General features: G+C 34.8%; 13 protein-coding genes across 14 annotated transcripts; 6 read left to right on the forward strand and 7 right to left on the reverse strand.

The window, feature by feature from the left end:
• Positions 1-12249: 12249 nt before the first annotated feature.
• On the reverse strand, positions 12250-12666 carry LOC125580042. Its single transcript, XM_048743990.1, has one exon. The coding sequence runs from the start codon at positions 12664-12666 to the stop codon at positions 12250-12252; it is 417 nt and encodes a 138-aa protein (XP_048599947.1).
• Positions 12667-14838: 2172 nt separating this feature from the next.
• LOC125580274 (protein LIGHT-DEPENDENT SHORT HYPOCOTYLS 7-like) lies at positions 14839-16038 on the forward strand. The gene has a single exon (XM_048744569.1). The coding sequence runs from the start codon at positions 15143-15145 to the stop codon at positions 15710-15712; it is 570 nt and encodes a 189-aa protein (XP_048600526.1). The 5' UTR covers positions 14839-15142; the 3' UTR covers positions 15713-16038.
• Positions 16039-47862: 31824 nt separating this feature from the next.
• Positions 47863-49142, reverse strand: LOC125580275 (probable serine/threonine protein kinase IREH1). Its single transcript, XM_048744570.1, has 2 exons — positions 48936-49142; positions 47863-48864 (listed from the first exon to the last, which is right to left on the reverse strand). Exons 1-2 carry the CDS (start codon positions 49053-49055, stop codon positions 47878-47880), a joined length of 1107 nt encoding a protein of 368 aa, XP_048600527.1. The 5' UTR covers positions 49056-49142; the 3' UTR covers positions 47863-47877.
• Positions 49143-51065: 1923 nt separating this feature from the next.
• Positions 51066-54628, forward strand: LOC106366964 (potassium channel KOR1). The gene is made up of 10 exons (XM_048743991.1): positions 51066-51388; positions 51990-52196; positions 52281-52362; positions 52533-52845; positions 52932-53224; positions 53474-53554; positions 53656-53754; positions 53852-53965; positions 54433-54508; positions 54603-54628. The coding sequence occupies exons 1-10, from the start codon at positions 51066-51068 to the stop codon at positions 54626-54628; spliced, it is 1614 nt and encodes a 537-aa protein (XP_048599948.1).
• Positions 54629-55727: 1099 nt separating this feature from the next.
• Positions 55728-61721, forward strand: LOC106429226 (probable serine/threonine protein kinase IREH1). The gene is made up of 17 exons (XM_013869972.3): positions 55728-56377; positions 56601-56662; positions 56748-56930; positions 57002-58369; positions 58461-58633; positions 58749-58977; positions 59078-59170; positions 59247-59387; positions 59465-59557; positions 59663-59858; positions 60082-60167; positions 60383-60471; positions 60709-60760; positions 60841-60897; positions 61001-61177; positions 61299-61376; positions 61474-61721. Exons 1-17 carry the CDS (start codon positions 55897-55899, stop codon positions 61558-61560), a joined length of 3645 nt encoding a protein of 1214 aa, XP_013725426.1. The 5' UTR covers positions 55728-55896; the 3' UTR covers positions 61561-61721.
• A 1799-nt stretch (positions 61722-63520) lies between these two features.
• Positions 63521-66222, reverse strand: LOC106429243 (probable inactive receptor kinase RLK902). Its single transcript, XM_013869987.3, has 2 exons — positions 64750-66222; positions 63521-64423 (listed from the first exon to the last, which is right to left on the reverse strand). Exons 1-2 carry the CDS (start codon positions 66038-66040, stop codon positions 63831-63833), a joined length of 1884 nt encoding a protein of 627 aa, XP_013725441.2. The 5' UTR covers positions 66041-66222; the 3' UTR covers positions 63521-63830.
• Positions 66223-68409: 2187 nt separating this feature from the next.
• On the forward strand, positions 68410-72911 carry LOC106429253. The gene is made up of 5 exons (XM_013869998.3): positions 68410-71116; positions 71215-71746; positions 71820-71919; positions 72007-72396; positions 72476-72911. Exons 1-5 carry the CDS (start codon positions 68995-68997, stop codon positions 72545-72547), a joined length of 3216 nt encoding a protein of 1071 aa, XP_013725452.3. The 5' UTR covers positions 68410-68994; the 3' UTR covers positions 72548-72911.
• Positions 72912-78842: 5931 nt separating this feature from the next.
• On the reverse strand, positions 78843-81207 carry LOC106429263 (glutamine synthetase cytosolic isozyme 1-3). The gene is made up of 7 exons (XM_013870008.3): positions 81036-81207; positions 80757-80796; positions 80582-80685; positions 80339-80494; positions 79971-80262; positions 79784-79837; positions 78843-79402 (listed from the first exon to the last, which is right to left on the reverse strand). The coding sequence occupies exons 1-7, from the start codon at positions 81107-81109 to the stop codon at positions 79058-79060; spliced, it is 1065 nt and encodes a 354-aa protein (XP_013725462.1). The 5' UTR covers positions 81110-81207; the 3' UTR covers positions 78843-79057.
• Positions 81208-89762: 8555 nt separating this feature from the next.
• Positions 89763-91838, reverse strand: LOC106429281 (dihydropyrimidine dehydrogenase (NADP(+)), chloroplastic). The gene is made up of 7 exons (XM_013870029.3): positions 91392-91838; positions 91029-91283; positions 90782-90952; positions 90589-90701; positions 90330-90516; positions 90145-90254; positions 89763-90077 (listed from the first exon to the last, which is right to left on the reverse strand). Exons 1-7 carry the CDS (start codon positions 91671-91673, stop codon positions 89921-89923), a joined length of 1275 nt encoding a protein of 424 aa, XP_013725483.1. The 5' UTR covers positions 91674-91838; the 3' UTR covers positions 89763-89920.
• Positions 91839-92938: 1100 nt separating this feature from the next.
• On the reverse strand, positions 92939-94534 carry LOC106429291 (purple acid phosphatase 17-like). The gene is given in 3 exon segments (NM_001315939.1): positions 92939-93779; positions 93869-94025; positions 94186-94534. Coding segments are annotated over 3 exon segments (1002 nt in total). The 5' UTR covers positions 94375-94534; the 3' UTR covers positions 92939-93123.
• A 3226-nt stretch (positions 94535-97760) lies between these two features.
• On the forward strand, positions 97761-103841 carry LOC106441354 (glutathione S-transferase T3-like). Of its 2 annotated transcripts, XM_048744572.1 has the most exons (3): positions 97761-98537; positions 98631-101928; positions 102325-103841. In XM_048744572.1, the coding sequence occupies exon 2, from the start codon at positions 99441-99443 to the stop codon at positions 100341-100343; it is 903 nt and encodes a 300-aa protein (XP_048600529.1). In that variant the 5' UTR covers positions 97761-98537; positions 98631-99440; the 3' UTR covers positions 100344-101928; positions 102325-103841. The 2 variants fall into 2 exon arrangements, with proteins under 2 accessions (XP_048600529.1, XP_048600528.1); XM_048744571.1 differs by having other exon boundaries at positions 97761-101928.
• Positions 103842-105463: 1622 nt separating this feature from the next.
• BNACNNG71290D lies at positions 105464-106906 on the reverse strand. Its single transcript, XM_013870051.3, has 4 exons — positions 106597-106906; positions 106341-106423; positions 105775-105830; positions 105464-105693 (listed from the first exon to the last, which is right to left on the reverse strand). Exons 1-4 carry the CDS (start codon positions 106766-106768, stop codon positions 105615-105617), a joined length of 390 nt encoding a protein of 129 aa, XP_013725505.1. The 5' UTR covers positions 106769-106906; the 3' UTR covers positions 105464-105614.
• A 1693-nt stretch (positions 106907-108599) lies between these two features.
• Positions 108600-112285, forward strand: LOC106443029 (glutamate decarboxylase 5-like). The gene is made up of 7 exons (XM_013884647.3): positions 108600-109231; positions 109315-109414; positions 109513-109717; positions 109817-110017; positions 110101-110569; positions 110697-110749; positions 110822-112285. The coding sequence occupies exons 2-7, from the start codon at positions 109332-109334 to the stop codon at positions 111281-111283; spliced, it is 1473 nt and encodes a 490-aa protein (XP_013740101.1). The 5' UTR covers positions 108600-109231; positions 109315-109331; the 3' UTR covers positions 111284-112285.
• Positions 112286-144179: the final 31894 nt, after the last annotated feature.

Below are 144179 nucleotides of genomic sequence, written 5' to 3' on the forward strand. Positions count from 1 at the left end.
TCGTTTTGATTCTTCCGAATTCATTGAAAACTATATCTTATTGGGTCATGTGTTTTTGAATTTTTCTCCTAACCATAAAAAAAAAAAAAACCGAGCAATCAGTCTTCTGCATAGAAAACGGCCCCACGGCAAAATTTGGCAATCAAATCATCAAGGAAAAGAAAATATGAAATGTACAACAATATCGATTAATCGTAGTATCATCAAGGAAAAGAAAATATGAAATGTACAACAAATTTTTGTCTCGACATTTTTAATGCAAAAGCATTAGAGGCATTTTTCTCAAAAAAAGCATTAGAGGCGTATTGTAAAATATCAGGGTTACGTATCCCACGTCGAAAACCCAATGGAACATTGACTACTATATAAAAGATTAGGATCAATCTACTAATTATTAATTGGTTTTATGTTGAAAGTCCATAATAAACATGAATCTAACATAAAAGGGAAAAACTAATAGACTTCAAACAAGGTGTATACTGAATATTAGTTTTTTTTGAGAAAAAAAATCTTTGAAATTTTCTACATATTAGTATTAGTTTTTTTTAATATAGGCTTAAAAATTTATTCAGTTTTCGGTCTGGGACATAACAACAGAAATAAACCATTTTTACACACCTGAATATTTTGTTTTCTACCAATTAACTGAATTAACTGAATAAACTGATATATAAATAGATTTTGGTTTAATTCAGAATGAATAATAACATCCAAAACTGAATTGAATAACCTAAATAAATTCGGAACTAAACCAGAATTTAGTTCGGTTTACTTCAGTGTCATTTTCTAAAAACCGAAAATCCGATAACCGAATAAACCAACCTGAAAAAATCGTATAAACCGAATGCCCAGCTATTATACCGAGATAAAAAAAAATACTGTTGTTAATTATGTTTTTGTAACACTAATCTGCCACTTATTTGCTTTATACAGAATCTAAAGAAAGTGGAAGGTGTCAATTATGATCCAGACCGGCTCAACATGTGTGTCCCAATACCCGACGGCTTGCCAGGTGTGTGTTGGCCCCATAAGACAGGTCTTATTCGACGGCTGAAATTTTTGTGACTATTTTTGTGATCCATGTGCCAACTTGTATTAAACAAAAGTAACAAAAAATGAAATAAAAGACTATTTATTTGTTCAGCCTGGTTATAAAAGGCCAGGTCCATCGCACACATGGGCCTTACATCTAATGGACTGCATTCGCTGTTTCTTACCCGAGAAGGTCTGTTACTTTTCCAACCTCTATACGCTTTCGATTCTGATTCCAGTGCGAGATTATATGTGATACATACACTGATACACCGATACACGTTTAATGATAACACTGATACAGAATATATGTGATGATCATAACCATCCCCTATATATTAATTTAGGATCTTTTAAAAAGTTATAACCTGAATTTTATAAAAATTATATAAAAAACCCCAACCCATGTGGCACTTGTGTATGCGTTCTAAATCATATTTCAAATAATTCTAGAGCACCTATATAAACTATAGTCTAAAAACTATACTCTCTAGCAAAATAATATTTTGCATGCTATAGTTGGTCGCGTATATCAAATCTTTATTGTTTCAAAGGCTTTCCTTAAATAAAACCTACGGAATTATCTAATGTGATTAAAATATATATATATAGCTATTAATGATTTTAAACAATAAAGATTTGATAACAATTTGTATTTTTTTTATCATTTTTGTTTATTTCTTTATTATTAAAATAAATTACATAATTAGATTAATCATATAATAAAAATCTAGATTTTATATATATGTTGTATTTTGAATTTTTAAAAACGAGTATAAATTACTAAAACTGTTAAAAGTCACACATAAACTTGTATGATCAATGTTTAAATTTTTTTCTATATTAAGATACAATGATAATAAGACCATATGAAGAAATAATTTTATTTTAATAGTTTTTTCTGTTAATATATATACATACATACATATATATATATATATATATATATATATATTTCATATTGTTTAAATTAAACTATACATCGTATGAAAATGTAAACTTATATTTTGATATTTGCATTGAACATATATTGAAAAGTTAATATTTTAATTTTGAAATCTTTATTGTTTTATAAATGATTATAAATTATTGAAATTATCCCACATTAAAAACCAGTTAGCATTTAGTTCTTTATTTTTCAACCGATAGACCTATCAGATTATTTTCTCTTCATTTGATATGTACAATTAGCATTTAAGAATTGGTAACTATTTCAACTTTATTTAAATACTAGGGGTCGGCCGCCCGTGAGTTTACACTAAAACTATTTTATATTAGAATATATTTTAATTTTATAAAATATTTGAAATTTTACTTTATACTGAAAATAATAAACGTAATCTGTTTTTATTCTAAAATTATATAGTAGGTTTAATTAAATTTTGTTGGTTTGAGTTGAAAGATCACTAACAATGTTTTTGTAAGAGAACACAAAATTATTAAATTAAAAAATGAAAGAAAATGTAATGATTTCTATGTTTTTCTATTTGATTTCTATTTCAATTTGATATAGTTGAAAAAATCTAAATTAAAAATAACTAATATTTTTTTTCTAAAAGTATCAGATTGAAATATTATTTTAATAACAAATTTTCACGATAATAAATTAATATACCCACCTCCAATCTAAACCAATTGAATATCAAATGTAATGTGATAAAATTATAAAATGTTATATTTCAAAGTAATATATAAAAAAATTCAATAATGTAATAAATAATAATTAGTATATATTATGTAACAACAAATGATGTTTTATAATATATGTTTTTTCAGTTTGTATTAGATTTTCAATTTGTACAGAACTTTTCTTTTGTTTTTAGTGTTTTACTAATTATGGTTTGTAAATATTTTAGCATTTTTTCTAAAATATAATATTTGAATTTTGTATTAATATTGGTGTGATTTGTAATAATTTATTGTTAAATTTTTTTTTCATAATGATTTTTTAGCTACTTCATTTTCATAGTGATGTGCTCAGATTGTTAATACAAACAAATCATAATCATCTACTACGGTTGACATTTATCAATAGAAGAGTTGAATTAAAATTAATGTATGTTTAGTTTAATTATTATAATAATCAGTTAGTTTGTTTATTTTTTTCATAGTAGAAAATTAGTTTTTTGGAATGCTAAAGAGAATATCAGCAATATCAACTAAATGAGGATTTGGGGCGTTACGAAGCTGGCTTTACAAAATAATGTCATTTAGGTTTAGCGTTATAACTTCAACAATGTTAGATCTTTGGAAGCGAGTAGGAGTAAGGCAATGTGCGGTCAGATCAGACCAATTCATTTACTGGATGTCAAATTAGTAGACCGACAATTAAAAATAAAGTCTAAAATATGAAAACATGAGCCAATATGTGAAATGTAATGTTTCGAGAGTACACAAGATTTTGTGGACTGTAGAACTTACTATTTATGTATAGTATAGTGACATGTTAATTTTCATTCTATTTTTTTTTGTGTGTCTCTTAATTCAAATATACTTGTATTTTATGTGTTTATTTTATGATTAATGGTAAGTTTACTTTCACATTGTGAATTATGTTTCTATAAGATATATCTTTGCAGATTTTGGTTTCCTAGATTCCTAATTGTTTTTCTAGAATTATAGTGTTGTTAGAGGTATTTTACAGCCGTTACTAAAAATTTGTTTGTTGTTGATTTATATTTTTAATATATGTTTTGTTATACTTTTGATGTAAATTATTGTTCTGCATTCTCTTTAATTTTTTAGATTTTTCATCTCGTGGGATTGACGTGAGGGGGTAGGGGTAGCTATATTTCTGGGAGCGAACTCCATGCGAATATGAAGAATCTCTAGCTCCACTATATTTTTCATCAAAAAAAAATAGAGTAAAAAATATTCAACTCTACTATATTTCTCACTTTTAGTAAAATAGAAAATGGGTTTAATTTATATAAAAAATAAAAAATTTATTTTTGTTCATCACTATATTTATCATTCTAAAATAGAGTAATATTGGAGTAGAATCCAAATCTATTAAAAAACATAGATCATCGGAGATGGTTTTACAGTAATAGAAGAACTAATTGTACCAATTGGATGATGATTAATTGTGTAAACCAAGAAGCGTGTGAGTCTTCTCGGTAAAAAAGTTTCAATATAAAAAGTGTGAGAAAGTGTTAAAGAAAAAACTAAAAGTGTTCTAGAAGTATAATGTGAAGTAAAAGAATATTCAAAAATATTTGCATGAAAATATGATTTTTAAAGTAGATAAGAAAAATGAAAATGAATGGATTGAGCTGCTCATGGGATAGACAAAAGAGAATTGTGTGCTTTAACGGTGACATGTTATATTTCGACGTTTAACTGGGTCAATCTTTTTCTAAATTTCCATGACTACGTAGATAGTTTTACAGAACAATAAACAAATTATTTTTACAGTATAGATTGCTTCATGAAACTTGGTTGCTTCTTCTTCTAACGATTGTTCATGTGTGTTGTATGTATTTACATAGATAATAAGTACTAACATAGATACTAACATTTTGTTTGCAGATGGAACCCACAATTTTGATGAAAACAATAACACATTTTTGATGGACACCAACATTAGAATTTTTTTATCTTCATTTTATTTTAATGACTTTCATTGGATATTAAACTTCTGATTAAACCTTGTTGCATCTATCTCTTTGTATTTTCCTTTTACGCATGCCAAATATTTGTTCACATCATTAGTTATATTTAAAACAACAACACCCTGAACTCTTGTTCTTTCCATCTCGTCATCTTAGCGCCACTATCTTTTGTCCATATTTAAATCCAACGGGAACTGCTGCATCGCATCCCGATGATGAGGCGGGTCTTTTCGCTTTCCAATATAGTATAACCCAAGACTCTTTAGTAGTTTTAAGTAACTGAAAGAAAGGTACTGATTATTGCTTGTGGGACGTTTTTGTTGCTATAAGGGTGATCACAGAGTTGTCGAACACACTGTCCACATAGATTCGGTTAATCCCAGATTCATTCTTACCGGCATTATCTCCCTGTCGCTGGCAAAAGTCCAGTATTTAGAAATGCTTACCTTTATCAATCTTAAAAACATGACCGGACCTTTCCAACCATTTATTTCGCCATAGCCAAATCTGCAGTCCTTTATCCTCAGTGGTCTCCGTCTCCATGGTCCTTGTCGCCAACACAGGCATACTTACAACATAAAAACGATTTCGGTTAGAGGAAACCAATATACTGGTCCATTACCAGATTCAGAATCCATCTTGCCCCGTTTAAATTAACTTGAACTCGGCAACAATTTTTAACTGGAACTATACCATTAGAAATCGCTAATCTCAAGCTCATGGCGTATCTAACACCGTAAACCTAATAGAATTGCTTGTAATTAAAATTACCAGGACTCATAATATACTGATTCAGAAGATAAAAAATTTATTTTGTTCCAACTAATAAACAATACAAATCTTAACTAAACAAATAAAGAATACTAAGAAAAGTGTTTTGTAAAAATCCTCAAACCAGTTCCACGAAGAAAATAAGTTGACATGTATGCAATGCAACAATACTCTTTCTGCAGAGTGTGACACAATAATAAGTTAATAACCTTCTTTTCTTGGCTTATGTAAGACTAATCCTCTTTGGGTATCAGTTAACAGCAGAGAGAGGAGATCTTGAGTCCGACACAGCTGCTACATAAACAAAGGAAGCACGTATAAGGTGTTGCTGCTCCTTTGCATCACCATTGGCCTGCTTCAACAGTTTCCCATCTTGAAACGCTCTCAGTAAGTCTCAGATACTGGAATTCTAAGTACCTCAATGGACTCAATGCTTGGTATGTCGTTTGGTCTTTTCCTGGGCGTTGAACACGAAGGTTCATCCACCTGTTTGCACCAAAGTCAACATTCCTATCGTCATGTAAAACCAGCTATAATGTCTGGTACCTTGCATTTTTCTGGGTTTGTTTAATGCAGTTTGAAATCATGAAACTTACTAAGTTTTCATCAAGAAGATATTTCCCTGTGTTGTTTGTGATCTCTACAATCTTGTGACTGTGATCACTCTTGGGCTCTATCAAGTCTTCACAGCAAGGGATGATCATGGAGTTGATCTTAGAACATGCATCATTACTGGGTTTCGGCGAATCTGAGAGAAAAAGGGTAAATTTTCAGCAAACAACGAATAATATTTGATCCAAATCTGCAAATTTAAAGGAATTAGTTATCTCACGATTAACCGAAGTAAGAAGGCTGGCGGATGAGTACTGAGAGCTTCGGTTTTCATTCGCATATATTCCTCCTCTGTTTAAGATATGGAAGTGATAAGTGACTGGCCAGTATTTCTTGAGCTTTCCTCCATTGATGTGCAATCATCAATGCCTTGTCCGAGTTAAAATTATCGTAAGAACTTTTGAGATTGATGTAAAGCCCAGTTCTTGGGACGGTATATGTTATGAATTTTTGAGATTTGATTATACCAGTTCAAGATAACTTCTCTCATCACCTTCTTCCCACTCCCAACCGCTGAAGTGTAATTGTGATAGTTCGACTTTATTTCACCATGTGAAGGTTTCACTCAGCTTTAATGGACGAAGAGTACATGTGGAAGAGCAGGAATGGTACCAGCAGAGGGCCACAGCAGGAGAGTCAAATCATGAAAGATCTCTCTTCTCAAAAAATGATAGTAAATTAAAAACACACGACCACATGTTATATTATTACAGAACATCAAAACCATTTAACTTTTTAATTGTCTAGAGTTTCAACGATATCATCCTACAGATCTGAAAGCTTGTCCTAGATTAACCGTAGATTTACCGAGCAAAACAAACCAAGACCTAGTAAAAAAAAAATTTAGATTGTCAATACAAAAACCAAGACAATCAGAATTCATAAGCAACACTAAGCAAGAGAAGTTTAATTAACTGCATAGAGAGAGATAATGAACGACCTTAGAAAACTCGTGAAGAGCATTCTCCTTGAGTTCGGGGTAAGCACCAACTGCTCCGCCGCATAGAGCCTGCGTCGTCGCTTTCTAGTTCAAATTAGAGTGACCACTTTTTCTACAAAGGAGTCCAAAATAGGTAATGGAATTATCGATTTTAAAAGTGGTGGTCAGATTACCTTGGAATAAAGCAGCAGCATATCAACCCCCATAAACTGGCCTCTTTATTTTATTGACCAAAAACGGAGGAGTCACATCTGTACCACCTACCTGCACCGGACTGCCTTCAAGTGAGACAATGGGATATGGGGCAGTGTAACACATTTCTCTAAAGACCTAACCTCAATTTTTTTCTAGCTCGGTCTCAATAGAAGACCAGGAAAGAGGAGAATAAAGAAGTAGTAGGATACCTCTTTGGTGGAGACACTCAAAGTAATCACTGAATTCAATCCAGAAATCATATCCCTCTTCCCGACTCTATTTATCGAAGGAGATTACAGAGAAAAAAAAATGATACTCAGAATAATAACTGATTTGAAGGGCAAATACATGATCCAAATAATATAAAGGACATGAATCTTCGTTACAACAAAGAGATGAGAATTAGGAACGTCCTGAACATTTAAATTGATGAAATATACGATGGTTTCTAGATCTAGGAGGAGAGGTCGCTTCGGTTTTTGAGAAGTTTAAGCCAATTAAAAATAAAATTACAGGGGTCACAGATTGCCCTATGCAATGTGATGACGTGGATGACTGTGGGCAGAACACTAGCTTACTTTATATATATAAGATTTATTATCATGTTTCCATTCAGCTTAGCAATCATTGTCATATATCGAATATTGCCGCACTATTTATGTGTATCAAAGAAGACAATAATACTGGAAAGCGTGAAACTTAACATTAGCTGTAAGTTTATGTATATTATTAATGAATAAGTGTTCCCTTTATATAGGAGTTACAAGAGAGATAAATGAAAATACAATAATAAAAAAGATTATAAATTATAAACATAAACGAATCAGGAAACATGCAAGTTGTAGCCGCCTCTATCTCTTCTCCAAGTCTCGCGGCCGCCTCTCTCTCTCTAGGGTTGGACCGTCTCTCTCTCTAAGTGTATGGGCCGGTTATGGACCGGATCGGTTATGGACCGGGCCGGTTATAGACCGGACCGGTTATGGACCGGACCGGTTATGGACCGGGCCGGTTATGGACCGGGCCGGTTATGGACCGGGCCGGTTATGGACATCCACCAATTGATTTATAACACTCCACCTTGGATGCGATAACCATACATGGATTGTAATACGCTTAATGTTGCCTCATTAAAACCTTATCAGGAAAACCCAGTGAGACAAAACCATGATGAAGGAAAAAGAGTACAACACGTACTACTCCCCCTGATGTGAACCTTAGTGGAGGTCCTTCAGCCTACGCATCCCAATCTGATGCGTGAGCTTCCTGAACGTGCAGGTAGGAAGTGCCTTGGTGAATAAGTCAGCTGAATTGTCACTGGATCGTACTTGGACGACCTGGACCTCACCGGCTTTCTGAAGCTCGTGAGTAAAGAAGAACTTAGGCAATATGTGCTTCGTCCTATCACCTTTTATGTAACCGTCCTTGAGCTGAGCAATGCACGCAGCATTGTCCTCATACATCACGATTGGGTTTTTGCACTCGGTCATCCCGCAATCAGCTCGGACGTGTTGGGTCATCGACCTCAACCAAACACACTCGCGGCTGTCCTCTTGTATGGCCAAGATTTCCGAGTGATTATATGAAGTGGCCGCGATGGTTTGTTTCATGGAACGCCATGATATGACCGTACCTCCATGTGTGAAGACATATCTTGTCTGTGACCGAGCTTGATGTGGACCTGATAAATAACCAGCATCAGCAAAGCCAACTAAACCATCTTTGTTATGGTTAGTATAATATAGACCCAAATCTTTCATTCCTTGCAGGTAAATAAGAACATGTTTGATCCCATTCCAATGCCTCTAGGTCGAACAGGAGCTAAACCTAGATAGTAGGTTCACGGCAAAGCTTATATCAGGTCGTGTGTGAGTTGCCAAGTACATTAAAGCTCCTATGGCACTTAGATATGACATTTCGGGACCTAGGTCATCTTCATCGTCCATCTTGGGATGGAATGGGTCAGTGTCCAGGCCGAGAGACCTCACGACCATGGGACTGGTCAGAGAATGGCAATCAGCCATATTGAATCTCTTGAGTATCTTTTCAGTGTGTGCCATCTGATGCACAATGATCCCATCATTTATGTACTCAAGTTGTAATCCCAAACAGAATTTTGTTTTCCCGAGATCTTTCATCTCGAATTCTTTCTTAAGGTATTCAACCATTTGGGAAATTGTATCCAGAAGTTCCTAGGATATTCAGATCATATATTTCGATGATTATCAATATTGTTCTCGAGAACTTGCTGTACATTCAGCTCAATACCCTCTAGTACTTTCATTATCCAGTGGACCATATAAATATGCAGTCACTACATCAGTTTGCTGCAAGTCTAATTTTCTCTCTTATATAGCCAGACATGAGAAATCTTAAAAGTAGTTGCATCCACCACATGGGAGTATATCTCCTCTTAATCTATTACCGGTCTTTGTGAGAATCCTTGTGCAACATTGGCTTTATATCTCACGATTTCTATTCCTCATAAGACCAATTTATATCCATTGGTTTTAACATCATATGGCGTCTTAATCATATGGCCAAATACGCCTTTCTTCTTTAAACTATTTAATCCCAAGCTACATTGTTTGGTACCTGTACCTTAGAGCCGGCCGGCCTTATCTCTATGTCTGGTATGGTTTCCTTGACCTTGGATTTTTTTTTATCATTCTATGCACCTTTCTCTTTTGTTTCCGAGGATTCTTATCTTTTGGAACTTATTGGTCTATCTTGTATAGACTCTGTAGCAATTTGATTGTGTCTCTCTTGGACATCAATTTAGTTGGTGCTTTACAAGCTGGTTTATATATGACTTAGTCATTCTTTTTCGGGTCAGCAAATGTGTTTGGCATTTGATTAGCTAGCTTTGTAAATGTATAATCTTTAGACGTCTATTTCACATTCTTTAGTCCGAGGATCTTGCCAAGACAATGATGGTCGATGTCATTCTGTTTCTCTTACCAGCTTATTATTTTCTCCCCCTAATGTTGGATAGTCGGATCCATTAAACTTTGCAATCCGTGTTCTTGGCCACTAAATAGATCACCCATATTTGGCTCAAGGTACTTCATTATTTGTGGGAGATTCATATCCAATATATCATCCCCATCCTCTTCTAAGGATCCATCTTAGACGGCACATATATTTGTGGTGGATCCAAATATCTCAAGATGGTATATGTCTGGCTCATGACCCGTAATAAATTTGAGATGGGATATATGCTACTTAAATGGTCTGATGCTATTAGTTAAGGTGCATGGGGAATTCGTGATGATTACTCGTTGGCCTTATGCGAATCAACGCTGCTGCATGTAATATAGCATGCCCCCATGCAGAGACTGGGAGTTTTGATTTCATAAGCAATGGTCTAGCAATCAACTGAAGACGTTTAATTAACGATTCAGCTAAACCATTTTGTGTGTGAACATGTGCTACAGGAAACACTTATCCCAATAGACATGCAATAATCATTAAAAGCCTGGGACATGAATTCACCAGCATTGTCTAGGCGAATTGCCTTAAGGGGAAAATCTGGAAAATGTGCTCGTAATTTGATCAATTGAGCAAGCAGTCTCGCGAACGCCAGGTTTTGCGAGTTGGTACCAAAGAAACATGTGACCATCTTGTTGATGCGTGAATTAGAACCATAAAATATCTAAAGGTTCCACATGGTGGGTGAATCAGCCCACAAATGTCTCCTTGAATACGTTCCAAGAAGTTTATTGATTCATGAATTATCTTGGCTGGTGAAGGCCTTATAATCAATTTACCTTGAGAACAAGCAGCACATGAATAATCATTAGGAAGAATCTTCTGGTTCTTCAGTGGAGGCCCATATGAATTTGTGATTATCTTTCGCATCATTGTTGAACCGGGATGACCTAACCGATCATGCCAAACAATAATATTTTCGGTAAACTTCTGGTTTACTGTGGCATTTGCCTCAATTGCACTAATCTTAATGTAATACAATCCAGTGGAAAATGTTGGTAGTCTTTCTACTACTTTCTTAGAGCCATGAATAATACTTATAATGTGAAGAAATTCAATATTTCCTTCATTCATAGTCTCAATATGATATCCATTTCTGCGAATATCTTTAAAACTCAGTAAGTTTCTTTGAGACTTAGGGGAATACAATGCATCAACAATTTCAAGTTGTGCTCCCATAGGAAGTATTATGTTTACTCTTCCGGAGCCTTCAATTATCTTTACACTACTGTTATAGTGCTCACACTTGCTTCTCTATTTATTAAATGAGAGAAATATTTCTTATTTTTCAGAATTGTGTGACTAGTAACACTGTCTGCTAAGCATAAATCTCCACCATCCATTTCTCTTCAAATAAATAAATAAAATAAATTATAATCTCATATAAAATAATAAAATAGATTAAATTCATTAATGCAAAAGAAACAACATCATAGTAAATAAAAACCAAAACCAATAACTAAAAGTCAAATTATTAAAAGTCAATAAATAAACTAAAACAAACATCTCTTAAAAGTCAATATAAGAATACGGAAAGGTCAAGGTGAGTGGCATCACCAAAATCAAAGTCATCCTCTCCACCTTCGTACACCATGTTTGTTTCCACATTTTTTCCCTTTTGTTTTACTGACTGTTGATACAAGGCAACAAGATGTGTTGGTGTACGGCACGTACGAGCCCAATGGTCTTTACTTCCACATCGGTAGCATTCATTTTCTTGTTTGTCACCATCTTTCTTTTCTCACTTCTGGTGAGAGTTAGAGTTCTTAAAACAAACTCCTCGGACTCGAATTTGACCATATCCACGTCCACGTGTATCTCTACGACCATGTACACGACCATGTCCACGACCACGACCACGATCGCGACCACGAGTGTAGCCATTTCCGTGGCCAGTGTTGTTCTGTTCAGTCACATTCGCTTCAAGGAATGGAGCAGAACCAGTTGGACGTAGTCCATGATTTTTCATCAAAAACTCATTGTTTTGCTCAGCCACAAAGAGACAAGATATAAGTTGGGAATACTTCTGGAATCACTTTTCACGATATTATGTCTGCAGGACAACATTATTTGCATGAAAAGTAGAGAATGTCTTCTCTAACTTTCAGCTTCCGTGATTTTCTCCCCACATAACTCCAACTTGGAAGTAATTTTGAACAAGGCTGAGTTGTAATCACTTACAGACTTAAAGTCTTGTAATCTCAGATGTGCCCATTCATAACGAGCTTTAGGTAAAATCACAGTTTTCTGGTGATCATACCTTTCCTTTAAGTCGTTCCAAAGGACTTGTGGATCTTTCACCGTCAAATACTCATTTTTGAGATCTCCATGGAGGTGATGACGAAGGAATATCATAGCCTTCGCTTTATCTTGATTTTGGGCTTGATTTCCTTCTCGGATTGTACCTTCAAGTCCCTTTGCACTAAGGGAAAACTCGGCATCTAATGCCCAAGCCAAATATTTGTTTCCAGTGATATCAAGAACTTCGAATTCAAGACTAGTAAAGTTCGACATAGCTCACTGAAATAATAAAATAATAATCAAATTTTATAAATAAAATAAGTCAAAATGAAATCATCCTTTTTAAAAAGTAAATAAGCTATATATGCGTACAAAATGTAGAAGGCAATATCAATATTCTATAATCATTGCATTAACGTTTCTCACAAGTAAAAAATATTGATTCAAGTTTCCATACAAATAATATATTCTCAAGTTATTCCAGTTTAGCTAAAAGAAAGAAATAATAATAATCATGCTCCACAAAACTAAATGTGTTACCAAACTATCAATCTACACGGCAAGGCAATAATGAGTTAACAATCTACATGTATTAATGTGCTAAAATAAACTCGTGTCATGTTGACCAATTCAAGCGAAGCATATCCCCTATATATTGATAAGCATTACAACTTCTTTTTGTAGCCACATGTCATCACTAGAATAATTTTTAGAATCATTAGAGAAATATGTTGGTCCATCTAATTATATAATAAGTTTTTTATTAAACTAACAATAAATTCATCATTAATGTACTTTATTATTTCCTTAAATAAAATTTACGGAATTGTCTAATGTGGCTAAAGTATATATGACAACTAATGATTTTGAATAATAAAGATTTGATAAAAAATAGTGTATCTTCTATCATATTTGTTTAATTTTAAACTATTAAATAAATTAAACAACCACAATAACCATATAATTAAAATTTAGATTTTTATGTATATGTTATATTTTAAATTTTTACAAACGGCTATAAATTACTAAAACTGTTAAAAGTCTCACATTCAAATTTTATGATCCATGATTTAAAATTTTTGTTATGACAAAATACAAATTATTACAAAAATTATATAAGTAAAAAGTCTAATTTAATTAATTATTAAGATTAATATATATATTGTTTTAAATTAAACTATAAACCATATAAAATACAATATTTTAGTTTCAAAATTTACTTTGAACAATTTTTTTGATAAAAGTTTTGAACGACATTGACAACTTATCTTTTTTTTAAATTATAAATTACTAAAACTATTATTCCCACAATGAAAATTTTGTTATCAGTAATTTAAATTTTTTTCTATAAAAGATACAAATGATCAAAAAAACTATATGAGTAGAAATCATCATTTAATAGACATTAATATTAAAAATATACTAAAATATATTATCTATGTTAGTATCATTTAAATTTAATAACATATCCTATCAAATAAAAAAAATATTTTATGGATTAATAAAATTGATTTATATGCTCGCACCAATTTAATTATATATTTAATAGTTACTAACTTTTAATTATTTAATATATGTATTTATTATTTCATAATGTGTAAAAATATTTAATACATAAAATAATTTTTATATATAATGTTGATCCCGCGCAAGACACGTATCTTAACCTAGTCTATATGTTAAAGAACAATATTATGGGATGCAGCTATAAAAACAATATTAATAAAAATATGGTATGCAGCCGTAAAGTTCTAAGATCAATGCAGCTGTTAATAGCTAGCATGAATTAAAATGTGTACAAGCGATGTGATTAACTACTATGATTTAAAGACATTGGTAGTTCACATGTTTAATAATAAACCATGAATCTATAGCCGTATTCAATTTAATGATAGCGATTGGTTATGACTATAGACAGCTATATAAAATAACAATAAAAGAGTATTAAGCCATATAAAAGAAGTAATAGCGTATGATTACTCGTGATTCGGTTTATAACGTCGATATGATCTCAACGAGATTCAATGATTTTCATTCCTTGAAAACAAGGTCGAATCAATATGGTCGACTAAAAACTTATAAACTCAATCAATCAAGTATGTGTCTGAATTATGAATCTATTCTTACAAACCATGAATTGATAGTAAGCATGATTTGAAAGAGGATTGAACAGAAACTAAAAATATAACAGAATAAGAATATATACCTATTAACTCAAGATCGTTAGAGCTTCGTGCTGATAACGTGTTGTAAATCTTGGTGAACAAGATTTTTTATAATTGACATCACAATAAATATAACAGAATAAAAGTTTTACACGTTTGTTTGGTTTAAAATAATATCAGTGGTGACTTTATGTTTAACTAAAACGAGCTTGATGATAAAAATGATTTATTCGAGGTTGATTATTTAGTGAACGTACACTAGATTTTGCTAAAAAGAAGTTTTTTTTTTTATAGAACTCTAGTTTTATAGTCTTTTACAGTTGTTGATTTGATGCTGCTCTATATATTATATTCCCATCAAATAGTTTACGTGAGAATATAATATAATTATTTCTTGTTAGTGTAGTGAATTTTCTAAAGTTTTTCCCCACTACAATTAACATACTTTCTCTATATTCATCTCTTCTTCTCCTTCAAAGACTTAAAATACATACAAAAAATTACAAAAAATCTTATGAAGCATCTGTCCTAGTCATGTAGTGATCATCATCGAATCAAGAATTCAACAAGAGCCGATTAAAGCCATGGCTAGTCCTAGCAACAAAGGCAAAAACATAGCAGAAGGATCCACGTCTGAACAACCGCTGCCGCAGCAACCACAACCACCTCCTAATTCACCAGCGTTAAGCCGGTACGAATCACAGAAACGTCGAGACTGGAACACGTTTGGTCAGTACCTTCGTAACCAGCAGCCACCAGTACACATCTCACAGTGCAGCTCTAACAACATCCTAGACTTCCTCCAATATCTTGACCAGTTTGGAAAGACAAAGGTTCATGCACATGGATGTATTTTCTTCGGACAAGTTGAACCAGCAGGACAGTGTAACTGTCCTTTAAAACAAGCGTGGGGGAGTTTGGATGCTTTGATCGGACGGCTGAGAGCAGCATACGAGGAGAACGGAGGGTTGTCGGAGAGAAACCCATTTGCCGGCGGTGGGATTAGGGTTTTTCTAAGGGAAGTGAGAGATTCACAGGCCAAGGCAAGAGGAGTTCCGTACAATAAAAGGAAGAAGAAGAGGAGGAATCCTATGCAGAGGCATGATGTTGAAGATGGTACTACGGGGACTAGTAGCTCCAACTTGCCATCTTAGCAAGCAAACAAACAAAAAACATATAATAAAACAAAAGTTGGGGTCAATTAATGGTAAGCATTTATTTCTCTATATATTTAATCTCTGTTAGTTTGCAATTATTTATCACGTTTGATCTATTAGCAATTCTACATATGTATTTGAAATAGATCTCCACAGTAAGCTCTTGTTGCATACTTTATCTTCATATATACGTCAAATTATAAGATTAAAGCTATGCTTAAGATCATTCATATTAACATGTGAACCGCTAGAATATGATTTATAATCTTCTAATTATATATTAACATGTGAATGATGTGATTCATAGTCACTTTTGTTAACTATATGTATGTGGGTTATATATATTTTCATGAAAACGAATTGTGATTATTCAACATAGTCACTTTTAATGTATTTGGGGATCTTAGCCAGGTAGCCTTTGCTAGTTTTAACCCCTCTAGATTCAAGTAACTCTTGTATCACAATGCCATTTCTATGAATTGAATTCACAGAGAAAAAAAAAGCCTAGAGGCACACACACTCGCAAGAAAACCCTAGTGTCGGCCTAGATAGGTATACGTTTTGTATTTATGAAATGTATAAACATAGATTATAAATATGTTGCAATAAAATGGCGCTATCAATTGAAATACATCATTTTTACATTATAGATTTTATATGAAAAATATTTTATCATATTGACAGTTTGTAGACTTTTTGTTGTTGTTGATTGATTTGTAATTCTGTAGACTTTTTAATATCATACTCTATTACTTTTAATTTAATCGTGAATCTTAGTCTATTCTTAAACATGCCTGCCTGCTTGCTTCGCACGTACTGTTATGGTGTAGTGATAAAAAAGAGAGTCATGCCATGGATTAAGCCCACCCCAATGGCGTTTCAATTTTGTCTTACTAATTCAATAATTAGAATTAGAATAGATCAAAATTTGATTTGCAAACTAACTTTAAACACAAATGCAAAATTAGTTTGTATGATTATAATAGTCATGGCCTAGATATCACATTTATATAGTCTTCCCGTGCTTCGTGCATGGTGTTAATATTTTTGGTTGTGGATGGTTTGCGCAAGTGTTTCTTGTGTCTACTTGACAAAAAGAAAACTGTTTCTTGTGTGTGTTGCTAGCATCCTGGGTTTGATACAAAATGCTGTGTGATGCATGAGATATGGTTGATTAATAATGAAAACCGCCTGTTCTTTGAATAAGTTTATCCCATTTGAAAGTGGTTAGTGAATAGTGAACCGATGGGTTATGATATGGCTTGACTGTTGGCATTTGTTTCCAATCTGATGTAAAATTTTCTCGCAGACTATTAATTTTTAAAGTGTCTTGATCTTTGGTACGGTATGCTTTTCAGGATTATGAAAATATTTTTATCGGAATAATAAATGTTTTATAGGAAAAATCATGTTTTGAGGTAAGTATATACGAGTTTAACAGATTGTAAATTTATTTATTCACATTATCAAATATCAATATACAAAACTTAAATAGGTATTTGCCTTAATTTGTTTTGCTCTCTTTGAGTTCTTTGTTTTCTCCGAAGTAAATTCACATTTGTACACTTCCAATATTTTCCCACAATCTTTGGTTTCTTTAGTTATAGTGGTCAATATTTATTGCAAGTATACTTTATTTGATTTGATTCTTATGGATTTACCTTACTTTTCGACATAGAATGCTCCTCCGACCATAAGTTAATCAATTAATATTTGTGTCTAGATATATTTAGATGTTACCCTTTATCAAAAAATAAACTACAATACTACACTTTGGGTCTTTGACTTCTTTAGATTAAAAATGAACCATCTCATTAGTTTTATGTTAGTTATTACTATGTGTTTTGTTGTGAACGAAAGTAGATCCGAATGCCATCCAAACACTTTAGAATTTAAAAACCAACTTGAACCTAGTCGTATTCTCAAAGTTAACTGCAAGCCCAACAAAAACGAAATTAAAGGTACAGAAGATATAAAGTTCAATGATATATACGAGCTTGAGGTTGATAAGAGAGGAAAAACGTTTTTTCAAATCATTTAAGGCAAGGTAAGCATTCTCTTACATTATGGAGGGGGCACATTTAGAATAGCCTATACAATTCGATGTGGTCACTAATGCACATATATTGTTGGTCCCAAGAGCATTTTCAAAAGAAACTTCAAAATTTTAAATATGAACAAAAGCAATTTTAAAACTTCAAAATTTGAAGTTCTGAACAATGAAACTTCATATTTGAATTTTTTATTATACAAATCTTCATATTTGATGTTTCTTATTTTTAAGTCCTTACAATTATATGTTTTTTAGTTATCTTACTAACTTTTATAGTTATCATTTTAGTCCTCTTATTTTTTTTCATGCAAAACTCAAAATAACATTAACGAAAAATATTATACGAAACTCACAAATAGTATTATCAGTGATAGAATATAATTTCTTGACAACAATTTATTTTCCTCACACATTTCTTTAAGAGCTAATTTTTTGGCTTGGTTTTGTACATTTAACTGAGCTATCTCATAACTCTTCATCTTGTTGATGCACTTTTGTAAAGAAATAAAAAAGTTGTTCATTTGATGAAACCAAAATGTCAACGGATGAATTATTACCTTTCACAAACTTTCTTTTGAGTTTTGATTTCTTTTATCCAATCGAAGATTTCAACAATTTAGCTTGAATGTACAAATAAAAAAATGAAGAATCTTATATATTACTTTGAAATGCATTGATTTATCATATCTGAGAGCATTATGGAAATAAATTTAAGGGCTTTTTGCAAAAGTGACTCAAAACTTGAAGTCAAACAGAAAACTAACCTTTTCTTTTGACTCCTTTTTTTTTGAGATTTTAACCCCACACCTGCATTTTATCTACGAAAATGCCATTAACATTTTTTTTTTTTTTTTTCGAAAATGGCTTCTTTACTGTCTCAACCTCATCTTCTTCAAGTATTTACAATATTGCCACTGCAATGAATAGTGGCAACAACCTTGTACGAACTGTTTGGAGCTTTTAATGCCCTTTAATGCACGTAAATCTCTTTACACTCTCTCTGTTTCAATTGTTATGAACTAAAAACAACATTTCTTTCACTTTCTCTCTATATTCATCCAAAAAACTCAAGCTTTTGATTCAAAATATGGGCTATGGTTGACAGAGCCATATTTCTTTCGTTTTTACTTACGGTTGCTTTCGTTTGAGGTTCTGGGTGGTTGGAGAAGACCCTGTGTGCAAACGAAGTCATCTCACCTAGTTTAAGGTACGAATTTGAATTTTTTTTCAAGATCTGTTCGCGTAGAAGACTTACTAGTAAGTCATCTGTATGTAGAAGACTTACTGATGAGTCTTCTGGTCAAACGGACGACTTAAATTAAGTCGTCCAGCTTTGTTTGTTAAAAAAAACACTCCAGACGACTTATATATACGTCGTCTACGAGAAACGGGCTAGTTTTGCATTTGACCGAATCGTGTCAGATCTTTGACTATTTCTGGACGACTTATAATTCAGTCGTCTCTGGGAAAGTTAAAATTTCAATATTTTATGAAAACTTGACGACTTACGTGTAAGTCGTCCTAGGTTAGTTTTGTAATTGAAAAATAAAACTTCATAATTTAACTTTAACCAGACGACTTAATATAAAGTCGTCCCTCCAGAAGACTTAATTTAAAGTCGTCCGGGGAAAGCAAAGTCGTCCAGAATTTTTCCCAATTTTCTGGTCAAACCTTGCTTATCCCGGACGACCTTAAATTAAGTCGTTTAGCTGGACGACTTTCATCTAAGTCGTCTGGAGAAAGTTAAATTTCAAGTTTTATTTTTCAATTACAAAACTAACCTAGGACGACTTACACGTAAGTCGTCAAGTTTTCATAAAATATTGAAATTTTAACTTTCCCAGAGACGACTGAATTATAAGTCGTCCAGAAATAGTCAAAGATCTGACACGATTCGGTCAAATGCAAAACTAGCCCGTTTCTCGTAGACGACTTATATATAAGTCGTCTGAAGTTTTTTTTTTAACAAACAAAGCCGGACGACTTAGAATTAAGTCGTCCCTTTTAATTTTCAATTGCAAAAGTGACCTCTTTAGACGACTTACCTTTAAGTCTTCTGGACGACTTAATGCTAAGTCGTCTGCGGCAATGTTTATTGAACTTCTTCATTTTCTCTATGTTTACTAATGTGTTTTATTTTGAATATTTGCAGATGATTTTTCAGTTACATGCAGTGTATGGAGAATGGTTGTTGAGAGATTTCCGTTGGGATTTTGTGGTTGATGATCTCAAAGGAGCAAGATTGTTTTTATTGAATGAAGATTCAACACATGCTGAACTTGTTGCAATGGCTCAAGAAGATTATAACCTGGACATGAGAACAGTGAGTGTGGAGATTAGCTACTCATTACCAGCAGAAATGATGATGGCTCCAGGCAGTCTTCCCATTCATGTTACAAGTGATAGACAAGTTCGAAACTTGCTGGAGATACTCAAAACCCATAGAGTATGTCTTTGTGTATCAAGCCGCAGCAAGGTCGAAACGGTTTCAGAGAAAAGGGATATTGATGAAGCTGGTGAATGGGAAAAAGATGTTGGTGATAATGATGAAGCTGGTGAATGGGAAGAAGATGTTGGTGATGATGATGAAGCTGGTGAATGGGAAGAAGATGTTGGTGATGATGATGAAGCTGATGAATGTTTTGAAGATGTTGGTGATAATGAGTTTGTTGAAGATGAAAATCAAGATGGGGAGGAGGAAAATGGGGAGGAGGATGCTGATAATTCTATTGTTGGTGAAACGGATCAGAATGGTGGGGATTACAGTCTTTATGGAAAGGTTCCAGATGAGGACGAGGAAGATGATGATAATATTTGTTTTGAAGAAATCCAAAAGACATATGCTAAGACAAATGCTATTGAAGGAGGAAAATCGAATGGTACCAGTATCTATGTCAACCAGAGTTTTGTTAGCAAGGGTGCACTGCTTTCAGAGCTGCGGTTGGCAGCAGTGAGGGGTAAGTTTTCTTTCAGATTATACAAATCAACGAAAACTCTCGTTGTGGCAACATGTCCGGTTAGCTATTGTGGATGGAAGGTCAGAGCGAGTGTCAAACATGGGACAAACACGTTTTGGGTAACAAAGTATGTGGAAAAACATTTATGCTCAGCGGGAGACCGAATCGCTCAGCGGAGACACTGTACTCCGAAGTATGTAGGTAGTCTTTTCATTGATCGTGTTGGAATCATTGATGGGATAACTCCGCAGCATATCACTGATGCAATGAGGAACATGTTTGGCATGGCGCTTGATTACACCACTTCATACAGAGCACTGTTATATGCACAAAGATTGGTGAGAGGATCAGCAGAAGAAGGGTATTCGCGTCTGGCATCATATCTCGAGCAAATCTCCATTGCAAATCCTGATTCTATCACGGCGATAGAACTTGATTCTATGAAAAGATTTAAGTATCTATTTCTCTCTTTTGGAGCTTCTATCAAAGGTTTTAAGTATCAGAGAAGGGTCATTGTGGTGGATGGAACTCACCTAAGTGGAAAGTATGGAGGAACTATGTTAGTTGCAGCCGCACAAGATGGCAATTTTCAGATATTCCCATTGGCTTTTGGGATCGTGGATGAGGAAGATATACCTTCTTGGGAATGGTTTTTCACAAAATTGGCTAGTTGTATATCTCATGACAAGCCTCTGGTGATAGTCTCCGACCGGCACAAGGCCATTAAAAGTGCGTGTGATAAGGTGTTTCCTTGGGCAACCCGAGGAATATGTTATTATCACCTTCAAGATAACATTGTCAAAAAGTTTAAAGGGAAACATCTCATGTACTTGGTGAAAGGGGCTGCTTATGCTCACACGGTTTACGATTTTGACCGGTACATGGCTGAGATACGGAGTGCAAACCCGGAACTTGCAACGTATTTGGAGAAAGCCGACGTCAGGCTATGGTCAAGGGTTTATTGTAAGGGGAACAGGTTCAACATAAAAACAAGCAACATTGCTGAATCTATTAATTCCGCACTGAAGCGAGCAAGAGGATTTCCGATTACGTTCCTGCTGGAGTTCATAAGGCAGAAGTTAGGAAAATGGTATTGGAAAAGGAGACAAGATGCTTTGAGTCTCACAACTGAACATAGCGGGGGTGTTGAATACTTGCTTGCTGTTCGAGAAGAGATAGCGGGTACGATGACGGTCGAACCAATTGATGGATGGCATTTCTTTGTCAAAGGTGGCAAAATGGACTGTGTGGTTGATTTGGAACATGCAAAGTGTGATTGTGGTGTCTATGGAGTGGAGAAAATACCTTGCTCTCATGCTATAGCTGCTGGAATACATGCTGGTTTGCATATCTCCACACTTGTATGTCCACTGTACTCAAAGAATTATCTGTATGCAGGATACTCAGAGAATATATATCCTATCGTGTCACAACATATTGAGGAACGAGAATGCTTTCCTCCAGAACTAAAGCGTGGTCGGGGGAGACCGAAGAAATCAAGATGGCAATCTTGGTTGGAGCTATCTAGGATGAGAGGACACAAACCCAGGAAGAAACACAGGGCACGGAGATGCTCAAACTGCAAGGAAACTGGCCATACGAAACCACAATGTACACAACCAGTTGACTAGTTGTCCAGACGACCTAAATTTAGTCGTCCAGTCTTGATTACCCGTCCAGACGACTAAATTTTTAGTCGTCCAGTGTATTTTATTTTTAGACGACCTTCTACTAAGTCGTCCAGTGTATTTTATTTTTAGACGACCTTCTACTAAGTCGTCCAGTGTATTTTATTTTTAGACGACCTTCTACTATCCCTTCAAGTGTATTTTATTTTTAGACTACCTTCTACTATCCCTTCAAGTCGTCCAAACCTTCTAGACGACTTATTTGTAAGTCGTCCAGTTGGAAAACCTTCTAGACGACTTATAATAAGTCGTCCAAACCTTCTAGACGACTTATTTGTAAGTCGTCCAGTTGGAAAACCTTCCAGACGACTTATAATAAGTCGTCCAAACCTATATATTTACAAATCTATACAAAGACAAGCTGAAATACAAATACTTCGCTCGTTAAAAAATCATGTTCAAATACAAAGACAAGTTCAAATACAAACACAAATCTAATCATACATGCCCACGAACTTATCACCATCTACATTTTCTTTCAGATGCTGATCAACGAGCTCCTTCCATATATCCACCGCCATATTATCCCTCATTTTCTTCGCGTTGCACCTAGCAAAGTCTTTAGGGTCAAAGGAGACCCCAAGAGCATGACATTCAATGTACTTTACAGCGTACACGCCACAATCACCATTGTTGGCCGTGGGTACACCTTTCAGCGGTCTCTCATATGTGTATGGCTCCAACCCGTATTTGACCCGTATTTCGTCGGTGGCTGCGCACTCAACAAGCAGATAAGGGACCATCTGGAGAAAAGGCTCCATTATCGCATCCCATGCGTCTGGTACACTAGATGAAGGTATGCTGTCCCAGACGACTATGTGCCTCTTAGGGATCGATATCCAAATAGCAACCCAATGCTTGTCGTCCAAGTTCACTGGCGCATAGATATCATCAATGTCCTCCCCCCACTTCTTGTTTGATTGGCAAAATGAAGGTATTGATCCGTCATAAAAATTCGACGCCCCACCAGGTAGAACTCTTCCTAAACCTTTGTGATCAGGTTCCGATGTTTTGAAGAGCTGATACTGCTCTCTCCAAGACTGGGAAAAGTTGTGATCCAGGAAGCACATTCGCTCGCTCCTGAAAGCTTGTGGGTTCTCCTGATACCTCTGCCTTAGCACATTAATCCAAGCATCTATATGCTGCATATTAAATATAACAAGTTAGAAGTTACCAGACGACTTAAATATAAGTCGTGTGCAGAAGACTTACGCAGTCTTCCAGCCATCCTCTGGCTGTCCGGAGGAAGTGGTACCACCTTGTTGGTGATGTACGTGGTTTGTCCTCGGTCTTAGTTAAATAATGACTGCAAACAAAAAAGCAATCAGTTTTGGACGACTAAATCAAGCTATTATGGGTAAAGCAATCACTTACGGATCAGTTTTCAACCAATCAGCGAGTTCCTTCAACTTATCTTTGTTTACTGGCGGAAATGGATTATAGGCTGCCACTTTATCTTTTTTTTTCTCTGCCGTATAAGGAGATCTCACAGTGGGAGCAGGTTTCTTCGCTCGTTTACTCTTTGCACGCTTGTCCAATACAACCAGGCTCGGTTCTGAAACTGGATCGCTTGGCTCGGTGGAAGCGAGGCTCGGTTGTTGATCGGTGGAAGCGAGGCTCGGTTGGTGATCGGTGGAAGTGACAGCAACAATCTCTTTGGAGGTGACACCATCTGCTTTATCCTCCGGTAAGATCTTATTTACCGAGTTCGCCTCGGTTGCTGTATCCTCCGGCAACCATCTCTGCAATAAAAGTTGCACACAAGTTAACCCTGGACGACTTAAATAAAAGTTGTCTGGACGACTAGTTGACCCTGGACGACTTAAAATTAAGTCTTCCGTGGTCAACTAGTCGTCCAGACAACTTACGTTTAAGTCGTCCAGGGTCAACTAGTCGTCCAGACAACTTTTACAGTCGTCTGGACAACTAGTTAACCCTGGATTTGATACTAACCTCTTTGATTTGAGGAGGCTGTTTCTTTTGAGGAGGAGGCTGTTTCTTTGAGGAGGAGGAGGCTGCTGCTGTTTTTTTTGAGGAGGAGGAGGCTGCTGTTTGGTTTGATGAGGAGGAGGAGGCTGCTGCTGTTTCTTTTGAGGAGGAGGAGGCTGCTGTTTGGTTTGATGAGGAGGAGGCTGGTTACTAACCACGGTTTCATTGGCATGAGGGGTAGCCTGTTTGTTTCTACCCCCGGTTTCTTTGGCAAGAGGGGTAGGCTGTTTATCTTGAGGGGTAGCCTGATTGGTTAGAGGTGGAGGGGTAGCCTGATTGGTGACACCAACCTTCTTCTCCACAGCTTCCAATCTATCGGACAACTTCCTAAACTCCCTCATGCACTTATTAAACCCTTTTTTCATGCAGTCAGCTACGCCCTTGAACATAATTTCCAACTCCTCTCTGGTCACCCCTCTAGCCTCTTCTCTAGCCTCTTCACTAGCCACTTTAGGAGCCTCTTTACGAGCTTTCTTCCGAGGTCTTGGATTGTCTTCCTCCTCCTCCTCCTCCTCCAACACAACCATCTCTTTGGCCTTCTTCGATGGAGTCACAACCTTAGGTTTTGTATTGACCTTAGTACCAGTGACTTCCCAGCAATCCATGGTCCACTTCCACGGTCTCCGCTCATACATGACTTTAATGATGTTCTCCGCGGGCAGGTCCTCAACCTCAGAGTCCCATTTTGGCCACATTTCACTAATGTCCTTCTCAACAAAGTTGATCACGCGGGTCTGCAGTAAATAGAAGAATCGAGTTAGATATTTGAAAAAAAATACTAAATAGACGACTTAATTATAAGTCGTCTACTAAGTCATCCAGCTGGAAGACCTTCCAGACGACTTATAATAAGTCGTCTAATAAGTCGTCCAGCTGGAAGACCTTCCAGACGACTTATAATAAGTCGTCTAATAAGTCGTCCAGATGGAAGACTTTCCAGACGACTTAATTAAGTCGTCCGATAAGTCGTCCAGCTGGGAAGACTTTCCAGACGACTTATTATAAGTCGTCCGATAAGTCGTCCAGCTGGACGACCTTCCAGACGACTTATAATAAGTCGTCTGCGCAGTCTTTTGGATTGAAGTAAATACCTGACTCAAGATAGCAGCTTTCATTGATCTGCGGCCTCTGCTGCCCTCGTAAGCCAGTATCGGTGGAGACGGATTGTCTGCTCTGGGACCACCAATACTAGCACCCAATTCCGGCATAGCTGTGTACGTCCAGACCTGAAGAACTTGTATAAACCCATCCACGGTGTAACAGCCAGCAATTTCTTTGTTCCACAAAGAGTCCATCAGCACCTTAAACGCGACTCTCCCCCATGGATAATTCTCAAACCGTTCTAAATCCATCACTAGCCTTGCCAGAGTAGATCGTGTAGCGGTTGAAAACTTTCTCCCTTCAATGAATCCAGTGAAGATGGAGAGGTACGCGAGCCGCTTGCGATCTTCCCTGGACCAATCCCCGCATCTCTTCAGTGCTGCTATTATCTGATCAGTAGTTGGCCCAGCTTCCAGATGAACTCCCAGCATCCCCCAGAAAGAAACCATCTCTGGGGTAACGTCACATTTTGGTGTCTCAAGGTCCTCGATGTACTCGCAGTTTAGACCAGTGAGGTTTTCAAACTCTAACAGTGAAAACCTCAAAGGTTCTGGACCAACGAGAGACCACATCTCATACTTCTTCTTAATGTCCAGCTTGAAACTGAGCATGTAGTGAACCAGCCTTGAAGCCCAACCAAATCCCTGCTCCTTGAACTTGATGAAAACTCCCAAACTCGACTCCTTGAGCTCTTCAAATTCGTCATCAGTAAGAGCTTTCCTAAGAGCAGTATGCAACTTGCTGTTATCCGTATGATACGAAATGCTATTGTGGGCTTCTGGCTCTTCCCCTGATGTGTATAACCTACGGGGGAGTTCTGGAATATCCATCCTTTTTGTCTGCAAAATAATCAAAGACAACAATATAAGTCCAGACGACTTAGTAGACGACTTAAATTTTAGTCGTCTGGAAAGTCTTCCAAATGGACGACTTATTTTTAAGTCATCTATTAAGTCGTCCAGTTGGAAGACTTTCCAGACGACTTAAATTACTTACAAGTCTTCCAGTCGCAGAAGGAGTTGGAGTACTCGTCATTGCGGTTATAGATCTGAAAAAATAAACGTGAAACGGTGAGAATGAGTAAATTGATAGAGACAACGTTTTATGTTCATCTTTTCCTCGAGATTGATGACTTAGCGGCGTTAGGGTTTACAGAGAAACGGCGCTAAGGTTTACAGAGAAGAAGCGGCGGCGCTAGGGTTTAGAAGAAGCGGCGGCGTTAGTGTAAGTCGTCTGCGGCGGTGAGAACGTTGGTGACCACGGTGGCGAGGGCGACGGTTTGTTCGGAAATAGTGGAAGCGGCGGCGCTAGGGTTTAGAGGAATCGGCGGCGCTAGGGTTAGAAGAAGCTGCGGCGACAACGGTGAGAATGAAGTGAGATAGATAGCCGACGTTGAGAACGATGGTTTGTTCGGAAATCCTGGGAATTCGAAATCGCCTTTGAGAGAGAACTGTTAGGGTTTCTGAATTTCGCGAAAAATGAAAAAAAAAAAAAATCACCTTATATATTGGGTAAATAATCCGGTTAGCTTTAAAAGTACATTGGTAAACTTTAAGGTTTGGTCCGGTTTAGACGACTTATTCTGGCTGATAATGTACAACAGACGACTTAATATTTAGTCGTCTGTTTTCAGACGACAAAATATTAAGTCGTCCTAGACCCTAAAATGAACCCCTAAACTAAAATGACTAGATTAACTAACTAACCACGTTATAAAATCAAATTATACTTAAATAGTGTTTACTATACACAGAAATGAACACGCATAAGTAATTTTAAAAATTTTCAAAAACGGTTTTAATGCTTTCCAAAATCTAACCCTAAGAACACATACAATACTACAACATATGTTGATGAAACATAAACTAAAGAATATCATGACTCACTACTTTTACTCATCTATGCTGAAAACAATTGAAATTTGTTATATCTTAATTTATACCTCCTAAGACATATGTTAATTACATAATTTCCATTTTTCACTTATCAAAATATTTTTTACAAAATTTTTAAATTATGTTTAAGACTAACGTCCAGACGACTTTCAGTTAAGTCGTCTGGACGACTTATTTTCAAGTCGTCTAAACAGACGACTTGCGAGGGGTAGAAACGTAAAAAAAATTCCGTTTTTTTGTTTGGTCACAAGGGGATAGTTGTAATTTCAATAGCCTTTTAGGTTACTTTTGCCTTTGACCCAAGTTGGGGTATTGTTTTGGGTTTGACTCCAAGTTTTGAGTCACACTTGGCAATTCTCCCTAAAAACAAACCATACAAAAACGAAGCTCCAGCTGGAGTCCTCGTCCCTGGGTTTGAGCCTTGGCCACTGCGGAATTTACATGTGGGCTGCAGCACCCGAGATCGAAGACCGTCACACGGTGAGCCACATGGTGACGCCCTGGCAGCGTCCATGCTCACTTCGGTCTCTAGTCTGGACCACCTCAGTGGGGCCAGCATATTCGGTTAGCAAAAAAAAACGAAGCAGAAGTTTAGTTTTCATTTTGATTATTTTTTCCCAAACAGTATCCAAAAATCACTCATTTTACATCGGAGTACACTAGTCGTTTTGATAAGTTTATTATTATATTTGTACAAAACTTATATCCTCGGAACCGGTCAAGAGAAAATAAAAGGATATTATACGGAATCATCATCTAACATGTTAGATATGAACACTATTTAAAACCTAAATTGAAAAATGTGACATTATAAGGTTGGTGCTTGATCAGATCCTTGGATGGCTAGACGTTCTGGGATGGCTCGTCGCCTTTCTCGTATAGAGAAAGAAAAGAAAGAGTTTAAGATGCTTCGATTGTCATATGAGGGTGGATGTTTTCGGGGTTTCTCTGCGATGTTTCTTATATGGAAGTTGTTATTCCGTGATAGAATCCTCCACATCTGTTACTTTTCGGAGGCTCTTCTCTCTAACCCTGGGCCTATTTTTCGGTTATTGCGCCGTAGACATTTATATCCTTGAACGTAAGAGGTCGGGAAGAGATTTACCAAAACGTAAAAGAAAGAAGCCGAGAAGATTCATGGGCCAAAGTGTTTTTGCGCGCCTAGGGTTTGGAAAAAGATGGAGGAGTCAAGGAAAGGTGAAGATGAAGAAGACTGCCCTATCTGCCTTGAACATCTCGACGTGGGCTTTTGTTATATTAGGCTTAATTAGAAGTTAGAAATTGCATGCACAAAGATAAATGGGGTTTTAAGCGTTCACAGTGTCGTTCTCTTGCATGCCGTAACTGCTACTTGTAAGTTTGATTATAGATACATAGCTAATCCCCTATATATTATTTAAGGAGTATTATAGTTAATTAAACTTGAATTCATATGTGATTTAGATGAGTGCCATTTTTTAGGCGTCACTTTCACAAGCTCTCTCGCAACAAAATTTTAAAAATCTTTAATCAACTAGACAATTTACAACAAGTGCCATTGGTCATTTTATATACATAATGTAAGCTTTACCTTTATATATATATCATAGCTTTATAAATAACTCATGGACTCATCGATAACTCTTTATGTGCACCATGATCGCATATTTTATAAAAATGTCTTCATACTAATGCATTTCATATTTCATGTTCGATATTATTGTTGCATTCTATCATATTTGGTCAATTATATATACTTGGAACGCTAATATATATATGAAGTTATATGCATATTTTGTGATTCGGAGATAAACTTTGCATATGTTTGAAATACCTCAATGTTAATCAAAAATAAATAAAAATATTTTATATGTTTAGCTTAATATAATGCATAAGCTCGGACCATATAGTAGTTTATTGCATGAAAATGAAAAGATAAATGTTTACATTAAGTCGCATAGATATGATGCATATAATTGACCGAAAACAGATCTACAATAATTGCTTACGGTTTTGTAAATTACACCCTTTTAAATATGTTTTACATGAAGTCGCTGTCAAATTAGGTATCTTCTTCTTCGATTTTACGTTGCATGGTAATATTAGCATAAAATACAATAATAGCTATAAATGCAATTAAATTTCTTTTAAAATTCGATTTTACTACATTGACTAAATTTACTACATGATTTTCAATCATCACAAATTTTATAATAATTGCTTACGATTTTGAATAATAATTCCAATCATCATAAATTTTATACTAATTGACATACTAGCTATATATGCAATTAAATTTCGCAATAAATCGATTTTTTAACTATATGCAGGCTTTGTTCAGCTGGTTTAAATCCCTTTTTAACCACGGGGTGGTGGGCTAGTGTTCTTGAGGCAGTTTCCCCGCCAATACGGACCCGGCTTCGAAATCCCATGTGGCCACCCGGGCCCTCCCTGCTAATTCCTGGGGTGGAAATTACGTGGCTGCTGCGGGCCTCGTGGGATTAGTCGGTTGACCTCGGTCGCCGGATCCCCACGGTTAACAAAAAAAAAAAAAAAAATAATAATAATAATTCGATTTTACTACATTGGCTGAATTTACTACATGATTTCCAATCATCATAAATTTTTTAATAATTGCTTATGGTTTTGAATCATAGTTCCAATCATCATAATTTTTTTTAATAATTGGCTACAAGATTTATTCACGATTTTAAACTGATTGGAATTATAAGAGCAATTTAGGATTTTAATTCCATCACCATAAATTTGATTTTAAAGTGATTGAAATTTAACATTAATTGTAGATTAATTATGTTTGCATATATAAATAGGAGTTCATCATAGCTACATGTACTCACAATTGTCTCATTATCAAAACTATTATACCACTACATTCAATCTATCAAAAAATCATGGCATTGTTTAACTCGGTTGCCGACTTGAAGCCCTTTAAGACCACGTGGAGAGTGATGGTGGATATTGTCAGAATGAGGTAATGCATTTCTTTTACAATTTACTTAAGTCATGTGATTAATATGCCTTAAGGTTTTAACTTTTTTAATGCTCATAATAGAATTGCAAATGAGGAGTTTTGAAGATATTATTCATAGGAGATCTTTTTCTCAATTTTAATTTACTTTTTTTATTATATTGTGTTCCGGAAGGATTTATTATTCTATTGTTTATGTTTTGTTTTATCTTTAATTCATACTTGATTTTATATTAGTTTTTGCTTTCTTTTATGGCTTTTATTGACTTTTTTTTGCTACCTATAGGACAAATAAACTATAACATAAACAAGTTAAAAAAAATCAGGTTTTATTAGTTAGTCTAAATCGGTATTTTAGTCTAAACTGTTATCTCTATAATATTATTTGAGAAGTCAGTTTTTTATGTGTCGCTCTCACGTTAACTCTCATGATGGTTGATTACACTGATACCCTTAATGAATTAAAAATATTACATTTAAAATACTATTATCTATTTTTTATTTAGTTTTCTTTTTAAAATTTTCCAAAAAACATATACATACAATAAAAAAAGGAAAATATTTATAAAGTAAAAAAACGAAATGAAAAACGAATATATATGTATATATAATATGATTTCATAAGAAAAGGAAAGTTCACAAAATATTAATATTACATTTAAAAAATATTTTTAAATAGCATAAAATATAATTTTGAAGTAATAAAATACTTTATTTATATCTATATTTTCTTAGATGAAAACCATAAATGTGTATATAATGTGATTTTATTAAAAAAAATTTATACCGATAATCTTGATATTAGAAAAAGAAATATTATTTATTTTAAACAATAAGAAAAAATTCAAAGTAATAGAAATATTTTTATATATCTATCTATTTTTTTAGATGATTACATAAAATAATTAAGTAACATAAACTGATATATGTTTAGTTGACTAAAAATTGTTTATAATTAGTATTATTGAATTTTTTTATTTATTTTTCATAAATTTAGTGGACTGTAATATCTTTCAATTACAACAAAAAATATCGATAAATTATATTTTATTTATATAATATTATTTTCAAATACAATCACAATTTTGTTTACTGCTTATTTTTAAGAGATATTAAAAAACTAAAAATAAATTTTAAACTAAACATCGTTGTATTTAAAAAAACTAAAAATAATTTTGAGACTTGATTTATTAACGTGTACAAAGAAGATTATATATACATTACATAGGTCGGCCTAACAAACCGAAAAACATTATCTCTAACTAGTTGTATTTATCACAAAGTATAATGTAATCCTAAATATACGATGATTATCGTAATAAGGATCTGCAGGGGATAACGACCTGCATACGTTAAGAAGCTTTATAAAACCCAAAGTTGGAAAGCAGCCTCCCAATAAGAACACGATGTGGAGGATCTGCTCGGGATAAAACCTGCATATCAGTAACATTCGGAGAGAAACCCCAAAAACATCACGCCTTCATATGACAACTGAAGCATCTCAACATAGGTTTTGGTTATACTAAGCTTAGAAATTGCACGCACAAATTTCACCTATTGCATCGATAAATGGCTTTTTAAGTATGTGTGTTGTCCTATATGCCGTTCTCTAGCCGTAACAACTACCTGAGAGTTTAATTATATATGCATGTTATGATTCATGACTTTGTTTCATTTCTATCTTCTTCTCTTTTTGGTTTTCTAATTTCTACATCTTCATTTGCATTTTAGAAATCATGTATATAATGAGGGAGTTCTCTCTCCATTCAGTCTATCTACGTCGGCACCTTCCTCATTAAAGTAGAACCCACACAACTAAAATAAAACTAACTACGGGGTGGTGGGTTAATGGTCTTGAGGCAGTTTCCTCGCCAATACGGACCCGGTTTCGAAACCCCCTGTGGCCACCCGGGCCCTCCCTGCTAATTCCTGGGGTGGAAATTACGTGGCTGCTGCGGGCCTCGTGGGATTAGTCGGTTGACCTCGGTCGCCGGATTCCCACGGTTTAAAAAAAAAAAAAAAAAAAAAACTCACAATATCATCGGACAATAATCTTTATTAATCGCGTGTTGAGTCATTTCTGTATTTGTTATTGGGCCATTTTTAATAAACTCAATAGTCCATTAAAAAGTTTACTTTATACGTTAGTTAAATCAGCTTCTTAACCAAATCTATCTAGGGCTCGGCAAAAAAACACAGATCCGAAGAACCGAACCGAACCCGATCCAAAAAAGTAGTAATAAATTCGAACCGAAATTGATTACATATCTGAACGGGTTCAAAATTTTGGTATCTAAAAAACCAAAACCGAACCTGATCCGAACCGAAGTATCTCGGATACCCGAATGTAACCGAAATAGATTTATATACTTAAATATATTACTTATTTTTAGATTTAATATATATTAAATACAAACAATATATATAATATACTTTTAAGTTGTCTAAAATACTTGAAAATCATAAATAATCAAAATTAAATGTCTAAAATAGCTAAAATATATTCAAAACACCAAAATGCTTGAAATATCTATTGATTTTCTATCCAGATATTAAAATCAAACCAATTTATACGTTAATTTTAGGTATTTTGACATATATTATACAAATTTATAGGTAATATTATCTTGTTTTATAGATTTTGAGAAATTTTAAGAAGGAATATTAAAATTTTAAAAATAATTTAAATGGGTTATCAGAACCCGAACCGAATCCGCAGAGATCCGAACTGAACCCGAACCGAAATTTAGAAATATCCAAATGAGGCTGAAATCTTTAAACCCGAAAACCTGAAATCCAAAAATCTGAAACCCAATTAGATCCGAACCGAATCCGAATGGATACCCGAATGCCCATCCCTAAATCTATCCATATTATTTATCGAAAGTGGAAGTGTATTTAAAAATCTTTCACAGGGGGCCTGCTAAGCGTAGCCTCTGCGTCTACGTCTATCTCAAACGTTTATCTTACTCTGTCGCTTACTCTCACCTTTAAATATAGAGCCGATTAGGTCAAAGTCAAACTGAGTCTCCTCTCTAATGATTAACCGTTACTCTCTAAACCGATGCAATCAATATCACATTACCGTAAAACTTTTCCTCTCCTCTATATTTTTAGAGTTATTTTCATTCAGGGTCACTTTGTGACTTTTTTATTACATCACAAATCACTTATTGTTCCTAAGCTACTTTTGATTAACTTTTAGTTATGTTTCCCTAACGAAAGGTAACTACAAAAAAAATTCTAGTTTCCTTTTCCTTTTGCGTTTAATTATTTTATTTAAAAATATTTTTAACTTTTTCCTTTTTTTTTTTCCATTCACCGTAAGTTCCAACTCTCTTCTGCGTCTTGTCTCCTCCACGAACCCAGAGTTGACATCCACAACACCAATTGGTGTTGAGATATGGAGGAGGGCTATCTCTGACAACTGTTGTCCGGTTTCCTCCACGCGGCACCGTTTCTAGAGCTCCATAATAATCAATTTCTGCTAGGATCTGTTGTCCGGTGAGATATGGAGGAGGACTATCTCTGACAACTTTTTTGTATCTAAACAATGTCTTATTTCTTCGGTACGGATGGGAGATGGGAAGAAATCGACGATGACAATCAAACCAACAACTCTTTCTACCATTCTTCAGTTGAAAAGCATCTGTCGATCCTCGACAAATTGGACAAGATAATCTTCCATGAGTTGTCCACCCAGACAATATCCCATAAGCAGGAAAGTCACTAATCGTCCAACTCCGTATCTCGTAGATATTGCATCCATCAGCCATTTTTTTTAGTTGTGTTTTTCAGTTTGGTAGGTAAAGGTTTAACAAGTATTTTACAACGCAATGTATTACTACGGATTTACAACTTTTTTACAAGGATTTTACATCCACTTTACAAGGAATTTAGTTAGGTATAAAGCACACTTAATACACGTTTCAACCAAGTATAACGGTAACCCGATTCGTTGTAAAATACTTGTTAAATTACAACGCCATTACAAGGAAATATAAGGAAATAGAATTCCTCGTAAAGTCCTTGTAACATTACAACGTCTTTACGAGGAAAGATAAGGAAACAAGATTCGTCGTAAAGTCCTTGTTACATTACAAAGCGTTTACGTGGAATTTAATTTTCCACGTAAAAGCGTTGTAACTTTACAACGACTTTACGACAAAACAGTTTCGTTGTAATATTACATCCGCTTTACGACGAAACTGCTTTTCGTCGTAACGTCGACGTAATCTACTTGTAAATTTACGAGGAATTATGTTCGTTGTAAAATTTCGTTGTAAAGCCAGTGTTTTCTTGTAGTGTTTTTATTATATCACAAGTCACTTATTGCTTCTAAGGTACTTTTGATTAACTTTTAGTTATGTTTTCCTAACCAAAGGTAACTACAAAAAAATTCTAGTTTCCTTTTTCTTTTGTGTTTAATTATTTTATTTAAAAATATTTTTAACTTTTTCTTTCTTTTTCTTTTCCATTCACCGTAAGTTCCAAGTCTCTTCTGCGTCTTGTCTCCTCCACGAACCACAGCTCCGTCAAGCTCCAGCATTGAGTTGCGTCGAGCTCCCATAGCAAGAACTTCCACCACGGGATGTCCTTGTTTGTGCTGCATTCGTGTCGAAATATTACCTCCGCATCACTTCGCGAAATGACCCTAATCAGAGATAAACTCGGATTTCTCGAATTGTTTTTGTAATTGTTTCGTTCTATGTTAAAAACATGTGTATTTTATTAGGATCTGTAGAAATATGATAGGATTGAGTTATAAAATGATGAAATCGTGTTTAAATGGGTGAAAAATCTTAAAACAAGTGGAGGCGTCGTTGTTACAGAGATTAGGTTAGGAGGATGGTGACTTGCTACAATTACTATTATGTCTCTCGTTAAAATAAAATTAAAAAAAAAAGGAAAAACCCAAAAGCACCTAGAGAGAAGGATTGAACCTGAGTAACTTTAACAAGACTGAATAACCGTCGGAGCTAGAGAAGATCTTTGGACTGCCTGCGAATAGTTAGTATTTCTTATGTATATACACGCTACGCCTCTAATATTTCTAGTAGGCAAGTTGATGTACGTTGTTGTAGTAATATTCATATGTAGTCATATTTATAATATCCATGTGTACACTTGTGTGTATGTACAATTTATAATATTTATATGTACACTTGTGTATATGTCAGTGGCGGAGCCAGAAATTTTTCCTAGCGGGGTCAAAATTTTTTTACACAATTATAATTTAAATTACATTTTATATTTATTCATATTTAGATATTTTGGCATCAATTTGAATTTAATTTAAGGTTATTTAATGAAATAAATAATATATTTAATTTTTTATTATAGAAATTGAGGCAATATCTAAATAATACCGTGATTTAAATTCCTAACTATTTTTAAATTGGATAGAAAACCTCCAACTAAATTTTTACGTTTTAAACTCTCAACTTTTAAACCGTTAATATCATTAATCCTACATTAATAAAGTCTTCTTTTCTTTACGAGACCTGTTAAATTGAAACAACGCGTTTCAATTTAACGGGTATTTGTTTAGAAAAACGATTTTGTTAACGGAGGGTTAACGACATTAACGGTTTAATAGTTGATTGTTTAATAACATAAAATTTTAGTTGAAGATTTTTCATCCGATCTAAAAATAATTGTAGGTTTAAATCACTAAAAACCCAAAATTAAACTATAAATATAAACGATAAATTTACCTGTGAATTTACATTATGTTATGTACGTTAATATATATATGATCTATATGGATTAAGGTGTATTGAGAAACCTTTTTTAGTTTTAGTGAACAGTAAAACATGAAAGCAAGATTACATTGGCAAAAAGGAAAATGAAACGTTAGTCAATCAGTTTATGTGCTGAAACATATTTGTTTCTTTTCATCAGTTGCTTTGTTTAATCTTTTGTCCTGCAAATAATGATGGCTTTGACAGTTCATTCACGGGAGCCAAGAAGTAAAAGAAGAAGAAGCCAGTGAGTGTTTGACATTTTCTGTCTTCCTGAGTTTTTTTTTCTATTCATTATAATAGGGCACTTGCATCACTCCTGATCCGACACGTCAGCGATATGTGGGTCCCACTTTTAAAAAGTGTGAAAAAGTGTCAAGTCTGTGATTCGAACCCGAGTTATTGAGATCTAAACAACAACATTTATACCACTGAGCTAAAGGATTCTTTGTACATTGATGGCTGAAACAAATATATATTTATGAAGGTCTGAAACCTTTGCTTCTTCGGTTTTCTCTGTGGGACCCACACTTATTTATTTTATCTAATGATTTAAGAAATACTTTATAACTCACATTTTGAAATGGGATTCGTTAAAAAAAAAGCCCAATAAACCTCTTTGGTCTGTAAGCGTTCTCTTCAACGGAAGTTTAGGGCTTTGAATTTTTAATCATTGGTTCATGACTCATCTAAGAAACACAGATTGACTCTTTGAGTTTCATGAATCAGTTTTTCTTCTTTAGTCTCTACATCTCCCTATCATTAATAAATTCATCATCGGTTCTCTTATTTTGCCTGATAAATCATGATTGTGTGGTTTTAATTTTCTTTGGCCATCCTTAGCTTGCACCCTTTGATCTAACCAAGAAGAAGAAGACATTTGTCGTTCATGATGCCATCGAGGACTCACCTGAGTCACACGGGAGACATACTATCTGTTGTCTGATTGTTCAAGAAGAGTTTATGTGTTGTGAAACATATTTGTTTCTTTTCATCAGTTGCTTTGTTTAATCTTTTTTCCTGCAAATAATGATGGCTTTGACAGTTCATTCACGGGAGCCAAGAAGTAAAAGAAGAAGAAGCCAGTGAGTGTTTGACATTTTTTGTCTTCCTGATTTTTTTTTCCATTCATTAAACTTGGATTTTGAAGATTATGTGCCTCACATTCTTTTTAATTTGTTGGTTGTTAGGTTGAATGAAGATCATTGAATAAAGAAAATGTTGATGCTCCTGAAGATTTGGAGGGTACTTTATATTTCTTTCTCTGATAATTCTAACGACATAAATTTGAACCTTATAGAGGGTATATTGTAGAGCATCCTAATGATGAGGAAGAGGTGGAGGGAATTGATCTGCACCAGCAACGTTACTCGTGGGAGGGAAGTGACATTGATTACTTATACGACGAGGTAAGCATATAATTAGATGGTTTGCGGTCCATCTTTGAGAGCCGTCGATTGTAAGTGTCTATCGTTTTGAAGTTGTACGATACTAAGATGAAAAGAATTACTAATCACGATTACCTTACTAGCAGAGTTCTTTTGCACAGCTATTGTCAATGGAATTAACACTGGAAATTGATGGTGCTATATTTCATGTTCCAAATGCTAACGCAAGCTCCAATGTTGATTATCAGCTTTAACATGCCAAAATTACAATGCAGTGGGTGTTGTAAGGTAATTCAGTAGGCACAAATGTTCAGTTGAAAAAAATTATAAACTGTATTTATGCATCAAACTTATCATCCATAACATAATAATATGCTTTTTCTGTGCTAGGAACCGTTTGTAAATAAATGTCTCGGATGTATATGATTGCTTAGTTTGTTGCTTTTGACAGTGAAATCACTAAGCTTGCAATGTGTCAGGACAACAAAAGCATCTCAGCTGATGGTTAGCTTTACAATTTCGTTGGTTTCTTTTTCCTATTATGTTGGATGGATTATTTTAGCTAACAAATATTGCAACAGAGCGCTGGCAATAACTCTAATAGATTTATATATACATTTAAAATTGGAAGTTTGGTGAGAACAAGAACAAGTACTTCTGTCACGTTATTGGACAGTTATACGCCATTTCAAGAGAATTGATTTCTTATATTTCCCATAATCAGTAAGATTTTAACTGTTTTGTCTACTTTGCATTCATACCTCATCCTCCATCTAACTTCTCGGTGCTACTATATAATGATCAAGTCATTTTCTGCACAAATAGGCAAGTGGAGATGTTACGTTGGGTGCTTGGTTTATTGGGCTTGGCTATACAAAGTCTGTTGTAACTCTAAAACTTTTACCTCATTTAACATTGATTCTGGTTCTTGGGAGAATTGCAGATTATGAATGAAAGGCACAAGCAGGGAACATATGTGTAGCTGCGTTTGACTCGACATGTAGCGGTATCTGCAGATCCGCTGATCCCACTGTGGAGGTTAACATGCAATGTGTTGACCTGGAAATCATTATTTGGTAGCTACACTTCGAGGCATTTCCTCAACATATAAATAGACCATAGACAGAGTTTGATATTTATAATACTCAGTGATCATGGAGTCTGCAGAAAACAGTTCTTTTGCATATTCTATATGGAACCAAGAGATATGTCTTTTGTTTGATGATTGTATTATGATAGCTACTAACATAGGAGATGACTATAGAAAGAGAAATGAGTATGAAACTCTTATATGGGTAGCTTTTGTAAACACATTTGGGTTTATTAACAGTTGTGACAAGCAATTATGTTTATAGTAAAGGAAACCCGCCGTAGCGTCAATAACAAATGCGCCTGTTTTTTGGTTGTTTGGGATTGAAATAGCTTGTGGGTTTTCTAAATCAATATAATTGATTTAACTAAAGCTATCTTGGATGACAAAAAGAAGGATTGCAAGTTTAGTAACTTCTACTTTAGACTTTAATTTCAACTAAATTATAATCAGTCTTTTATCCATATCATCTTAGTTATAATCGTAAGGATTTATTAGAATAAATAAACAGTTTCAACAATATTTAATATGTGATTTAATAGACAAAAGAACATGTAGGATTTTTAGGATTTAAAGAGATTGGAGACAATAGTTAATGAATATGAAAAGAATACGAAGCAGATGATGAAAAATGATTCGAGCAAATTAGTGGCAATACAGAGCTAAGCGAGATAAAAATATCAATCAATAAAGAATGAAAGAAGAATGAACAGGGTTAAGTTATTACACAAGCCAAAACTAAGACAAATCAAACGACAGAACGTGAAAACAAATGTAAACAAGACAAGAGGAGATGGTGAAGATAAAATGCATTGAAAAACTGAATGCTAGATTAGTAAGCAAGAGACAAAAATAGATTAAAATGCAAAAACTCCGCGCCTTGGCGCGGGTAACGATCCCTAGTGTCAATAACACCAAAGATGAAATATAGTATAAATATTATAATAATATGTTTTGTACACTATACACGCGCTTACATGGTAGTTCATTGGTTTGTGCCTTATCAATCACAAAAGGTAGAGGGTTCGAGCTGTCAAAATGATGTTTATTTGGGTTTTCCTATTTTCATTAATGAATGCGAAATTACAAAAGTATCCTCGTCTTCTTCTTCAATCTCTTTCGACTGAAAACTCTAATATGCACCCCCATTACCTTTTCGCGATTCCTACAATTTTTCAACTTGTTTTATCACGATTCCTGCCCATGTATATCATATTATATGATTTGACTATGGTTTGGACTTTGGAATGTAAAAACTAAAGGACTAAAGCTTGTTGCTCGAATTTTCACTCTGCTACTAGAGCTTGACGGTGACGACGAGGGTAACGGCTAAAGAAGGTGGTGTCACGGCTAGTCACCAAAGACAAAGACGCGCCATGGTTAGGGCTACGAACTCGGATTGAGATCGTGACTCAGTTACATTGATGATGGAGAAAAAGCTCGCCATAGCTAGATAGTCGCGGAATCAGAGAACTCTACAGTGAATCGACGACGGAGAGACCATGACCCACTTCGGAGAATCAAGGACAATTTCTGACTTTTATTCACCTTTGTTCTGTAAAAATGAAGAAAAAAATGAAGAAAAGAAGCGACAAAGAAGATGTTTAGGAGATGAGAGAGAAGAGATGAGAAAGAGAAGCTTAAAAAAAGAAACAATTACACTCAAAGACAGTTTTAAGTTTATTATTACATAAGACAGTTTATGCTACGAGGACACTTTCTTCTAACAACTTCTCTTTTTCTAAACTAATTAGTTATCTTGCAACTAAAAAGCTGACTAACTAAAAAGACTGTTTTAGCGGAATTAACCCACACCACTCATCCATTTTTACAATCGATGGTCCAGATTTGTTCTGATATATGTGACAAGACTTATATTTGTTTCCTTTCTCAGCCTTTAGATTTGTATTTTGCTTTACATTTTAATGGCCCAGATTCATTTAAGCACAATAAGATATCTTCATCTCCCACACTTATTTTCTTCTTTTGATTTTACGTAAAAACAGAACCTTAATCATTTTCTGCCTCCATCTCCATCGGATTATGTCTCCATCTCCATCGGATTACTGCGGCTAATAACCTGATTTTGTGATGACTCCGGCGCGGCAAGGATATCCGACTTTATCTACCTCCGGTAAGAGTGATGACTCTGGTGGTGATGCTTTGTAGCCGCCGTGGTGAATAACAAACAAGATCAGACGGGACTACTCGTCTCCTTATGTTGACTGCTAAGTTAGAAAGAAGAAGAAGATGATTATGATCTCCACCAAATCATCTTTCTTTTATTTGCACTTTAGGTCATTTATGTTTAGCTAAGTTTTTAATTTGACCCCCAAATTATGGAATGCACATATTTTTTAATTGACTCCAAACTTTCAAATATGCACTTTACCCATTGTTACATGCAACAAGAATGATTAGTGTGTTTTCATATTAGCTTCATTTTAAGTTAGTGTAGACTAATCTTTGGTTATTGTACACATGTACACTACCATTTGTTGATATCATTGATGAAGACTTTAATATACCCCTTCCCGTCACTTTGAAGACATAACATATGATATGTTTTTCATTTCTCATCTACAGCCACTATTATTTTTCATTCACATATGTATACACATGTACGACTCAGATAGTGTACACCACCACGTCGTACATACCAGGGGAACACCGGCCCACTTCTAGCAAATGTCTTTATTGATATACACATGTACGCCACCATATTTAACATACTTCCTCTCCTCATTCTGAAGACATAACATGGGTTGTTCATTTTTAGTGAAACTAAAAAAGGTTTCTCAATACACCTTAATCCATATAGATCATATATATATATATATATATATATATATATATATATATATATATATATATATATATTAACGTACATAACATAATGTAAATTCACAGGTAAATTTATCGTTTATATTTATAGTTTAATTTTGGGTTTTTAGTGATTTAAACCTTCAATTATTTTTAGATCGGATGGAAAATCTTCAACTAAAATTTTATGTTATTAAACACTCAACTATTAAACCGTTAATGTCGTTAACCCTCCGTTGACAAAATCGTTTTTCTAGATACCTGTTAAACTGAAACCCGGTGTTTCAATTTAACAGGTCTCGTAAAGAAAAGAAGACTTTATTAATGTAGGATTAATGATATTAACGGTTTAAAAGTTGAGAGTTTAAAACGTAAAAATTTAGTTGGAGGTTTTCTATCCAATTTAAAAATAGTTAGGAAATTAAATCACTGTATTATTTAGATATTGCCTCAATTTCTATAATAAAAAATTAACTATATTATTTATTTCATTAAATAACCGTAAATTAAATTCAAATTGATGCCAAAATATCTAAATATGAATAAATATAAAATGTAATTTAAATTATAATTGTGTAAAAAAAATTTGACCCCGCTAGGAAAAATTTCTGGCTCCGCCACTGACGTATACACAAGTGTACATATAGATATTATAAATTGTACTTACACACAAGTGTACACATAGATATTATAAATATGACTACATATGAATATTATTACAACAACGTACATCAACATGCATATTAGAAATATTAGAGGTGGAGCCAAAAAAAAAAAGAAATATTAGAGGCGTAACGTGTATATACATAAGAAATACTAACTATTCGCAGGCAGTCCAAAGATCTTCTCTAGCTCCGACGGTTATTGCCTCACCAGTCTTGTTAAAGTTACTCAGGTTCAATCCTTCTTTCCACGTGCTTTTGGGTTTTTCCTTCTTTTTTTTTAATTTTATTTTAACGAGGGGCATAATAGTAATTGTAGCAAGTCATCTTCCTCCTAACCTAATCTCTGTAACAACGACGCCTCCACTTGTTTTAAGATTTTTCACCCATTTAAACATTATTTCATCATTTTATAACTCAATCCTATCATATTTCTACAGATCCTAATAAAATACACATGTTTTTAACATAGAACGAAACAATTACAAAAAGAATTCGAGAAATCCGAGTTTATCTCTGATTAGGGTCATTTCGCGGAGTGATGCGGAGGTAATATTTCGACACGAATGCAGCAGAAACAAGGACATCCCGTGGTGGAAGTTCTCACTGTGGGAGCTCGACGCAACTCAATGCTGGAGCTTGACGGAGCTGTGGTTCGTGGAGGAGACAAGACGCAGAAGAGACTTGGAACTTACGGTGAATGGAAAAGAAAAAGAAAGAAAAAGTTAAAAATATTTTTAAATAAAATAATTAAACACAAAAGAAAAAGGAAACTAGAATTTTTTTGTAGTTACCTTTGGTTAGGAAAACATAACTAAAAGTTAATCAAAAGTACCTTAGAAGCAATAAGTGACTTGTGATATAATAAAAACACTACAAGAAAACACTGGCTTTACAACGAAATTTTACAACGAACATAATTCCTCGTAAATTTACAAGTAGATTACGTCGACGTTACGACGAAAAGCAGTTTCGTCGTAAAGCGGATGTAATATTACAACGAAACTGTTTCGTCGTAAAGTCGTTGTAAAGTTACAACGCTTTTACGTGGAAAATTAAATTCCACGTAAACGCTTTGTAATGTAACAAGGACTTTACGACGAATCTTGTTTCCTTATCTTTCCTCGTAAAGACGTTGTAATGTTACAAGGACTTTACGAGGAATTCTATTTCCTTATATTTCCTTGTAATGGCGTTGTAATTTAACAAGTATTTTACAACGAATCGGGTTACCGTTATACTTGGTTGAAACGTGTATTAAGTGTGCTTTATACCTAACTAAATTCCTTGTAAAGTGGATGTAAAATCCTTGTAAAAAAGTTGTAAATCCGTAGTAATACATTGCATTGTAAAATACTTGTTAAACCTTTACCTACCAAACTGAAAAACACAACTAAAAAAAATGGCTGATGGATGCAATATCTACGAGATACGGAGTTGGACGATTAGTGACTTGCCTGCTTATGGGATATTGTCTGGGTGGACAACTCATGGAAGATTATCTTGTCCAATTTGTCGAGGATCGACAGATGCTTTTCAACTGAAGAATGGTAGAAAGAGTTGTTGGTTTGATTGTCATCGTCGATTTCTTCCCATCTCCCATCCGTACCGAAGAAATAAGACATTGTTTAGATACAAAAAAGTTGTCAAAGATAGTCCTCCTCCATATCTCACCGGACAACAGATCCTAGCAGAAATTGATTATTATGGAGCTCTGGAAACGGTGCCGCGTGGAGGAAACCGGACAACAGTTGTCAGAGATAGCCCTCCTCCATATCTCAACACCAATTGGTGTTGTGGATGTCAACTCTGGGAGAAGATACAACAAATTCGAGCCTTTCATCCTAGCTTCCCAGGCTGAACAAGTTAGCTTTCTTCCATACCCTCGCCTTCGAAGTTCTGGGATTAATTGGTTGGCTACTATCAAAATTACACCTCGTAGACGAATTGTTGCTGGAGAAGAACCACCATTGCAAGAAGAAGATGCTATTAATGAAGTTGAGGTTCCTGATCAACAACTTGATGAAAATCTTCTGATCGACCCAAATAACCATCAATATGAAGATCTTCCCGAAGATGCGACAGATGAAGCGCGTGAAGACGAGTTCGATTGTAGTGACGACGATGACTGTTCAGATGTTGATGAGAACTCAAACGATTCAGAATGATTTAATATATGTAACAAATGTTGTTTTTATCTTTGCAAAATATTGTACCCAATGTTGTTTTTTATTGCTTAAGTGAGATACTTAATGTATGTGTACTATAAGTTGTCTTGTATAATATCTATTTCTTAAGGTAAAAAATTTTATTTTGTTGAAGTTAAGGGTTTTAGTTGGATAAAGAGGATGAAAGTATTAATGAGTGATAATGGTAAAGATGATAACTTTGGGGTTTAGGGATTTGATTTTCGGGGTTTCATACTTTCCTCGTAAATTCGTTGTAAATAAAAACACGGGTCTGGTAACTTCGTCGTAACATAAAATATTATTTCCATGTAAAATCGTCGTAACATAAAATACTATTTCCTAGTAACTTCGTCGTAAATGAAAAAACACGGGCCTGGTAACTTTGTCGTAAATGAAAAAACACGGGCCTGGTAACTTCGTCGTAAACCAAAACACGGGCCTGGTAACTTCGTCGTAAACGAAAACACGGGTCTGGTAACTTCCTCGTAACATCGACGAAGTTACGAGGAAACCGTTTTTATATATATGGGAGAAGTCTTTCAGACGAGCACTGCTTGTATCTTCCCCCTAACTCCTCTCCCCCTCTAAGGTAACTTTCTCTCTCTACCTGTCGCCCCGGATCAGCGGATTTGTTTGGCGATGGATCTTCCTCTAGCGGTCCATCGTCTTCTTCCGGGACAGTTCCGGACTCTCACACATCTCGGAGAGTTTCTTCGACCCCTCCTCCTCTTCCATCTCAGATGGCTCCACCTGTCGCCCCGGATCAGCCTGCCCCACCGGCTGCAGTTCATCCCGATTTGCGGGTGCCAGCTCATGCACCATTCGCAAGATACACCGTCGAGGATTTGCTTGCCCAGCCCGGACGAGAGGGTTTACACGTTCTGGACCCCGATAGACCCCCGGGTACTTATTGGTAAATACATAAAATTATTAATTTAAAAATTTAAAATCTTTGATCAATTTTTTTAACAAATTTGTTATATTTGCAGGTTTGGGGCTAACAACCGTGTTAGCCGGAGCGTTTCAGAGACGATGAAGGGATATTATGACGGCCCTTATCCCAACTGGACCATGACTCCCGATCACGTCAAGACGACGTGGTTTAAATGTTTTGCGGTAATTATATTTACATATTATTAATATTTATATTGTTAATTAAATAATTATTATTTTTTTCTAATGTTTTAAAATGTTTGTTTTTTTCAGCAAAGGTGGAACTGGTCCGTAGGAATCACTGAGAGGGTGAAGAGCGAATTTATTGCAAAGGCAAAAACTCGTCTTTGCAATACCGTCTCCGATTGGAAGGACAAGTGAGAGATTTACGGCTATGAGGGGAAGCCGAGCGGGGTCACAAAGGAAGCATGGGATGGCCTCATCACCTATTGGAACGAACCCAGCTCCATCCGCAAAGCCAACTCCTGCTCCGCTTCCCGAAGAACGAGGGATAAAGATGGCTATTTGCCCATGGTTCATAGAACCGGCCAAAAACCCCATGCCGGAATTCGTCTCGAAGCTGTAAGTTTTATTTAAATTTATAATTTTCATTATTTTAAACTTGTATTTATTAATTATATTTAATTTATTTATTATTGTTGTTTATTAGTTGGAGAAGACGGGAGTTTTGCCATCTCTCTCGGACTTATTCAAGATGACTCACACCTCACCAGATGGGGTTTTTGTGGATCTTGCATCCGAGAAACTCTTCAACGCTGTGGCGTCTCGGGTTGAAGAGCAAGAGACGCAACTTACCCAACAGTCTGCAGATGGATTACCCGTCAAGTTGTCAACCGAAGAGGTCGACCGGATCTTCGAGGAGGTAAAATTTAATAATTTTAATTTTTTTTCTTTATTTTATTATTAACTCTAAATACGTTTTTATATATATACATATAGGTGGCTCCTAGAAAGAAGGGAAGGACGGTCGGAATAGGTTCCGTTAACGAAGTTGCAAGGGCGACTTCGTCATACTATTCGAGACGGGACCAGGACAACGACCGGATGCAGGCTCGCATGTATACCCAGCAGCAGCGTTTGGACTCTCTCGAGGGTTTGCTGGATGTGATGGCGGTGGGAAATCCAACTTTGCAAAGAGCTTTGGCGGAGAGACAAGCAGCTCTCGGGATGAGCCAGCCGGATCCCGAAGCAAGAACATATACAGACCCGAACCCCTCAGCCAACTACTTCGATGACGATGATGTTGGCCTTTAGTTTCCTTTTTTAATTTCTTTTGTTTTGTATAAATAATTTAAATTCTATTTAATTAATGAATTTATAGTTTTTTTAAAAAAATTATTTGGTTTCATATTTAATTTTATTTCAAATATTTTAAATTTTAAAATTATTGTTTTATAAAATTTATATAATTATTATAATTAATTAATATTTTAAATATGGAGATGTAAATTCGTTGTAAAATTCCACGTTAAGTCCTCGTAACATTTACGAGGAATTTACATGGAGTCGTTGTAAAGTCCTCGTAAAGTTTACATCGACTTTACGTGGAAGCCTTACGTGGCTTTTATAACGAACTATTACGAGGTATTTACATCGCCATTTACGAGGGTATTACGACGAATAGTTTCCTTCCGCTTTACGAGGAATTGACTTCCTCGTAAACGTAACTAGGACTTTACGACGAAACCTCCGTTACGACGAGCGTTTAACAACGAAACGCGTATCGATGTTAATTCGTCGTAAAGCCCCTATTACGACGAATTTACAACGAATACCGCCCTCGTAAAAAATATGTTTTCTTGTAGTGAAAGTCAAAAAGTGACCCTAAATGAAAATAACTCGTATATATATATATATATATATTAAATTTGTTGTTATATATATTATAAACGGAATATTTATTTTTTACAATAATATATATATATATATATATATGTTTTAATAGAATATATTAAATGGTAAAACACTTTTTCAAAATAATTTAATGATATATAAGGCTTTGATTGAAAAATATTGACAATTAAATGTGTCATTAGAACATGTAATCAGATCAGTTGTGCCCTATTGACAACTTTCATTCGATTAAGCCCAACACTATAGTAACAAAAAAAACATTCCCGAGATTATAGCTTTCACAAAATAGAATATTTAAGGGCCTTCGTTTTAGGCAATAAAATCTCTAAATATCTAACTTTAAAATTTTAACAAAAAAAAAAAGAAACTTGATCAATGGCATTCTTTCGTAATTATTGAATAAAATTCAGGGTTAATTACTATTTGTACTTTTTTTTTAATAGTTTAGATAGATTATATGAGAAGTAAACCATGCTAGTCTAACTCACTTAAAAACTAGTATATCCCCAGTTGAATATCTTTTGTCATTCATTCTCTATGTAAACTCTTAGATACAATTAAATTAATTTTCCTGGCAGGTTATAATTTAGGAATTACACGTTCAATAAAAACCAAGTATTTGATGATTAATAAAAACTCAATGTAACTATAGCCTACAGGTCTCAGATTACGTTTCGGTCTGGCATCAAAGTAAGCCCAAATGGGCTCCGGTTGTTACAAACAAAGCCTGCCTGTTCAAATAGCGGACAGAGCCAACAGTGCATAATCAGAACGTTATGCATGAAAGGGACACTCGTACTGCTCGTCCTACAGATACGACAAAATGATTTGATAATAACAGCTGTCCATCAATCCTTTCTGGTCATATTTATCAGCTAATGTACAAATTCTGGAGTGATCTTCAACATGGGTAGTGGGAACTTCCTCCTCACAGATACGGCACATTATTGAACTTTCCTCCGAGATAAGTGGCTGTTCCCCCCAGTAACCCCAAGAAATATTGTGCCGATGCTTGGGCGACTGTTCATGAGAATCTTTTGCTGGCGGGCAGTTTAGAACAGAAACAGCAGTATCATCACTAGGTTGTCCATTTCTAACCATATTTGGAGGTTCAAGTTTGATATCATTCTGCTCTTCTGATGCTGGCGCTTCTTTCACAGTTTTCAGTGCTGGGGATGGAAGTTTCTTCCAGGAAGACATTCTATCGATGTTTGCAGGAGATTCAGATTCATTAGGAACATAATTTTCGGGAGGAGAGATAGGAGGAACCGAGCGTACAACAACGTCCCCCTTCCACTCCAAACCACGCTGTTCCTGACTAAAAGCTTTCTTGGTAGATGATGGTATCTTTAAGATTTTTGCAGCACTTGAACTCCTTCCCGCTCCAGTAGGAGGTAATTTTTCTATAGAATGCAAAACTCTTGACTGACGTAGTTGTACAGCTTGTTCCTCTTCTCCCCAACTTTCCTTATGAAACTGAAGCAATCTTGTACATCTGGTAAGTATAAAAAGCATCCGAGTATGAAGCTGCTTGAGAACGCCCGGAGGGAGCTCTTGACGTCTATCATCTAAGTCCTGAACTATACCTTCACACTGAAGCCAGAAATCTCCAGGAGAAGTCATAGCACAACTGCGAGCCAATATTAACAAGTCTTCAAATGTTTCCTCCCACTCAGGATGACTTTCTGCATTTTTCTCAAGAACTCCCACCAGGTCCGCAGCAAATACGGCAAGGTCAGAGTTTACTTCTTCCTTTGCTTTATCAAATTTTGCCCGAATCAGAACCAATATCTCCTGGAAAGGACAGACTATTAGAGCAAAACTCACAAGGGATTAATAGAGATAACAGAGTCTAGAATACCTACCTCCACATTGTTCGACCTACGAGGCTTCCACAATGGAAAGGGACGTACACCTTTTGAGTTCAGTTCATGAGAGAAGCTTTTAATGTCACCAGGAAACCTCTTCCGCGGAGCACTGGTCATACGGAGTAAGGCTTGATAACGCGGTGATTCTGACTCTTTTGGATTTTCCAATTCATACGAATTCTAAGAATCAGGCATACTCTAAGCAAAGGTAAGACCTTTCCTTATCACTCGTATTGTTTTATCATTTTCCCTAGCATTTTTGCAACCATGGACATAAGAAAGTTTGAATGATATATCTCGACTAAAAAAATTCAACGTTACGTACAATTTTTTTAAAAAATTGTTTATCCTTTTCCCTTGCATTTACCTTTTCCCCTTGTTAGAATGGGTATTATTTAATGAACTTTGTTTACAAGATGATTGATAATATAATTGGATAAGTCTGTTGATGGTGAGGTTTCAACCGAATCTTCCGGTTTTACAAAAAGTCATCGTTTAAGAGAGGTGAAATGTTTTTCGTAGTCATGGACGTGTGTCTGTCTTTTCTTAGCTAGTAATTTCAAAGTAAAAGCCTTTGTTGTTCCTTTTTTTTCTGCCAATATGTAGATAAATATGTTGATTTGTTTGGTTTAAAAATTCGCAACTCGGGAATGCTTTTTTTTATATCGGGTTTCCTTATAAAACTAGCAGGAAAAGTTTATATTTTCGGTTATTGTATGATTCCTTGAACTGTGGATATGTGTTATGAGATTAAGTAATTGTTTGCTCGCTCAATAAACTACTTAGTCTTGTCTGAAAGAGTTTTCTTCTTCTCTTTAGAAAATGTAACCTTGATATCTGAAATCAAAAGTATTTGGTGATAACCAGTTATATAATCATAGGTGTAATCGGATTTCCTATAAAAATACTAGCAGAATCATTTATATTTTCGGTTATTGTGTGATTCCTTGAATTGTGGATGTGTTATGAGATTAAGTAATTGTTTGCTAGCTCAATAACCTACTTAAAGTCTTGTCTTAAAGAGTTTACTGCTTCTCTTTAGAAAAGGTATCCTTGATATCTGAAAGCAAAGGCATTTCGTTATAAACAGTTATATAATCATAGATGTTTCTTTTTTTCTTCCAATATCTAGATAAATATGTGGATTGTTTGGTTTAAAATTAGCAACTTGGGAATGGTTCTTTTTGACGGATTTCCTTTAAAAAACTAGCAGAAAAAGTTTATATGTTCTGTTATTCTGTGATTCCTTGAACTGTGGATATATGTGTTATGAGATAATTAAGTATTTGTTTGATCACCCGATAAACTAACTAACTACTTATTCTTGTCTGAAAGAGTTTCCTGCTTTTCCCTAGAAAATGTATCCTTGATATCTGAAAGGAAATGTATTTGGTTATAACCAGTTACATATATAATCATTGATTTTTATAAATCTGAGACCAAATCCAACAGCTTGTGATTCAGTTTGATTTAACACAGTCGGTTTGGTTTTCAGTTTCTCATTAGTTTCGGTTTAGCATCTGTAGTTACTTGCATCCGTTTAAACATGCATGGGATTCCCAGACACTTTCTTACACACACTGAGTCTATATGTAGTCATAGAATGGAACGTTGAACATGAAAAACGTACGTACTCTCTTCCATATATGTAGACGTTTGGGTGGCATGTGACACGTACATATATAGGGGGGGGGGGGCGGATATCGAAGTCTTACATTAAAGAAAACGATTAATTGGTTTATCCTTTGGACATAAGACCAAGAAGAGGAGAGTTGTAATCTTTGGACAGAAGAGAGTTGACTAAATATAAATTTAAATAAGAAAATCCAAATTTACTGAAAAGTAAATATTTTATTTTATTTTCTCTCTCAAAAAAGTTAATATTTATTTCTCACTTCCATTAATTAATTTTTTTGCTACTTATGATTCCATGAATTGCGGTATAAACAAAAGTTGATCTTAATTAAATAACAAAATGTTTTATACTTTTTTTGGTAATCACAAAATGTTTTATACTTGGCCGTTAAGATTTAAGGATTAGTATATTAGGATTTTATGATTAATTACTTTTACATTTGTTGGGTTTTGACGGACACATTACTTTTACATCTCCAGGGTTTGCATGTAATGGCCCGTTTACGTCAACGTAAGAACTCGGATCCCGAAAATTTCACCCAAGGAGGTGGTCGTGCGGCGGGAGGAGCAACTCGTGGTGGTCGTGCAGCAAGAGGAGCAATTGGTGGTGGTCGTGGTGGCAACAACAACATACCTCGTGCTGGTGGCACTTACACACCTGGCGATGCAAATCTGGACATCATGAGAATCATCCAAGAAGAAGCCCAAAAGAGGGACGAAGACATCACAAAAGGCGGAGAAGATACGGGTAACGGGAGAAAGAAAAAGAAGAAGAAAAAGAATAGAGTCAACGATAACACCAATGTCAACAACAGGTAACAATGAGAGTATTACATATCTACGCTAATTCTAAATGATGTTATGTATTATGATTAAAATATTTAATATTTTAATTTTTGTTATATATTATGATGGTCAAATCTCCAAAATAGCACCTTTCTAAGTTTATATCACAAAAATAGCACTCAAAAACTAAAATGACCAAAATAGCACCTTTCTAAGTTTATCCTTTGAAAATTTTAATTTTTTTTTTTTTCAAAATTTGAAATCTTATCCCCAAAACCTCATTTCTCAACTCTAAACCCTAAACCCTAAACCCTAAACCATAAACCCTAAACCCTAAACTCTAAACTCTAAACCCTAAACTCTAAACCATAAACCATAAATCCTAAATCCTAAACCCTAAAATCTAAACCCTAAACCCTAAACTCTAAACCCTAAACCCTAAACCCTAAATCCTAAACCCCACCCTTTAACTCTAAACCCTAAGTTTGTGACTTTTGATAAAACATTAAGTGTTATTTTTGTGACTTTTGACCTTAAGTGCTAGTTTGGGAACAAAAACTTGATTTAGTGCTATTTTTGTCTTTTTCTCTATTATGATTATAGTATTAATATTTTTATGCTTTTTGCTAGGAACTTAATCTGGTTCTATTTGCTTGGGATATTTGCAACATACTCTTCCGTTATGGCTCCTCTCACATGTGCCTTCAACGCCGAAGAGTATTTGCCATATCAAATCATCATAGTAATGGAATTTGCTTTCATAGTTGACATTTTACGTGGATGGATATGCGCCTATCATGATAATCAGCCCATCGCTAATGATAGGTTTCTCCATTGGTATGTCTCCTTAGCTGAAGCATTTTTACATTTTGATCAATATTTTTTATATAGTTAATAATAAATATCTATGTTTCTTTGTAGGTGTTACAGGATCTGGTTACTTAATCCTAGGAAGTTGGAACTTGTAGCTGTGGCTGCTGTCCCATTGGCTAATATTCTCCAGGTACATTCTGAAAATTAAACCTTTTTCAATTCTTGTATGTGCAAGAGTCAGATATGAATAAATACTTTAATCTATTCCATAATCTATTCCTTAAAACCAACTTATTTTTCAGATCAATATATTGTATTAATTTAGCTCACTAATGTCTGTTTTACATTATATTTATGTAGTGTGAGTATTTAAGGTGGATTAATATTGTTCGGGCTATGAGAGGAAAGGAGCTATTAGAGAAACTTGAAAAAGTTGAAAGCTTCAACTATGCTTTCATCATGTTCATAAAGATCATGGCTATCCAGTTATACTGCATACACACAACTGGATGCATGTTACATCAACTTGCCACAGATTTTGAAGGTCTTCCTCAAATATATCAAACTTGGATGTCAGATATCCAAATTGGCAACCAAAATCTCTCAGGACTCGGGAATGTGCAGAAATACATTGCATCGACCTATTTTGCCACTGTCACACTGTCCACCGTTGGTAAATATTCAATTTTGATGTTTTAAAATTTTACAGTCGAAATTCTTTTGTGGATTATTAAATTAGCAGTATTATTATTTTGACAGGCTATGGAGACATTCACGCAACTAATCTGACTGAGATGGTAGCTTTGGCATGTCTAATCATCGTTAGCTTAACTGTGTGGACCTACTTAGGTGTCCAACTAGCAAACCTCTTTGGGAGAAGATCGAAGAAGCAAATAGTTGGAGAGAAGATGGATAATCTGGAGAAGTATCTGAAAGAAGCCAAAATTGCTGAGAATTTAGCTGAAGACATCAGAGGTCATATGCAGATGAAATACAGTGATGATTTCGATAGGAAAATTCTTGAAGATGTTCCAGCTTGTCTCATAGCCAAGGTACTATTTATGAGACTTGAGTTTCTAGTTTTCTTTTTGTTTTTGATAACTTAAATTTAGCCGCATAATTCATCATTTACTAGCCCATTCTTGCACGTTACACAGTAATCATTACACATCACGTTTCACGGTAATCATTACACAGCCGTTATGCATCGGTTCTTGTGCTTCTGCGAATTGATCATCAAGAGTTATTTAGTTTCTGAAACTATTGCTTCTTAATGGTATCTCAATTTTTATTATTTGCAGATAAATAAAAATTTCAATGAAAGCATTATCAGGAGTGTCTCTCTATTCAACGGATGTTCACCTGAAAATTTTAAGCATCTGGTAAACTTATAAAAGAGACTTCTTATTTCTTTTTACAACTTCAGTCTATTTATATGGTTAAATACAATTTCACATCAATTGGTTTATGTCTGTCCTATTAGGCTAGTGGGGCTCAACAAGATTTCCATCCCCCAGGATGCACAGTCTTAAAAGAAGGAAATATTGTGAGCCAACTACACATCTTATACAAAGGAGGCTTGGTAATGATTTTTCTGCTACATATGACTTTTTTGCCAAGCTAGACATGATGTAAACATATATTATCAGTTTGTTTTACACTCTTTATGTTTACTGCAGGAACTATTGCAAGGAGGAACTGTACATCCACCTCTTACAAGGCCTACTACAGTCTTCGGATTAGAATCATTCGTCTTGAATGAACCTCTTCCACATACTATCCGAACCTACAAGGCAAGCAAGTTTCTCATCATAAGCAAAAAATATTTCATGGAGTGTCTTCACAACTATCTCGAAGATGGAGCGAGTGTGATGAAAAATTTATCAAATGTAAGAGTCTCTCATGAGTGATTTCAGTAACTTAGCTTTGTAATATATATATCTATTTAGGAAAATTTTCTCTAGTGTATTTCAGGAGAGAGATCCTGCTTTTGTTGAGAGGCTATTGCAGTCGGTATTTGGTATTCAAATGCAAAAGGATGTGATCAGGAATGCATCTTTGCTCAACCATGCAATATTTTTTGAAGATCTTGAGAAGGTTAAGAAGTTGATCCACTGGGGAGAGTGAGCATGGATTCTGTCGATTATAACAACATAAAACCATTGGTAAGTTTATTTTTATAAATTTACGTTGTCTAAGCATACACTAACTACGTAAGAAAAACTGGAACATTATTGTTCTTAAATTTTTTTTTTTTCAGGATTTTGCAATCAATAGAGGAAATACAGAGATCATCAGTTTCCTCATGAGTGTAGTAGCAGAAACGAACACTACAGGTACTTCAATAGTTTATATTTTGTTTTCGTCATTTTGCATGCAAGAGGCTATCAATGGAAATCATTAATTAGAATATGATTCTTATGCTTTCAGGGATAGATCAAGAACATGCTGATTAAGCTATGTGAAGAACATACGACATGTTATCAGGTATATGGCTACATTAAAAATTCAAATGTTTCTAGAAATTCTACATGGTAAATTGCTTAATCTGACAAACAATGTTTCAACAGGATTTCCACATCGAGCTACTACTTTTGGAGTTTCAGCATCTTCCCTTCTATCACAAACTTTTTTTTATTTCTTGATCGTTGTCTTTAATGAGAATTGCACAACTATTATCACTTTCTCAGGTTTTGGTTTTAGTAGATTTTTCGGAGGAGTTTTATGTTGTAATCTTTTTCATTGCCAACAAACCGAAGTTTAAACATTAAAGTGGTTAAGTCTATGACCATATGGTTTACTGTATTTTTTCTTCTATAACAGAGTTGGACGTTGTTCTAATGGTACTCTATTATAGAATGAAAAATAGAGTGATGAATAAAAAATTAAAAAAATTATTCTATATATAGAATAAAAAGTAGATTTACACTATTATAGAATAGAAAATAGAGTACTATTAAAGTATTTTTACTTTAAACTCTATTTTAGAGAAGAAAATAGAATAAGGTCGAAAATACTCTAAAAATATATTTTTTTATCACAAGTTTTGTTTACGTTGTTAGGCCACGAAAACGATCGATCCATGGAGAACATATTATCAAAACCGTTTTGTCAAAATACCAGTTTTATATTATTGTATACAATTTCTATGGAAACCATAAACTAACGAATACACATAATAAGTTTGGATTGTTTATTTTTTCCCTAAAATAATATTTGAAATTCGACACAAGAAAATGATAAACGTAACTCAAGAAATTAATTGTCGATGAACAAGGTTTTGTAATTCATAAAATCAATGATGAACAAAAATAATGCAAGTTAGATAACAGCCGAAATGATAGATTTGCTTGCCAGTAAAATAGATAATTTCGCATTCAGTTGTCAAAGATGTATAATTAGTGAAAGACTCGTTGATCAAAATAATAATAAAAAATTAGCGAAAGACTGAAAGTATGAAATTGAGGTCTGTTGGAAAACAATTTGATAGATAACGAAAGCTTTTATGTATGTGTTAAAAATCTTAGTCAAAAGTCAAAATCTAGTCTTAAGTCTTAAACAGGCTTTTTTGTTGGGACTAAAAATCGACGGTGTCTACTACACACACTCGCGCTTTCTTTTCTTCCTCGTCTTTCAGCAGAGAGATTGAAAAGTTGGGAGTGTGTAAATGACAACGAGGTTTTTAGTCGTAATGGTGATTAGGTTGAGTTGAACAAAATCGAAAATGGTGTTCAAGAACAAGCTCTTCTTCTCATCGAAGAAATCCGGATCGTCGAGCCCCGATAGCTCCAACAGCCCCAGATCCGACGGCTCCAAGGGCGATAATCCGAGCTCCGGAGTCGGGTGTAAGCAGGCGGAGATTAAAGATGGATCGAAGAAGGGCAAGGGAAAGCAAGTTCCATCTCCTCACTCGATCGGCAAATCGAACTTGTCTCCTAGCTCCGACGCGAAGGAAGGAGGAGGAGGACCTGCTTTCGTTTCTCCGATCATGGCTTCCTCTCTGGGCTTGAACCGGATCAAGACGAGATCCGGACCTTTGCCGCGGGAAAGTGTTTTCAATTTTAGGAAGGAAGCTGGGAGTATTAAGCTAGGGGTGGATCGTGATGGCTTGTCTCCTGATGCTGGCCCAATGAGGAGCCTCAGCCCTAAGTTGCCGCCGGCATCAGGATCTCGATTGCAGAATGTAGCATCCTCATCGGGAGCTGGTATGTGCACAGATGACTAACAACATCTTAAAATGCTAGGGATTCGGTTGATTTAAGAACGCATTGAACTTGTATGGCACCTGTTATGTTATGAGCATATTCGCTTGTAAGATTTTTATAATTATGCTAGTTTTAAGAATCACCCGCCGCACTTCTGTTTTTCTGAACTGTTTCTTGAATACTGTGTCTCTCCTGTTGATTCTTATGGTGCTACTTCGTGTAGGTCGCTCTGTGGCATCTGGACGCTCTGGTCCTCTAAGAAATTCAGACTTCTGCACCCCGGAGGTACTTTACTCTTTATTACATATATTTTTGAGGTAGTTTAGTTATGCTATAAGTTTTAAGTGATCTTTTATGACTTCTTTCTTAGAATTCGTATGAATTGGAAAATCCAAAAGAGTCAGAATCACCGCGTTATCAAGCCTTACTCCGTATGACCAGTGCTCCGCGGAAGAGGTTTCCTGGTGACATTAAAAGCTTCTCTCATGAACTGAACTCAAAAGGTGTACGTCCCTTTCCATTGTGGAAGCCTCGTAGGTCGAACAATGTGGAGGTAGGTATTCTAGACTCTGTTATCTCTATTAATCCCTTGTGAGTTTTGCTCTAATAGTCTGTCCTTTCCAGGAGATATTGGTTCTGATTCGGGCAAAATTTGATAAAGCAAAGGAAGAAGTAAACTCTGACCTTGCCGTATTTGCTGCGGACCTGGTGGGAGTTCTTGAGAAAAATGCAGAAAGTCATCCTGAGTGGGAGGAAACATTTGAAGACTTGTTAATATTGGCTCGCAGTTGTGCTATGACTTCTCCTGGAGATTTCTGGCTTCAGTGTGAAGGTATAGTTCAGGACTTAGATGATAGACGTCAAGAGCTCCCTCCGGGCGTTCTCAAGCAGCTTCATACTCGGATGCTTTTTATACTTACCAGATGTACAAGATTGCTTCAGTTTCATAAGGAAAGTTGGGGAGAAGAGGAACAAGCTGTACAACTACGTCAGTCAAGAGTTTTGCATTCTATAGAAAAATTACCTCCTACTGGAGCGGGAAGGAGTTCAAGTGCTGCAAAAATCTTAAAGATACCATCATCTACCAAGAAAGCTTTTAGTCAGGAACAGCGTGGTTTGGAGTGGAAGGGGGACGTTGTTGTACGCTCGGTTCCTCCTATCTCTCCTCCCGAAAATTATGTTCCTAATGAATCTGAATCTCCTGCAAACATCGATAGAATGTCTTCCTGGAAGAAACTTCCATCCCCAGCACTGAAAACTGTGAAAGAAGCGCCAGCATCAGAAGAGCAGAATGATATCAAACTTGAACCTCCAAATATGGTTAGAAATGGACAACCTAGTGATGATACTGCTGTTTCTGTTCTAAACTGCCCGCCAGCAAAAGATTCTCATGAACAGTCGCCCAAGCATCGGCACAATATTTCTTGGGGTTACTGGGGGGAACAGCCACTTATCTCGGAGGAAAGTTCAATAATGTGCCGTATCTGTGAGGAGGAAGTTCCCACTACCCATGTTGAAGATCACTCCAGAATTTGTACATTAGCTGATAAATATGACCAGAAAGGACTGAGTGTTGATGAGCGGCTGATGGCAATTGCTGGAACTCTTGACAAGATAGCAGAGACCTTCAGGTATAAGGATAGCCTAGCAGCTGCTGAAAGCCCAGATGCCATGAAAGTATCCAATTCAAATTTGACTGAAGAATGCAATGTTCTCTCGCCAAGGTTGAGTGATTGGTCGCGGAGAGGGTCAGAAGACATGCTTGACTGTCTCCCAGAGACTGATAATTCAGTTTTTATGGATGATATGAGAGGTCTACCCTTAATGTCTTGTAAAACCCGTTTTGGTTCCAAGTCTGATCTAGGAGGCATGGCAACTTCATCTGCCAGCAGCATGACTCCTAGATCCCCGATTCCAACCCCCAGACCTGACCCAATTGAAATGATTCTAGGAGGCAAGGGTACATTCCATGATCACGATGACATTCCACAGGTTTGTGATGGTTGTGCTCCATCTTCATAAGTTTTCCTGTCTTTGTGATTAATTATTCCCCTGATAAAAAACTCTTGACAACCCAACGCAGATGAGTGAACTCGCTGACATTGCAAAATGTGCAGCAGATGCTATTCCTGGTGATGAGCAACCAATTCCCTTTTTACTTTCTTGTCTTGAAGATCTGAGGGTGGTCATAGACCGCAGTAAGTTTGAAGCACTTACAGTAGAAACGTTTGGAACTCGCATAGAAAAGTTGATCCGGTAAGTTCCTTGGTGTTATTATTGTATGAGAGATTCTCTCGAGTCCCTCCCTCACTCTTCATTATGATTTCCAGAAGTATTATCTGTTAAAAGTATACTTTTCTTGATTATATAGGGAGAAATACTTGCAGATCTGTGAGCTTATGGATGATGAAAAAGTTGACTTATCAAGCACTGTAATTGATGAAGATGCTCCTTTAGAAGATGATGTTGCTCGAAACGTGCATCCACGGGATCGCACATCCATAGATGATTTTGAGATCATAAAACCAATAAGTCGGGGAGCTTTTGGGAGAGTGTTTTTGGCTAAAAAGAGAACGACAGGAGATCTATTTGCAATCAAGGTAAAATATATTTTGCTTTTGTTCTCTTTTTAGTTCTTTTTGTTTTATGTAGTTGGGATTTTCTCTAATCTTGTGTTGTAATGTTTGTCATTCTCCTCAGGTTTTGAAAAAGGCAGATATGATCCGCAAGAATGCTGTTGAAAGTATACTTGCCGAACGTGACATTTTGATTAATGTCCGCAATCCCTTTGTGGTGAGCACGTCTCTGATCCTTTAAGCATATTCTCTGGATATATTTGCTTCTTTTAACATAACTTTGTTTTGAGCAGGTTCGTTTCTTTTATTCTTTCACAGATCGTGACAACCTGTATCTGGTGATGGAGTATTTGAATGGAGGGGATCTGTATTCGTTGTTGAGAAATTTAGGTTGCTTAGAGGAAGATATTGTCCGTGTATATATTGCCGAAGTTGTAAGTTCTGCATGTTTATTTTTAAGCCATGCCATAAAAGGTTATGAAAGTGATTCCGTGATTCGATTACCTTTCAGGTCCTTGCTTTGGAATATTTGCATTCTGAGGGTGTTGTTCACCGTGATGTGAAGCCTGATAATTTGTTGATTGCGCATGATGGTCATATTAAGGTATTCTTTTTTTTTTTTCATTGTTACAACTGTTTGGCCTTCTTTTGTTGTCTTGCTATTTGAGGATCACTGCAACTTTATGGTTTGTTTCGTTTTATTGAGCAGTTGACAGATTTTGGACTGTCAAAAGTTGGTCTAATCAACAGCACTGATGATCTATCTGGTCCTGGGACATCTCTGCTTGATGAGGAGGAATCACGATTACCGACGTCCGAGCATCAGCTTGAAAGGCGCAAGAAACGGTCTGCTGTGGGTACTCCTGACTACTTGGCGCCAGAAATCCTTTTAGGGACAGGACATGGTTCGTTCTAATCTTGATGTCTGCTTATCTTTTGTTCAGTATGTTCTTTTAGTAGAGTGTGATCGGTATTCGGCTGGGATTGGTTATTGAGTCAGGCTTTACAAATCTATTTTTCCATATTCATTTATGCTTAGTACGCTTAACTACTGAGTTTCAGATAGTTCTGTTCCGTTTATCACATGCCAAGCTGCGAGAAATTATATATAGGTGCAATGTTTTTCAGGTGCAACTGCGGATTGGTGGTCTGTTGGCATTATTCTGTTTGAACTCATTGTGGGAATTCCACCCTTTAATGCAGAACATCCTCAGGTAAGAGACTAATCACTGCGTTGTTTTCTGTTCATGCTTTGATAAGGAGCTTATGTTTCTCAAGGTTTTAAAAACTAAAATTCACACTTGGGCTGATCTTCATGTGCCGTTTTCTGTTGGCTTTGATTTGAAATAGTTACTTAAAACTTCTATAACTTGCACTTTGCATCTAGTTTCGATTTTCAACATTTGATTTTTTTTTTTTTTTTGTCTAGCAAATATTCGACAATATTCTCAATCGTAACATACCATGGCCTCATGTCCCTGAAGAAATGAGTGCTGAAGCACATGATATTATAGACCGGTAAGAGATCTTCCCTCTCTATAATCATATGCTCCACACTAGTGTTGTTTCCAAAATTATCAGTTGTGCGATAAAAAAACATTGATGAACAACTCTTTTCTGCTCATGTTCTTGAGTAAAATTATCTGTTTCGCTATGAACATGCCAAGGATGTTGGATTTCAAGTTCTGTTTTATTGTCCATAAAGGAAAAGACAGAGCATTGTCTGTAACATATCCTGTCATCTTCTTTTTATAGATTTTTAACAGAAGATCCTCATCTCAGACTTGGAGCTAGAGGGGCTGCTGAGGTAAAAAATGGATTTCTTTTTTTCTTTGATGTTGTTCCAGTTTGTTGTAAAGTATCAATGAAACAAATTCTATGACGCAGGTCAAGCAGCACAGCTTCTTTAAAGACATCAACTGGGATACACTAGCGAGGCAAAAGGTGCAGTTTGTTCTGTTCATTTGTTTTATTTTTTTCAAAGATATAAGCTTTGCAGAAGCCGACCCTCATGGCATATATAAAGCTTAACGCTACTTTTCTTTAGGCTGCATTTGTTCCAGCTTCAGAGAGTGCAATTGACACTAGTTACTTCAGAAGTCGCTACTCATGGAACACATCGGATGAGCAATTTTTCCCATCCGGCGAGGTTGAAGACTATAGTGATGCTGATAGCTTGAGTGGCAGCAGTGGTTGCTCCAGCAATCGCCATGAGGAAGGAGAGGTAATATTCACTGATCCACTCTTCGAATTCAAACTCTTAAAATATAGTTGAAAAATTCTTTAATTATTGTTCTTAAAAGGTAAATAATTTCACTTAAATGGATCAAAATGGTGGTACACAGGTTGAAGAAAGCGACGGACAAGCAGAGTTTGAGTCTGGCGTACCTGTTGATTACTCTTTCAGTAATTTCTCGTTTAAGGTACTGATCACATGAGTTCCCTGTTAAGAGCCGGCTCTGTGCAAGTATACGGTTGCTTACTTAGCGCTCTAACTTTGTTTATTTTCACGGTTTGCAGAACCTATCGCAGTTGGCATCAATCAACTACGATCTTCTATCTAAAGGCTGGAAAGATGAGCCACAACCAAACTCTCGTCAAAAGTGATAATACTTTATTACAAGTTTTTCTTTAGCCAAGCCAATGCTCATGGAAAATGAAAATGAGAATGCAAAAGTACATATATATTATTAAATCACAGAAACATTTGAAAATCAGTATTATTTTGATGAAAAATGAAGAGATGCAACCATTCTTTTTCTGTTCCAGTGAACTTGAATCTGTGCTTAATTTATTACGTCTACAATGACGAGAAGAAAAAAGAGGGGACAAGGGATATTAAAACATCATGGGAAAGATATATTGGTATCTTTTTCCCCCATGTTTTCATAAATCACAAGGACATGAGAGTTGTGAGGTAGCGTTTGCGTTAAACCATTAGTAACATGTAAAATATAAAAGGAGAAAGAGCTCACAAGTCACAACCTACTTGCACCTTTTATTGATTTCAAAACGCCATTTAGATCGCAACCCTACATAACCTCAATAATTTGCACCTTTTATTAACTTGTCTGCCACAATGTTAGTTACACATTCACTGCACCCAACTATTTTTCTTTCTTTTGCATGATTTTTGAAAGTAAAATTTATACATGCAAGACTAAGTCGTATCTATGAAGTGTAAACATAAAGACATTATTGTGTTAAAACGTTTGATAATATAAAGTTACCAGCATACTGTACTTATCCTTCTTCTTTTTAATCTGTATACTATCTATATTACGACTAATCTATAAGTTCGGTTCTAATGTATAAAAACCCAAAAATATCTAAATAACAAATGTATCTGAAATAGATTCGGATATTTATACAAAAAGCCCCATATTACCGATTTGATCCTGATCTTTTAAATACAATTAATTATATTACGACTCATCTCTAATATACTAGGTGTTTTCCTGCACCATGTGCAGTAAAAAAAATTTTAAATCTAAATTATATTTAAAATAAATTTTATTAAATATTTAGATTTTACTATTTTTTACTAATATTAAATATAGATTTGATATATATTAAATCAATTTGTATAAAACTAATAAAAATGATATATAATTACATAATTATCAAAAATTTAGCCTAAACAATATTTATAAGATTTGTAGATATATAATAAACTAATTTTCTTACAATTAGATATTTAAATTTTAAAAAAAATTGTAGAAATTTTTAAAAGTTTTAGTAATACAAAGTGTATAATTATACAAAATAATAATATTTCGAAATTTTAAATGTTATATATGAATACAGTGAAACCTCTATAAATTAATAATGTTGGGACTACACCAAAACTATAATTTTTTTTATTAATTTATAGAGATATTAATTTATCGATATACTAATTGAACCAAAAACTCAATTTGAGACTATAAAATTATATTATTTTATAGAGATTTTTAGTGTATATTAATTTATAGAGTATTAATTTAAAGAGGTTATACTGTATATATATTTTATAGATGATGTATGAGCTATTGCCATATTAAAAAAAATTACCAAAAATAAATATCAATAATAAATGTAATATATGAATTATTACCATATTCTAATAAATTTACCAAAAATATAAATCAACATTAAATGAAATTATCCATGTCATATTTTTTTGGAAGCCATGTCATCAATTTCAGTAGTCAATGTCATATTTTTTTTGTGAAATTGATTGTAAAATGTACATTTGTTTTGTGAAATTGAATATAGTCTAGGAAATAACATTAATTATGAAAAACAAATGGTAACTATGAAAAACAAATACTTCCTCCGTTTCTAAATGTAAGTAGTTTTAGCAAAAAGAGTTTGTTTCACAATATAAGTAGTTTACATATTTCAATGCATCTTTTTCATTTATTGAATATTGTGTGACCAATGAAATAATGTTAGGTTTTTAATAATTGGTTAAATTAATTGATTAAATGATATATTTTTTTTAATAACAATTTACTAAATATTCGTGTTTTTAAGCAAAACTACTTACAATTAGAAACGGAGGGAGTAATAACGTAGAAAAATGTAAAAGCAAATATATCTCTAGTTGGTATTAAAGAGACAAAAGGCTGAAACAATTCTGAAATAAAGTTAAAAGCAATAATAATTACAACCACACGGAATTCCTCATCATAGTGCCCACACATGAGATTAAAATTAAGAAAAAAAAATCACGAATATCTAATTAACGACCTCAACTCTAATTCCCCGCCATACTCTTAAACTAAATTTAAACAACAAAGATTCCACAAAGACATCCATCATCAAACGCCAAAACGTTGGCGTTTCATATCATCGTTCCAACTAGTGAACCTCTCAATCCTCTATCCATTGGTCTAGTCCACCAGCTCCGAACCCGGCTGGCGCAACTCCTGGATCCTCCTCACCACCTCCACCATCACTGGCCTCTTGTCAGGGTGCTGCTCCGTACATTCAATCCCCAGCTGCAGCATTTCCTCCATCTCTCCTTCCACCGAGTCCACCCTCTCCAAACTCATCAGCTCCGAGTCAAAAACCTCCCTCCTCCACTCTTCCCTCTCCACCGAATGCACCCACCTCGCCAAGTCCATCCCTTCCTCATTCATCACCGAGTTAGACGGCGCCTTCCCCGTGAGCAGTTCCAACAGCACCACACCAAAACTATACACATCCGCCTTCTGCGAGACACGACTAGGGTCAGTAACTTCCGGCGCACGGTACCCGGTAACCCGGTTTGGAGTCGTGGATGATGAGCCGACGAGCTGAGCCAGGCCGAAATCAGAGACCCGTGCGTCGTGTGAGTTTGTTAAGAGGATGTTGGAAGACTTGACGTTTCCGTGAGAGCTCAATGGGTCTTGCGAGTGTAGATAGTCTAGTCCACGAGCTGCTCCAAGAGCGATACGTGCTCGGACTTCCCAGTCCAGTGGACTCCGTCCTGCGCCTTTGTTTCCTGTAACATAGCAATTACATTAATCATAACACACACACACACACACACAAAAGCTTAACTAAAAAAAAAAAGAAAAAAAAGCTTAACTACTGTCCTAATTAATTAACAGAAACATTAACAAAACACTTACTGTATAGGTGTATAATATATAGTATTTTGGTATAAGTAAATCAGACATGAAATAACTATTATTCTACAAAACTTATGCAATATAGTGTTCTACAGCCTCTGATTACTAAATGTGTCGCCAGAGAAACTATTAAGTATTAACAATATTAATCACAGTTATTTAGCAGAGAGAGAGATCATTTAGACAAGTCTCTCACCGTGTAAGAGAGCAGATAAGCTTCCCATAGGCATGAAGTCATACACAAGCAGCTTCTCGTCTCCACTGCAATAATAAGCTCTCAACGGCACCAAGTTCTCATGATCCATCGCCCCAACAACCTCAATCTTCTCCTTGAACTCTCTATCCGCCATCGTCACATCCTTCAGCCTCTTCACAGCCACCAACGTCGCCGCGTCAAGCACCGCCTTGTACGCCGTCCCGAACGTTCCTTTCCCTAGAACCTCCGCAGAAGCTCTCAGCAGATCCTCAAGCTCGAAAACCTTCGTCGCGTTCCCAAAGAACACTAGTTTCCTCGCCCCGGAGCTGTTCACCGCCGCCGTGGATGGCTCGTTTGCTTCCACCGCCGTTTTCTCCTCGGGAACTTCGATCTCAAGCTGCTTGATGGTTTCAACGTCGATGGCTCTTGTTCTCTCGTCTCCCTTTCTCCGGAAGAGAACCATCAAAACAAGAACGATCAGAAGGAAGCCAACCACGCATCCAATCACTATCCCGGCTATAGCTCCGCCGGAGAGCTTGCTCTTTCTCTTCCCGGGAATGTTTCCGACGGAAATAGGCTGACTCGGCACAGTTCCTTCATCACTACAAGCACCAAGCGGCTTACCGCAGAGCGAAGTCCCGAGAAAAGAATCAGAATCAAACTTCTGAAGACTCTTCGGTATAGATCCGTTCAAGGAGTTGTTAGAGACGTTGAACTGATCCAAGCCCAAGCCCAAGCCCAAATCTAGAAGAGAGCCGGAGAGCTTGTTGTTCTCCAAGTAGAGAGTCTTAAGCCTCGTGAGGTTCTTGAACCCCGAAGAGATCTCTCCCGTGAACTCGTTCTCCCCAAGATCCAGCCTCACGAGGTTGCTGAGACCGAACAAGAATGGTGGAATCTCGCCGGAGAATCTGTTTCCTTGGAGGTAGAGTCGCCGGAGGTCGGAGCAGGCGCCGAGATCTAAGGGGAGTGTGCCGGTTAGTGCGTTGAGGCGGAGGCTGAGTGTGCGGAGATTTGTTAAGTTTCCGAAAATACCCTCGGGTATGTTCCCGGAGAGGGCAAAGCCGGGGAGGCGGAGGGCGGTTACGCGGTCGGCGTCGCAAGCGACGCCGGTCCAGTTGCACGGTGTGGTTTGTTCGGTGTTCCAGAGGAATGTACGGCCTCCGACGGCGGAGCGGAGGGAGAGGAGGGCGGATTTGTCGGCGGCGAGGTCTTGTGTTGAGGGGAGAGGGAGAGAGAGGAGGAGGAGAATCGAGAGGAATGTGGAGAGACTACTCGCCATTGACGGAGTCATGAAGAAGAACGAAACCCTAGAGAGAGGTCTGAATAAGAAAGGTGTGGTGGTTATTACAGAGAAAGGAGTGAGGTGAAGCTAGTAGTCAAACACTTAAGAGTCAATCTCTCTCCTCTTTTTTTTTAGGGTTTTGAATATTTAATTTAAAATAAAAAAACTTTTCAATGCGACAAAAACGATATTTCTATTACAAGGGTGACGTCATCTATCTTGTCTATCCTTCGGACAAATTAATGTGATTGGTTATGTTTTAGTTATGCATCATGGTTTGGTATCGCTGTGTGATTGTGAATGTGAGGGACCTTTAAGGCTTTAGCTCTGTTATTGTCTTATCTAATCTACCTGCCTTGTCTCTTTAACTGCTAAAGATTCTCTATCAATATAATCTTAATTATCGATTAGACTAAGATCTTGCCACTGGTATCAAAATGCTGTAGATGAAGTAAAAAATGAAGAATTTAGCAAGTGGATGAGTTTAGTTGGGGACTAAAATTAATTTAATATCGGATTAATGGAATCCAGAGGGTTAATTAAAAAAAAAAACTGTGCTAAGAATTAAGATCATGTTATTCTCTGCATTTGAGTAAAGTGGAGCCCTCTTCTCTAGATTATACACTTACTTCTATGTTCTTTATTCGTAAATACACTTGATTATTTTTATTTTTTCTCATGTAACCTTGATTTTTCTTGTAGAGTAATCAATGATGCATGGTTGTAAAGGCAAAAATGAAGAACATGGGTGGTGGGTTAAAGGACTGGTAGGAGGACCATAACATGTAAAAAAGCCAACAACAATAATTTACAGCATTAAAGCTTTACATAACAAAAGAACACATTCTCTTTTATTTTGTAACTGTCTCCTCTCTGTATCGATGTGTTTTTTTTCGATATGAACCAATCTGTAATATCAATCACAAGGGGCCCATATTAAATTTGTCACGATGGTCACAGTGTTATGTAACTAGCGTTACAATTTAAAAAAAAAAAAAAAAACTAGCGTTACAATTCGTGAAGCAACGGCTACAATAAACTTAAACTGTGATCCTTTACTTACACCAAATTCAAAGTCTCTCGCCATTAAGTGAAGCTCTAATTATTTTATAGTTATACAACTTATACTCTTGTAGATGCATTAGTCGGGAATATATCATTTATAAAGATCAGATATTATAGGCTGACAAGAATAAAAGATCAAATATAAATACATTATGTTATCTTCCATACAAAGGTTAAAATATTCTTCTGTAGTTAAGTTATTCGTTTCATACATTCATGATTCCCATGAATAAAAAATTCTTAGAAACAATCTAAAAGAAATATACCATTTCAGTAGTACAATGTTCATATACAGATGTGTTTTTTTGGATATGATCCAGTCTGTAATATTAATCACAAGGGGTCCCATATGAAATTTGTCACCATGGTCACAGTGTTATGTAATTGAGCGTTACACTTCGGGAAGCAACGGCTACAAGCCTACAACAAACATGTTATGTGCCAGAAAAGATAACAAATATATTTCTCTATAGTTAACTTGAAGTTTTTTTTGTTCAAATAGTTAACTTGAAGTTATTCATTTCATATAATCATATGATTCACATGAATTAAAAACTTAGAAAACAGCTAAAGAGGTATCATTTCAGTAGTATAATTTTCATATACATATGTATTTTTCTAGAGATTTAATGATTCTTTTCTCGTTCAAAGACCGCACATACATAAACAGTGTAGTAGTCGAAATGTAGTTCACTCATATGCCGGTTTAGCATGTCTAACCAGCCATCAGTCAAGTACCAGCATTTGTTTTATATAACTTTTGGGAAAATGATCATCTAAATCCCAAACTTTCAAATTTGAGCCATTTAAAACATAAATTTTGGCTTAAACTACTTAAATCATCAACTTTATATTGACTTTTGTTTAAATCATGAACTTTCGTTGACCGAGCCAATTAAGGCACGTCGTTAAATAATTTCACAAAAAAAGGTGATTATAAATTTGAACTCTTTTAATAGAAATTAGTAAGGTCTAGGTGAAATCAAATAAACACCAATAATAGAAGCCATCAGAAACACATCCCGATTCACATAATATAAGGTCTAGGCTTCTGTTATTGGTGAAATCAAAACACATTCCGATTCAACCATTGCCAAGCCAGAACCACCTCCAAAGAATGCACTTTACAAGTCAAATGGATCCACATTAACAATGAGAAAAAAATAATCACTTAACAGTAAAATATCTAAGATATATAGGAACTTTATTCATAAATGACTTACTCCTTGTGAGGTTTCCTGTGATCCATTAAAGTTCTGTAGGCGGTCTTGATCTCCTTCAAGGTGGCGTTGCGGCTGACATTCAAAGTTGAGTAGTGATCCTTTCACTACAAGAAAACACGGACAATACTGACGGAAAAACCGACCGAAAAAAATCTGTCAGGATTTTCCAACGGAATTCCGACGAAAACTTGTCGGAAATATATTTCGGTAAATTCGTCGGAACTGCGTCGGAAAATCCTGACAGAATACATTCGTCGGTATTTCGTCATACGATCCCGACAGAAAACCGACAAAAAACTGACAAATATATGACCGTTGCAAAAAATTGACACATACCGACGAAATACCGACGGCATACCGACCATGAAAGAATTCGGTCATAATTCCGTCGGTTTTTCCGACGGAATACCGACGGATTGAACAGCCGTTATACTTCCCGACTGAAAACCGACGAATTTGCAGCCGTTGCACTTCCCGACGAAATACCGACGGATTATGTAGCCGTTAGTATCCGTTTAAATTACCGACGGAACGCCGACGGGTTTAGGACGTTAATTTAGCCGTTATGATTCCCGACGGAATACCGACGAATATTTTCCGTCGGAAAGATTTCCAATTCATTATAAATACGACCTCTCCTTCATTCATTGAAATCACAACAAAACAATATAAATTATGGGTACTCCTTATAATTTCCGTTCTTGGTTAGATCAACCTCATATGGATCCAAATACAAATTTACTTACGGAGGAATACGCACGTGGTATTCAAGAATTCATGGGGGTGGTTCAAAGTCAACCGGAAGCAAGAACAAGTAAGTATTTATTATGTCCATGTTCTACTTGTAAGAATAATATCCGTGTCAAAAAAATGGAAGTATGGAGTCATTTATATTTGAAAGGATTTACACGTGGTTATAAGATTTGGTATCTTCATGGAGAAAGATTTGAGTATGGTAGTAGTAGCGAACCTCAAACTGCCGATAGGTTAGATGAACCTACCACGGATGTAGATTTTGGGATAGGGACTGTTCAGATGGTATATGATGCATATGGAGAAAATTTACCGTCGGGTGAAGAGGAAGGAGATAGACAAGAACAACCCAATGTAGAAAATTTCCCATGTGAAGAGGAAGGCGAACGAGAACAACCCAATCTAGAAGCCAGAAGATTTTTTGAAATGTTAGATGCAGCTAAGCAGCCATTGTATCAAGGATGTAAAGATGGGCATTCACCTTTATCATCCGCAAGTCGATTGATGGCGCTAAAGACTGACTATAATTTGGCTGAAGAATGTGTGGATGCGATTGCAGATTTTGTTAAAGATGTTCTTCCTGAAGATAATCTTGCACCTGGCTCATATTATGAGGTACAAAAATTGGTCGCTGGTCTTGGCTTACCATATCAGGTGATAGATGTATGCATCGATAACTGCATGATTTACTGGAGAGCAGATGAGAACAGGGAGAGATGTAAATTCTGTCGGAAACCTCGTTATCAGGATACGACTGGAAGAGTTCCGGTGCCATACAAACGAATGTGGTATTTGCCGTTGACTGAAAGATTAAAGAGGTTATATCAGTCTGAACGAACAGCAGAACCAATGAGATGGCATGCTGAGCACTTAACAAATGGTGAGATAACACATCCTTCCGATGCAGAGGCGTGGAAGCATTTTCAATCAACATATCCAGAATTTGCATCTGAGGTAAGAAATGTGTATCTTGCATTATGCACAGATGGTTTCAGTCCATTTGGAAAGCATGGAAGACAATATTCATTGTGGCCGGTAATCTTGACACCTTACAACTTACCACCACATTTGTGTATGCGACGGGAGTTTTTGTTCCTCTCAATTCTCGTTCCCGGGCCAGATCATCCTAAGAGATCACTGGATGTGTTTCTTCAGCCATTGATATATGAGCTGCAATTATTATGGGAGCACGGTGTTCATACATACGATGTTTCGCGGAAAGAGAATTTTCAGATGCGAGCAGTACTTATGTGGACAATAAGTGATTTTCCAGCATATGGTATGTTATCTGGATGGACCACGCATGGGAGGCTATCATGTCCTTATTGCCAAGACAACACAGATGCTTTCCAACTAAAAAATGGTCGGAAATCGTGTTGGTTTGACTGTCACAGGAGATTTCTACCACACGATCATCCATATCGTAAGAGTAAGACATTGTTTACAAAGAACAAGAGGGTGTTTGACAGTCCACCTGAAGAAGTAAGTGGCAAAAAGTTGAAGGAACAATTAAGAGATTTTGGTGCAGATAGAACGGCAGACGTGGGTGGAAACGGACATGAACCGATTTATGGTGTAGGGGAAAATCATAATTGGCATAAGAAGAGTATCTTCTGGGATTTGCCCTATTGGGAGACTCATTTGTTGCGGCACTGTTTAGATGTCATGCATATTGAGAAGAACTTTTTCGACAATTTGATGAACACCATCCTTGATGTCCAAGGCAAGACGAAGGATAACTTGAAGTCAAGACTGGATTTGGTTGATATTTGTGCTCGTCCCGAACTTCATGTTGATGAGCACGGTAAAGGTCCTATTCCCATATATCGACTGGATGCAACTGCAAAAGAAGAGTTTTTTGATTGGATAACACACAGTGTTAAATTTCCAGACGGTTATGCATCAAGTTTGCGTAATTGTGTTGACAAAAGTGAAGGGAAGTTTACTGGCTTGAAGAGCCATGATTGTCATGTAATGATGCAGCGCCTCCTTCCTTTTGCGTTTTCCGCACTATTGCCACGAAATGTCCACGAAGCAATCGCAGGTACTTTAAAATTTAACATAGTTAAATTAATTGTCATATTATTTTTTAATGTTTATATATATATATGCTTATGGAATTTGTTTTCTTCGTGTATGTAGGGATAAGTGCTTTCTTCCGTGATTTATGCTCGAGATCACTCACATCAGATGGTATCCGCAATTTGGAAGTTAAAATACCGGTGATCCTATGCAACCTCGAGAAGATATTTCCTCCATCATTTTTTGATGTTATGGAGCATCTTGCTATTCATCTTGCGAGAGAAGCGGCACTCGGTGGTCCCGTGCAGTACAGGTGGATGTATTTGTACGAACGGTTTATGTTTCATCTGAAGAAGAAGGTCAAGAATTTAAGCAAGGTGGAGGGATCAATAGTGGCTCAGTGCATCAATGAGGAAACCTCAAACTTTGCTGAATACTACTTTCCATCAGAAGTTCGAACAAAAAGTCGAAGACCTGCACGGCATGATGATAGAGGTGAAAGGGCAACTTATTATGTTTATGTGCCAAACATGTTTACACAAATTGGACGACATAGTGGAAAGTCAACGGACCGGATACTTACCGTAGCTGAGCATGCTCATTTGCACACATATTTGCTTACAAACTGCGAAGACATTCTTGAATATGAGAGGTACATAGATTTAAAAATATGAATTATTTGCAATATTTTTGAAACATATCTAACATTTTTGTGTTTTTTACAGTATTTACTTGGCAGAGATGCGCTTAAAGTACCCGGATGCGACAGAAGAACAACTCGAACAACTCAAGCAAAACAACTTTGCAACATGGCTTTCTGATTATGTAAGTGTCTAATCAGTAATTAGTGGTAACTAACCGTTTTACTTATTATCTTTTAATGAACGAAAACATTTTTTTTTGTTTTTATAGGTAAGCCATTGTTTAGCTATTGGGCACCCACCTAAAGATTGGTTACGTGAGATAGTTTGTGGTCCAAAGTTTGTTGCAAAGTCATATCCGAGATATTGCACACGAGGATATGCATTCAGAGTTCTTAAGGAAAATACTGTAAGGAGAACAATTGATTGTGGGGTTTCTTCGTCATCCGGAGACGATGTCTACTACGGTAACGTACGCGAGATTTTGGAAATTCAGTACCCGGGAATGATTGGCATGAGATGTATTGTCTTCAACTGTGAGTGGTACGACAACGTTGTTGGTCGCGGAGTAAGCACTGACGCATTCGGTGTTACATCTGTACATTCGCGACGACGACTGGATTTTTACGATCCATTCATTCTTGCTTCACAAGCTGACCAGGTATGTATGTTGAAATATATTTTCCATCGGAAGTAATCATATATAATTACTTCGACTTATATAATTTATAATTTTTCAGGTTTGCTATATTCGTTATCCGCGGATTAGGCAAAGGAACGATCCTTGGATCGTTGTCATCATACACTTTTAAGTTGGCTTGTGCCAGTTCTCAGAAGTTGTAGCACTCAAACAAATCTAGAACATTTTTTTAGAATGTTTTATGATTATATAACATAATATATTGGTTTTAGAAAGTTTTATAACAAATATAAATAATTTCGACACCCTGTGTAAACTCTAAAACTTAATCCGTCGGTATCTCGTCGGAATATTCCGACAAATTACCGACGGAATTAACTATACCGACGAAGAACAGACGGATAAGGTCGTCGATATTTAAAAAATTACACGGGTCAAGCTGTACCGCGCAAAATTTTGGTAAACCGCCAATATTAAAAAACCGACGGATTTCCGACGGGTAGATAAAATACCGACGGAAAAAACCCGTCGGTTATCCGTCGGTTCATTAAATGAATACATAAGAGAAAATCTTTCTTTTTCCTCATTTCTTCCCCGTTTTCTCTCTCTCTCCGCCCAGCCCCTCCTCCTCCCTCGCGATTTCCGGCGATTCCCTCCTCCTCCCTCGCGATTTCCGACGTAATCCCCCAAATTCGACCTCCTCTTTCACCCAGTCATGTAAGATTTTCAATTCTTTTATCTTTCTCATGGGATTTCAATGGTTACAATGTTAGTTTTAGGGTTTATGTGATTTTGAGATTGATTAGGGATTTGGAAGTTAGTTTAGGGCCGGGATTGAAGTTTTTATTTACGATTTGTGTGATTGGAGTTATAGATTTTGGATTTCTTTAATTTGAATAAAGTTTTTTAAAATTTTTTTTTTTAATTATATAAAAATCGTTTTTAATTATAAAACGTTTCATATTTTTATATTTTTTTCATTATATAATTTCGTTAAATTAATTTAAAAACACTTTTTAATTATTATAAAAAAAATTTAATTATAAAAAGTTTCTTTTTTTTTGAAACACAATTATAATACGTTTCTAAATAATAAAAAAAGCTTACTAATGTTTTTAAATAATAAAAAAGCTTACTACGTTTATAATAAAACGTTTTTTTTTTTTTGAAACACAATTATAATACGTTTCTAAATAATAAAAAAGCTTACTAATGTTTTTTTTTCGTAGGGATGAACCACCTCCTCTTATAGTTAGACGTCGTTTTCGCCGGGGTACTTCTTCAGTCACTCAGAGTACGTCACCCGCTAGTAGCCCAGTTGCAGCTACCACTCCTCCAGCAGCCCCCACCCCTCCAGCAGCCCGCACCCCCCCTTCTGTAGCTTCCGGCCCTTCTCAAAGTTCAAGAGGAGGAGGATTGCCTACTACGATGACTGTTGCGGAGTTAGTTAGGCAACCTGGCCGAGAATCGCTTCAGCGCCTTGATCCAAATTATCTTATTGTCCCAAACACCACTTGGTAAGTATTTGTTTTAAAAGGTTCTTTCATTTTATATTCATCTTTTACATTTAATTGTGTTTGGTTTTATTTCGTAGGTTTGATTTGTCTGGCAATGGTATCACCAACAGCCTTAGGATGGAGTACACGATGCTAAAGCGTGGTTATCCAACTTTCTATGACATGCCTGCAGAAGATCAAGAACTTTGGTTTCGGCAATTTGCGGTATATGTTCTCAATTTTTAATATTATAAATTTTTTTCCACCAATTGTAACTTTCTAAAAAAAAATTTATATTTATTTTGCAGCAAGAGTTCACTTGGGAATCAGGGATTACCGAACAAGTGAAAATTGTTTTCCGCCGCAAAGCAGCTTCGCACTACACCAAGCGGATCAATGAGTGGAAGCAAAAATTCGATGTTGGTGAGGTCCCGAAGCACATCAACCCAGACGTTTGGCGGGATTTGTGTGGTCATTGGACGAAAGATGAGACAAAGTCTTTGTCGACAATCAACTCGCAAAATCGGTGTAGCAGCCGTGGCGGGAAAGGGATGTTTGTCCACAACTTAGGGGCAACAAGTTTACAGACCCGAGCACTTCAGCTAGTAAGTTTCTAATCTGATTTTCTTATTCATTTTTAAATATGTGATACTAAATATATTGTTTTTAGATGAAGGAAAACGGTGGAGTTCCCGTAGATGATTTTACCCTGATGAAGAATGCCTATACCAACAAGAAGACTGGCGTGATTCAGGATGGACTTATTCAGGACGTAATCCAGGTCGTGGAAAATCGAAAAGAGGATCTCCTCGCGACTCAAGCTTCTATGTGTGAAGAAGGCGATTCTGCATCTTCCAACTCCTTAACCGTAGAGCAACTCAACAACCTTGTTCTCGAGGTACATTCTAATTTCTTTTTGCTATGTATGTGTGATATGTGTGTGTGCGTGAGTATGTGTGTGATATGTATTTGTTATTTCTCATTCAGGCTGTTCCAAGGAAAAAGGGCCGTTATGTTGGATTGGCTCGTTCGACCGGAGGGGCTTCTTCTTCTTCTTCAGCTCACTATCCACTGGTTCATGAGCTTATGGAGCAGATTAAGACCAAAGATACGGAGATTGAGTTCCTCAAGAATGACAATGCTGAAATCCGGGTTGAGCTGCAGCAAAACCGAACGACTATGGAGCAAAACAATGTTCCCACCCAGACCTTGTTGCAGAAGTTTAGGAGCCGATTCGGTGAAGACTTTTAGTTGTTTTTTTAATTTTCAAAAACTTTTTATTACTTTTCATAACTTTAATGTATAATAATGTTGAATTTATATATCTATAATGTTTTTAAATTCTAAATTATCAATTTTTTCCTGAAATTAAATAAAGAATTATAAAAATTGTTTTTTTTTAATTAAAAAAGGAAAACCGACGGATGAAGTTTTCCGTCGGAATTTCTACATATTTCCGACGAATATGTTCCGTCGGTTTTTTTCTAAAAATTCCGACGACACATATCCGTCGGTTTTTTCAGAAAATTCCGACGAATTCTCTTCGTCGGTATTCTCTATAAATACCGACGAACATATTCCGTCGGAATTTTCTGAAAAAACCGACGGATGTGTTTCGTCGGAAATTTTAGAAAAAACCGACGGAATATGTTCGTCGGTATTTACCGACGATATGTGTTCGTCGGTATTTTGCCGACGAATTGCCGACGAATATCAGTATACCGACGAGATGATACCGACGGACATATTTCGTCGGTATTCCATCGGTATGCTACTTTCCCGACGAGATTATGACGGATTTGTCCATCGGTATCAAGCAGTTTTCTTGTAGTGTTTCCGGCGGCCATGGTGACCCCACGGCGGTGATTTCCACATCTCTGACCACGCAAAAAAGTGGGAGGTGAAGAGAATGAATCATTGGATTGCGGGAAGGTGCGAGCTGGGTTTATTGATATGATCAATGTTGCCATCAGTCATTTCATCTCCCTCGAGCTTCTCCCGGAGGGTTTTAACGTGAGTTTTGCTCAGTGGTCATCTACATGGCAACAGTGGGCTGCTAGATAGGATCTTCAGTCTCATATTCAAAACAACTGTCATTTTACTCTTTCAGCCGAACAGATTAAAACTAAATACCCAATAAGACGGCCTTCGTAGTATATAACAAGTCTTAGATACTATTAACGATTTTGGTATTTTGGTTTATTAGATTCCCTTTAGTTAGATACTAATATAATTTATGTTCATGCTTTCAAAAACCCAATTTAAAATGATAGTTTAAGTATATTTTATGTGTAAAAATATATATACCAAGAAAATGTAATTCCGCAGTTACAGGCATATAACAATAGGAACATATAGGAACTAAATGAGTAGAAATAAAATTTTAAGAATGATGATGAATGATAGTTCTTTATCAAAATTAATGAGAAATTGATTTGTTCTATAATTCTCTACAAACAAAGGAATGAAGAGAAATGAAAAGAAAAACCTATTCCTAATGAAAAGTTTAAGGAATATTAAGGAACATAGCGTTCCTCCTTATTCCCTTGGTCACCAGTCACACCCTAAGGGTTTGAATGTTAACCAAGGGAATTGAGAGGAAAACTACATTCCTTAACATTCTTTAAAAAGATTACCATTCATCAGAAATATTTTTTCTTCTTCATTCCTTCTCATTCCTTTTTTTGTAGAGAATTATAATGTAAAATTGTTCCTTGTTAATTTTGATAATGAACCATCATTTCTCATCATTTCCAAAATTTTATTCATATTCATGTTTTTCCTATTCATTCTGGTTACCAGTTACATCCTAGTTGATTGTAGGTTTTCTTAATCTATCAGTTGCAGGGGCAAAGGTAAGTAAACGGTTTAGTTGACTCCACTTAATTTTAATTTTAATTTTTTTGACAACGAATGACTATTTTATTACTCAAATTTGAAGTGGTCTAAGTAACCAGACCGAAATAGAACAACCAATAAAAAATCTATCTATGGAAATACCTCGCAGTCATAGCTAAAGAGTCAAAAATCTAATTTTACGCTCGTGGAACATGAGTGATCTTGAAGTCTGGGAAAGCATATCTGACGAGTCTCTATCCTCTCCAATTATATTGCAAAGCTTGGCCAAGCATGAGACTCCTTAATCATGGCAATCAGCTCCTTACAATCCGTCCAAAAGCTCTGGTATGTCGAATGTTGAAGCATATTCTCCATCGCCCATCGTAATGTTTCTATTTTTGAATGCAAGGCCGATTCACGTCGAATGTAATTTATTGTCCCCAAAAGTTGAACCTTCTCAAAGCTATCCTTCCAAACCCATCCACACCCATTGAACTCTGTTGTGGATGCCCATGAACCATCTATCATGCAAATATTACCCAAGCTTAAGACTTGAGGTTCTTTAGTACTGTGATCTTGTTGCGTTGGGCGTACCATCTCGTTTGCATTAAACCAGACTTGACATTCACTCTCTGCATAATGAACTAACTCCAATGGATCCTTGTTTATCTCCCTAATGAGTTTGTCATTTCGAGTGTTCCAAATATACCAGATTATTTAGGGAATCCCTACTTAATTTTAATTAACCATAGTGTTTTGTGAAAGTTTATAGCATTGATCTCAGTACAAATTTGTTATTGGCTCATTTATAGTTTGACACATATGTTATTCCAATTGAAAATAGTATTCTCTCTATATCAAAATAAGAAGATTTTAAGGTTTTTGCACGCCGATTTAGAAATTAGAAAATTTTATTTATTTTTTTTTGTTTTTATAAAAATAACAATCAAAATAACAATAAGTACATATAATTCAACCAATAAAAAATCATACCGTAGAATACAAAAAAAATCAAAACATAAAATTGCATTAATGTTTTACATGGAAACCTGAAAATATCATTTAAAATAAAACAATTTTTCTTTTTTTCAAAAAGTAACACGGAGGAAATATATATTTTAAAATTAAACAAAATCTATGTAAGAGATTTTAACTTTGACACCGGTTGAAAAAATAACTCCCCTATTTATCGGTTGGAATAACATCATAATTTTAATATTATTTCTATATTTTTATTTATTTTTTGATAACGTATCGGCGGAAACTTCTACTTCTATATTCTTTTCTTTTCTTATTTGTTCGAAACTTTATCTCACTTTCTATTCATCAATTTCAAGGCGGAAAATCAAGTGGGTTGGACGTCATACAATCATTAAGTTACTAACTTTATAAGAAACGTGTTAAAGTGTGATACTAAAATGCATTGAGGTACTAACAATGTGTACTTGCGTCTTATCATATGACTTGCCAAATCTTAATAAAACGTTATTACAAGTTTTCGTCATCTTCTTTTCTTCTAGTTAGCACGGTCATTAATATGTACGTCAAAGAAGACAAAACATTTTCATAGTGGATATCCCACTCAATAAATAGATATCATAGTATAACTTAAATTTTAAAATAGCAAAGTTGATTTGACTTTTTCACCTAAAGCAACTCGCGAACTTTAATGCATGGAATCAGAGCATAGTTATCCCAGAAACCCATATTTTTTAAATTTTTTTTTTTTTCATTTTTTCGAATTTAGAAAAAAAAAATTAAAAATGAATCAATCGCGGGTCGCCACGTATCAGTGAGGCCCGCGAACAGTATAAAAAACCTTTAAAGACCGATTACTATTTGGTAGTTTTGATTCTTAAAAAAAAAAAAGTTCTACACGGAACCCACACACTAAAAATCTCTCTAGTATCCTTGGATAAAGATGCTCTTACGACTCAGGAGCACAGAGCACGTGACGCTAATTACGGTGTTTCCCACTTAATATTCAATTTCCACCACGCCTGCGTTTTCGGAATTAATATTTGGATTATTATTTAAATTCTTCTTAAATTCTTATGTTGATCATATTGTTGTAAAGAGAATATTCAACATTACCATAATCACAAAATCTTATCCCTGACAAGTTCAACCATATCAACAAAAAATCGCTAATAATACATTTTTTGTTTAAATTTCATCCATAAGAATTCCTTATTTAATTATTCGAAATGAAAAAAAAACATAAAACACGTGAATCCTACTAGGGCATGATAATAATTATTAGTAGTGCAACCACAAGCACAAAAATCCGCAAATTAAGAAATAAACGAAACCGGATAAACCAAACATTATAAAATGCGTGCGATTACTTAACCGAGGATTGTGGTTTCAGCGATCATGGAAGTAACGACATAAGGATCCATGTTAGAAGCTGGCCTACGATCCTCGAAGTAACCTTTGCCTTCTTTCTCAGTGTCACGTCCCACTCTCACCGATGCTCCACGGTTCGCCACTCCCCACGAGAACGTGTTGATATCTGCCGTCTCGTGCTTCCCCGTGAGACGACGCTCGTTGCCTTCACCGTAAGCAGCAATGTGCTGCTTGTGCTTCACCTGAAGCTTCTCTATCGCTTTCTTTATCACCGCTAGTCCTCCAGTGTTCCTCATCGTCTTCGTGCTGTAGTTACAGTGAGCTCCAGCTCCGTTCCAATCACCCTGAAACCCATGCAACAATACGTTACAAAAAAAAACGTTACAAGTTACAACAATTTTAATAGAATACACCCTCCGTTTCATATTAAGTGTCGTTTTAGAGAAATTTTTTCCTTACAAAATAAGTGTCGTTTTCGATTTTAAATGCAAAATTTATTAATTTTATGCAAAATTTATTTTCCTATTAGTTGAAATATGGTTAGGTGGATAGGTAATAGTGTTTTTTTTATAGGAAAAATACAAAATTAATTGTTTCCTTATCCGTGGGTCAAAAACTAAAACGACACTTATAACGGAAAAAGAAGGAGTATAATTTAGCAAAAAAAAGAAAAAGTTACAACAACACTATTTATTGCACATAAAGAGCATTAGAGAGACACTAACCGGGACTGGTTTTGGGTCGAAGCTGACGTTTACACCAGAGATCTCAGTGATCCTCTGTCAAAAGAAAAGATGACCCTGACCCATTAGCAAAATTTTGATGCTTAAAAATTAAATAAAATTAAAAATAAAATAAAATTTTGAAGCTTGTAATGTGAACAGAACTGGTTAAGCAGACGTAGATTACTACCTCGAGAAGGAATCTAGCGATCCAGACTTGATCACCAGCACTAATACCTTCAACAGGACCGACTTGGAACTCCCACTGGCCAGGCATGACTTCTCCATTGACACCAGAGATGCTAATACCTGCGTAAAGACAGGCTTTGTAGTGTGCATCCACGATGTCACGACCAATGGCTTTGTCAGCTCCCACACCACAGTAGTATGGTCCCTGTGGGCCAGGGAAGCCACCAACAGGCCAACCAATAGGCCAGTTCACACCCTTTTGCATCAATGTGTATTCTTGCTCAATCCCATACCTTTTCAAGAGTTTTAGTATATAATTAAATGATTAAGCAGAGAATAGACCAATAAGAAGAAGAGGAGAGTTAATACCAAGGCTCCTCAGAGGCAACTTTAGAGTTGCTGAAGATCTTAGCAGCGTTATGCCTCTTGTTGGTCGGAATTGGATTACCGGCCGGCGTGTAAGCATCACACATCACCAGAATGTTGTTGCCTCTCCTGAACGGATCACGGAATATAGCCTGAGGACTATAAACGAAACAAAATCAAGATTAAGATAAGATATGTTTTTATTTCATATTACTTGCTGTATATAGACATGATGGAAGAACATACTATAGAATGACTTCACTGTCATCTCCAGCGGCCTGACCGGTGCTTGATCCGTCGTAGTTCCACTTGGGAAGCTTTGATGGATCGGTCACTGGTCCTGGGAGTGTCTGTATAAACCAAAACAAAAACAGATCAACCATACAAGAAACAGAGTAAAAAAAACAGAGTATCGACTTACCCTGGCTTTGCTTCTAATGTCCATTCCAGATCCACCGATCCTGTTCATTCACAATACACACGAAAAACATCACAAACCCAGAAGACGACAAAGAAAAAAGAGACGAGCTTTATGTTTGTACACGTTAATTTCATCGCCGCATGGCATGACATGACAGCGTTAACCGAGTGAAACGAATCATATTCAAACCAAAACAACATAAAAAGCAAATTTTTCTGACCGTAGCAATATTAAGAACAGAGATAATGAGAGTTGTCGTGAGAGGAAAGGAGATCAAACCATATGTATTCGGCGATGATTTGCTTGGTGGTGTCGGAGAGGTTGAGGTTGACGAGATCTGAGAGCAGAGACATGGCTGCGTCTGAGAGGAGAATACGAGAGAAAAAAATACACTAATCAATCAGTGCTGTTTAGGGAAGACGATCATTAAAACTTCTCTGAGTGTTTATAGAGCTATTTTTGTTTATTTATTTATTATTGTTTTCAGATATTTACGGTGGTCAATACATGATTCTAGTAAATTGGTAATTTCTTTATTGTTGTGTGATACTAATATTTATCTTTTAGAATTTTAAATAATTAATTTGTATTATTATATTGTTTCAGTTAAGATCTCCTGTGATTTAAATACAGATTATGACAACAATATTTACATATATGTAATCAATGATTTAATCAGTTAAATAGAATTGTTTATGAACACGTAAATAGTCAAGTAACTAAACGAAACGAGTTTTGTATTACTTGCCTATATAGGTATCATCACTGTGAGCCTGTGATGATGAATCGAGTCTTGGCATTTTTGTCTTTTGCGTACATAATGACTCTATCATGTTAAGTTGGATTCAATCATCTCGTATTTGTTGATTTTGAAACCAAGTTTTTATTTTTCAAGCCAACGCCAATATTCATGAAAATGCAATATACATGTATATAAGATAGATATATCTGATGTATACGGATAAAACTTTTTTTTAGTAGTGTGACAAAATCTTGTCATTTATACACACCAATACTTAAAAACAAACTCAAAGTGATGCAATTCAAACAGGTGAAATCAAATACTGTTTCATTCATTCATCGTGTCAAAAAATTATGCCTCGGAGCTGCCCACTTTATCGATTGTCCTTGTCCCCATCTACATGTTAAACTAGGTTAGAAGTTAACATACTAGCAAAACTAGTGGCTTCAATGTCACTTGTTTATAAACATTCATAAAATAGTGTTAAGCAATTGAGAAATAAAAGAAACTAGATCTCGATCCGCGCAACCGCGCAGATTTTTGTTTTCATTTATTTTCATTTATTTTTATATAAATATTTTGTTTTCAATTCTAAATTGGTATATATTATAATATATATGTGTCTATCAATTTTTAAAACAAAATAAGTTTACGGTATATTTTTTTCCTTTGAATAGATTGTTTCAAACTTTCACATGTATTTGTATTTTCTTATATATATATATTTTCGGATTATTATTTCATTATTAAAATCGTAACTATATATATAAAGATTAGTAAAATATTGTTTTATTCTCATATTCAAAGATATTGTAACATTTCACAAATTTAGAAAGTTTTTAAGAAATTAAACTTTTCCCTTCATAGATTTATATTATCGAGTAAATAATTAAACATTTAGTTTTTGTTTAATTTTTAAAATAAACTATATAGTTTAAAATTTGTTTTCATTGGTTTAAGGTAGTAAAGATTAATCATTGTTAGATAATATGATTTTTGTTATTTAAAAAAAAATCTTTATAATTTTATAAGTCAACATCGACAAATATTTAAATAATTAACATATAGAAGTATAGTATTACAACATTAAATTATATCTATTTAATTTATATTATCTATAAATCCAATGGATCATCTATTGTTTAAATCCAATTATTGATAGCCCAATAAAAATTTATGGTAGACCCAAAATTTAAATGATAAGATTAGAAATTAAATGTAACATGACTTTCTAGAAATAGGTCCATTAGGTCTATTTTTTAAAAAATCACACATGAATCAAGGTTGTGACTTCTGTTTTAATATATAAGATAAGTTCACGGTATATTTTTCATTGAATAGATTGTTTCAAATTTTCACATGTATTTGTATCTTCTTCTATATATATATTTTCAGATTATTATTTCATTATTAAAATCGTAACTATATATATAAAGATTAGTAAAATATTGTTTTATTGTCATATTCAAAGATATTGTAACATTTCACAAATTTAGAAAGTTTTTTAAAAATTAAACTTTTTGCTTCATAGATTTATATTATCGAGTAAATAATTAAACATTTAGTTTTTGTTTAATTTTTAAATAAACTATATAGTTTAAAATTTGTTTTCATTGGTTTAAGTAGTAAAGATTAATCATTGTTATATAATATGATTTTTGTTATTTTTAAAAAAATCTTTATAATTTAAAAAGTTAACATCGACAATTATTTAAATATTTAACATATGGAAGTATAATATTACAACATTAAATTATACTATTTAATTTATACTATCTATAAATCCAATGAATCATCTATTGTTTAAATCCAATTATTGATAGCCCAATAAAAAATTTTGGTAGGCCCAAAATTTATATGATAAGATTAGAAGTTAAATGTAACATGACTTTATAGAAATAAATCCATTAGGTCTATTTTTAAAAAAATCACACATGAATCAAGGTTGTGACTTCTGTTTTAATATATGTGACAAAAATCTAACTTCAACAATGTCATACCCTTTTCCCATTTAATTTCTTCAATAGATTAATTAACATCTATTTCTACTAGCCTAGACATTGGACCGATCTAAAAATTGGTAAAATAAAGAAATGCACATCCATGATGGAAAAGCAAAAAAAGATATCACCATGAAAGAGGCGTAAAACCTAAAACAAGAACGGGAGTGGATCATTTACATTATTCACATATAGTCATTGTTCAAAATTGTTCTACGCGCGCTATTCATGCAGTGATCTCAAACCTACATAATTACTTGAAAATCAAGATAAACTCAAAGAATATGCGAATAATGGTTTTTAGTAAGTTATTAGTTTTAAATATACCTTTAGTTACGAATTAGAACATATATCATACTTGTTTTTTTTATTAACATCTAATACAAAAGACAAAAATAGTCCATTCACAAGAATCACCAAAAATATATAGTTTTGTTCATGAGAAAAAATAGTAAGGATTGCATCTTTTAATCATATTCTTATTCAATCACTACAAGAAAACATCGGTATTCTGACGGACATTCCGACGGAAAATGAAATCCTCGGAATTTCCCGAGGAATTTCCGAGGAAATTCCGAGGAAACCCAAATTTTGGGGTTCCTCGGAATTTCCTCGGAATATACCGACGGAATTCCGAGGAAACATCAATCCGTCGGAATATTCCGAGGAAATTCTGACGAACTAGTGATCGATCGATGCGTTTTTAGACATATACCCATCGATCGATCACATTGTTACGCTTTGGTCCATCATAGTGATCGATCGATGCGTTTTTGGACATAAATACATCGATCGATCCGTTTATAAAAAAACATTCGAGATTTTGAAACCCCAAACACTAGTTCCTCAGAATTTCCTCGGAATATTCCGAGGAAATTCCGAGGAACACTTGATATCCTTGATCGATCGATGGGATAATCTCATCGATCGATCACATTGTTACGCTTTGGTCCATCATAGTGATCGATCGATGCGTTTTTGGACATAAATACATCGATCGATCCGTTTATAAAAAAACATTCAAGATTTTGAAACACCAAACACTAGTTCCTCAGAATTTCCTCGGAATATTCCGAGGAAATTCCGAGGAACACTTGATATCCTTGATCGATCGATGGGATAATCTCATCGATCGATCACATTGTTACGCTTTGGTCCATCTTAGTGATCGATCGATGCGTTTTTGGACATAAATACATCGATCGATCCATTTATAAAAAAACATTCAAGATTTTGAAACCCCAAACACTAGTTCCTCAGAATTTCCTCGGAATATTCCGAGGAAATTCCGAGGAACACTTGATATCCTTGATCGATCGATGGGATAATCTCATCGATCGATCACATTGTTACGCTTTGGTCCATCTTAGTGATCGATCGATGCGTTTTTGGACATAAATACATCGATCGATCCGTTTATAAAAAAACATTCGAGATTTTGAAACCCCAAACACTAGTTCCTCAGAATTTCCTCGGAATATTCCGAGGAAATTCTGAGGAAGAAAAGGGTTTCCTCGGAATTCCCTCGGAATATTCCGAGGAAATTCCGAGGAAATAGGGTTTTTAAACCGAAAACAACGTTTTGCGGTTTAAATAACACCTATATAACCCTTATTAAGTGTCTTACGTTCATTATGAAGTCAAAAATTTGTTCATTACCCTATAATAAACACTTTTCCGATTGTATGAACGAAATCCCCACAACATAAGAGAAACACTTATACACTTTAATGAACAGTAAAGGGAATACTTACAATTCGTTTTGAAATTTGTTATTTCATGGTTTATGCTCATCTATACAAAGAATCTTCAATGGTATGCATTACAATTGTATAAGAAATGAAATATGGCAAAAAAAATTGATGTTTTGAAACCCCAAACACTAGTTCCTCGGTATTTCCTCGGAATATTCCGAGGAAATTCCGAGGAACAATATAAATTAATAGAAATACATGCACAGGATATTCTTTTTCCTCGAATTAATGAAAATATTCCGAGGAAATTCCGACGGATATTTAAGTGGCCGTCGGAATTTCCTCGGAATATTTTCATTTAACCGGGCAAACAAGCCGCCAAATATTTCGCGAAAATTGAAATTGAAAATACTGAGGGAATTCCGACGGAAAATATCCGTCAGACCCAAGGTTTTATAAACTCCAACCGCATCTTCTTCCCCATTTCTCTCTTCTTCCCCATTTCTCTCTTCTTCCTCTCCGGCGATCTCTCTCTCCTTCCGGCGTTCTCCACCTTCTCTCGCGACGATCTCTCCGGCGAATCCTTTCCATTCCTTTACAAATCATGTAAGGACCTTATCCCACTCTCTTAGGTCCTATTTGTTAGGTTTTTAAGTAGATTTCATGATTTTAGAAGTTTTTTGATAGATTTTTGTTAGGGTGATTGGGTAGGATTGTGATTTGTTGTGTAATAGGTTTAGAATTGTGATTTGGTTGTGTTGAATTCATTTAGAATTTTTTTTATAAATTGTTTATTATTTTTGTATTTACAAAACATTTATATAAATTCGATTTTACAAAACGTTTTTGTATATAAATTCGATTTTTGGATTTATAAAAGATGATTTCATATTTATAAAAATATTTATATTTATCAAAACTAATTTTGTATTTATAAAACATTTTTTTGATTTATAAACACTATTTTTTTATTTTTGTATTTATAAAAACTATTTTTAAATATACAAAACGTTCTTTGTATATAAATTCGTTTTTTGGATTTATAAAAGATGATTTCATATTTTAAAATTAATTTTGTATTTATAAAACATTTTTTGATTTATAAACACTATTTTATTATTTTTTGTATTTATAAATACTATTTTGTATTTATAAAAAGATGATTTCATATCTATAAAAATATTTATATTTATTAAAACTAATTTTGTATTTATAAAACATTTTTTATTTATAAACACTATTTTATTATTTTTTGTATTTATAAAAACTATTTTGTATTTATAAAAAGATGATTTCATATTTATAAAAATATTTATATTTATTAAAACTAATTTTGTATTTATAAAACATTTTTTTATTTATAAAAACTATTTTATTATTTTTTGTATTTTAAATATGTTTTCTATTTCAATTTTAATTTTATATTTTTGAATTTCAATTTAAAAAAATAAATTTATAATTTTTTTTTTGAATTTTGGAAATATTCCGAGGAAGTGTATCCCTCGGAATATTCCGACGACATATTCCTCGGAATATTCCGAGGAATTTCCGACGAAAAAAGTCCTCGGAATATTCCGAGGAAATTCATTTCCTCGGAATTCCGTCGGAAATTTCTGAGGGATTTCCGAGGAAAGATGAATTTCCGAGGAGTTATTTCCGAGGACTTTTTTCGTCGGTATGTCGTCGGAATAGCGTTATTCCGACGACATACCGACGATTTTTTCCCTCAGTATGCCGCTGTTTTCTTGTAGTGAATGATCTGCAAAATATATAATCATGATTGTGGAGTGATTTTGTAGATTTGGTAGAAGTTACATTTAATACTTATAAATCTAAAAAGAAAGAGACAAAGAAAATTAAATCAAACAAATAACTTAGACAATGAAATATCCTATATGAAACTTTAATCAACACTCAGACAATGAAATAAAACCTAGCATAACCCAACAGTTCGACACAATCATGTAACCTCTATTCTTTTTATATTGAATTTATCTTTAAACTTATCTAATCCAACAATCAACAATCTCAAGTTCCATTCACTTAAACCTTAAGCTTCATTTATCCAACAATCAACAATTTCAAATTTTATTCACCTAAATTAAGTTTTACTATCCAACTACAAAAATTTAACAACACTTAGTGTAATTCTTATAAGATTTAATTTCTATATATTTATCTAATTTTCAAGTGTTTCTTCATTTTATCCAATTTGTATATAAATATTTTGACTCATTCTGCCATCAACATCATGAATATGGAGTCGTGCAAAGCAAAATTCTTAACATGTATACTGTTGAAAATGTTAGCATGCCACCAGCTCCTGATCTGCTGATGAGAACCATGTTGATGGGTCGCCAACACCAGCGTACTATTCTACTAGTCATTACCAGTGATTACCGTCTTCTACCTTGCTTGGAATACCTACGGGATGTGGGTCACTACAAGGTTATTTTGGCAAAAAAATAATCTACTCACAAGAATCATCAAAATATATATAGTTTTGTTCATGAGAAAAAAAAATAGTAAAGGATTGTATCTTTTAATCCTATTTTTATTCATTGATCTACAAAATCTATAATCTTGATCATAGATTGATATTGTAGATATGTTAGAAGTTAAGATTTGGTACTTATAAATCTGGAAAAAAAGAGACAAAGACAATTAAATCAAACAAACAACTTAAAGTCTAGAAGATAAACAAAGAGAATATTCATTTTATCCTAATCTGAAACATTAATCAACACTTTGACAATGACATAAACTCAGCATAACCCAATAGTTTGACAGAATAATTTAATTTTAAGCTCCATTCACTTTCCATTGAATTTATCTTTATGCTTCTCTAATCCAATAATCAACAATCTCAAGTTCTATTTATTTAAACTCTAAGCTTCATTTGTCGAATAATCAACAATTTCAAGTTTCATTCACCTAAATTAATTTTCACTACCCAACTACATAAGAGTTTAAATACACTTAGACTAATCCTTATAAGATTTTCTATATATATTCATATTTGTTTTTCAAAAATTCGGTCTTTATTTGACTTGAGTTGAAAATTTAAATTTGATTCATGAATCGTCCTTCAAAAAGCTTCAGCACTTAAATAATTACAAATCTCACTACCTGATGAGACATGGATTGTGAGATTATTACAAATCTATATATGTTTGTAAGGAAAAAAAAACCTTTAACAAGTTTGGAAAACGCTTATTGCTGACTAAATGTTCTACAAATCAATTTAGCATCCATTTTCTCATACCAATTTTGTTAAAAATCTAAAATATTAGCAAATAAGAAAAAAATAGATACTTGAGATTTTTTTGTTTAGAAACTTATAAACTTTTAACATTTAAATAATAGAGTACTTTATAGAAGCTTAGACATATTCAATGGATTTGTTGTCATAGTCATCATTATACTTTATTACTATATAATCTCTTATTCATTTAGCTAACTCTTCACTGAATTTTATATCTCTCAAGATTTTATTTTATTTTATTCAATTTGTATTAACTATTTTGAGCCATTGATCTTCTCGCAAATAGATTTAAGCCAATGATATTTTATGAATCTATTATTTTTTCTCTTTTGGTGTGAAAGTGAGATAACAAAAAGCTCAAACATAAATAGAATACTATATTGAATCAATTCAAAAAAATTGGTAATGAGAATAGAAAAAATAATATTTAGCCATATGCGAATGAAGATGTTTTCTATCAAAATTGAGGTTTACCAATTTATTAGATGGATTATGTTCTGTGTTGAACATAGCTATTTTCAGCCAATAACCATACTAAATTTTGCAATGACTTTTCTAATATATTTGCGATTTTAAGTCTTTCCTACCTTTTCTCTATTCTTCTACAATATTTGTGTCACAATAGACATACAACATAATAATTCTTATTGTTTCTCTGACCTTGTAATAGAACTAAATTCAGTGTTCATTGACCCACAAACCAAGAGGGGACAAGCCTAAGAAGATACATGAATATTACAACAGAGAGAAACTAGAAGATCAATATTGTCTATAAAGAAACACTAGTCCATCTTAAATTGTGGTCCAAGTAGAAATTTCTTTTCCGGAGATTAGCATAATCCTTCAAACAATCTTAAATACACCAATATCAACAATTTGTTGATTTGAGTTTATTTGTTGATATTGGTGTATTTAATATTGTCTAAAAGATTATGCTACTGTTCCAAAAATAAATTTCTACTTGGACCACAATTTAAGATGGATTAGTGTTTGTTATCAAAACAATATTGATCTTCTAGTTTCTCTTTATTGTAATATATCAACAAATAAACTCAAAACTGATTTGAGTCCAAACAAGAAGTACACGCAAATCTTTTGTCTCATTCATTTAACAAGGTCGAAAGCTCATGTTTAGCAGAATCTAAAAGCTTAAAACTCATCTAGACACCAAAAGGTTAATGTTCTTAAGTTTTATTGATGGACTAGATAATTAAAAGCTTTAAAACTTGTCCAGACATGTTACCAACCAGGTCCACTTTTTCAAACGATTCCGTTATTATTGGTTTAAATTTAAGCCCGTGTAAGAACAAAGAAATGCGGCAGTGGATACATTATACAAATGATACACAATGTTGAGACAATAAGATACAATTTTTTTTCTTTGCAAGTGTTTAAGAAGTTGTGAATGAAGTTGCAAACTTTTATTGAATATTTGAGTCCATCACTTCATCAAGCTACTGAACTTAGTTAGAAACCATACTCTCAGTCTCCTTAACGAATCCATCTCCAGTCCAATCTTTATCAGATTTCAAGCCTCTCCTCTCAGCTTTTCTCTGCTCAATAGCTTCTTTCTGTCTCCTTACTAAGTCTGTGTGTGTTGTAAAGTACTGAAGCGAATGCCTATGCCAACAACAAACATAAGCAAGGATAAAGATAAAAAAAGCTATGACAAAAGCTTTGCTCATACCCTCTGAAGTCTTCTATAGTCGAGAAGTTGTGCTGCCTCATGAAATCTTGAAGCTCGGCGCATAGAGTTTTCACATGACCATAGCCATGAACCATCACACCTGTGCACACCTACCAACCAATTGCAACCACTGAGTCTCTTAGGGTCTAAAAGATAAAAGTGAGGGCACTGTTGAGTTTAGTCACCTGTACAGTATTAGATCCGAGGAGAATGAACTCAGCTGCGTCATAGCCAGTTTCAACACCTCCAATACCAGAAAGCGAACAATCTTTCTCACCGAACTCAGACTTCATCATTTGGGCAATGTTCATAACTTTCGCAAGCGCAATAGGACGAACAGCCTTATAAGAGTAGCCTCCTGGAGTTGAGTAACTGCACAACATTTAACAAACATCAGGAACTCGTGTCATGCCATTACAAGAGTAAAGACTTGCTAGAGATAACCCTTCAACGCAAGGCTCAGGATGCAAAGTCTTCAGATCAATTCCCATTACACTCATGATTGTGTTGATGGCTGAGATCCCTTCACATCCTGATTTTAGAGATACCCTGGCCGGCTAAAAAAAAAAGACGGACATGGTTTAAAAACACAAGTTAACAAGTGTAGTGACAGAACATAATAAGACAGAAGTCAAACCTCTGTTATGTCAGTAATATTAGGAGTCATTTTGGCCCACACAGGAACTGTAGCTTTAGCGTTAATCCATCCGCAAACCTCTTCAAGAAGGGCGCAGTCTTGTCCAACAGCAGCTCCCATTCTACGCTCTGGCATACCATGAGGACACGAGAAGTTGATCTCTAAAGCATCCTATACAAAACCAATCACTCTCTCATTAAGAATCTGTGAGTTTAAAAGAATCTGTGTGAGTTTGTTGGATACTTACAACACCGGTTTGCTCGACGCGGTCGATGAGCTCTTCCCAGCCGGTTTTGCTGTATTCCTCCATGATGGAAGCGATGAGGATCCGGTCAGGGTACTCTTGTTTCAGCTGCTTGAACTCTTTGAGCATGGTTTCGAGAGGTCGGTCGCTGATGAGTTCTATGTTCTGCCACCCGATTACATCTGTTTTGGCTGACCCGGTTCGTAGCCTGGCGTACCTAGGCGTCACGTTGATGACTTTGGATGCGTCTAGTGAAACCTAAACCAATCAAATCACAGATTCGAGAAAAAAAGTCAACGCAGAAACAGATTCGAGGAAAAAAAAAAAAAGAAGTCAAAAATCAGTTTTTTTTTATTGGAGCTTTACGGTTTTAGCGATGACGCCACCCCAGCCTTCGTCGAACGCTCTCTTCATGACGGTGTAGTTGGTACCGGGTGGACCCGACCCGATCACGAAAGGATTCGGCATTTTGAGGCCATTCACGGTGACGCTGAGATCAGGCTCCGAGTCCGTGGAGGAAGAGATCTTGAGAGAAACTCTGTTTGGGGGTAGAAAGTTCCGGCGAGAGGAGTGATCGAAGTCGGGTGATAAGGTGGTTTTAGAAGAGAGTCCAGAGAAGCGAGTCAAGGCGAAGCTCATGGATGCCATTGATTGATAGATTCAATCTGGAAACTGCAAAGATTGATCAAAGGAGAGTGTTTGATAGAGGTCGAAGTTTGAGAAAGCGTAGGATTTCGAAATTGATCAAAGGTAAGAGACAAGTTAAGAAGACAAGTTAGACAAGAGTGTGTTGTAATAATTGGTCGGTTTCCAACCTCTCTCGTTGCCATGTGGAGAAATAATTGAATTTTACAACCGGAGAGTTCCTGATTAGTTAATTAATTAATGACCCCAAGAATAATAGAAGAGAAAAAGCCAAAAATAGCACCAAATGAAGTTTTTATTCCCAAACTAGCACTCAAGGTCAAAAGTCACAAAAATAGCATTAACCACAAACTTAGGGTTTAGAGTTAAAAGGTGGGGTTTAGGGTTTAGGGTTTAGGGTTTAGGGTTTAGAGTTTAGAGTTTAGGGTTTAGATTTTAGGGTTTAGGGTTCAGGGTTTAGGTTTTAGGGTTTAGGGTTTAGGTTTTGGGATAAGATTTCAAATTTTGAAAAATAAAAAAATTAAAATTTTTAAAGAATAAACTTAGAAAGGTGCTATTTTGGTCATTTTAGTTTTTGAATGCTATTTTTGTGATATAAACTTAGAAATGTGCTATTTTGGAGATTTGCCCATAATGGAATCCCACCTTCAATAATATAGGGAATCCATACTTATCTTAGTTTTAATCATTTTGTATTTGACAGTTCATTAATGAAATCTTATCTCCCCCATTTTTTCTTCTCTCAAGATTCGTGTAACACGTAACGGAATCCCACCGTTAGGCTAAGGTTGTGTCTAGAGATATGAGTTTATGGGCCCATATTGAATACCTAATGGACTATTAGCCCCAATAGCTCATACTTCCCACAGTTTCCTGTAGCACTATTAGTGTCTCTCTCAGATTTTGGTGAGCCATCCTCATCTTGTCCCTGCGGCTGTTGAACAACAGCTTGATCAGCTCCAAACTATATTACTTGATCTTGACATTGCTTGGATTAGTAAGATGTGAAGGAGTCTTGATGTGAGCATTTACTTGTGTATTATTATGGTAAACATTTTGATTGATCATGTTAGTGTTTGTTTCAACAAATTCAGTGACTAGCAGTTTGGTTGGTCCACCAGTTAGTGTTTGAAGCTTCCATATACACAGAAGAGTTAGTTCTGTGATACATACACATTGGAGTTTGATTCTGAATGAGAATTGCTTATGTTCTTGTAGGAGAATTGCTGATGTTGAGAGGCATGTAGATGCAAGGTACATGACTATAACATTAATGACTATAACATTAAGAAGATAATCATTACATTACATTTCATTTAAATAATATTTTTATTGGGATAAGCTATAGCTAAATTGATGCTAAACTAAGCAGGAAGCCTACCTAGCCTGCAATAGGACTTGAAAGATATGTTACAAAAATTACAAGGAAACAAAAATTTATTTAGACTTCTGATCAAACAGAGGAATGAAGAAGCTCCTTAGAAGTAACCCATTTGTGCAAAACCTCACCAAAGACATTGTAGAAGACAATCTCTGCATCTGAGTGAGTGAATCTAGCAGACATGAACCCTTGACCATCGTAATAAAATCTCACAGACTTAGGATTGTTGGTGGTCGGGTCAACATCTCCTCTCCAAGCCTTGGAACCAGCACCGCTCGTCAAAAACTGAATAGGACTGTCTTCATCGCTGATATGTTCAAGACAGTGGTCATGTCCATTCATGTAAAGATCAACACCGTTCTCCTTCATAATCGGCAAAAGCTCTTCAACTAGCTCAACAGTGTTTCCATGGTGACCAATGCTTCTCATTGCGTGGTGTCCAACCACAATCTTCCACGTGGCTTTAGATCTCTTCAAAGAAGCTTCGACATCACGGAGGAGATACTTAACATAAGAGTTCCGGGACGGGACCGCACGCCAGTCGTACGTGTGACCATCTTCTTCTGTATAGTATTCTTTAACGAAAGGAGTCGTGTCAACGAAGAAGATCTCGACCAACTCTGCATCGACGATGAAGGATCGGAGACAGGTCCAACGGCTGTCGATTTCTCTGAGAACAGTGCTTAGCTGAGCTTCTGCGTCGCCTCTGTAATCATGGTTCCCCAAGACTGCATCATTTAAATGTCAGAGAGAGAGAGAGAGAGAGATACAAAACATAAACTCCATCAAAAACAGAGCAGGAGTTTTGAATTATTACCACTGTACCACTGTTTCTGAAGACTTGGAGCAGTGTAGATGTTGGAGAAAGACTCTCTGAAGTTAGGATCGTGTTCACTAAACAATCCATTGTCGTAGAAGTTATCTCCCGTGGACACCACGAAATCTAAACCAATCTTTTCTCCAACCCTTCCCATCTGTATGAATTAATTATTTTAAAATATAAATTAAAAAGACATATTTTATATTTAAGACAATGTTATTAGGTACGAGGATAGAAAGTAACAAAGACTAATCAATCTTTTTTGGTAATCCAAAGACTATTCAATTATGGTATATTATAAGAATATTCCAAACCTGGTAGGCCACAACAGACTGATTGTAGTCGCCACGGCGACCCCAATCACCGATGGTTATGAAGCTAACGGAACCGTCGCTCTTCGCAGGCTCAATAAATCTCTGAAGCTCACCGTTCGTCATGCAGATACATAATATAAAACACAGGCTTGCCGCCGTAGCGGATATTAACGTTGTACGAGAATCCATACGTAAGGCTCACACAAATATATATATTATAGAATATGATATTTAAGGCTTTGGGTGGTTTGGAGGAAGAGAATCTGTATATCTCTTTCTCTATGAATGTATATACTGAGAAATAGAGAGGATGAATATGTTGGATGGTTAAGGTGCGAAGGATGATGATGAGGAAGGAGGGAGAAGAAGAAGATGCTTTTTAAACAAGAAAAAATATTAAAGGTAGAGAAAAAGAAGGTGTGGTAAGAGATGCTGAAGGATATTCCAACCAGTAGCCGCATCTTTTTTATTATTCTTTTCATCCTCTGCTCTTAAATTTTCACATCCACCTCTCATTTTCTGTTCTGAATCTCAGAGATTTGGTTTTGTTTGTGGAAGTTTTCAAAATCTAAAATATTATATATACAAAACCCTATGTTTAGGTTTTGAGTTTTTAGTAAAAATGAATAATGAAGTTGTGGTTTAAAGTTTTCGGTAAATCTAATAAAAAGAATTACATGGTGATATATAGGAAAATTTTATTTTCGGCTCGGTCCAATATATATAATTTTGATTAATCATCTATAATAAGGTAACTAGTGGAAACGTTGTAAAGTTCAAAAAAAAAAAAACTAGTGGAAACGTTGCGTGCGCAGTCATATGATGGGTTGTTTTTTTTAATGTATTGGAAAAGATAGTCACGATATGGCATTGCTATTGGACCACATACTCACATTCGGAAAAGTTCTAGACAAGTTCTAAGACCATGATTATCTCTGATCTTTAACGAACTTCTTAAGATTAATTAGAATTTAATCCGCACATTCGTGTTGATATTTTTTATTTCATAAACTTTGACATTATCATACAATTTTTGAATATATGATTTATATTTTAGTGTTATGTATTATACAACTACTAGGTGATTTTTCCGTGCTCATACACGAGTATAAATATTTATGAAATAAATATACTATGATAATTAATTGTCTTTTACTTTTAATTTTAAATTAATTTATAATTTGTATGCATCATTTATATTTATAATATTATATTACTTTAATAATACATATGATTTTATATATGTTATATTCAATCGGTTTTGTTTTCTTTACAGTCAATTTAGTTATCATTTGGGTAATTTAGATTGCATCTCTAAATTCAACTATAATATTTTTTTATTTTAAATATATTAAAATTTTGATTAATTTCTTATTTACATTTAAGTGGTTGTTTTCTTAAATATGTAAATATATTTTATGAAGATTATGTATAACTTCATATATATTGTGCTTAGAATAAAATAATAAAAATAAAATAAAGTGTCTAATTCCAAATTATATAAATTAATATAACGATAATATTATGAAGTCTCATGCATATATATAAATTTTAGAAAAAAACTAAAATGTAACAGTTGGTTAATATGTTTTGAGTTGTCCTATGATTTATATTTATAAAATAAATTACTATTCTTATAAAATTATATATTCTTATCGTAGTTAAATCTATGATTTTAGATATAAATTAGATTAGTCGAATCACTCATGTTGTGAGTATATTGAGTTACATATATTCTTTCAAATCCAAATGAAATATAATTATTTTTTATTATAAATAAGTCAAATCAAATAAATTTTATTTATCGTTTAAATGTGCATGTATTTTCATAACATTTATTAAATTATATGTTGATGTTTTAAAAAATATATTATAAAATAAAGTGATGCTCAATAGGAATTTACATACATAAGTAGATGATACATTTTGGGAAGCTCATGAACACATATTAATATTTACAATAATTAAAATATTTATAAATTCTAAATAACTTTATGCCTTTGATTTATTGAATGGAAACAAAAATTTATTTCAAATAATATTAAAAATAAAATTCAGATTTGTTTTGGTATTTTGATTATGGTTATATTAAGTTCCACAAACATAAAAACATAAAATTTAAAAGAAAATTTAATATTAAGAAAACAAATAACTTTAATAATGATAAAATATAATATATCTATTTTGCAACAATTTGATCAAACGATTTTTTTTTTTAATTTTGTTTTTGTTTTTAATATCTCTTAAAAATAAGCAGTAAACAAAATTGTGAATTTATTTGAAAATAATATTATATAAGTAAAATATAATTTATCGATTTTTTTGATGTAATTGGAAGACATTATAGTCAACAAAATATATGAAAAATAAATAAAACACTTTAATAATACTAATTATAAACTATTTTTAGTCAATTAAACATATATCCGTTTATGTTACTTAATTATTTTATGTAGTCATCTAAAAAAATAAATAGATATATAAAAATATTTCTATTAGTTTTAATTTTTTTTTTGTATTGTTTAAAATTATGTTTTAAACGAAATGTTATTTCTTTTTCTAATATCAAGATTATCTGTGTAAATTATTTTTAATGAAATCACATTATATATAAATTTATATTTTTCATCTAAGAAAATATAGATATAAAGAAATTATTTTATTAATTCAAAACTATATTTTATGTTATTTAAAAATAAATGTAATATTACTATTTTGTCAACTTTCCTTTTTTTTTTGAAATCATATTATATATACATATATTTTCGTTTTCAATTTGTTTTTTTTTAACTTTATAAAAAAATTCCTTTTCTTATTATAGTATATGTTTTTGGAAATTTTTAAAAGGAAACTAAATAAAAAAATAAATAATAGTGTTTAATATTTTTAATTCATTAAGGGTATCAGTGTAATCAACCATCGTGAGAGTTAATGTGAGAGTAACACATAGAAAACTGACTTCTCAAATAATACTATAGAGATTAAATCTTATTGTTTAGGTTTTTTTTATTATTTTATTAATATATAGTGATTTATTTATATCTTTTACTCCTTTATTAATTGTTATTACATTTTCTAGTTTGGTACAATTAATATATAATTTGAAATAATCAAATTAAGAATCTTCTTCAACATATGATTTTTTGAAAAATATATAGCTGTAGAAATATAATTTCAACATATGTTAATAACTTTATTTTGGTATAAAATATTATGTAGTTAACTTATTTTAACACGTTTAATGGTAAATGATAATTTATTTATATGAAAGCTTTTCTAAAAAATCAAATAAGTTAGTTTACCAGTTTAATATTTTTTTTCATATTTTTATATAATACTTATATTTTAATATAATATAGATTATAATTATAAATTTGTAAAAAATAGCATATAACTTTTTTGTTTTATAATAAAATTTAATTAATATTAATTTAAATTATATCATTAATTACGAAATTAATTAAATATTATTTAATTAAAAAATATTTTAAAAGCTTAGTAAGATTTTGTTAGATTTTTTCTCAACAGATTTTGCTATAACTAAAAATAAAATTAAAATTTATAGTTAAAATTGAATTATTATTATATTCTTATTGATTATTATGTTATATTATGTTATTAATGAACTAGACCTATTGTGACTTTTTTTTATGGTGGATAAAAATAGTACTTCAGAAGATATGTGATTTAATTAAATGAAAAGAAAAGAAAAGAGGTATTATTGATCCTTAAATGGGGAATTTGGTAACCGATTATTAGGGGGTTTCGGAACCCACGTGTCAACACAAGAGGGAAAGTACATTTTTTTATTTTATTTTCTCTACTTTGTCTCTCGTTTTCTCTGTCACAGACGAAAGATCGAAACCGAGGATCTCCACCACCGATCCTCCGTCTTTGTTCTCGTCTTCTCCGTGACAGAGGGAGGATCGAAACCCACATCTGATCGAAACCCACCACCAAGGACGACGACTCTCTTGCTCCTCACGGTGTCTCGTCCGTCGTCTCTCGTCTTCTCCGACAGTAGAAAGATCGAAACCCACCACCGATAGTCCGTCTTCTCCTCCGTCTTATCTCGTCTTCTCCGTCAGACGAGTCTCAACAACGTCATCTCTCTCCGCCACCGCTCTCGGATCCCTCGATTCCTCTGTCCCTCAATTCCTCGATTCTTCTGTCCTTCGATTCCTCTGTTGGTCGATTCTTCAAATCTTCTCAGTTCCACGTCGAGTCCCTCGATTCCTCTGTCTTCTTCAAATCGTTTGATGTCTCTCACTCTATTTCTCTGTTATTTTTGTTGGATGTGGTCGGGATTGTAGTGAAACTATCAAAACTCTCTGAAACTCTGAAACAACAAGGTATGTCTCAATCATCATCCCCTTTATTAGTTCTTGTTTTCACCTGTGATATTAGTTGTTTATCAGTTTTTTTTTTTTTGGAGGGTTTTGTAGATATGTTGTAGTTACTGGAGCAATTGAAGCTGTTGAGACACTGAGAAGAGAATAGAGGACCACGTTCTTGTTGAGACACTGAGACTGGACAAATCGAAGCCTTGTGTTTCATCAGCTTGATGTCAGTGATCCTGAGAACAAGCACGTCTTCTACTCTTGAAGGTATACTTTCCATTGTTAATTAAAAAAAGATCTATACTATTTGATATATGCTACTTCAAAAAATTATCTGAACCAATGTCCTCGAAGTAAATACTTTCAACAAGTTAACTTTACAATGCAGGGAGCAATGAGGCGGACCAGAATTGGTAACTTGGAAGTGTCTCAAGCTGGTCCTGATTGCAAGTCCAGGTAACGTTCCATTTCTCAAAGTTTTTTCTTGCTTTTATTTTTATTGATTGTGTCTGGTCTTTATTGATTGTGTCTGATTAATGCTAGGTAGTTAATACATTAGGACTGAATGCTTGTTAGTTACATGTCAACTCATCTCAATGCTTGGTCTATGTGTCTTCAGTTCTGCTTGTTAAACAAGTGCTTGTGATAGTAGTGAGGTTAATGAATGGTTGTGATTAATGCTTGTTTTAGTGTTACTTTAGGAGATGGTTAGGTAATAAATATGTTAGATAAATGTCTACTCAGTTGAACTCTACTCAAGAAAGAGTAAAGACTATTAAAGGAGCTGTATTTAACAACATCTTCTTCTCTTTTCATCTTTAAAACCATGTGCTTTTTGTCTTTCTTTTCATCTTCGAACATCTTCTTCTTTTCATCTTCCAACATCTTCTTATCTCTTCTTTATCATATTAGGATATGGATTATACGAATCCATATAGCCAGGTCCCCAATTTGGTTGATCAGCTTAACAGTCAACAAGATAGTTTCCTTCCTGAATCCTGTCCTTATCCGAGTGCTTCATCACAACTCCATGTCTTTAGTACTCAATGTACTGAGACATCAAGCTTCTGTGAAGACTCACCTACACAACGCAAAGAAAGAAAGAAATGGTCTCCCTCTGATGATCTAGTGCTCATTATCGCATGGTTAAATACCAGCAAGGATCCAGTAGTAGGCAATGAGCAGAAAGCATGTGCTTTCTGGAAGCACATTGCAGCTTACTATGCAGCTAGTCCCAAGGTGGAAAGAGGTGAACAGAGAGAACATATTCAGTGTAAGCAGAGGTGGCAGAAGATGAACGATCTTGTTTGCAAGTTCTGTGGATCCTATGCGGCTGCAACAAGACAGAAAACAAGTGGCCAGAGTGAGAGTGATGTTGTTAAACTTGCTCATGAAATCTTTTTCAACGATCACAAGATTAAGTTTAACCTTCACCATGCTTGGGAGGAGCTCCGCTATGACCAGAAATGGTGTGAGCAGGCTAGTAGTAAACTTGGTGGAAGCGCCAAGAAGAGAAAGTGTGAGGATGGAGAAGAAACAGCAAGCTCTCAAGCAACTATCAATCTAGATGATCAACCAACCAAATGTCCTCCTGGTGTTAAGGCAGCGAAAGGAGCTTCTGGAAAGAAACCTATAGTAGATAAGGAGGCTGCCTCTGAGTTTCAGACGATGTGGTCTATTAAAGAGAAAGACTTGGTAGTGAAAGAGAGACTTTCGAAAATGGGTCTGCTTGACAGTCTCATTTCCAAAAAAGAGCCACTTTCTGAATATGAAGAAGCACTAAAGACGAAGCTAACTACAGATATGCTGGATAATTAGTGTGAACTTGTCTGAAGCTATTTATCGAGTGTCTTTGGTGTATGTGTCATGTTCAGTTCGTCTTCTTGGGTCTATGTTTCATGTTCTGTCTTTCCTCTTTGGTCTATATTTCATGCTTATCATATTGTATGTTTCAATGTTTCTTTGATCCGTTCTGTTTTATAATAAAATGTTTCGAGTTTATGTGATATGTGATAAGTGAAATGTGATATGTTTATGTGATATGTGATAAGTGAAACTTAAACCTTCTGTGATATGTTTATGTGATATGTGATATGTGATTTGCTTCCCATGTCCAGAGAGAAAGAAGTGAGGAGACAAAGAAGACAAAGAAGTCACGAGATTTTAACTGAAGTCACAAGAGATGTTTAACGAAGTCACAAGATGCAAGCTGTATGTGTCACGAGTGTTTGTATACAAGTTGTATGTGTCACGAGTTTTGTATGTTTGTCTGTATGTGTCACGAGTGTTTGTATGCATGTTGTATTCAATTCACGAGTGTTGTTTGTGTCACTCTTCTCTCTTGCTCTATTTAAAGCATTGCATTGTACAGTTTTTATTCAAGTCAAGTCACAAGCATCACATAGCACTCTCCTTCTATTCGTATCAACATCACGTAACACTCTCCTTCCATTCTTATCATCATCACGTAACGACACTTATCTTCGCAAAACACAAGTTACAAAGTCTTCTTTTCCACCACAGAGTCTTCTTCTCTTCTCCTTGATCACAAAGCCATTCTCTCCTTCCAGTCTTCTTATCATCACAAAGTCTTTTTCAAAACAAGTCTCCTTGATCAAAACACATTTTACAAATTCTTTGAAAAACAGTCTCTTTGATCAAAAATATCAATTCTATGGCTTCTTCGTCTCATAACACTTTTGAGGGAGTAGATGATGAAAGTTTTGATCAATATTTTGATCAATATTTTGATCAAACCTTCGAGAATTTTCCCATAAATTATGGTGATCAAGAAGATACGAGGAAAAGAAGGAAAAAACGAGTTCACATAAAAAGAAATCATGAAGAAGGCGATGTACGTTTATGGAATGATTATTTCAGTGAAACTTCAACATATCCTGAAAATCTATTCCGACGACGATTTAGAATGAACAAGCCATTGTTCATGTATATTGTTGACCGAATCTCCAATGAAGTTGAATTCTTTCGACAAAGTAAAGATGCTCTCGGAAGGCATAGTCTCTCTCCACTTCAGAAGTGTACAACAGTCATTCGTGTCTTAGCACATGGTACTGCGGCTAATGTTGTTGACGAATACCTCAGACTCAGTGAAACTACTACTCGGTCATGTGTGCAACATTTTGTGGAAGGAATAATAAATTTATTCGGCGATGAGTACCTAAGAAGACCAACACCGGCTGATCTACAACGTCTAGTTGATTTGGTGAGCATCATGGATTTCCCGGGATGATAGGAAGCATCGATTGTATGCATTGGGAGTGGAAGAATTGTCCCACCGCTTGGAAATGGCAATATTCCTGTGGTTCGGGAAAACCCACAATCGTTTTAGAGGCGGTCGCTTCGTATGATCTATGGATATGACATGCGTTTTTTGGACCTCCAGGTACCTTAAATGATATCAATGTTCTTGATCGTTCACCTGTTTTTGATGACATAATAAAAGGTCAAGCTCCGCAAGTCACTTTATCTGTCAATGGAAGAGAGTATCATTTGGCTTACTATATCACCGACGGTATTTATCCGAAATGGACAACTTTTATCCAATCTATTCCAATACCACAAGGGCCGAAAGCGAGATTATTTGCTCAACATCAAGAAGCTGTCCGAAAAGATGTTGAGCGTGGTTTTGGAGTCTTGCAAACTCGCTTTGCCATTGTTAAAAACCCTGCACTTTTTTGGGATAAAGACAAAATTGGAAAGATTATGAGAGCATGTATCATACTCCATAATATGATAGTAGAAGACGAACGAGATGGATATACTCAATATGATGTTTCAGAGTTCCAACAAGGAGAAGACACCGGAAGTTCACATGTCGATCTCGATTTTTCTACAGATATGCCTACAAATATCGCCAATATGATGGGTGTTCGAACTAGAATTCGTGATAGACAAATGCATCAACAACTCAAAGCTGATTTGGTTGAACATTTATGGAGTAAATTTGGACGTGATGAAGACAACAACTGAGTTCAGAATGAAACTTTCAAATTATTCTCGTTTATTTTATTAATCCTTGTTTAAAAAAAAAAATTAAAATCTATGTTTAAAATTTTCTTTTCTACTATGTTAAAAATTTTATGTTTAAAAAAAAAATTAATTTTTTTAAGACCCCTAATTAAGAAACTACCATTGGAGCACACATTCTAATAGTTTCTTAACTAGTATCCTTAAGTACAATTAAAGTACAATTAATTAATTAAAAAACATTAAGAAACCCATATGGGGTCATAGGGATAAAAATGCTCTAACAACGGACAATGCTGCTACAACCTACCATATGCGTACCCTATTGTCACTGTACACTTTCCACTTCCTGTTCTTTAATTATTTTGTTAAAGCTAAAGTTTAAGTATCCCTTATATATTAAAGAAGAAGCATTTGCAATAAATGTATTCACACACACATTGACACGTGTCATCCTTACAATCATTCCAACTTTAGAATGCTTACGTGTCATCTTCACAGTCATTTAGCAATTAATGTGTTCACATATTATTTGTTTTTTTATCTCTACAACCGACAATTTAATGTGTTCACAAAGTAGTTTCTTTTAATCAGTTTATTTTTAGTTTTTGGATTTTTAATCTTTGTATTAGTGAATTGAAGTTCTCTCCGGGCAACAACTAAATAATATCATTTGAAAGAAAAAAATTACAAAATCATTAAGATTCACGTCAACTGAAATGATGGAATGAGAATGTTTTTAGAAACTGAAAGTTTCGTATCTTGCCGAACATGACATTGGTTGAGGTTTATTGCAACAAATAATTGTGATTGGTTATGAATTAAGGAAATTACGGTGAAAAATATCACACACAAAGTTGGATCTTTAGTTTAGCCAAATATTGTTTTTATTTACAGAGTTTTCATATCAAACCAAAAATTAGAATCATAATCAGATTGTTAGAATAAATCAGAAATCAGAAAAGTTTTAAGAGAAAATAAAATTCGCGAAATCGATTGAAAAACATAATTCATGTAACAAGTGAAGAGATCACATTATTTTCGACGCAACTCTTAACCCATTTCACTCGATTGTATCGTGTTTTTATTATATTTACCAATAATTTTTTATAAGAAAGTACACGTTATTGGTTATAGACTACGTTAATTTTGTAACATATCCAAAAATATTGACACGATGTCCAACCACTTTTATTGGTATTCTTAAAGTATGGTCCAATAATTATATGTAAAATAAGCCCAACATATTAGTTTTACATTTTTTTATATATATTAGTAGAAGAAAGCAAGTATGAATAAAATATTTGAATATGAAAAACCGAATCAAACTTGATTTAAAAGTAATACTAAACACAAATTAAAACTGATTAAGTACTCAAATGGATCAAAAATGTTAAATATCTGATCCAAACTGAAATATTTTGGATACCGAAAATATCTAAAACATAATTATATATATTAGTTATTTAAAATTTTATATCTATCAGATATTCATTAATATTAAAATATCTAAAATAACAAAATATGTTCAAAATACTGAAAATATATATTTTTCTTCATCTAAATATTTATGTAAATTTAATTATTTAGTCTTATATTATTCAAATTTTGATGTTTTATATTTTTAATTATTTAATCTTATTTTTAATTATTCGGATTTTGAGGATTAAGTATATTTGGATTTTTGTTAAAACATCTATACTATTAAAGCAGGATCCTATTGTCATAATTACCTTAGGGGCATGTTTCCTTCACTAACATTGCATGTTTCATTAAGGGCAATTAAGTAATATTAATAACAAATCTATATTGGGTCATTATTTTTGGATCCAGCCCAAATCAAATCTCTCTTGGGCCATTTGGGCCTATTAAAAAATCAGATTCAATTCTCACTTTTTTTTTTCCTTTGGACCATTGAGTCCAAGTTCAAATAATTTTTTTTCAACTATTCTTAATTATTATTTTTTTCTTTTCTTAATATAATTTAAGCATTCATAAAAATAATTGAATTTTTTTATTGAAAAGTATAAATCTTTATTAAAAGTATATAATTTTTTAATTAAAATATTAACCCCATAATAAAATTAATTTATCAGAGTTATACCAACTTAATTCATTAAAAAAATAAAGTTTAATTTTTTTAACATAAATAGTCATTTAAAATGAAATACGATAAATAAAGATAAAATTTTTAAGTCTTTTATAAAATAAAACACAAATATATGAAAATGTGACATTTACTAAATATTTGTCAATTGAAAAAAAAAACAAAAATAAACCCGCGCTTTCAAAGCGCGGGTCAAAATCTAGTTACATAATTAAAGTAGGTACCCGAACTTGAAACCGACCGAACCTGCAATGTTCGAACCAAATCCAAATCAAATTCAAACTAAAATTTGTAAGAATTCGAACCATATTTAAATTTCTAACTCTAAAATTTTGAAAATCTGAATAGATCAACTGAATCCAAATGGATATCTGAATATCCATCCCTTGAAAATGCTATATGATAAATCTCTTATTATAATGTAAAATAAATAATATAATCAATTATTTCACGTAGGTTACTACCTAGTATTGTTTATTCGAGATTTTAATGTGTCATAAAATTGGAAATCCCAATGATCCGTTACGGTTGTTTCGGTCAAGTCCTTGGTCCAGCTCTTTAGACCGGTCTAGACATAGTGTACCAGAACGGCTTGGTTTGATTCAAAGAAAACCAGTCTGTAGGTAGGCTTCCAAATACTATAATCAAATTGATTTAACAGTTAGATCCGGGCAAATTGGTCAATCAAACCGGACCGGACCACCAACCCCTACCCCTAGAAACCTAACTAACTCGGCTTGGCGCTCGCAGGGATGTCCAAAAGCCAACGCACATATAATTGCAAGGAGTGATCTAGATTTCTTTAAACAACTAATCTGTAAACGTCACTTTTCTGGACATGAAATAGAATAGAACATGTTTCTCGAAAAGTAAATCAAAGTTGCAAGTTCAAACACAAATAAGGTCTGTGCAAAGATTTATCGAGATTAATCATCGTCTACTAACAACAAGCCGAGGTGATATTATAACATCAGAACCAGACTCTGAGGAGACTACTACTCTGCCTTGTATCTCTTCTCTAGCTCCTCCAAATGGTCAAGGTCTTTGTTGTACTTGCAGATGCGATAAATACACCTGTCAGTGAATACGAGAGAAAATAAGTCAATTCAATTACGTAAGTGTGAGGTGTGTGATAGTTGATGATGATGTATGTACCAGTAGAGAAGGATCCCAGCCGCACACAGAACCACATTCCTCTGAGCCTTGTAGATCTGCCACACAAGTAAAACTTGCAAGTTTACTGAACCGAGACATTTTAGGGAAGAAGACAACAGAAGCCGCAAATAACAGACTGAGAATATCCCTAAGGTTCGATTTATTACAACTAACAAAAGGCTCAGATCGAGATGTTTCAAGAACAGAGGCAGTTAAGAGTGGTTAACTCGCATCAACAATTAACCCCAGCATAATTCACAAGAACAAGGCGTAAAAAGAATAAGTTTCATTCTGAAAAACTATCAAAGAAAGTACATCCTGATGGTTCCACTAAAGTAAGATTCCTTAGCTTAGTAACCACAGCAGCTAGGTTATGCAATAAAATCGAGACGACACTGGAACTACTAAAAACCCTGCGAGTCATATGCAATTGGTTGAAACTACTGAGAACTCAATTATTGATAAATGATAACTAACTTGAGCAAATTCTCAAATCATCGAATGATTTATGATCTTCAAACAATGAAAGATAGAATTAAACATAATGTTGTAAAGATAATGCTTACGGATTTCTCATAGCGATCTCGTTCTGTAGCAGTGCAAACCTCCGATGAGCACTCTAGTCTATGCTCATTCTTCCAGTAAATATCTGGAAGAACCAAAAAACGCATGAGCCAAACAATTCACATCAGTAATTAACAAATCAAAATACCAAAATCAATTCCGGCTCGAAACCCTAACTATAAAGACCATATCGATCAGGAACAGGAAAGAGTGAGAAATTAAACGATCAACCACAAATATAGAGAGAGAGGCCGTTACCGAGGAGTTGAAACCCGGCGAAGGCGACGATGGAGGCGGCAGGCTGGAGTACGAGCGAGACGAGTGACACGATGCGTTTTTTCAGAAGCATAGGGTAAGGGAGAGTCAAGATGACGGCGATCGCGACCTCCGCGGCAACCACGTACGACAGAATCAGCCATTGCAATGCCATCTTCTTCTTCTTCTTCTTCTTCTAGATCTCTCTTTCGCTTTCTTTATCTCGGTCCTTTTCTTTTATGATCTGGATTCGGCGCGCGACCGACACGTATCTACGCCGTAAGCGAGTGCCCGCTTATCCTTAACTTTTCTTTCCTTGATCTTTTAATTAATGGGCCGTTTGACGGCCCGATAACCCCACCATTTTATTTTATGGAGATTAACCCGCATTCTTAATCTATAGTTCTTAACTCATAATTTCACATTTATTTTAAACATTTTTCGGCTAAGAACTGACTTTTATACCTCTTATTTAAAAGACAGTTTTTAACTAGTTAAAAATTAAGAAACGATTTTTAAGCAGAAGCCAAGAACCCCATCCTAAGAGCCCGGGTTAATCATGGTCTTAATGCTATTAACTTCAGGTTCAGATACATAATATCTTATATATTAAAATAGAAGTCATGACTTCTTTCATGTGTGTTTTTTTTTAATTTGGACCATCACTTATAAGTTTTATTAAATGTATTTTATTAAGACTAATAATACTTATAATCTTTAAAATACTTTAATCATAATATCTTTTGATATCTTTTCATTTTAAATATAAATATATTTATTTTAAAATTCTAAAAAATCTGTTTTAAAAGATTTTTACAAGATCTTCATTTTCAAAATTATATTTAAATATTTTCATTAATTTTGAAATTAGTTTTAAATATCATTATACATTAATAAATTCAGTAATCATTTATAAAATGAAAAATAAAAAATTCTGTAATATTTTATATATTATATAATCATAATCAATCATATTAAAAGAAAATTATTATATTGAGCTAAATATAATAAAATTTTATTAATTTTATAAATTTTATTTTCGTAAGTATAAAATATTTATGTTCAAAAATAAAATCTAATAAGTTGGTAAGATGGATTAACATTAGCAAACTATATAATACATGTATAAAAATTAACATGTATTTCTTTAAAGCTTATAATATAAAATCTTTGTAACTACTTTATTCATAATATATTTTCATTTTAAATATAATATATATTTATATATTCTATTTTAAAAATTCTAATAAATATTTGTAAAAATATTTTAACAATAATTTAATGTATTTTAAGTTATCGTATAAAATAAAATAAATAAATTATATCATATTTTATCTACTTTATAGTCATGATCATGTTAAAATACAATTATTATACTTAAATAAATATGATAAAACTATATTCAATTGATAAATTTTGTTTTCATAAATATAAATTATTTATTTTAAAAATATAATGTGATGATAGAACGGCTTAAAATTAACAAACCATATAATAGATGTCTAAAAATTAACATATCTTAGACTTTTGTATATACAATAATATATCATCAATAATATATTATCTAATATGAATAAGCATAAAAAATATTAGTAAAAAAAATACAACTTTGAAACACAGATCAGAATTTAGCATAAATTAAATACAAAATAATTTTCAAATATGTTTTTTCATGAATATATTAATTTGCTTAATAACTAAATGCAAATACAATAAGATAAATATATAATAAAAATTGAAAATACATACGGCTTTAAACAATTGATTAATTATAACATGTAAATTATAAAATTATTGTATTTGAAATAGTTATATAAATATTTAAGTATATGATTAACGTTAAAAATATATACCACTAATGTTTAAAAACAATAATTTATGTATAGAAAAGCGAAAACAAGACCGCGCGGATCAAAATCTAGTTAATGTTAAAAAAGAAAATTGATAGTATTCAAAAAGAAATCTTCGTTTAAAAGTATAGAAAATTGATTTTCATAGAATTCATCAAGAATGAATCGACATGGAAAGTTAGTTTTGGATAAGCCTAGATTATCATAAAGTAAATGGAAAGATATATTACACAAGAAAGCAATTTATTTTGTTTCTCGGGATATATGAATTATTGAATTAGGATTCTGGTGAGAGAAGAGGTTCTTTGTAGCAACTATTGGCTTCGTGTATGTATGTCTAAAGATATTTTCAGACTCTGTGAGGGCTCTCGGTTTATGCAAATCCTTTTTTGGTGGTGGTGCGTAATACTATGAGAGTTCATAAGCTTCCGAATAGTGGTTCTTTGAAAAAGAAAATGCCTCTTCATATTATATTTGAGGAACCTTTTATTATATGTTTATTTTTTGTATAGCTTCTTAGACTCATCATGTTTATCTCTTGCGCAACATATTTGATGTGTATACTTTGAAAGGAGGTGGCAAACTAGCAAGTCTCGCTGCTATTAATTCATAATCCGGCTTACAAGGATCTGTAAATTTTCATAAGATCAATTATAGTACACCAGTTCTTGTTTACTACTGTGATGTACTTCTCTCTGACAATAATAGTATACTATACACAATTCAAGGGGTAGAGAGAGAGAGAGAGTCAAGGGGCTAGTGAAAAGAGGGAGTTCGTTCCTAAATTTGTAAGGATAGTTTTGCTTTCTTTATTTATCTGTCAAATAAAAATTTCTGACATCTATTCTCCTCTTCTGTTCAAACATTTGAGAACAAGTTAAAAAAACAATGGCACTCGCCAGAAACTCTGATTCTGAGGAGCATTTGCATTCCACTTTCGCTTCCAGATATGTCCGTGCTGTTATTCCCAGGTTTCTCTCTCTCTCTCTCTCTGTCCTTATGCTCGACTCTTTCCTCATCTCTAGTGTTTTTTATGATTGCATTATTGTGTTTGCATGTCTTGAAACAGGTTCAAGATGCCTGACAATTCCATGCCCAAAGACGCTGCTTATCAAGTAATCAGTGATGAGTTGATGCTTGATGGCAATCCCAGGCTTAATCTCGCTTCCTTTGTCACCACTTGGATGGAACCTGAGTGTGACAAACTCATCATGGAATCTGTTAACAAGAACTATGTTGACATGGATGAATATCCTGTCACTACCGAGCTCCAGGTTACCCTTTTGTCTCTCACCATCTGTGTTTTTTTTTTATTACAAATATGTTCAAGCCTGTTTTCCATATCATAATACATCTTGATCTCTCCTCTTCAGAATCGGTGTGTAAATATGATAGCCAACTTGTTCCACGCTCCCGTTGGAGAAGACGAGGCTGCTATTGGATGCGGAACCGTTGGTTCATCTGAGGCTATAATGCTTGCCGGTTTAGCTTTCAAAAGGAAATGGCAACAGAGGAGAAGAGCTCAAGGTTTACCTACTGATAATCCGAACATTGTAACTGGTGCCAATGTTCAGGTCTATTTATATAAACTTACTTCTTGCTCATCCTCCGACCATCACATTTGATTTGGAAACTGATTTTGGAATCATCCGGGCAGGTGTGCTGGGAGAAATTTGCAAGGTACTTTGAGGTAGAGCTCAAAGAGGTGAAGCTAAGTGAAGGCTATTACGTGATGGACCCAGCAAAAGCTGTAGAGATGGTTGATGAGAATACAATCTGCATTGCAGCGATTCTAGGATCCACACTTACAGGAGAGTTTGAGGATGTGAAGACACTAAACGATCTCTTAGCTGAGAAAAACGCAGAGACTGGTTGGGATGTTTCTATTCACGTTGATTCAGCCAGTGGAGGATTCATTGCTCCTTTCCTCTACCCTGATCTCGAATGGGACTTTAGGCTTCCGTGGGTGAAGAGCATCAATGTCAGTGGTCATAAGTATGGACTTGTTTATGCAGGAGTTGGTTGGATTGTCTGGAGAACCAAAGATGATTTGCCTGAGGACCTTGTCTTTCACATTAACTACTTAGGAGCTGATCAACCCACTTTCACTCTTAATTTCTCTAAAGGTTTTGTATAACCACTACTTTTTTTTTCAAAATTGGTTAATTATGCTATTACAAACTATGAGAAAGTTTAAACTTCAATCATTTTGTTATCGCATTGACCCTAATAAAAACTCAATTTCTTTTGCAGGGTCGAGCCAAATCATTGCTCAGTACTATCAGTTTATCCGCCTAGGCTTTGAGGTACTTGTCACTCTTATATTGTTTCTTCTTTACAGTTTCATCTTATTCTAAGAAACTATATAATCATAATAGGGATACAATAACATAATGGAAAACTGCATGGACAATGCAAGGAGGCTAAGAGAAGGAATAGAGATGACAGGGAAGTTCAACATTGTGTCTAAATATATTGGTGTGCCGCTAGTGGCATTCTCTCTCAAAGACAGTAGCAAACACACCGTGTTTGAGATAGCAGAGTCTCTGAGGAAGTTCGGATGGATAATACCGGCTTACACTATGCCTGCAGATGCACAACACATTGCTGTGCTCAGAGTTGTGATCAGGGAAGACTTTAACCGAGGCCTTGCAGACAGACTCATCACACATATCTTACAGGTACTGAAGGAGATCGAAGGGCTTCCTAGCCGGATTGCGCATATAGCAGCTGCTGCAAAGGTTAGTGGTGGTGAAGAGAAGACTGCTAAGATGTCGTTGGAGGATATCGCTAAGTATTGGAAACGTCTTGTTGAAAACAAAAGAAATATTGTCTGTTAGGACCTAAGGGGATAAGTCTTCATGCTTCTTCTTTGAACCAATAACGTGTTTGGTAATAAGGTTTTCAGTTTATAACTTGAACTTCCTTTTTGTTTTTTCCTTCCTGGCATTTTCTTTATTTGATGGTAATCTTTATACAATAAAGTATTTTTTTTCCATAGGGAAAAAAGACATGTGGCACTCTAACTTTGAGTTTTGTTGATTTCATCTTGGGACTGATCTGAATGGGCTATACCGAATGTTTTATTGTTTGCATTTATGTTCTCTTATGTTCACGGGCCTTAATGAGTCGTATCAACTCTATTTGGACTCAACAAAGAAACAAAAGCTTGAATTTTAGCTGCATTCACCTTCGAGTATATTGAAAGTGAAGAACGTAGAGAGCTTGACCCCATTGCAACTCTGTTTACTCTTCTTCGTGAGGGAGAGAGAGATTAATGAGAAACGGGGAAGAACAAATGCATCATTCAATAAAACAAAGGTAAACGGGGAAGAACAAATGCATCATTCAATTTTTTGATGTTGTCTTCACAGGATGTTGGAAAATCTGCACTGGAGAGCTATCAAGAGTACTTTAATTTCTGGCTTTTAACATATTTGCTTGGATTGATCATCTTCCCTACTTACACAAAAACATGAAAGGTAGTGAATAAGTTTTTATATGATTTCGACTTAACTTCTATGTTTCTTCTTGGCCTTAATTATCATCACCACCTGTATTTAGATCAATGTTAATGTTACATTTTGGTATGCCATTGGAGTTTCTGTGGTTGAGCCCAGCAACAGCAGATCCAAGGGAGGGTTGAATAAGTGTGAGTGCAGTTGGCGGCAAGATGAGATGAAGAGACATGTACGTCTAACAACATCATGTGAGGTAGAGAAAATTAAAACTCTGATGAGAGGCAAGAACTGAGAGTAATCTTGGGACAGCTAATTTTTTTTAGAAGTTTCAAAATAGAGGTAAAAGCGATGAAAGAAAAAAAAACTGTTAGAGGCTAACATGGAAACAAAGAAAACGATGAAAGAAGATCTTCATACAAAGCTGAACATACGAAGTCGTCTTGAGAATAATAATTGAGTTAATCATAATTGAGGCACCAATCACAGTGCCTTGATTGTATGTGAACAAGTGAAAGCGAACGCTGAGAAGATGGAGATGGTTCCAAGGAAGAAGAATTTAAGGTTCTTGAAGAAAATGTTTTTTATGATGACAAAAGTGAGCAGCAAGAAATATGTAGCCTTCGCTATGTAGTGAATAAAAACAAATATATAATATATTCATAAGACTTACATTTTTTTTTTTGATAACTGTAAATTGTATTTCCAAAATAAAATTGGTTACATGAGCTTCAAAAACAGAGTACTTCTATGGCAAAAAAAAAAAAAAAAAAAAAAAACCAGTGAGAAGCTAAGAGTTTGGTGCAGCAAATTTTAGCTAAGCTTAGCTATACTTGAACTACAAGAACTACAAGGAGAGTAAGGTTGTACACCCCTTGTTGCGCCGTCTGCTAGGAGAATATCTTTCGTGACCCTATCAATCTTGTTGAAGATAGCTAGGGGCCTTGTTGGAGATCTTCCATGTTTCCTATCATTTCTTTCTCTCCATATGCGATAAACTGTAGCTTGACAGACAATTAAACTGAGAAGCCTTCTCCTTGGTCATCTCTGCTGGAGAAGCCACCCAATCATCGCTTGCCAAGAGTTAAAACTGTTTCACCGGATCCCAGATCTCCACTGCAAACCTGCAATGCAAGAGCAAATGATCCCTTGTTTCCTCATCAGTGGAGCAAAAAGTACAGGTTCCAATATCCATCAATCGCATTGCGCGAGTCGCTCATTCACTGGCAGCCTATCAAGGTTAACCAAAGTGTGTATAGGACTTTTGTGGATATATGTGTCTCTGATATGTGATGAGTGTAGACTCTTTTCTGATCTGATATAATAAAACATAATATCTTAGCCCGTACTAATTTTTGTTTTTTCTTTTCAATGCGACTGTTTGTTCTAATGTATCAAACTATCAATATATTGGATATGTTGTGAGTACGACAATGATTTGTAACAATGACCTGTTTATGAATCCATCATATAGTGTGTAATTAAGATTTTTTTTTTAAATGCGATAAACCCTTTCAGCCAGAAAAAATAAAGCCTGCTAGAACCTAGAAACACCATAAATCAGATAAATAAACAAGAGCTCTATGTCATATAAAAATGAAATATTATAATGACAATCCACTACCTCAATAGGCTGATATAGTTGTTAATATAATAACTAACTAGATTTTAACCCGCACGTTCGTGCTGATATTTTTCATTTATAAATGTATTTGATATTATTATAAATGTTTTAAATATATAATTTTTATTTTTGTATTATATATTGTGTAAATCTATAATATTATTATTTATATTTCTTATTCGACGTTATTATATATTGTGTAACTCTATAATATTATTATACATTTTACTTTATTATTAATTTTATTACTTACTAATATATTTTCAAGTTAGGTACAATAAAATAACAATATGAAATAATCAAATAGATAATCTCCTCCAAAATATTTTTTCAATTTATACATTCTGCTATAATATATTTTTAAAATTTAATTATTTGTATTATAAAAAATAAATATGTTTAAGATAATTAATATTTACATGTTGTGTGTTAAAAAATATACTTTAACATATATTATTTTAGTGTTTTATGGGATTTACAAGTAAAAACATGGTTTTGTTTAAATAATATAAACCTATGATTTTACATAGTAGCATCTATCATATTATTTTAGTAAATTTTATTGATATAGGATATTTTTAATTGTTATGATATTAAGTTTTTTTAATTAAGATTTTAAAATATTAGATTCCTTTAGTTTTTACAACATATATATTTTGTTTTTTCCTAGTCATTTCAAAAATTTATTCTTTATTATCTATGATTTTTTCTTTTATAAAATTTGAAAAATTATCATTTTGAGTTTGAATAATTATTTTCAAAATGTTATATTTTATCAAGAAAACTTTGAAAAATTACACTATTGTATTTGAGTTTGGAAGATTACATAAATTTTGAATATTTTTTGTTACTACATCAATACTTTATTTTATAAAAAATATTTGAATTTTTGGTAATATTTGTAAATTTTCTCAAAAGATTTGTTATAATTAAAATAAAATATATATTTATAATTAAAATTTGATTTGTCATTAATATTTTAAATGAATTATTAAACTTTCATAGTTTTCTAATAATATATATTTTAAATAGTATATGAGCTAAATGTTATTATTATATACTATTATATTTTGTATATAAACATTTTAAACAATATATTGTTGAGAGTTTCTAATAAATTTATTTTTGTATAAATATTATATAGTTCACGAAATTTAACTCATTTTTATGATTAGTGATAATTTATTTAAATGAAAAAATTTTAAAAATAAAATTTGTTAATTTACCTATATTTTTTCATATTTTTTTCATATAACACTTCTGTTTTTATATAATACATAATATAATTATAGAATAATAAAATTTTAGTTAACAATGATTTATAACAATATTATATTTCTAATTATAAAATTAATTGAAATATTATTTTATAAAATATTTAAATTTCGAAGTAAGATTTTGTTGGATTCTTTCTCAACAGATTTTGTTATAATTAGAAAAAACAAAAATAAATTTATAGTTGTTTATTATTAATTTAAATAATCAAATATGTCATATTAAATTTTTTTTAAATAGTCCTACTATGATTTGTTAATAGTAGATAAAAATATGACTCTAAATTAATAGATTAGATGTTTAGTTTGTAATTTATTAGTTTGATATGGAGAGTAAATTCAATTTTATTTTCTTTAAAATAAAATATTAGATTTTATTTAAAGTATTTTATTAAACTATATTAACAAATTAATATGACGTCTTTCTAACTATTTTTGTTATCAAAAAGATCTAATATATTTGGCATAAACATTTTTGGATTTACTTTTAAGATAATAAGTCTCGTTAAGATATTCTGATTTACGTATTTGAAAGGATTGATAGATCTGATTCCCATATTTTGTAGAAGTTGTTATAAGAAGTTAAGATATACAATATTTCGAATGTAGATTGTAGGTTAATAAATAGAGAGCTCAGAATATAATAAACAAAGTCTTGAAAATTATATATTAACTTATCAAATATAACAAAATAACAAAATAAAGAAATCAAATTAAGTTGTTAGTGGCTATTTTGTTTGCAAGACACGTAAGTAAAGTTTCGATCAAATCTGTTCTTGATAACATGTTTCTAATATTCTTTTAGATAATGATTGTATTTACCAAATTATTAGATATTAATCTTATTTGAATTACAAAATATCTAATCCGACATAAAAGACACATGTATGAATTGTATTTAGAGCTATGATAAAAAAATATTATTTATTTAACATAAAAGATGAACATGATATAATCTCTATATGATTGAATCTTATCTACTGACATTCTCTAAGTTTAACAGAGAAAAGTGATCTCAATCTAAATGTGCGTGTCATCGTAAGAAAGAACCAAGCAATAATGCATTAAAAGTCTATCAACTGACCATAATTACAGTGTTATTATAATGAAAGATGGAGAAAAATATTAATTAATCTAATGTTTCTTTTGTTGCAGTTTATGATCTCAAGAGAAGCAAATACGATCGTATATACCAGCATGAGGTATAGTTAGAGTTATTGTATTGTTAATATAATAGTATATAACACCTCTCCGTTTAGTTTTATTTTAATTGTAGATTAAGAGATTGGTTAAATTTTAATAGATTTAATGTTGGTTTAGTTTTAGTTGTCCGGTTGTATAATCTTAGTAGAATCTAATAAAATATTATTGTTACAAACTTAAAATGGTTCATAAATTAAGTAGTTTAGTAATAAATTTGAAAGGGTCCAAAAATTAAGTGACAACTTCCAATGGTAGATAAATTTATGACTCTATTTTAATAGAGTAGATTGGATATTCAGCCTGTTTATATTTTATTCCATTATTTAAATTTTGAAGATAAAGTATATGTAAAAGGTCATTTCAGTATTTGTTATATTTCTTTGTATATATTTAGATTTTTACTGATAAATTTTTGAACAGAAGTTCAAATTTTACTTAGAATATCAAATATAATTACAATAATCCAGTACACACTATTAATGTTCATTTATGTTTTCAACACCACAAATCAGATAAATAAGCAAGAGCTCTATGTCATATAAAAATGAAATATTATAGTGACAATCCACTACCTCAATAGGTTGATATAGTTGTTAATATAATAACCAATTAGATATTCAGCCTGTTTATATTTTATTCCATTATTTAAATTTTGAAGATAAAGTGTATGTAAAAAAGTCATTTCAGTATTTGTTATATTTCTTTGTAGATATTTAGATTTTTACTTATAATTTTTTGAACAAAAGTTCAAATTTTACTTAGGATATCAAATATAATTACAACTAGATTTTGATCCGCGCTTTGAAAGCGCGGGATTATCTTTTTGTTAACAAATTTATTAAACCATTTTTATGTTCTTAATATGATTAGACCAGACGTAATTTTCGATTCCGCTCCATAATGTTTTTTGGTTTTCACCAGTATTTTGAAACCCGGCCGGATCCGCGGTTGAACCGGTCGATGACCGGCATATAATTCGATTTGGATTTTTGGAAAAAGCCATTATTTAAAGACTGTTAAAAATTGTTAAAATCTGGAATCCGGCTACCATTTGAACCACTACGTAATTTTTACTTATTTTTCTCTTATACTATTTCAATTACATTATTAGAATATGTTTTGTATTCTAATTAAAAAGTTAGATTTTTTAGTTTTAAAAAATAAAAAGATCGTATGACCATGACGATTATGAATCTATTAAAAAAATTAGTTGATGAAATTTGATATTAGTTTATTTACCTTGTCGATAAGCTTTTATAATTTTATGTTTCAATTTCAGCTTATTTGGATTTAAGGTTTAATTTAATTATTCACATTAGACATTTTAATACGATATTAAGTCTTGATATATTTTTTATTATATGTCATGATTCTTAAATTGATACAAAAATTGTTAAATAGTCTACATTATTTTTTGATATTTTGTATCTGAAATAAAAATAAAAAAAATAAAGAAAACGAAGGTTAAGTATTTTTCTAAATGTTTTTAGAAACATAAAATGTTTTATATATTTTTCAACAGCTAATATATTATTATATAAAAAAATTAATTAATTTGTTAATCTGGTTGACCCAATAACTCGGTGACCCGATAAGTTGTCTGGTTTAATGTCTGGATTGAGTTTCAAAACACTGGTTTTTCAGTTTACTTAGAGTTTGGTTGTGGTTTTTGTTGTTTTTTTTTGTTTAATATAGGAACCATTTTTATTTATGAATTTGGGTTTGGTTTCAGTTTGGTTATTTTGTTTTTCAATTTGGTTCAGATAACATAGCTAAGAAGCTGATAAAATTTTGAGTTGAATTGGGTTTCGGTTTGGTTGCTGGTATTTAAATAATTTTGAATAATTCGGGTGAAAATCATATGTTGGATAAAATATCAGATAACTTGGCTAAATTTAAATATTTTAGATAAAAATATTTAGTTGATTCAATTCTATTGGGAAGTTAGGACAACTTTTAAATATTTTGATTCTATATATTGATCTGCACGTCGAGACTGATATTTTTCTAATAAGCATGCTTTTTGTTGACAACATAAACAATGTATATATAATTACGCAAATATAATCACTATATTTTGACAGAGAAATATAGTCACTATATAATATTTATATGTACTTAGAAAAAAAACTAATGATCTTCCATTCTCGAGCGGGGACCATCCTTGCCTAATGTTCTAATGTAAGAAAAAACATTACCACCCTTGAATATATGCAAACACAGTAGATTTTAGTTGGAAAACTTTATATATCTGAATGTAAACATTATCTGAGAGATTATAAGAAAATACACATGTACATTTTCATCTCATAAAATAATCTCTAATGTTTTACTGAAAACTATAGTATATTCTTTTGAATGGTTTTATATTTTGTAAGCTTGTGATTTTCATAGTAGAAATCTTGTTTGATTTTCACAGAACATATTTCACCATGTGAAGGTTTAACTATTGATATTAAATTTATAAAAAGGGTAGAATATGGTTTTTATGTCAAAAAATACATTTTAAATATATTCTGTGTTTGAAATTGTGAAAGAAATTCCAATACAAACTACATTCTGGTCTGTATTATAATTAGTAATTCAAAACAATATCATTTTTTATTTAATAAAATACTTATTGTATTTTTTGGGGACTATGTTTCTTTTCTATTAATTTATAAATAATGGTAAAAATTGTTAAATCCATTGTTTAAACATCAGTTTATAATGGAGATATTTAATATGCTATAAAGTTGTTAAGAAGTATGATATAATAATTTCAAAAATAAGTATAAGAGTAAGGGATATTAAAGACTTTACAATAGTACAAATATAAAACATGGTTATTATAAGGTTGTATGATATACAATTATGTTTGAACAATGTTATAGGTGTTGTTGCAAGTAGTTTCAATAATAAATTAAAAAAAAAGGCTTAAAATAGTTCACTTTAGACCACATAAAAATGTATGTTGCTAATATTTCGGAATGAAATCTACTAATATATACAATACACTATTTTTGGTATATTAAGCGTGAACACCGTAGTTAATTTTTAAAATTGTACACTATTTGATTTGCTTATATATGATTTATGGTGTAGCGTATAGTTTTCTGATTATAAATTTAAATAATCAAAGTTATAATTATTTTAATCATTGATACTGAAGTAAATATATCATTGTTCTAAATTTTTTGGTTACGTTTATAATCAAATACTTTACCTTCATTAATGTTCTATAAAAATAGTATGTCATGTCATAAAATATTGTCTAAAGTCTAGAGGTCTCATATGCACACATTAACGTTTCATCCAAGCCAAGAACTACATGTAAACACATCTTCAGGTCTAAGACCTACGTTTTAACCTACCAATAGCCACTAAAGCACAATTCTTGATTGCTCACACCCAGACTCAGCCAAAGGTTATACCAAGCTACAAACTTTAAAGGTGTCCTTAATACCTTTCAGAAAAAGCTTTCACCTTGACGTATAAATGGACAAAATCAAACTAAACGTAGATGGCTTTGATTAATCGATGAGAGGAAGAAGAGTGAAAGCATGTACCTTTAGTCTTAGGAAGCGGCTGTGTTCTACTTCGCTGGTGGAGTCAATTTCTACGGTGTCAGGAAACACCAGCGACCTATCAAGCAATTCAATGGCAGGTGAGTACCATACCTTCATCAACACAAACGAAATAGCATGGTTGTTTTCCCAGGACTCGTAAAGCATATTTTCCGACCACCTATAAAGATCAAACATTTGAAGCAACACAAACAAAACTAAGTGAGCTTCATAAACCGGACTTCAAGAACAACACATTCAGCAGTCCATACCACTCATCTATAAGAACATTCCCGATCTGTAAAAGACAAATCATACTTCATAAGCCACTGTATAACCTTTCGCAGCCCTTAGGATCAATTCATTGCCATATTATCTCCAGATCTCATAATCTGAAAACCGCCATCTGTACATTCTTTCCACCTTCGTAGTCTCGTAGAATCCGCGAATCAAACCTCACATGATACCAATGAATTTTTACAAAAAAAAACATACCTAAGACACCAATAAAGTATTGTCTTGTGAATCCTTGTCCTCCATAAGAACCCTAGAATCGCCCATCCGGAAAAGAAATTGCATCCTTTGTTAGACTCTAAGTAGCTATAATACGTTCATATCGTTAAACACTTATTAAGGGGCGACAATAGGGAATATTTGTTTGGTTGATTCAAATATTGAAGTAAGGAAAATCGTGTTTGTTATACTAAATATTTCCATTGCCGATTTTTATGTAAAATAAGCAACATTAATTATGTTTTAATTAAATAAGATGTGAGTGTTTAAGTAACAGGAAATTCAAAAATACATAATTTAATTAAAATCATAGCTAATGATTCAGTGGCAAAATCTTGTGAATATTGTTAAAACATGAGGGCACCTCAAAAAAGATCTTCTGTTTTAATAGTATTGATAATCTAGTACACACTATTAATGTTCATTTATGATATCGCCTATGTTCATTTTCTCAACAATTAGTTGTTTACAATTTTCATTTTCTATTTAATAGTGCTTTGATTTTTTTTTTGGAATTTAAACTGTGTTAGACAACCAAAAATATCAAATTACAATAATATTGAAAAATTATTCATGTTTCTTTCTAATTTTGTTGATTTGAAGGAAATACAAATCTTTTGCTAACTTACCATTTCTAAAAGTGTACGGATAACAACACAGAGTAAATCTCTAAAACAAATTTGGTCCATGAAAATATTGAGGTATATGTAGATGTTTATCCTAACTTCCTTCCTTTCTCAAAACTGTGGTATCTGATGACGAATATTGGTGCATAGAAGACAGTGTGCATTTGTTCTGGCATACTACACCCTGTGCCAGTACGAAGAGTTTTAGGAGCCTAAGATAAATTTTTATTGTAATGAAAACAATTTTCTAATATGATATATCACTTTCACCAAATACACAAATCTAACATCGTAAAAAAAATAAGTTTATTACGTAAATATGCTATATTATGTCATATAGAAAAAAAATACATGAATTCATAAGGTGAATTAGTCGAGTTTCGTGGAAATGTTTTTTTTTAAATAAGTCTAAACCACTAGACTAGAAATTATTTTACTTTTTGGAACTCTAAAGAAAGTCATATTAATCGGACGATTAAGGCGAGTGTATTTTTCAATACATTGTAGGCACGCCTTCTCACTGCACCAGCTCTTTAAAGAGTGCAGGATGTCTCTGCAGGTATCAATTGCAATTTTATTTTTACTAGGGGCATTGTCTCCGCGCAAGCGCAGAGTTGTGGACAGAGTTCTTGTTTCATCTTAATATTTGCTAGGGTTATTGTAGTTGTGAATTTTGCGTTTTGAGTTGTTTTTCAAGTTTTTTATTGTTATAGGGTTAGAGTTGTGATGATGAATTGTGTATGCATTGTTCTCCACTTATGAAGGACTAAACTGTGCTAGTAGTGTGACTGATATAGTTCATGTTGTTGTTTGCTGTGTCACTGAGACTTATTGTTTGTTTGTCTTTTTAATTTGTTTCATGTACTATTGAGAGTACATAAATTATATTAAAGTTGTTGAGAATACCTTTTGTTTCTGGATATTTTTTCTCCAGTTTAGTTGTGTAAGTTGTGTGTATTATGTAATAATTTTTATTATCCTTATTATGTTTGTTATATGTTTTTATTTTATTTTTAAACTTGTTGCTCTTACCGGACCTTTAAAAAAAATACATGAAGACTTGTAGAAATAACTATAAAATGAGTGACAATTCTGAGTATTTGGGCTTTAATGAGTTTTAAACGAATTTATCTATTTCTCATAAGAAGACAATAACATTGACATGTTAACATTGGGCATGTAAGCTATTTTTATAAGACAAGAGGAGTGAGCAGGTGGAGCTGTTCTTGCCGCCTTTGTGTCTATCGGGATTGTCTATTGTATCTCCTGTTGTGGCTGTGTTTGTTTATCTTTTATTTGATGGGTAATATGTAAACAAAAATCATTGTTAGTTGTATTTATCAGAGTTCATAACTTACTCTGCTTTTTTTGTTAAGGTAATTTCACTGATCTTGGTTGTCGTCTTCGTCTTCTTCGTTGCGAAAGTAAGTTTATAAATTGTTAAATAGCTGGCCGTGTAGTTTGTATTTGTTTAGCAGACTCGATGTATGTGTCGTTGCGAAAATAAGTTTGTAAAGTGTTAAATAGTTTGACCGTGTAGTTTGTATTTGTTTAGCTAACTCGATGTATGTGTCTTTGAGTTTTAGTTGAGGTGATTGGTTTTGTATATTTGTTTTGAAGTTTATTTCTAAGATTAGACAAAAAAAAGAGGTGATCATTAATGATTCGTCTTTTTTGAAATTCTAGTTTTTTGGTGTTTTGATTGTTTGGGTTGTTGTGGTTTCTTTTAAGCTGTAAAATAATGGTTTGTGTAAAATTAGTTTGATAAGTAAGGGAGATAAATAGACGACCACAAAATTTGGGTAGAAAATATTTTTGATTATTGATGTTAGCATAATATAGATAATAATATAAAGAGAATTGTGTGTTTGTTGTTTCTTACGGATCAATGAGGAGACAAATAATGATTCGAGTTGTTTCTTTGCTAAGGTCTGAGCCTTGGACATAACGGATTTGCGCAACCACATCTGCGAGTTTAAATATCAGTTATGATAACAAAACATATTATAAACCCATATGCAATATGATAATATACCTGGGAGTTCTAGGTTTGTGTTCGCAATCACTTGAAAATTGTCAAACAGTCTAATTATGATTGGAGATTGATCTCAGGAGCACCCGTGATGACTTCATCAATAATAGTTGGTGAGATGAAACGAATGAGGAATGGATGATCAATTATCTTGTACATGCTTGAGCACCTAGCAACCTCAAAACGATCTACTTTCACAATGGAACCGGCTTTCAAAAATGGCATGTAACGATTAGCACGTCCGGCGGAAATAAACCCACGAATCACGGAATCTGCAAATAATATTATTTAACAAAGAATCAGGAAATCAATTAAAAACAATTATATTAAATAAGTGTGATAAATCGAAGATTAACTTACCTTTTCATCAAGAAAGAGAACCGTGATTCCCATAAACTCACTGTCTTTCTTGAAGTTCAGAGAATCCCATAAGCGAGGAGGTTAGAAGCTATGCTCTGACTACTACGACCAACACGAAGACATTTTCTAGAAGATCGTTAAAGCTAAGAGGAATCAATGAGTTTTGTGGAGATGCAGATTGGGTTCATCAAAGATGAGAATCATATATATATGGTTACAGAGGAGCTACAAATCAGGAAATTTTATAATCAAGCGATTTAAGATAGAGACATGAAGAGTTCACCGGTGAAAAAATAGATTACGAACAGACACACAGCAACTCTGTAACTCAGTCTTGTTTGAGACAATGATGAAAATAACCAAAACTCATATTAAATGACAACAGTTTACAATATGGGAAAACTATAATTGGTTCAAACTTGAGTTTTTTTCATATAACGTGATGAATCCCATTTAAAAATGAAACCCATAATACACTTGTAGGCTTGACCCTCAAAAGAAGACAAAGAAGCAAGGGCTTCCGACCTTCATAAATATATATTAGGTTCAGCCATCAATGTACAAAACATCATTTAGCTTAGTGGTATAAATGTTGGTGTTTATATCTCAATAATCCGGGTTCGAGCCATGGATTTGACACTTTTTCACATTTTTTTAAAGTGGGATCCACAAAACGCTGACGGAGCGAGCAAAAACTCAACTATTATAATATAGACTAGGATAAGACCCGCGCATTGCGCGGAGTTAGGCAATGAAGTTGAGATTTTTTAAACTGGACATGATTCAATATTTTGAACATCCAAAGAATCCGTACATGGGAAATGTTTTTTAAAAAAAAACATCCAAACCTTAACATCGCACAGAACCATATCAATGGTCTCACCACCACCACCAGTTGTTTGTTTCCACAATCGAATAACCTTCACCTTGATCGTCCAACTGGTTTTGAACGGTTTCAAATCGACAATAGAAGTAACAGATGACATATTTTGTGAATCGATTGTTTGTTCTTATTGGCAGTGTTGCAATATGATGTGCTCAACCAATGGTGAAAACCGATCTTTTTTTATAGTAATATATTTTAGGTTAAATGAGTCGATGATTAAGAAAAAATCTAATATTGCACTTAGGGTTTGACTGGTTCAAACGCAGCGGTTGCGGTTGCGGTTGCAGGAGTTTGTGGATGCGGGCGGTTGCGGTTTCTAGCGGTTTTAAGAGATTTGTACGACTGGTACTGCGGTTAAAAATTGGTGTGTTTGCGGGTGACTTATGACTGGTTAACTACCAAATGCGGTAATAGTCAAATAATAAATTAACAATATTTAAATTTGATATAATTATAAAAATATCAAAAATCATAAAATTATAATAAATATAAAATTTCTATTTAGAAAGTTATAATTTTAATTTTTGAAAATTTATTGAAATTGTTTTTATTATAAAATTTTATAATATTAATTAAAATATATTTTAATATTTTCATATTTTCATAATTTCAATTTAATTTTTTATTAAATATTTTTACTTTTGTATATATATTGTTTTAAAAAAAAAAAAAAAAATTTTACCCTCCCGCAACCGCCCGCAACCGCAAACGCTAGCTGGAGCCAGTTTTTGAATTTATGAGATTCAGAACGGTTTGAGGCGGTTTAAAGCGATTTGAGTGATTGTGTCAAACCGCCGACAACTGCTACCAACCGCAAAAGCTGCGTTTGCGGGTGGTAGCGGGAAAACCAGTCGCCCCCTTAATAAACATTTACTAAATTCCCTTAAAAAAATTGGAATGTTTTACCTTGGTGAGAAAGTTTTCCATTTTACTTAGGGACTTGCCGTCATAGATTTTTTTAGAACCCTCTGGCAAGTAAAAATATCTTTTCTAGTAAAAAGCATACCATTATTATTATTATTTTTTTTGTAAAAAAAGCCATAAAAATCATACCATTATTATTACATATTTAGTTTTCCGTAAGTGCTCCAATCTATATTTAATCAAGCCTTGGGGATTAAGTTTTACCATATTCAATTTATTTTTCCATATCCTTATAATTCAGAAGTGTGCATGCCAAATTTATTCAACTTTCGACGATAAACCATGTCAAAATCCCGGTTTGCGAGAATTCAAATGATACTCATACCGACTGTTTTATTTCACATATGGTTCGGTTCTAATTAAAATTATAAACCGGCCACCAGCTATACCTTGATCAAAACTCTGTTATTTACAAAACACTATTGACATAACTTCTATGGTTTCTTTCCAACGTGTTCATTTGATTGTGTATTTTTAATTAGAACCAGATACATGAGCACTTAATCCCAACGTCTGACTTAGACACGATACATGACGCCATGGCAACCAACTATCGACAGTTCCATGGTCTACGCTAATTATTGTTCATGACGTCTTCTTAGCAAACTATTCTGAGTAATAAAAGCTTTAGAACCATACGGATTTCTTTCGATAGACGTGGCCACGAGACAGTATCAACTTTACTGTATGAATTTTTTTTTATTAGGGATGAAACGCTTCGTTTATACAGTGTTTGATCGTTTTTAAATTATGTGTTTCTTTCGTTATATTACATGAGCCCTTTTTTTTAAATATCGATAGATATGGTCACATTCTCTAGCATTTAATCATGGACTCACCAATTTCTCAATTGATTATGCAGCTGACACGTCATTTTAATTAACATCCTAATTGATTGACACCTAAGATGGACTATTTTTTTAATTAATACAAAATTGAGGTTACAATTTTTCAAATGTTCCTCAATTAATATATAAGAGATTTTAACAGTGTATCTACAAGTTTCCTTTAACTCCGACTCTGTTTAAACCCGTGCATATGATAAGTTGATGTTCGGTTATAAATTCTAATCCTAAATATTTAATCCTCGTAATCCAAGAGCCTTTTTTTACTGAAAAGTTTGATCTTTTTAAAAATCATATTATAAGACAAAAAAATAGTTAGAAGATAGTGACATATATTCCAAATTATAGTTGATCTAATATATTATTATTATTTTGTAGTAAGCTAAAATAAATAACTTCTGATATGTTTTATATGTTATTTGATTGTGAATTTTTTTTCTGGTTAATCATTTTTGAGGCAAACTGAATTAAAGGTTTCAATATATATTTGTTAGTTTGCATCAATGTAGTTATATTGCATAAACGATAGCGAGATATATATAACTAGGTTGTAATGCATATTTATGTGTTGTTGTCATAGCATCCGTAATCGATCTCCGCTGATGAACTTGACTGCTTGTGTGAGTTGGTGGGGCACCACATCCAAGTCTCCCATTCAGTGGGGGTGCCAATATCATTTTTCACATGGGCCATTTAGAAAAATCATTATGTAATATTACTGCAATTGGGTAAAAAAGAAGATTTGAACTTGAGACATGGGGCTAAAATCTATACTATTAAAAGAAAATCATTCTCAAAAATCTATTTAAAAAGATTGTTAGACCCTTTCATCTAATCAATTAAAACATAGTCTTCTTTGAAATTTACGTAGCATGTTTTAAATTTGGGTCCATTGAAATATGTTGTGACTAAACACACTTAAATTAAACCAAAGATTTCATTAATGTTGTTATTATTATTTTTAAATATGATTTTACATAATCAATAGCTTAAACCTATTCAATATTTATTTCCTCCAGAAAGCTCATTGTAGCCGTCGTCGTCTGAACCTCGAGTCAAAAAGCTTAGGTAATCTTATGTACGTTTTCTCGATCTTAGATTCTGAAAATTTAATGAATAATAATAACTGAATTGAAATTTACTATGATGGTTGAATCATATGAATGGAATCATACGAATGGGTGGAGAGAGTAATGAAGGTGAGATGGGGTTAAACTATGATGATGATGAAAGTGGGATCTCAAAAGTTGGAACTACATCAGTGCTTTCGTATGAAAAGGTAGCTCCTTTATTCCCTTCTACATATTAGGCTGCAATATCTGTTTTTTTAATGCTTTTCATATCCACTTTGTATTACATGGTTAGGATGAGGAAGGTTTAATATAGGTTGCATGAGATATCTGAATTTCTAATGTGTAATTTCTTTTGTCTGGTCTCAATGATTCAGATCTTGGTATTGTCTCCATCAAGGGAACTTGCTACACAAACAGAGAAGACGATACAATCTATTGGAGTACATACCAATATTCGGGCACAAGCCTGCATTGGTGGTAAAAGTATTGCAGAGGATATCAAGAAGCTGGAGCGAGGTGTACATGATGTGTCTGGAACACCTGGTCGAATCTATGAAATGATAAAAAGAGCAAGTTTACAAACCAAGTCTGTTAAAATTTTGATTCTTGATAGAGTAATGAAGGTGAGATGCTGAGCAAAGGTTTCAAAGACCACATTTACAAGGCTTACAGATACGATGTTCATGTTTGCTTTATTTCTTGCTACTTTTCCTCAAGAGATCCTGAAGATGATAAACAAGTTTATGATGGGATCCTGAGAGAATACTTGTGAAGCGTGATGAGTTGACTCTTGCAGTGAGTGTTTCTTATGATTAACTCTTAACTTCAACCATGAGACTACAAAATTTTAATTTTTCCAGGGAATCAAAAAATATTATGTTGATGTTGGGAAGAAGAGTGGAAGTTTGATACACTTTGTGATCTTTATGGGATGCCTATTATCAATCAAGCTATTATCTTTTGCAACACAAGACAAAAGGTACACGTGTTCTTAAGCTATATAGTCTCTATATATCTTATATGTCAAATAGTTGAGTTGCATTTTTAAAATGTATATAAGGTGGATTAGCTTAATGAGAAGATGGGGAGTAGTAACTTTATAGTGGCATCAATGAATGGAGACAAACATCAAAAGGGGAGAGATGAAATCATGAATCAGATGATGGTGTTCTTGGTGCTTCCAGAATTAGGAAAGAAGGCAAGTCATAGCCGAATCGAAACAGACAACGTAGATTTTGGTTTGGTAGCAACAGGTTTGATTCTCCACTACAAGAAAACGTGGTCATAACGACCACGAATTACGACTACAATAGTGTCGTCATACTGTAACGTCATATTTACGTCGATGTTACGACGAAATATGATTTCATCGTAAACTAGGCGTAAATTTACTACAAATTGATTTCGTCGTAAATAAATCGTAAAGTAACGTCTTTTTAACGACTATCTAGTCGTAGTATTGCTGCGAAATGACCTCGTCGTAAATTAGTCATAATTGTACGACTATAGTACGACAACCTTTTGATTCTTCGTAAAGAAGTCGGTAAAGTACATCTACTTTACATCGAATATTTTCTATTTAATTAACCACCTTATGGAGTTGTAAATTTGTAGTAAATTTTATGGTGACATAAATTGGTCGTAACATTCCCACCTACCAAAATCGAAATTTTCTTATAAATATGCTCTCCTCTCTCATTCTCAAGATGTTTTAAAAAAAAAGTTAAAAATGTCTCGAGATATCTATGAGCTTTGGAGTTGGATGTATGCACACAAAGATTCTGCGGGAAGAGTGACAAGCGAGTTTCTCAACGGAGTAGAGACATTCATGTACCAGGACGAAAATACGTCTCTCACGCAAGAAACAGGTAAAATGTTATGTCCATGTCGTAAATGCAAGAATACCAAGTTTTCTCAGAGTGAAACAGTTTGGAAACATATAGTAAATAGAGGATTTACTCCACATTACTACATCTGGTTTCACCATGGGGAGAGAGTGATAGTAGGAATGAAGCTAGTAGTAGTAATCAGTTTGAAAACGTTCGTAATAGAGATGAACCGAGTCATTTGCATTCTGAAATCCCTATGGAGGATCAGATGGTAGATCATGATAGGATGCATGATATGGTTACAGATGCATTTCGTGAAACAACATCAATAATAAAGGAAGTAGAAAATGTAGAAGGACCTAACATGGAGGCAAAAAGATTTTATGAAATGCTAGCTGCAGCTAATCAGCCAATTTACGAAGGTTGTAGAGAATGTCTTTCTAAATTATCATTGGCAGCTAGTGTAGAACCTAAAATTAACACTAAGTATTTGATAATAATCGAGGTTTGATCTATGGAAGACAAATGATGTAGGCAACGATATCTTTAGAACACAATGGTGTTAAACAATTTCCAGTAGGTAAAAATGGACTTTATTGATGAATAAGATCGAATACAATGAGTTGAACTAGATTGAGTGATACAAATGAGATCCGTAAAGAAAGAATCTAAGATTGGGATGAAAACAAGGTCAATGTAAGTGTGTAGCTCTCTCTAGGGTTTTCAACGTGTCCTTCTTCATTCCCATTCCTCCTCCTTTATAGCGAGTCGACCTCGTGACTTTTGTAACTGCTCTGCGATCTCTATCTCTTGTTCCGCGATCTCCGAGACTTCGATGGCTTCATCTTGAGTTCGTATGTTCGCTATGGGCTTTCAGTTCCTTACGGCCATGTCCTTGGTCGCGGCCCATTAATGTACTGACCAATATTGGGTCCAACATTTATCCCCCAGTCTCTTTTGATTTGATCGAAAAGAAAAGAGGCAGTTAGCTTTTAACCTGGGCCTCATCGCTTGGTAACCGATACCGCTCGGATTCGACCTAATGACAATTCTTGAAAAACCGTTTGTTGGCTCTTTTTTTATTATTATTTTAATCCGTAACGGCTATCTTAGCCGCCGCTAGGGCGTATACTAGGTCATCATTATCTTTCTTGAAAACGATGATAAAGCCGTTAAGGTGGCTATATATACATAAGGGATCTTCTTTGGTCTCAATTCCGTTCCCTCTTTCTCGTTTCTGTCTCCTTTGCTCTGAATTTTTTGTTTGTTGAGCTCGAGATGTCTTCGTCATTCAATTTTCCCTTGTCCGACTACTAAAGCCGATGATCTTGAGGACCTTTACAAGACGTACGGGGTCGATCGTGCCGTTGTTCTCGATTTGGCCGGTACGAATGAGACTCCCGGGACCACGCGAGAAGGTTACTATGGAGCCTATCTTTCTTTCTTTCACTCCTGTGGTCTTATCTTCCAGATCCCGGAGCCCATACTTGAGATTCTGGCGGAGCTTGGGTTATCGCTTGCTCAGATACTCCCGAACTTTCTTAGGTATCTTATTGCCTTCTTGGTTAGGGCTAGGGAGGAAAGTCTTTCTTTTGGCCTTAGTGAGTTCCGACAGCTCGTTCTGGTGAAGTGGAACCAGAAGAACCCTGGTACCTTCCTTGTGTCTCCGCGCCCAGGTCGCCACATCACCGAGGACATCCCCTATCGTGATGAGAAGTGGCGCGAACAATTTTTTGTTTTCAAGATGGATCGAGCATCTACGGGTGAATTCGACTTCTCTCGCCTTCGTCGGAGTTGGGCCGAGAATATCGGTTAGTTTTCTTTTGTCTATGTGTCGATTTTTCTCTTTGGGAAATAGGCGACTCAACTTTTCATTTTTTTTATAGATTCAGCTCCTTCCGAAAGCTCTTCGATGTCAGACGAGATTCATGGTTTGATCAGGATTCTTCGGAGAGGTCATTCTAACTGGTCTTCGTTTGACCAAATTTGGATTCGAACCGTCTTTGCTATGCCGGAGGGGATCAACAGGCCCCTCTGGTTGGAGGTTCTGAGGACGAGGCCGAACACTCCCAGGAAGTCATAGCAACTCCTTCCGTTCAGGCCCAGTCTTCGGATCGATTAACAAGGTAGCTCATGAGGAGGTCATCATTCCGCACTTCCGGGTCTGCATTGAGAGGCCGAGCTTTTGGAAAATCTCCCTTGATCTCGATTCACGACTCCGACGATGAAGACGCTTTAGAAGAGAGACGATCTCCTGTCTCGTTGAGCCCTGGCCCAGAGGACGAGACCGTTGCGGCGACTCGCAAGCGACGCCGGTCGTCGAAGGGTGCCTTGCCCAGCCCGTCTCATCCTAGGTTTTTTCCTGAGGGAGATGGTTCTTTGTTTGCAGCCCAAGGTGATCTAATTTCCCTCGCTGGTCGCATGAGGTCTGCAGGCTGCCATCTTCCATCTCTTGCTTCCTCAGCCGAGAAGGAAGCTTACGCCAAGGTTGCGGTGGCGAGCTCTAAGGTTCGTTTCCCACCTTCTTTTCCTTGAAAATTTGCTTCGAGGTTCTTATTTGCTTATCTTGATTTCTTCTCAGGTGATAGAAGCTTTCAATGAATAGGTTGTGGTGATGGAAGATCACGTCGTGGCTTCTCAGAACGACAAGGAAATCAAGAGTATTGGTTCCGAGATCAAGAGGCTTTCGAAAGAGCTCGAAGCCACCAAGCGAGAAGGGAAGAAGGATGCCGAAAAGATTGAGGCTTTGACTGAGGATTGGAAGAGAATTTGCCAGGCCAGGAGAACAGAACTTTTATAACCCCAATGGTTGCTCAGAAGGCAAGAATCGCGGCGCTCAAGGTCGAGAGAGATCGAGACATTCGTCGTGCTTCTTGCGTTGCTCGTCGTGATATCGTGACTCGGTACCGGGAAATCCTTGAATCCTTGAAGGATAAGTGGACGAGCAAGAAAAAGGAAGTGTTTGCTAAGATTCAGCCGCAAGAAGTGATTGCCAACATCAATCTTCTGAATGAGTTCAAGGATGGGGGTCTGACTGTGGACGCAGAGCTTGCTCGTTTAAAGGAGATGGAAGGAGATTGTGAGGATCTCGTTGCTTCAGTGACCATGCCAGATTGGTCGATCTCCGAGCTCGATCTTCCTCAAGTCTCAGACGATTCAGTGGATCAAGTCGGGGGGTCGTCTGTCCCTGATGATTCCGCTTCAAGTTAATTTTTTTTTTTTTGTTTTGTTTAATATCTTTTTGTTTTACGCGATCTTTGATCATGATATCTTGGATATTCTTAATGGATAAGCATAATGTTTCGGGATATCTTTTTTTCCTTAGCCTTCGAGATTCTCTGTGTTTTTGTCGTTGAGATACGGCGAGGCCTTGATCCTTATAAATCTTCACTTTGTTTTATGATTTACCATTGTGCTCCGTTTAACTTCGTTTTGCTTGCCAAAGAAACATGGCATCGAGAAGATCAAACCTTCGCGACTCTGATAGGGTGCGAACTTGAACTGGTAGTGTTAATGCGGAACGCATTCGATCCGGAGATGTGAGCGAAGCGCTCACAGAAGTTCTTTGTGAGAAGACCCAACTTCTGCGGGCTTCAACCCAAAAGGTAAAGGAGACCTACAGGGTGAAAAGCCTGCAGCTCATGTTAAGTCGAGTAGCCCAACAGGTTCGGAGGGGCGTGACCGCCCCCCCGAAGAAGGCTAAAACGAATGGTTCAGACCATCGTCTTGGTTTTTTGGGTGAAGCGGCTGTTGCTAAACCGTTTCATTGGCAGTTTTCTCACTCCAAGGATTGCCCTATTACGGAAGACCCGGATAGTGTTGCTAACTAGGTGAGGCACTTCAAACCTGCTGGGTGTCCGCTTCCCTCTTTGCGAAATTTGACGGGACTCGAGGCTTATATGAAGATGGCTGTGGCCCAAGCTAAGGTCGTTCTTTTGGATATTCGATCCTTTTTAAATCTTTGGTTTGTTTTGTCTGTGCTGATTTGCTATGTTCCAGGATATGGAGGCTAACAACGAGTTCGCGGCGACTTTAGAGAAACACACGCAGGATGTTCCGCATTCTGACGAGCTTTATGAAATAAAGAAGGTCGTTCGAGAGCTAAAGCTTGCTCTGAAGATGGCTCATGATCGAGAGCGTGCCAATGCTGCTCAACTGGCCGCTGCTGAAAAGTTGGGGAATCAGGCTGCTTTGCTCGAAGCTCGTCTGCGAGTTGTGAGTAACGAGAGGAAATCGGCCCTCGAGCAAGTTTCTTTTTTGGAAGCGAAGGTTGAATCTTCTGCTAATAAGTTCTCTGACGATCTTCGTCGTGCGACTTATGACGCCAAAAAGGCTCTGGCAGACAGCTACTTGGATGTGTTGGTATCTCTGAAGGAGAAGTGGGAGAAGAAGAAGGCTGCAACTGATTGTGAAGCTCGTCTTAAGGAGGTCATGGGAAATATAGATCTCTTGAAGGAGATCATGAACAACAATCTTTTGGCTTCAGACGAGTTGTTGAGACTTCGAACGAAGGAGGTCGAGCTCGGACCCGAGCTCGATGTGATGGCGGTTTCGGATTTCTCCGTTGGGAAGCTTGATCTGCCTCAGATTTCGGAGGATCTACCAGAAGATTTCTTTGCTAAGGTCCCTTCTGTGGCGGATGACGTGACGAAGTGCTCGGGTGGTCAGTTCGAGGATGGAGAATTCGGCATCGAAGAGTAGCTTTAGGGATTTTTTTTTGTTTCTGTTTTTCTCCCCTTGCTTTTGTTGCTTTATTATTATTATTATTATTATTTAATAAAGAAGGGGTCGTGAGTCTCGGTTTATTTGCTGCTATTTTTATGTTTATGCGAGACCGATCTTTTGGGGCTGTGAGTCGATTTGTTGTGGATACTTTTATCGATTGTTTTGATGTAACAAAAGATTTTGTTAGCTAGTTTCGTCGCGCTTGTGGCGGAGCTGGCCGCAACCGAGGACTTGATCAGGGCCCTGGTTATTGGTCAACTGTCGTAATTTTGCGATTTGTAGATATAGAAAATCTGATATGCTCGAACTGAAATGTCTAATAACTGTATTTATTGAGATGTTGGATTCTGGTTTGTTATAGATTTGAGAAAAAAAGGCAGTTTAATATTGTTGTGCCATTGTCCCTCGGGTGTTGTGATATGCTCACTTCGAGCTTTGTAGTTGGAGGGTGACTGGACTCATGTCGTGAGTTGCCTACGTACCCTCGTCGAGGGATCAAGTCATAACGTAGTTCGATTATTTCCCCAGGGACTGGGTCTGTTGTTGATGGTTCGTGTACACGGGTACGTCTGTTGTTGGTTTTGGCTGCTTGATTTAGGAGTGTTGCTCGAGGTCCTTGAAGCTTGCTAAGTAGCATATCCTGGAGCTATTCTGGCTTCCTTTGATAGTCTTGACTCCTTTCGGGGTTGGAAATTGCAGGCATTGGTGATATGTTGAGGGAGCTGCCTTCATACTATATAGCCAAGGCCTCCCAAGGATTGTGTTGAACGGGGCTAAACGGTCTATCACGATGAATTCTACGATTTTCCTGACTTCCCCAACGGTTACCGCGAGCTCGATCGATCCGAGGGAGTAGGTGGTTTTTCCTGCGAACCCGATGAGGGGAGTTCGCTCTTGCTTTAGGAGTGCTTTGGTGAATCCCATTCTTTTGAATGCGTCGTAGAAGAGGACATCGGCCGAGCTTCCGGTGTCGATCATTACTCGAGATAGTTTTCAACCGCCGACGTCGAGTCGTATTACGAGGGCGTCGTCGTGTGGTTTGTCAAGATCTGCGGTCTCATTTTCGTCGAAGGTGATTTCGCAGTCGGGGCCTGATAAGGGCTCTCTCACTCCTACGTTGTTTTCAGCTCTATGTTGGTTTGCTTTGATCGAGTTGACCGAATTGCAGAACTTGGAACCTCTGTAAATGAAGTCGATTCATTTTTTGCCATTGCCGTGGGCCGGAAAATTCTATTTCCTGGTTAGTGCTGGTCGGTAGTGCCTCTGTCCCCCAGACAGATTGCGATTAAGGGTCTGCATTCTGTCTTTTTCTGAATTTGTGAGGCAGTTGGTTTTTCCTGTAGCTTGCGAATGTTGGCCATCTTTTTCTTTCGCTTGAAGTTGGGGATTTTTTCGCAGGGAGACTATGTGTTTGGGTTGTACTGAGTGACACTAGGAGGAGGGGTAGTTTCATCGGGTTTTTCTAATGTGCGGATTACTACCGTGACCTCGACGCATATTTTTCCTTTTTGGTTCTTGATTTTGTCGGTTGTGTTGTTGTTTGGCCCCCAAGAAATCATGTCTACTCTTTTCTTCGGAGCTGGGGGTGTAGAGCTCGGTGATTCCTGCTCGGTCTCCCTTCCTCTTTTGTTTGTCGAGACTTTGGCCTTTCGGTTGGATTTTGGAGTCACTGGCTCTTCTTCTTACTCTCCGGTTTCTTCAGTGGTTTTCTTATTTTCGTTCTGACCGCGAAGCGCGGCTCGACATTCTTCGGTCGAATGGCCTTTGCGGTCATGGAAGGCGCAATATTTGCTGAGGTCGTATGCCGAAGACTTTTACGGTGAGTTGTTTCTTGCATAGGAATGTTGTTCTGTGGTTGATGGCTCCTAAGGAGCAGTAGGCTTTTTAGTTGCATTATTTTTGTTCGCGCTATACTGTTCTTTTAAGGCTGCGACCTCCTCTTCGTGGATGGCGAAGTAAGGTGCTCGTACTGCTAGTTCTTCGCTCAATTTGGATGAGAACCAGACGCCATTCTTCAATGCTGCTAGGGCGACGACCTCGTTCGGATGCGAAATCTTGGCCTTGATTTCTTGGAACTTGTTTATGTACGCTCTCAACGGCTCGAAAGGTGCTTGTTTGAGATTCCAAATATCTGCCTCGGTAACTCTTGTCTCTATGAAAACTGAATACTGTTGAAGGAACGTAGATACCAACTGAGTGAAATTGTCAATTGAGTTTTGTTCTAGTCCAGCGAACCATTCGAGGGCGACCCCCGTGAGGTTCTCGGCGAAGAAGCGGCAGTAACCGGCCTCTTTTTCATCGTCAGTGAGGTGTGCTCTAGATACTGCTAGACGGAAGGCTCGTACGTGGACCTTTGGGTCTGTGTTTCCTGCATATTTGGGGAATTTTAATTTCCCAACGTGATTCTGTTTGTAAATGGAGTCCTTCTGGTTTCCTCGATGACCATGTCGATATCTGGGGCATAGCTCGTTGCCATATGTACGATCGCATGTATCCTTTTGAGCTCGGCATCGTTCCTCTCGATATAATTCTGAAACGCTCCGGTTTCACTCGGGATCCCTGGGTCTTCCCTTTGGGGATCGAAATTGACGGGACCGCGAAAATCGTGCCTCCGAGCTTGTTTTGTTGAGTTATCGAATCCCGCTTGGTGGAAGGTCCTTGTGGCGGATGGAGTTCGATTTTTGGGGATCGAATGGTTCGGCAGTGGGATCCGTGTTCTCGGTTCCCCCTTGTCTTTCCGTTGATCCGTTCTGGAATTGGATCGGAGTGCTTCGTGGGCGTTGGAGCCCGGTGTCGATTTCGTCCAATCCATTGTAGCTTAAGCTTCGGTGGGTCATGCCCTGCGGCGGGAGTCGTTGTGAGTTTTCTCCCGTGTAGCATCCGGATCGAGCGCTTGGGATCTCTGGATTACCGAACAGACCGGTATTTTGGGGGTTCGACGTTCCCCTTAACGGATCGAGGGGCGTTTGATTTCTTTCTCGAACGTTTACAGCTCGATGCTCTGCGAGTTCCCTCTCATCCTAGTCTAGTCGATTAGCGATGGTTTGATTGGCGATCCTTTGGTTACGAATTCGTCGATTACAGACGAGATCATTCCTCGAAGTTTGGTCACTTCTTCTCAAGTTTGTGCTATAGGGGTCGGCAAAATTGGTCTGGATTGAGATCAGGTCAGGTCATCGGCGGATTGTCCATCCCCGGGACGGTTCCAGACTCGAGCTCCGACTTGTTCTGGGATCGATGTCTGATTGATCGGAAGAGATCGATCTTAACTTGAAGGCCCGATCAAAGGGATTCGTTGCGTCTGGGTTGTTCTGGTCGCGTCATTGGCTCCCGTTAACTTAGTTGGTGTGGTTTCGGTCCCCGAGTTGGATCTGATAGGATCTACGTCGTTGACTCTTGAGGGCGTGGTTCTGATGGTTTGGTTGGGATCCATATTCGCACTTAGGAAACTTAGATCGGTTTCTTGGCATAGATGTTTTTCGTTTATCTTCCCCACAGTCGGTGCTAAAATGTAGAACCTAAAATCTACACTAAGTATTTGATAGTGATCGGGGTTTGATCTAGGGAAGACAAATGATGTAGGCAACGATATCTTTAGAACACAACGATGTTAAACAGTTTCCAGTAGGTAAAAATGGACTTTATTGATGAATAAGATCAAATACAATGAGTTGAACTAGATCGAGTGATACAAATGAGATTCGTAAAGAAAGAATCCAAGATTGGGATGAAAACAAGGTCGATGTAAGTGTATAGCTCTCTCTAGGGTTTTAAACGTGTCCTTCTTCATTCCCATTCCTCCCCCTTTATAGTGAGTCGACCTCGTGACTTTTGTAACTGCTCCGCGATCTCCGTCTCTTGTTCCGCGATCTCCAAGACTTTGATGGCTTCATCTTGAGTTCATATGTTCGCTATGGGCTTTCAGTTCCTTACGGCCCATGTCCTTGATCACGGCCCATTAATGTACTGACCAATATTGGGTCCAATAGCTAGGATGATGAATATCAAAACTGATCATAACTTACATGAAGTTTGTATGGATGCGTGGGCTGAGTTGTTTAAAGAGTATTTGCCAGAAGATAACTTGTGTGCTGAATCTTATTACGAGATTTAAAAACTGGTTCATAGTCTTGGTTTACCTTCGGAGATGATAGATGTGTTTATAGACAACTGTATGATATATTGGAGGAAAGATGCCGAATTGTTGGAGTGTAAATTAATTTTGCAAGAAGCCACGATATAAACCAGAAGGACGTGGGCGGAATAGGGTACCGTACCAGCGGATGTGGTACTTACCTATTACGAATAGACTAAAGAGATTATATCAATCTGAAAAGACTGCAACATCGATGAGATGGCATGCCGGACATACTTAGAAGGAAGGCGAGATCAATCACCCGTCAGATGCAAAAGCGTGGAAACACTTGAATTCGGTTCACAAAGATTTTGCAAGCAACATTCGCAATGTTTATCTTGGATTATGTACAGATGGATTTAGTCCTTTTGGAATGTCTGGAAGACAATACTTGCTTTGGCCAGTCATCCTGACGCCATACAACCCTCCACTAGAGATGTGTATGGAAAGATAATTTCTTTTTATGAGTATATTGATACGTGGGCCTAAGCATCCGAAGCGGTTTCTCGATGTTTTTCTACAACCTCTGATAGAAGAATTGAAGGAATTGTGGTCAACTGGGGCACATACATATGATTGTTCAACGAAAACAAATTTTACAATGCGAGCAATTCTTCTGTGGACAATCATTGACTTTCCTGCATATGAAATGTTATCAGGTTGGACTATGCATAGGAGACTAGCTTGTCCTTATTGTATGGGAAGCACATGTGCATTTCAGCTGAAGCATGGTAGGAAGACGTTTTGGTTTGATTGTCATTGTAGATTTCTTCCCATTAACCATCTGTACCGACGAAACAAGACATTGTTCAGGTCAAAAGTGGTTGTACGGGGCACTGCACCACCTTATTTATTTGGAGAAGAAGTCGAGAAAGATATTGATTACTATGGTGTAGAGAAACCCGTCAGCAAAGGAGGTAATTGGCATACTCCTGCAAATATGGCTGATGGTTACGGGACACATCATAATTGGCACAAAAAGAGTATATTTTGGGAACTTCCATTCTGGAAGAATCTGCTACTACGACACAATCTTGGTGTGATTCATGTAGAGAAGAACTTCTTTGACAACATCATTAATACATTATTGAACGTCTCCAGGAAGAAAAAAGATAACAAGAACTCAAGGTTGGATTTGCCTGCATTATGTTCTAGGAGTGAGCTGCATATTAAAAACGATGGGAAAATTTCGGTTCCCCTTTTCAGATTGTCAGCAGAAGCAAAAGCGGCGTAGTTCAAATTGGCGACCTCAGATGGATACGTATCAAATCTATCAAGATGTGTTGAACATAGGCAAAAAATTTCAGGGATGAAGAGTCATGACTGTCATGTGTTTATGCAACGACTTCTACCATTTGCATTTGCGGAGTTGCTTTCAAAAAATGTTCACGGAGCACTTGCAGGTAACAAACGCGTTACTTCCCAATGTAGAAAACATAAATACATATAATTTATCTTATTAATTATGTTTGCACATGTTATATTTGCAGGTATTGGAGCTTTTTTTCAGAGATCTAAGCTCAAGTACCTTAATTGAAGATGTCATCAGACAACTTGATGAGAATATCCCGATCATAATGTGCAGTTTGGAGAAAATTTTTCCTCCATCATTCTTTGACGTCATGGAACATCTAGTTGTCCACCTCCCGTATAAGGCATTGCTTCGTGGACCTGTGCATAATGGATGGATGTATCCTTACGAGCGATCCATGAAACATTTGATGGGGAAAGCTAAAAATATTGCAAGGGTGGAAGGTTCAATTGTTCCTGGGAGTTTGATTGAGGAAACATCTCATTTCACCTCGTACTACTTTGGGTCACAAGCCCATACACGAAAAAGGGCTCCAACCAGATATGATGATGGTGGTGTTATGCCGAGATATATTGTTGAAGGTGTTCCAAACATATTCTGTCTGATTGGACGTCTAGGTGGAAAACTAAAAGAAGTTTGGTGGTCGAGTACAAAAGACGCTCACAGTGCCCACACATATATACTCCTTAACTGTGAGGAGATACAGTTATTCGAAAGGTAAAAATTAAAATTGTTATATACTTATTGTAATATTAATTGTACTATTTATAATTAATTATGATTAATTGTGAAAACAACGATTTTGTGGCTCAAGTTAAAGAAGCTATACCCGGAATATCAACTAATGAGCTCAATAAACGAAAAGACCAATATTTTGTGAAGTGGTTAAAAACGCAGGTATAAATTACATTAATTTTATAAATATAGTTAATATGTTAGTTATATAATTATGACATATTATATAATGATGTTATACAGGTTGATTATGATTATCCATTTTACAGTCTATGGTTTCATGAATTGATACAAGGTCTTATCGCTAAGGTCACCACAACACCTATGTACTTCACACGAGGTTACACTTTTCACACCTACGAGTATGGAAGTCATCGAGCAACGGCTAACTATGAAATATGTGTGAAAGGTGAAACAGATTTCTATTGGATCTTACAAGAGATCATCGAACTGGAATTCCCTAGTTTAGTGAAGATGAAATGTGTCCTCTTTAAATGTGACTGGTTCGACTCCACCGAGAATAAAGGTGTTCGGTATAGCAAGTTTGAAGTTGTGGATATCAATGCTACACGGAGGTACAACAAATTTGAACCCTACGTATTGGCATCTCAAGCATACCAAGTATGTTTTATTCCATATCCGAGGATCAGACAATCTGGAATATCTTGGTTAGCCGATATAAAAGTTACACCTCGGGGCCGAGTATTGAGTGATGAACAACCCCCTTTACAAGAAGATGTTGTAAATGAAGTGGACATACCAGAAAAAGCTACAGATGAAATCTTACTTGTTGATCCGCAAAACCCGGAATATGAAGATCTACCCTACGAAGTAGCGAGTGAAGCCATCGAAGATGAATTTGAAGAAAGTGATGACCCGGATGATGGTTCTGATGACGAGTGAACTTAAAGTTATATGTTGTTTGTGGTTTTCATTATCTTGTTTAAGTATGAACTTATTGTTAAAAAAAATTATGAAATTTTAATTTGTTGTTTGTGGTTTTCATTATCTTGTTTAAGTATGAACTTATTGTTAAAAAAATATGAAATTTTAATTTGTTGTTTGGGGATTATAACTTATGTTGTTTAAGGTTTAGTGTATAACTTATGATGTTTGGGGTTTGGGGTTTCGGTTTTAGGGTATAATCAAGTGTCGTCTCTATTTCTTCGTAAATGTCAATGTCGTCGTAGAGACGTAGTAAATAACGACCAATTAAAGACGAAACGTAGTTTACTACGAACTTACGACGAATGCTTTTACGAGATATTATTTGCATTCGTCGTAAATTGGTAGTGATTTTACGACGACTAAGACACGAATGCCTTATATTCGTATCTATCTCGTCGTAAAATTACTTCAAAATTAGGACGAATGCTTAGATTCAAGCCTATAAATATGGACTTCACTCCCTCATTTCAAAATGCACAACATCAATCTTCTATTCTTATAACAGATTCTAAATCTCATCGAGCGATCTATCAGATGCCTGAGGATTCCTCCCAAGAAACTAATATAAATAATTTAGTTTCTTCGGGGGGATCCTTAGGCTCTGATAACTCGCTCGAAGAGAATTTAAAGTCTTCCTATAAATATGGTCGTCATAAATTAGTTGTTAATTTAGATACGGACCCATCAGCTTCGAGCTCCGGTACCGCATCCGCACATGAGCATGTCCCTGAGAGCCAATTTTAGAGAAGATCATCCACACAGGAGTATGTGCTTCATGCGCAGTATGAGCCTCCACCATACTATCTTTAGTATGAGGCGGATTACCTGATTTCCATCCTCAGTATGACCAGCCTCCTCCACAGCAGTCTGCACCACAGCAGCCTCCTCCACAGCAGTCAGCACCACAACAGCCTCCACCTGCCCCAGCTCCCGAAGCTTCTTCGGCTCCTCCAGCTCTCCATCCGGATTTGATGGTGCCACCAAATGCTCCATATGCTCGATATACGGTGGAAGACCTCCTCCAGATGCCGGGACGAGAAGGTTTACCCATCATCGACCCAAATCGACCACCTAACACTTTATGGTAATTTTAAATATATTTTTAATTATTAAAAATTTAATTATTTTTAATTATATCAGTCTCATAAATTCTTGTAATTTTTGTAGGATTAAGACAGACAATTGTCTTGGACGGAGTGTTTCAGGAATCATCAAGGCAAACTTTCGAGAAGCGCATCCGAACTGGACTCTTACACCGGACCACGTACGGAGGACGTGGTACAAGTGCTTTTCGGTAATTAAAATTTTAATTCTTTAATTAAGTACATTTATTTCGAAATTTATTTAATTATTTTTAATTTAAACTTTTTTTTGTAGCAACAATATAATTGGTCTATTGCTGTTAATGAGACGGTGAAGGAAGCGTTCAACGAGAAGGCGATGGCTCGTCTAAAAAACAATGTTGCGGATTGGAAGGAGAAGTGGAGAGTTTTAGGGGATAGGTCACAATCCCTCTACATCAGCGATGACGTTTGGAAGGGCTTAAAGGCTTATTGGAATTTGCCTAAATCTGTTCGGAAGTCTCTCAAGTGCTTCGCGTCTAGGATGACTCGTGATGCTCATGGCAATTTGCCCATAGCCCATACTTCCGGACAGATCCCACACGCCGCGAAAGGCCTTCAAATTGTAAGTCTTCTAACTTTATTCAATTAAAAAAATTATTAATTAGTTATATAATTTTTTTGAATGCATGAAATTAATTAATTTATTTTTTTTTGTAGGCGGCTCAAGAAGGAGCACCACAATCTCTTTCCCGGCTTTACAAGACGACACATCAGCATTCTTATGGGACATTTGTGCATCCTGAAGCAGAAAGGATCTACACCGATGTCGAGACTCGGATACAGGAGGTCCACACACAACTCTCCCAACAAAATCCCGAAGCTGAACTGGTTCAGTTGTCTACCGTTGAACAAGACAAAATTTTTGAACAAGTATAATTTTCAATCTTTTTAATATATTTTATATACATTTTAATTATTCAGTTTTATATATGTACTAATATTCATTTCATTAATTGAAGATTGTCCCGAAGAAAAGGGGACGGATGGTCGGGATCAGTACGGTTAACGATGTCCCGAGGGCGAGAGCTGAATATGCGGCGAGAATGCATGACGATTCGTAGCTCCGGACAGATTTGACGTCTGCCAACCAGGTCATTTCGGAGCTCCGGGCTGACAACCAGGCCAACAGAACCCACATTAGGTCCATCACGGGAATGTTCGATGTTCTTGCAGAGAAAAACCCGGCTCTTGCAGCGATGTGACAAAATGTACGTCCGACCATTAATCCCTATCCTACTCCAGAAGAGCAGGCAGAGTTGGAGGAATGGGCCGCTCACCGCAGTGCCGAAATCTTCGACGACATCAAACTTAATAATTAGATTTTATTTCGGTTATGTATTAATATTTTGAATATTATAACATTTTGGATAATGTTTTATGATATATATTTTTTTCTTTAAAATTTTCTAAATTTAAAACTTTTAAGAATTTTATCTAAATTTTTAATATTTAATATTTTTAATTTAAAATTAATATATATACCTACGACGTTATCTGGTTGTAAATATTACAACCAATTAACATCGACATGCGATTTAATATAGTTGTAAATATTACGACCGTTTAACAACTACTGTCGATGTTCATTCGTTGTTAATGTTATGACGACATAACTTCAAATCATTACGTCCAATAAACGACTAAACAAAAGGACGTAAAGATACGTCTCTTTTACGACGAATTATAGTACGACTATATTACGACGACATGTGTCAGTCGTGAGTGTTACGTCCCCTTTACGACGAACTGTCCATTACGACGAGCCCCTAACAACGATTTTGATTTCGTAGTGAGTTCGTCGTAAACTACATATTACGACAATTTAACGACTGATTTTGCAGTCGTTATGCCCGTGTTTTCTTGTAGTGCTCAGACAAGAACTATTAGGAATTTAAAAAAAAAACTTTTGACAGTGGTTTGTGCTCAAACAAGTGATTTCATAACCTTTTACATAAATTCTTCATTTTGATTGTCATCTAAAATGTGCAGATAAATTAAAGGAGAAATTGTGAGTGAGTTTGCCAAGTCAAAGAACATGCCATGGCATCTCAATACCCACTCCATGTTTTCCTCTAAAATGAAGTAAAAGTGAATATGAAGTAAAGAATGCTCTAACTGATATCTTGCATATTTCCATTGTCTTATCCATTTATCAATGTGCATTTTGATCATATAGACTAGGATTTAGCCACGTTTAGGTTGCATTTTGCATACATGAGTCTTTATCAGGTGTTGGAGTACCACATGGAGTTCTTGGAGGCATTTGGGTGCATTTGGAGCTCAAAAGAAGTGTTCTAGGTGATCATTGGACGAGCAGAGCATGGGAGCGACATCATGGAGTGACGCCATGAGGTCGCTCCAAACTACCTCTCAGAGCGACCTCGCTGGAGCGACCCCGAGAAGTCGCTCGCCATTTCATCCCGGTGGAAGCCGAAAACTGACCCGAAGCGACCTATCAGAGCGACCACTCCAGGTCGCTCCCGAAGCCCATAGCGACTTGGCCAGAGTGACACCCCGAGGTCGCTCGCATTTCTATCGCGTGACGACAACACAATGGAGCAGGAG

Source organism: Brassica napus, chromosome C1 (genome assembly GCF_020379485.1).
Source record: "Brassica napus cultivar Da-Ae chromosome C1, Da-Ae, whole genome shotgun sequence".
NCBI classification, from domain to species: domain Eukaryota; kingdom Viridiplantae; phylum Streptophyta; class Magnoliopsida; order Brassicales; family Brassicaceae; genus Brassica; species Brassica napus.

Bases quoted from the DNA above. Each gene is read 5' to 3' on its own strand.
- LOC106429226 (XM_013869972.3), top strand. From the start codon at position 55,897: ATGGTGTTCAAGAACAAGCTCTTCTTCTCATCGAAGAAATCCGGATCG. The intron at 60,761-60,840 runs GTAAAAAATGGA...TCTATGACGCAG, and splicing joins GAGCTAGAGGGGCTGCTGAG to GTCAAGCAGCACAGCTTCTT. The intron at 60,898-61,000 runs GTGCAGTTTGTT...ACTTTTCTTTAG, and splicing joins ATACACTAGCGAGGCAAAAG to GCTGCATTTGTTCCAGCTTC.
- LOC106429253 (XM_013869998.3), top strand. From the start codon at position 68,995: ATGGGTACTCCTTATAATTTCCGTTCTTGGTTAGATCAACCTCATATG. The intron at 71,117-71,214 runs GTACTTTAAAAT...TCGTGTATGTAG, and splicing joins TGTCCACGAAGCAATCGCAG to GGATAAGTGCTTTCTTCCGT. The intron at 71,920-72,006 runs GTAAGTGTCTAA...TTGTTTTTATAG, and splicing joins CAACATGGCTTTCTGATTAT to GTAAGCCATTGTTTAGCTAT.
- LOC125580275 (XM_048744570.1), bottom strand. From the start codon at position 49,055: ATGACCAGTGCTCCGCGGAAGAGGTTTCCTGGTGACATTAAAAGCTTC. The intron at 48,865-48,935 runs GTAGGTATTCTA...TGTCCTTTCCAG, and splicing joins GTAGGTCGAACAATGTGGAG to GAGATATTGGTTCTGATTCG.
- LOC106429263 (XM_013870008.3), bottom strand. From the start codon at position 81,109: ATGTCTCTGCTCTCAGATCTCGTCAACCTCAACCTCTCCGACACCACC. The intron at 79,838-79,970 runs GTAGTAATCTAC...TTCTTTTGACAG, and splicing joins TCGCTAGATTCCTTCTCGAG to AGGATCACTGAGATCTCTGG. The intron at 79,403-79,783 runs GTTAGTGTCTCT...CATGGGTTTCAG, and splicing joins TCGACCCAAAACCAGTCCCG to GGTGATTGGAACGGAGCTGG.
- LOC125580042 (XM_048743990.1), bottom strand. From the start codon at position 12,666: ATGTCGAACTTTACTAGTCTTGAATTCGAAGTTCTTGATATCACTGGA.
- LOC106366964 (XM_048743991.1), top strand. From the start codon at position 51,066: ATGGCCCGTTTACGTCAACGTAAGAACTCGGATCCCGAAAATTTCACC. The intron at 52,846-52,931 runs GTAAATATTCAA...TTATTTTGACAG, and splicing joins TGTCACACTGTCCACCGTTG to GCTATGGAGACATTCACGCA. The intron at 53,555-53,655 runs GTAAACTTATAA...CTGTCCTATTAG, and splicing joins CTGAAAATTTTAAGCATCTG to GCTAGTGGGGCTCAACAAGA.
- BNACNNG71290D (XM_013870051.3), bottom strand. From the start codon at position 106,768: ATGGCATTGCAATGGCTGATTCTGTCGTACGTGGTTGCCGCGGAGGTC. The intron at 105,831-106,340 runs GTAAGCATTATC...CTTGTGTGGCAG, and splicing joins GAGATCGCTATGAGAAATCC to ATCTACAAGGCTCAGAGGAA. The intron at 105,694-105,774 runs GTACATACATCA...ATTCACTGACAG, and splicing joins GCTGGGATCCTTCTCTACTG to GTGTATTTATCGCATCTGCA.
- LOC106429243 (XM_013869987.3), bottom strand. From the start codon at position 66,040: ATGACTCCGTCAATGGCGAGTAGTCTCTCCACATTCCTCTCGATTCTC. The intron at 64,424-64,749 runs GTGAGAGACTTG...GCTATGTTACAG, and splicing joins CTTATCTGCTCTCTTACACG to GAAACAAAGGCGCAGGACGG.
- LOC106441354 (XM_048744571.1), top strand. From the start codon at position 99,441: ATGGATTATACGAATCCATATAGCCAGGTCCCCAATTTGGTTGATCAG.
- LOC106443029 (XM_013884647.3), top strand. From the start codon at position 109,332: ATGGCACTCGCCAGAAACTCTGATTCTGAGGAGCATTTGCATTCCACT. The intron at 109,415-109,512 runs GTTTCTCTCTCT...GTCTTGAAACAG, and splicing joins GTCCGTGCTGTTATTCCCAG to GTTCAAGATGCCTGACAATT. The intron at 110,018-110,100 runs GTCTATTTATAT...TCATCCGGGCAG, and splicing joins TAACTGGTGCCAATGTTCAG to GTGTGCTGGGAGAAATTTGC.
- LOC125580274 (XM_048744569.1), top strand. From the start codon at position 15,143: ATGGCTAGTCCTAGCAACAAAGGCAAAAACATAGCAGAAGGATCCACG.
- LOC106429281 (XM_013870029.3), bottom strand. From the start codon at position 91,673: ATGGCATCCATGAGCTTCGCCTTGACTCGCTTCTCTGGACTCTCTTCT. The intron at 90,953-91,028 runs GTAAGTATCCAA...GGTTTTGTATAG, and splicing joins GCGTCGAGCAAACCGGTGTT to GATGCTTTAGAGATCAACTT. The intron at 90,078-90,144 runs GTATGAGCAAAG...TTGTTGGCATAG, and splicing joins ACTATAGAAGACTTCAGAGG to GCATTCGCTTCAGTACTTTA.